This window comes from Pleurodeles waltl, chromosome 6 (assembly GCF_031143425.1).
Source record: "Pleurodeles waltl isolate 20211129_DDA chromosome 6, aPleWal1.hap1.20221129, whole genome shotgun sequence".
NCBI lineage: Eukaryota > Metazoa > Chordata > Amphibia > Caudata > Salamandridae > Pleurodeles > Pleurodeles waltl.
The window spans coordinates 1,250,277,798-1,250,421,976 of record NC_090445.1 but is presented as its reverse complement, the minus strand read 5'-3'; positions in this window follow the sequence as shown (position 1 = coordinate 1,250,421,976).

The window sequence follows — 144,179 nt, the reverse complement described above, 5'->3', positions numbered from 1 at the left end:
CCCTCCCCACCCCCACCCCCACCATCACATTACTGATTCACACCCGATATGCACGCAGGCACCTCCAACACACATAGCCGCACACACCAACAAACATGCCAACAGCCACACACACTATTATGACCGTGGTGCTATAGCCACGGCCTTACCGCCGGCCCCTCCACAGTACCGCCAGGCTTTTGGATTATGAGTCTCTGACCGCCAGCCTGGCAATGGAAAGGCTGGAGGTAAGGGGGACTTGGGGTGTATGGGCAGTGCAGGGGCCCCCAGGCATAGCCCCATCGCGCATTTCACTGCCCAAATTTGTATGCTTTATATGGGGTTTTTAGATGTGTAGTAATAGGTTAGTGTAGGGTAGGCATAGGTTAGGTTAACTATAGTACTATAGTGGAGGGTGGGTTTTTTTCTACTTTTTTTTATTGTTGGTGGTTGGGTGGAGGGTTATGTTGGGTATTTGTGTAAAAAAAAAAATAAAAAAATATATATATATATATATATATATATCTTCACACCAGTTTGATAATTGAGTCAAAATTGCAGCACTCACAGGATTACAGCAGGTTACTTTTATTTCATACCAGGACCCCGAACAAACACCAACGCGTTTCGACCCTCACGGTCGACCGTGATCAAGACCATGAGGGTCGAAACGCGTTGGTGTTTGTTTGGGGTCCTGTTCTGAAATAAAAGTAACCTGCTGTAATCCTGTGAGTGCCGCAATTTTGACTCAATTGTCAAACTGGTGTGAAGATTATTGATGCAAATAGGTCCTTCCTATATGCAGGCACCGACATGAGAAGAGAGCGCCTTTTTGGATCTGTTGGAGTTGTTATATATATATATATGTTTATGTTTAGGCCGCAAATTAGGTTAGTACATGTGTAGTCATAGTTTATGTTGTCCTACTTGTATCTCATCTCTTAAGGGGGGTAGGGTGCCAATGTTTACAGAGTGGTGTTGCATGTATAAGATAAGTTTAGAATATGTTAGATAGGTGTAGTTATAAGTTAAGGATAGTACGTAAAGGTTAGTTTGGCTTAGGGTATGTTTTAGGTTTTCATTTGCTTGATGGTTTTGATATTAAATACTGTTCATCTTACCCTAATTAGTTATGTATTTGATTGGTTCTGGTGCTTGTCACGAGTGCACTGTCCAAGTTGGGGGAATGGCCTAGGGTAAGCTTACTGTCTTGATTTCCCAGGTTTCCCATATGCATCCCAGTGACCAAAGAGCTGCCAGAATGGCAGCTACATACTGTCTACTAGTGCATGTATGTGTCATCCTGTGTCCCAGCCATTCACAAAGTGTATGAAATCTTTATCCTGGACAGGTAAACATGGTAAATCATCTGTAAATGGTGGGGTCCTGCTATTTCAATGTTGGTAAGTATGGTACATCTGACAACTCCCAATTTTGGAACTTCACTCTGTAAAACTGACAGGTGGCCATCACTGATTAAGTTAGCTTTTCTTGTTCTACACAAATCAGTTGTACTGGTACTCCCATCTGGGTTAATTATAAATGATTGCATAATGAGCCATACATGCTGTATGTCTACTTCAAATGATATGGGTTCCATAGCATTTAGTGAACACAGTTAGTTGGTTGTTGCCCACAACACCATCATTCAACTTCTTCTTCTTTGGATCCTAGTGTGTGGCTTAGTGTCTGACAGTCATGCACTCATGTACTGATATTCTGTACACATTGACATGGATTGACACAATGCAAAATTTTAGCTGAGTAGATGGATCACAGTAAACATAGAAATGCTACATGTGTACAAGGTGCTTTATTTAAGGATGCAGTAAATACAGTGATTTCTATACAATATCCATTTCATGGGTCCCCGTGAACGTTTGCCACATATAGCACAAACGGAGTCCAGGGATGAGGAACATGTCATGAGACATGGTTAGGAGTTGTGTGCGTTAGTGAGGAGTGCATAACTTTGCCATTTTCTATTGAAGAGACAATGACAGCACATAGCAGACATTTCTACAGTTGTTAGGTGAAGAGGGCACATTTCATATTGTCACAACACTAGCGTGATCTTAAGCCCAGAACTAAGAAGAAACTGTCCATGTGGCCAGACTGGTACTACCGGGTGCTTTTCCTTGTGAATGATATTCCTTCCACATCTTCATCCTCTGATGTGTGTGGTGCCTCCTTTGCCATGGTTGATGCTGTTGTAGAGGTAGAGGGGGGCCACACACACTTTAGGAGATAGAGATGTGGAGTCAAAGAACCCAGAAGCTACCATTTGTGGCAACACATAAGTCATCACTGCTGCAAGGAGGAACTGCTGATTCTTCAAGACCGCTATAACATCACGGTGGTAGACAGCCAAGTTCTCCCTGAGGGAGGCCACCCCCCACTGTACAGACTCCAGGATATTCTCCATGTTGCTGGTATTTTGGGAGGGTATTTGTCATTGCCTCTCCTTCATGACAGCAGCTATGTCCGCCAGAGACTGCTGGACTCCACATAGTGGGGAGTGGGTGCCTCTGATGGCAGCTGAGTTGTCTTTATTTGTACTTAGGCATGTCTGCACTCCCTCTAGGCTGCCTGCCATGGTCTCCATCCCCACCCAAACATGCTTTGCCAGCTCCCGCTTGACTCCTACCACTGTCCTCTAAAAGCTGATCTCTAGGTCCTCAGAGTCCAGAGCTGTGTGAGTACTGGGTGGTGGCATGTGTTGTTGGCTGGGTGGTTCTTGTGGAGACCCCGCAATGCTGTGTTTCCTCCCTGCAACTGGAGGTGGTGTATGAAGTGCTCCTAGGACATCCTGAAGGGTCTGTTCATTGAGGCTTGGCAGATGGTGTTCCATGTCATCAGGGAAATCCAGGACAGGCAGGTCGGCAGGAGGTAAGCTATCATCATCTGCAATTAGATATTGTAAAATCAATATTGTATTGCAAAGCTGTAGACATGGGACATGAGGTATTTGCCACTGGAGGCTCACTGACATGTCACTGACCCAAAGTTGTGGTTGTACTTATATGTAGCATTGTGCATCACACATGGGTCAAGCTCACTAGTAATGGACTATGACAGAGGGCAATGCTGCACTCAGAGTGGCAGTGTCCAGCTACGTCAATTGCACAATGCAGGGAAGCGCTGTATTCATTTGCATTCTGCGCATACCTGTGTTGTCCCCTGCGCTGGCATTACATGGAGCTGCCTAGCGCCAACACAGGCATCCTTGCACCATCATGCAAGGATGTCTGTGTTGAAAGATTTGATTGTTTATGTGTGGGAAGATGTCCGTTCCTGCACATACGCAATCACTCATGGCAATGTGGCTCCTCTGTGTGTGCTGCAAAAACATATAATCAAGGGAAAATATATGTATGCCTCCTCATTGGGTCTTGCTGGCTCCACCCCTCGGATGGCCTTAGATTTTTGTGCTGCCACATGTTCAATAATACTCGTAAATCTGAGGCAGTGTCTAAATGCAATGGGTGTTGAAGTAGGCGTACCACGGCAACACCCATTTCGTTTTGACACTGCCTCAGATTTTTTACTATTTGTATTCGGACGCTGTCCCAATATCTGACACCAGCCCGGGGGTGGGTTTCCATTGTCATGATCTAGGATTGATGCTTACATTTTTACTGCATTTCTTGCTTTTACTGTGTGTACTACGTTATGCAGCACACAGAGTAAGAGAAAATTACACTTTCAGATTGTTGTTGTGCAGGACGGAGTTTCTTTCAGCACAGACACATTCTCCCCCTCAATGCAGCCATCCTTACACTACGCACAACATCGGATTACCACTTACGCAGGGAGGTATACAGGAGAGCGGTGTATTGTAATGTACATGGTGCATTCATGCATTTTTTAATACAACAGTGTGTTGTGTCGTCTAATTTTGCACTGCAGCACACACCATCATTTTCGGTTTGATCTAGCCCTCTAACTTGTCAAATGGTGATATTGCAGCTACTTCCACAGCTTCACACATGATGTTATCATACATGCACAATGTGTTGTATACATTTATTCTGTGGACATTCCCATGTGACGCATATGGTTGTATGTGAGTTATGGTGGGTTCAGCCTGCATGCATTGTGTTCCACAGGTTGCAAGCTTTAGGGCAGATATTTGCTAATTTGGCATGGCTCAGGGCAGCTGCAAGTTGTGTTGCAGTACACTGCAGCAGTTTCGATATGCAGTGAATGCCATATTTTCCTGCATACAGTACAGCCCTGCAATTCCCCATGCTCCTCCACAGATTATTGCTACCTGCACCAATATTGACATTGTTGCAGCTTGATGATGGGGTGGCTACCTTGAAGTGATGATTTGTTCATGTGCAGGGAGGTGTCTCTTCTTGCACATCTACAAGCTATTTTGGGGGAGACGGCATTTCAATGTGTTCAGCAAGATGCTTCACACATGAGTATAGGCAATGCAACATTGCATTTTGGCCTGATACACCACCCTGACACCCCCTCTGGGGTGGTATTGACTTCCATCCTGGTCTCTAACGTCTACGTTGTGTTGGTACACAGGCTTAGACTCTACGCAATGGGTGTTGTGATGGCACAGCCACACTATTTGCACATACCTACCAGGCAATGTAGTGCATATTTACATGGTGCAGCATAGACACAGTGATTGGCCTATGTTGATGTTGTGTATATGTTGGCGTGCATGGCACAACAACAGCGTCAGTACATATGTGGCTTGGGTGAGGATGGTAAGTCTTTACTCAGAGCCTATGTGTCCAGATGAAATCCTTTAGCATACAATGAGTATGTCCTATGTGCCTTCCCTTTCTGATATTAGTGGAGTTTCACATATCCCCCTGCATCTTACCCTGCATTTGTGGTGGTTCCTGGAAGTCTGCGCTGTCCTGCGATTCCAGTGACCAGTTCCTGTGGGATGACCGCTGCAACCATCTCCTCCAGCTCATCTAGGTCCATTTGTGGTGCAGGACTTCCACCTCTAGTCTGCAGAGCTGCCTTACTGTTCCTGGCAAGTTTCTCCGTAGTTCTACACTTGCAATCATGCCAGCACTTCCTAGCCTCAGTGACAGTTCTCTTCACCTCTGCGACACTGTTTATTTTGTCCACTATTTGCTGCCATATTGCGTCTCTCCTCCCAGCTGGCAACTTGGAGGTGACAAATAGCTGATGTTGGTGCTCTGTCACCTCTCTGACCAGGATGTCGAGCTCCTCCTCACTAAAGCGACACCACACTTTCTCTTCTCCTTCTCCTGTGATTCTTCTGTACCCTCCTGGCTGGTAATTGGGTGTTGGGGGTCCCCCTAGGGTCTCTGATGGCCTGTTGATTCCATCTTCTGTTGCAATTGCACTCTTTCCTGCTTTTGCATTTTTTTATTACACTAATGCGGTGTTAAGATGGCACTAGTCCTTTTGCGACAAGTTTACGTACCGCAAAACAGTGTTGCACCATTTTTGCAGCATTAATGTCATTTTTACTTACAGCATTGCTCAGCAGTTACCGCCTTTTTTTGGGAGCTATCCATTCCTTAATGTAATCCTAAGTCATTTCATAGATATGGCGCTAGGATGGTGCTAAGAAATGACACTAGCCAGTGTTAAGAAAAACGATGCAAAACCGTGTTTTAAATAACGGCCTTAGTTCCCAGACAAAACGTGTTAATGTATGAATTGTTCAGCACAGTCTCTGCATTTACACCCTCACTTGAACATGCCCCTGGCCCTGTTGATATCCCTAGAGCACATATAATTTTTGTAAACAGTTTGCACTTCGTGCTACACCTACTATAACAAGAATTGGCAATGCTAATAGGTCTCTGCAATGGATGTCCTAATGCCTTTGGCAATGAGGAGGGTGTGGTGGATGGAAGGGCGGTGGAGGTAGTGAACTGGAGGGCAGGTCGGGGTGATGAATTGGAGGGCGGGCGGGGATGTGAGAAACCTGCAGCCCGTGTCCATCGCTTTTGTAGTGCTGAGGGCATAGCATGTAAGGGGTAGAGCAGCAACAAGACTGCATCTATATTTGGGCCCCAAAAATAGTGCTGTCTGTACCCAGCACTCTGCTGTCAGCTTCTGCACTTCCATGAAGGGATACCACAGAGAGAATACGACATTGACGGGCAGTTTGCGCATCCATTACAGCCAGTGGTCAGAACGGCCAGGACCAATCTATGAACAAAAGAAGCAGCAAGACATAACCAACACTTCAAGCCTGTGGCTGAACCGTCACCCATTTGCAAATTAAAAAAGTAGTCCCAAAACAATGGAAGAAATTACCAACTGGGTATGTTTAGCAGTAGTTGGGTGGAGCGCTCAGGGAGGGCTTAAATCCAGAAGAGGTATGACATACGCATGCTCTTGCCAAATTGGGAATCCGAGATCTATTGGCATTGTCAATGTTAATGTCTTTTGGCCATGTGCTATGGAGTGAAGTGGATGTATGTGGTGTGGAGTGGAATCTGTGGGTTGTATTTGAATTGTTTTTGTGGAATTCCTCAACGTGGAATTGTGTGGTGTCAAGGGAAGTTATGTGTAGCCGAATCATATAGCATGGTGTGCAGTGAAATTATGTAGATAGTAGTTATGTGGTATTGGAGTGGGACTGTGTGACATGGAATATAATTATGTGTAGTGGTATTGCGTGTTGTAAAGTGGCATGTAATGGAGTGGAATTAACTGGTGTGGTGTTGAATTTTGTGGCATGGTGTGGAATTCTGTGTCGTGGATTGGACATATGTAGTGTGGAGTGGAATTGTGTTGGGGAGTGGAATTATGTGGTTTTGTGTGGAAATATGTAAAATGGAATTGTGTGGAGTTGAATTGTGGTGTGTGGACCTGTGTAGCGTTCAGTGAAATTATGCTGAGGGAAATTATGAGGCATGGTGTGGGGTGTATTTATGTGGTATTGAGTAGAGTGTAATTAAGTGGAGTTGAATTATGTGGTGTTGAGTGGTGTTCTGTGGATTGGATTGAAATTGTTTGTTCTGGAACTGTGTAGTGAAACCGTGCAGTGTTGAGTGGAGTTATGTTTAGTGGAATTATGAGGCATTGTGTGTAGTGGAATTGTGTGGACATTAATTATGTGGTTTAGAGTGTACTGGAGTGGAATTGTGTGACATGGAGTGTAATTATGTTTAGTGGTGTTGTGTGTCGTGAAGTGGCATGTAATGGAATCGAAATATGTGGTGTGGTGTTGAAGATGTGGCATGATGTGGAATTCTGTTTTGTGGATTGGATATATGTGGTGTGGAGTGGAAGTATGTGGTTTAGTGTGAGAATATGTGGTGTGGAATGGAATTGTGTGGAGTTGAATTGTGGTGTGTGGAACTGTGTGGCGTTCAGTGAAATTATGCTGAGTGGAATTATGTGGCATGGTGTAGTTTGTGTTTATGTGGATTGTTGTTTTGTGGCATTGAGTGGATTTATGTGGGGTGTATTTATGTGGTGTTGAGTAGAGTGTAATCATGTGGAATTGAATTATAGGGTGTTAATTGGTATTATGTGAAGTGTAAAATGTTGTGTGGTATGGCATGTATGGTGTTGAGTTGGGTGGAATTGTGTGGTATTGTGTGGGATTATGTGGCATGGTGTGGAGTGGAATCATGCAGCATGTGTGAAGTGGAATTATGTTGAATTTAATTATGTGGCCTGGTGTGGAGTGGTATGGATTTATGTGGCATGTTCCAAAGTTGAATTTTGTGGAGTGGAACTATGACCCTCATTATGAAATTGGTTGTAAAAACTGCGTACCGCCGTGGCAATGGCCACCAAAAGACCATCGCCGTGGCTACCATCCGTCTGCCATATTATGACCACAGCCAGATTCCCGCCACAAGAAGGGTGGAAATCCAGCTGTGGCCATACTGACAGATGGAAGTAAGGTGGCGCTGCTACCACCAGCAGTGCCACACCAGTAGACCGCCGCCAGCTGTATTATGACAAATAATATGACCTGACAGTGGTCTGCTGGCAGGCGCTGCTGGCGGTAGCAGTGTCCCGTCCCGTCCCCTACCGGAAGAACCCCCGGGTCCAGGTTAGTCAGGTCTCTAATAGGTGAGGAGGATGTTGTGTGGGTGTGCATGTATGTGTGAGTGTGTGTGATTGTGGGTGTGTGTTTAGTGTTGACTGCGTGCATGAATGTATGGAAGTTTGAGTGTGTGTATGTATGGAAATCGGAATGCATGTCTGTGTGTATGTTGTGAAGTGTATGCGGATGTGTTTGTGATTGGATATATAAATGCATGTATGTATGTGTGAATGAGTGTGTGTCTGCGTGTATGTGGGTGTGCAAGGGGGGGCGTGGATGTAGGGGTGGGGGTGTTTGGGTATTTGGAGAGGTAGGGGTACCACGGCAACACCCATTGCGTTTTGACACTGCCTCAGATTTTTTACTATTTGTATTCCGGATGCCGTCCCAATATCTCACACCAGCCCAGGGGTGGGTTTCTATTGTCATGATCTAGGATTGATGCTTACATTTGTACTGCATTTCTTGCTTTTACTGTGTGTACTGCGTTATGCAGCACACAGAGTAAGAGCAAATTACACTTTCAGGTTGTTGTTGTGCAGGACGGAGTTTCTTTCAGCACAGACACACTCTGCCCTTCAACGCAGCCATCCTTACACTACGCACAACATCGGATTACCACTTATGCAGGGAGGTATACAGGGGAGCGGTGTGTTGTAATGTATATGGTGCATCCATGCATTTTTTAATACAACAGTGTGTGGTGCTGCCTAATTTTGCAGGGCAGCACACACCATCATTTTCTGTATGATCTAGCCCTCAAACTTTTCAAATGGTGAGATTGCAGCCACTTGTATAGCTTCACACATGATGTTTTCATACATGCACAATGTGTTGTATGCATTTATTCTATGGACATTCCCATGTGACGCATATGGTTGTATGTGAGTTACTGTGGGTTCAGCCTGCATGCATTGTGTTCCACAGCTTGCAAGCTTTAGGGCAGATATTTGCTCATTTGGCATGGCTCAGGGCAGCTGCAAGTTGTGTTGCAGTACACTGCAGTAGTTTCGATATGCAGTGAATTACATATTTCCCTGCATACAGTACAGCCCTGCAATTCCCCCTGCTCCTCCACAGATTATTGCTACCTGCACCAACATTGGCATTGTTGCAGCATGATGACGGTGTGGCTACCTTGAAGTGATGATTTGTTCATGTGCAGGGTGGTGTCTCTTCATGCACATGTACAAGCTATTTTGGGGGAGACGCCATTTCAATGTGCTCAGCAAGATGCTTCACACATGAGTATAGGCAATGCAACATTGCATTTTGGCCTGATACACCACCCTGACACCCCCTCTGGGGTGGTATTGACTTCCATCCTGGTCTCTAACGTCTACGTTGTGTTGGTACACAGGCTTAGACTCTACGCAATGGGTGTTGTGATGGCACAGCCACACTATTTGCACATACCTACCAGGCAATGTAGTGCATATTTACATGGTGCAGCATAGACACAGTGATTGGCCTATGTTGATGTTGTGTATATGTTGGCGTGCATGGCACAACAACAGCGTCAGTACATATGTGGCTTGGGTGAGGATGGTAAGTCTTTACTCAGAGCCTATGTGTCCAGATGAAATCCTTTAGCATACAATGAGTATGTCCTATGTGCCTTCCCTTTCTGATATTAGTGGAGTTTCACATATCCCCCTGCATCTTACCCTGCATTTGTGGTGGTTCCTGGAAGTCTGCGCTGTCCTGCGATTCCAGTGACCAGTTCCTGTGGGATGACCGCTGCAACCATCTCCTCCAGCTCATCTAGGTCCATTTGTGGTGCAGGACTTCCACCTCTAGTCTGCAGAGCTGCCTTACTGTTCCTGGCAAGTTTCTCCGTAGTTCTACACTTGCAATCATGCCAGCACTTCCTAGCCTCAGTGACAGTTCTCTTCACCTCTGCGACACTGTTTATTTTGTCCACTATTTGCTGCCATATTGCGTCTCTCCTCCCAGCTGGCAACTTGGAGGTGACAAATAGCTGATGTTGGTGCTCTGTCACCTCTCTGACCAGGATGTCGAGCTCCTCCTCACTAAAGCGACACCACACTTTCTCTTCTCCTTCTCCTGTGATTCTTCTGTACCCTCCTGGCTGGTAATTGGGTGTTGGGGGTCCCCCTAGGGTCTCTGATGGCCTGTTGATTCCATCTTCTGTTGCAATTGCACTCTTTCCTGCTTTTGCATTTTTTTATTACACTAATGCGGTGTTAAGATGGCACTAGTCCTTTTGCGACAAGTTTACGTACCGCAAAACAGTGTTGCACCATTTTTGCAGCATTAATGTCATTTTTACTTACAGCATTGCTCAGCAGTTACCGCCTTTTTTTGGGAGCTATCCATTCCTTAATGTAATCCTAAGTCATTTCATAGATATGGCGCTAGGATGGTGCTAAGAAATGACACTAGCCAGTGTTAAGAAAAACGATGCAAAACCGTGTTTTAAATAACGGCCTTAGTTCCCAGACAAAACGTGTTAATGTATGAATTGTTCAGCACAGTCTCTGCATTTACACCCTCACTTGAACATGCCCCTGGCCCTGTTGATATCCCTAGAGCACATATAATTTTTGTAAACAGTTTGCACTTCGTGCTACACCTACTATAACAAGAATTGGCAATGCTAATAGGTCTCTGCAATGGATGTCCTAATGCCTTTGGCAATGAGGAGGGTGTGGTGGATGGAAGGGCGGTGGAGGTAGTGAACTGGAGGGCAGGTCGGGGTGATGAATTGGAGGGCGGGCGGGGATGTGAGAAACCTGCAGCCCGTGTCCATCGCTTTTGTAGTGCTGAGGGCATAGCATGTAAGGGGTAGAGCAGCAACAAGACTGCATCTATATTTGGGCCCCAAAAATAGTGCTGTCTGTACCCAGCACTCTGCTGTCAGCTTCTGCACTTCCATGAAGGGATACCACAGAGAGAATACGACATTGACGGGCAGTTTGCGCATCCATTACAGCCAGTGGTCAGAACGGCCAGGACCAATCTATGAACAAAAGAAGCAGCAAGACATAACCAACACTTCAAGCCTGTGGCTGAACCGTCACCCATTTGCAAATTAAAAAAGTAGTCCCAAAACAATGGAAGAAATTACCAACTGGGTATGTTTAGCAGTAGTTGGGTGGAGCGCTCAGGGAGGGCTTAAATCCAGAAGAGGTATGACATACGCATGCTCTTGCCAAATTGGGAATCCGAGATCTATTGGCATTGTCAATGTTAATGTCTTTTGGCCATGTGCTATGGAGTGAAGTGGATGTATGTGGTGTGGAGTGGAATCTGTGGGTTGTATTTGAATTGTTTTTGTGGAATTCCTCAACGTGGAATTGTGTGGTGTCAAGGGAAGTTATGTGTAGCCGAATCATATAGCATGGTGTGCAGTGAAATTATGTAGATAGTAGTTATGTGGTATTGGAGTGGGACTGTGTGACATGGAATATAATTATGTGTAGTGGTATTGCGTGTTGTAAAGTGGCATGTAATGGAGTGGAATTAACTGGTGTGGTGTTGAATTTTGTGGCATGGTGTGGAATTCTGTGTCGTGGATTGGACATATGTAGTGTGGAGTGGAATTGTGTTGGGGAGTGGAATTATGTGGTTTTGTGTGGAAATATGTAAAATGGAATTGTGTGGAGTTGAATTGTGGTGTGTGGACCTGTGTAGCGTTCAGTGAAATTATGCTGAGGGAAATTATGAGGCATGGTGTGGGGTGTATTTATGTGGTATTGAGTAGAGTGTAATTAAGTGGAGTTGAATTATGTGGTGTTGAGTGGTGTTCTGTGGATTGGATTGAAATTGTTTGTTCTGGAACTGTGTAGTGAAACCGTGCAGTGTTGAGTGGAGTTATGTTTAGTGGAATTATGAGGCATTGTGTGTAGTGGAATTGTGTGGACATTAATTATGTGGTTTAGAGTGTACTGGAGTGGAATTGTGTGACATGGAGTGTAATTATGTTTAGTGGTGTTGTGTGTCGTGAAGTGGCATGTAATGGAATCGAAATATGTGGTGTGGTGTTGAAGATGTGGCATGATGTGGAATTCTGTTTTGTGGATTGGATATATGTGGTGTGGAGTGGAAGTATGTGGTTTAGTGTGAGAATATGTGGTGTGGAATGGAATTGTGTGGAGTTGAATTGTGGTGTGTGGAACTGTGTGGCGTTCAGTGAAATTATGCTGAGTGGAATTATGTGGCATGGTGTAGTTTGTGTTTATGTGGATTGTTGTTTTGTGGCATTGAGTGGATTTATGTGGGGTGTATTTATGTGGTGTTGAGTAGAGTGTAATCATGTGGAATTGAATTATAGGGTGTTAATTGGTATTATGTGAAGTGTAAAATGTTGTGTGGTATGGCATGTATGGTGTTGAGTTGGGTGGAATTGTGTGGTATTGTGTGGGATTATGTGGCATGGTGTGGAGTGGAATCATGCAGCATGTGTGAAGTGGAATTATGTTGAATTTAATTATGTGGCCTGGTGTGGAGTGGTATGGATTTATGTGGCATGTTCCAAAGTTGAATTTTGTGGAGTGGAACTATGACCCTCATTATGAAATTGGTTGTAAAAACTGCGTACCGCCGTGGCAATGGCCACCAAAAGACCATCGCCGTGGCTACCATCCGTCTGCCATATTATGACCACAGCCAGATTCCCGCCACAAGAAGGGTGGAAATCCAGCTGTGGCCATACTGACAGATGGAAGTAAGGTGGCGCTGCTACCACCAGCAGTGCCACACCAGTAGACCGCCGCCAGCTGTATTATGACAAATAATATGACCTGACAGTGGTCTGCTGGCAGGCGCTGCTGGCGGTAGCAGTGTCCCGTCCCGTCCCCTACCGGAAGAACCCCCGGGTCCAGGTTAGTCAGGTCTCTAATAGGTGAGGAGGATGTTGTGTGGGTGTGCATGTATGTGTGAGTGTGTGTGATTGTGGGTGTGTGTTTAGTGTTGACTGCGTGCATGAATGTATGGAAGTTTGAGTGTGTGTATGTATGGAAATCGGAATGCATGTCTGTGTGTATGTTGTGAAGTGTATGCGGATGTGTTTGTGATTGGATATATAAATGCATGTATGTATGTGTGAATGAGTGTGTGTCTGCGTGTATGTGGGTGTGCAAGGGGGGGCGTGGATGTAGGGGTGGGGGTGTTTGGGTATTTGGAGAGGTAGGGGTACCACGGCAACACCCATTGCGTTTTGACACTGCCTCAGATTTTTTACTATTTGTATTCCGGATGCCGTCCCAATATCTCACACCAGCCCAGGGGTGGGTTTCTATTGTCATGATCTAGGATTGATGCTTACATTTGTACTGCATTTCTTGCTTTTACTGTGTGTACTGCGTTATGCAGCACACAGAGTAAGAGCAAATTACACTTTCAGGTTGTTGTTGTGCAGGACGGAGTTTCTTTCAGCACAGACACACTCTGCCCTTCAACGCAGCCATCCTTACACTACGCACAACATCGGATTACCACTTATGCAGGGAGGTATACAGGGGAGCGGTGTGTTGTAATGTATATGGTGCATCCATGCATTTTTTAATACAACAGTGTGTGGTGCTGCCTAATTTTGCAGGGCAGCACACACCATCATTTTCTGTATGATCTAGCCCTCAAACTTTTCAAATGGTGAGATTGCAGCCACTTGTATAGCTTCACACATGATGTTTTCATACATGCACAATGTGTTGTATGCATTTATTCTATGGACATTCCCATGTGACGCATATGGTTGTATGTGAGTTACTGTGGGTTCAGCCTGCATGCATTGTGTTCCACAGCTTGCAAGCTTTAGGGCAGATATTTGCTCATTTGGCATGGCTCAGGGCAGCTGCAAGTTGTGTTGCAGTACACTGCAGTAGTTTCGATATGCAGTGAATTACATATTTCCCTGCATACAGTACAGCCCTGCAATTCCCCCTGCTCCTCCACAGATTATTGCTACCTGCACCAACATTGGCATTGTTGCAGCATGATGACGGTGTGGCTACCTTGAAGTGATGATTTGTTCATGTGCAGGGTGGTGTCTCTTCATGCACATGTACAAGCTATTTTGGGGGAGACGCCATTTCAATGTGCTCAGCAAGATGCTTCACACAGGAGCATTGGCAATGCAACATTGCGTTAGGGAAGCATTTTGGCCTGATACACCACACTGACACCCCCTCTGGAGTGGTATTGACTTCCATCCTGGTCTCTAATGTCAACGTTGTGTTGGTACACGGGCTTAGACTATACGCAATGGGTGTTGTGATGGCACAGCCACACTATTTGCACATACGTACCAGGCAATGTAGTGCATATTTACATGGTGCAGTATAGACATAGTGTTGTTGTGTATATGTTGGTGTGCATAGCACAACCACAGCGTCAGTACATATGTGGCGTGGGTGAGGATAGTAAGTCTTTACTCAGAGCCTATGTGTCCGGATGCAATCCTTTAGCATGCAATGAGTATGAGTAATTTTCGTAAACAGTTTGCACTTTGTGCTACACCTACTATAGCAAGAATTGGCAATGCTAATAGGTCTCTGCAATGTACAACCTCATTCCTTTGGCAATGAGGCGGGTGTGGTGGATGGAAGGGCGGTGAAGGTAGTGAACTGGAGGGCAGGTCGGGGTGATGAATTAGAGGGCGGGCGGGGATGTGAGAAACCTGCAGCCCGTGTCAATCGCTTCTGTAGTGCTGAGGGCAAAGCATGTAAGGGGAGGAGCAGCAACAAGACTGCATCTGTATTTGGGCCCCAAAAATAGTGCTGTCTGTACCCAGCACTCTGCCGTCAGCTTCTGCACTTCCATGAAGGGAGACCACAGAGAGAATGCAACATTGACGGGCAGTTTGCCCATCCATTACAGCCAGTGGTCAGAACGGCCAGGACCAATCTATGAACAAAAGAAGCAGCAACACTTCAATCCTGTGGCTGGCCCGTCACCCATTTGCAAATTAAAAAAGTCGTCCCAAAACAATGGAAGAAATTACCAACTGGGTATGTTTAGCAGTAGTTGGTTGGAGCACTCATGGAGGGCTTAACTCCAGAAGATGTATGACATATGCATACTCTTGCCAAATTGGGAATCCGAGATCTATTGGCATTGTCAATGTTAATGTCTTTTGGCCATGTGCTATGGAGTGAAGTGGATGTATGTGGTGTGGAGTGGAATTCTGTGGTTTGTATTTGAATTGTTTGTTGTGGAATTCCTCAACTTGGAATTGTGTGGTGTCAAGGGAAGTTATGTGTAGCGGAATCATATAGCATGGTGTGCAGTGAAATTATGCATATAGTAATTATGTGGTATTAAGTGTACTGGAATTATTTGAAGTGGGACTGTGTGACTTGGAATATAATTATGTGTAGTGGTATTGCGTGTTGTAAAGTGACATGTAATAGAGTGGAATTAAGTGGTGTGGTGTTGAATTTTGTGGCATGGTGTGGAATTCTGTGTTGTGGATTGGATATATGTGGTGTGGAGTGGAATTGTGTTGGGGAGTGGAATTATGTGGTTTGGTGTGGAAATATGTAAAATGGAATTGTGTGGAATTGAATTGTGGTGTGTGGACATGTGTAGCGTTCAGTGAAATTATGCTGAGGGAAATTATGAGGCATGGTGTAGGGTGTATTTATGCGGATTGTTGTTATGTGGTATTGGGTGGATTTATGTGGTGTGTATTTATGTGGTATTGAGTAGAGTGTAATTAAGTGGAGTTGAATTATGTGGTGTTGAGTGGTGTTCTGTGGATTGGATTGAAATTGTTTGCTTTGGAACTGTGTAGTGAAATCGTGCAGTGTTGAGTGGAGTTATGTTTAGTGGAATTATGTGGCATTGTGTGTAGTGGAACTGTGTGGACAGTAATTATGTGGTTTTGAGTGTACTGGAATTATGTGGAGTGGAGTTGTGTGACATGGAATGTAATTATGTTGCGTGGTGTTGTGTGTCGTGAAGTGGCATGCAGTGGAATCGAAATACGCGGTGTGGTGTTGAAGATGTGGCATGATGTGGAATTCTGTTTTGTGGATTGGATATATGTGGTGTGGTGTAGAAGTATGTGGTTTAGAATATAATTGTGTGGAGTTGAATTGTGGTGTGTGGAACTGTGTGGCATTCAGTGAAATTATGCTGAGTGGAATTATGTGGCATGGTGTAGTGTGTGTTTATGTGGATTATTGTTTTGTGGCATTGAGTGGATTTATGTGGGGTGTATTTATGTGGTGTTGAGTAGAGTGTAATCATGTGGAATTAAATTATTGGGTGTTGATTGTATTATGTGAAGTGTAACTATGTTGTGTGGTGTGGCATTGTATGGTGTTAAGTTGGGTGGAATTGTGTGGTATTGCGTGGGATTATGTGGCATGGTGCGGAGCGGAATCATGCAGCATGTGTGAAGTAGAAATTATGTTGAATTTAATCATGTGGCCTGGTGTGGAGTGGTATGGAATTAGGTGGCATGTTCCAAAGTTGAATTTTGTGGAGTGTAACTATGACCCTCATTATGACATTGGCGGTAAAAACCACCTACTGCCGTGGCGACGGCCACCAAAAGACCATCACCGCGCGTGTGTGTCTGTGTGTGTGCATGGTTGTCGTGGATGTAGCGGTGGGGGTGTTTGGGTGTTTGGGTGCTTGGAGACGTAGGGGAGTAGGAGGGTGTTTTTGGGAGGTGGAAGCCTCCTATCAGGGACAGGGAAGGAACTCCCTGTCACTGATAGGGCCTATCGCCATGGTTTTCATGGTGCTCGTACGCCACGAAAACCATGGAGGTAGGTGGAATCATAATCCCGCAGGCGGCACAATTGCAGCCGCCGGGCTGGAGATGGTTATCTCCAGCCCGGCGGCTGCTACCACCATGGCAGTCGGAGTGGTACATTGGCGGGTTGGCTTCAACCAACCTGCCAATGTCAGAAAGTGGTGGTAAGTACCGCCAGCCTGTTGGCGGTACTACCACCACATTTACACTGACTGCCGGGGTCATAATGACCCCTATGTGTTTTGGAGCTGAGTCGATTTATATAGATATGTGGCATGAAGTGTAAATATGTAGGTTGGAGTGGAAATATGTGTAGTGGAATTATATGGAGTAGAATTATGCTGTGTTTAGTGGTTTTCTGTGGCACAGAGCGTAGTGGAAATAGGTGGAGTTGAATTTATTTGATTGTAATTAGAATGTAAATATATGGCATGAAGTGGAATGATGTGTAGTGGAAGTATGTGTAGCTGAATTGTGTGGTGTTGAATTATGAGATGTTTAAATGAGTAGTGTCCAGTGGAATTATGATGCGTGGATTTGTGTGAGGACAGCATGAGGGAAGGTTTTACATCCAAGAAATGCACTATATCATCACACTGTTTTCGTATTAATTTATTTATCTTTTATAATCACGGTTCTCCTGGGGCCCACACGCCCCTTGAACTTTTGGGCAATGATTGAATGCACACCAGTAAACATTGCATGCATCTAGAAGCCTGTGTTTTGTAGGCACTTGGTATCTACATAGTCATTACAGGCATGAGTTCTTTGTGAAAAGCTAAAATGTGTAGTTGATAAATGGTGGATTTACTACGTCTTGGACTGTGTGCATCTAGGTTCACTGGAGACAAAAGATTCTGTCTGCAGTAGCACCCGTGGGGGCTGTGGGCACAGATCATACACCCTGAAAGGCAGCAAGATGACAAACTGCCAGAGACCTGAAGCAGTAGGGATCATGGAGGAGCAGGGGCACTATCAAAGGATGAAATAACAAGCTGCTGGGAGAGAAAAGGGAAGGGGGGGAGGACGTGCAGAGAGGGTGTAACAGGCAGACTGTCTGAAAGCTGTAGGGAGAGAGCACTACAACCAAATCAAGCTTGTGAAGGGGAATGTCAGTATGTATTTTTATTTTTTTTTATAATGAAATTCCTTAAGCAAGTTACAGAATGGAACAGAAAGGGCATGAGGAGGTGAATCATAAAGATGATCTTTAAAGGAAAAGAAGCAACACGGTTGGGGCTGGGGAGCGGTAGCTTGTAAAAACTGGAGCACTTGTGTTGAGTGCTCAAACACAAAAGAAAAAGTAGCTCCTAAGATGGGAAGGGTGGAAGGACACAAGTACATTGGTTGATTTCTGGGGGGCTAAACACAAGAAGAGGCATGGCCATGCATGCCTAGGACAAATGGGTATCATAGATACAAAAGCAACATCGTATCAAGCAAATGGTAAGTCTATGGGCAGGCTGAAGCCCACAGATTGAAAACTACATGTCTGTTCGAAACAGCATATGTGCTGTCTAGCCAAGACCAAAAATGAGGACTGTAAATCTGTTGAACATACATACCGTACTGACATACATCAGAAGGTTGGGTTTACGAGATTGATCTCCCACATGAATAGCCAACCGGCCCTTTAATATCTTTTTCAGGTCTGGCAGTCTTTGTTGCTAGTTTCCCCTTGCAGAGTTGTATGGCGCTTTGCGGCCGGTGGACATCTGCTGATTTACTTTTCACATCATTGCTGCCAGAAGTATTACATATAAGTTAAATAAGGTGACTTCTATGAATACGACTGTGGTGATTAAATAAGTGAAAATGAAAAAAGATCTAATACTACTTTAATACAAAGGCTCTTGCATAGATCTCCTTCAGAAGGCACACATTGAAAACAGAATACCCGAAGCTGAAGAAAAAATGAGTGGGCACATTGATCAGCAGTAGCCACAAAGAATACTCAAATGGTAGACCCACCACCACACTCCACTTTTATAAAAAATGAGGAATTGCTGCTCCTGTCAGAAAGGTATCTCATAAGTCAACAAGAAGAAGCTAATCCAAAGAGATGCTACATTTTTGGATAACTTTGTAGTCTAAATAAAACAGTGATTGAGGGTATTGTCATTGTTCATATGCCGTTTTTTCGCTCCAAATTGTCTAAGCTCTTCACAGAATCCAGCTGAACAAAAGTGGTAGTAGGCAAAGACTAGACATAAACCACCAGTCTTTTTCAGACATGCTTGCTCCACCCAACAGATACAAAGAAAAAGATAGACCCATATTCTAAGGACCTTCTCACTTGATGCAGAGAAGGCCTTTGACTGTGTATTGTGGGGTTACCTCTTTCGCACACTTGTGAGGTTCAGTTATGGGCAAGACTTCATTTTCAAATACCCATAGCCGTTTGATTCTCCAGCTGTGGTTGTCTACTGTGAAGGATTTCTCTTCTGCCCAATTAAGATCTACCACATCCTTTGTGTACATCGTCCCCCTTCATTTCTTTTTAGCCCAACTGCCTCTGTCTACTGTGATTTGGCAGGCTGAGACGATGCATGGGACATGACATCCCTGCAACAGCAATTCCTATTAAGGTGTTTTGATATGACAACAGCATTTTATTCATGCTCACTGCACCAAATATGTCTCTACCCACAATTGTTTGCGCTATACACTCAGTCTTACAGTTCTCTGGTTACAAAACCAATTGAGGGTTATGTAATGCCCTTCCCATATCCCACATCACCATCAAAGCTGGTCTCCATGTATATGATGTGACTTGGGACCGTAAAGGACTGAAATACCTTGGAATGTGGCCTAGAGAGAATGTGGATGATAATCTTAAACACCCAAATAAACCAGACCCCTTAACTGGTCAATGTGTGGTAGAAAACAAACAATCAAAACAGCAGTGGTGTGTAGATATAATTATGTGTTAGGAATACTATGATATTAGTGCCCACTGAAGCTCTATGACTTAGACATGGTAAGGCCTAGACTGAAACCTCATAAAGTTTGGGCACTTACCACATTTTGGGGCCTAAGACTTTCACACATGGAGTCACATTACCTTGCCCACTATATTTCACAATTGGGTTCCTTTATCCCACAACCAACCTATGCCCCTATATGTGTTGACATGTTGAATTGTCCAAACAAATTATTCTGGTTTATCTGGAAAAAGTCTCCAACTCTTTCTTTATGAAAACACATAATCTGATGCATGTTATCTGAGAGGACGATTGTGCACAGACTACTCTAAATACAACACCTCTTGCACTACTCTACCCCTTTATCATGAAATGTGGGCCTATTAATTGGTGGCTAACCTTGTTCAATGAGAGACAAGTCTGCTAAAAGATCTTTCTTTTAGACCAATTGTTTGTTGAAAGGACTCCACAATTTGAAACTTTCCTATGCCATGAATTTGAATTAGACCACACCCAACTCTGGCACTATAAATAATTTGTAAACTGCCTGAGACTTTAGCCCTTACTGACTGAGCTAACTGGATCCCTGTTTCACCATTATCTTAAAATATTGTGGCCACTGTTGAGGGGTGGTTTTCAGATTATAATAGGCCATCAACAACTAATTAATCCTTTCCCTAGTCTGTTGAAAACGTTATCAGATTATCGTGGCAGAACATATTGGACAAAAAATATTTAACTGACAAATTGTCATTTCTACTACTTTTGCCTAATATATTTGCAAGCAAGGCCAACATTTATATACTACAAGATGTTACATAGGTAGTACAGGCCGTCTTTGAGACTACACAAAGTGAGTCTCCATCATCATTTGAAATGCTGGTGATGTAATCAAAATGGCTCTGTCCTCTTACCTAGTCTATGGAACTGCATCAGTGGGCAATAATCAATCATACTTGTTAACTGTAAGGGCTGTGGTGTCTCATACTACTGGCTTTGGGATACCCCACTGGCTCATTTACCCAAGCTGAGCAATGTGGCTGACATTACTAACCTGTCCCTGTATATATAGGCAGATTTTGACAACCTTGGCAACGGCAACAATCTGTGCCCTTCATGAGCAGAAATCATTAGGTATTACCACTACAGATGAATGGTTGCAAGGTTAACGAATTAGCCCAATGTCACCACGTGCTCTACAAGATCAATGACAAATGGAAGTCTTTGATCAAGTATCATCCCCCTACCTGGAGAGGTCTGAACTTCCTTACAGCAAACAAGGCAATGAGTCACACTTATAGTATAGGTTAATTCCTACAATGTTTTCTTCCTAACATATGCCAATGTAGCCAGCCATATGCCAAGGTAGATAACCAGTCCTCAACAAATATGCTAGCTAATCGTGGTAAGCTTGTTATAGATACTGTTTTAGGGCTCCTACAGTCACTTATAGCCTTATGACATATGAATATATCTTGGTGTTTTCTTCATTCTCAATCGCAAGAGCGGATTTCATGTCAATGGCCATTGCCTAGATATTCGTCTACCTAACACAGTTTGTCACAATGATCACTCCATAAATACAATACAATGAATAAAGGGTGACTTCTCCAAAAGAGGTTGCAGCTCTGTTCTAGTATACCTTACACTGTCACATTTCACCATATCTGTAATTGCTTGAATACAGTTTGTGTCATCACATGCTCTGTTCACACTGTCCCCCACCCTTTCACCATCCAGGTATCATCTTTGTAGCACCTTTCTATCTTCTGTTGGTATGTATCTAAATGATGTTGTTACAATGTTGTCAGTAACTGATGAATGCTGTTGGGTGTCGTTGATTGATAATGTGATTCATGCTGTAAATTCACTGTATTGCAGTTTCCCCTCTAGAGGTATGCCTCTGTTTATATTATTCCTGGCCCCCAATATACCTCAGTAAAAAAGTGTTGTCCAGAGATTTTCATTTTTGATTTGTGTTTTTGGATCATTAGCAACGTAATTTAACTTGGGTAGACATTGCTGATCTGGGCCAATATTTTCTGGATAACATTTTTTAAAATGGTGGATGTGTGGCACTGATGATGTAATATTTCAGGAACCATGAGACCTATGTACTTCATTTTGGTGTCAAAATAAAGGTTGTGGGGATCAAGTAGTAGATATAAAATAACTACTCAGAGCAACCCTTCCACCATTTTCCAACATGGTGGCTATAATAGAGGAAGAACAGACATATATGAAAAAGAAACAAATAATAATGGTTTTTAATCCTTTCAGGTATACACCAAGGAAGATCATGTGACAGAATGTCCTTGATAAATTCACCCCTTTCTTTTTCTACATCCTTCTCTCTATGTGCCTGGGAATGTTGTCTTTTTGTAACTTGCTTTGTAGTGGCTGGTTGCACGAAACTCTTAGCATGGCATTTAAAGCATGGAAGTTTAGCTTTAGTGATTATATCAAACAGCTTTTTCTCTTTCAATACAAATCTCATCGGGTTCAGTTCTCCATATAGTTTCGATTCATGTTCCAGGACATCTAGTAGACGTGTCCTTCTATCATTATCCACATATTGTTTGTTCAAGAAGTTGTGTAGTCGCACAACCTCAGTCATTTCAAATGGGTTTCCTTGGTGCTGCATGAAATGAAGAAGCCTGACAACATATTTATTAAAACTTCCCCCTCTCCTTCCCACAAGTTTATGGTGAGGAAGAGTATCATGATGGTCCATTAATTTTGAATTTGTCATCTCTCTGAAAACCCTGCAAATAGAAAGGACTTTATGGTAAACTAGCAGCTATTGAGCAACATATTCATTTTTACATGTCTGACCAACAATTTCCTAGGAGCTTTTCTGTGATCTCTGGATTGTCTGTTCCAGTTTCATATCTGGAGCCACAGCATTGAAATGTCCCTTTCTGCCTTTCACCACAAAGGGGGTCATTCTAACTTCGGCGGGCGGCGGAGGCCGCCCGCCAAAGTTCCCCCACCAGAATACCGCACTGCGGTCAGATGACCGCCGCGGTCATTCTGACTTTCCCGCTGGGCGGGTGGGCGACCGCCAAAAGGCCGCCCGCCCGCCCAGCGGGAAAGACCCAGCAACAATGAAGCCGGCTCCGAATGGAGCCGGCGGAGTTGCTGGTGTGCGACGGGTGCAGTTGTACCCGTCGCGATTTTCGGTGTCTGCTTTGCAGACACTGAAAATCTTAATGGGGCCCTGTTAGGGGGCCCCTGCAGTGCCCATGCCAGTGGCATGGGCACTGCAGGGGCCCCCAGGGGCCCCACGACACCCGTTCCCGCCATCCTGTTTCTGGCGGTGAAAACCGCCAGAAACAGGATGGCGGGAAGGGGGTCGGAATCCCCATGGCGGCGCTGCTTGCAGCGCTGCCGTGGAGGATTCCCTGGGGCAGCGGGAAACCAGCGGGAAACCGCCGGTTTCCCTTTTCTGACCGCGGCTTTACCGCCGCGGTCAGAATGGCCCCTGAAGCACCGCCAGCCTGTTGGCGGTGCTTCCGCGGCACTCTGCCCTGGCGGTTTACAACCGCCAGGGTCAGAATGACCGCCAAAATGTCTTTGGATTAATTTTCAGTAGAGGTATGTTTTTTCTACTTCTAGCGTCTTTACTCTTGCCAAATTCCAGGACCCATATCTCAGGTAATTTATGCAATCAAATTCTGTAAACACAGTAATCTGTGGCTCCAGTCTTCATGTGCAGCTCCCAATTACCTTTCTGACCAGCATTTATCACATTTTCACTAGAGCTATCATGTGTAAAACATATCCCCAGTACTTGTTCTGATTTTTCTGAACATTCTTGACAAACTCTACGAACTTGGTTTTAGTGTTTTATGATTTTGAACTGAATGTATTGAACATTTCCTGGCTTTGCATCATGTTGTTTGATTGAAGTGAACCCTGTGCCTTGTTCATTTCTGAGAAAATGCTAAACCTAATTTGTCATTCTTGTTCCAGAAAGCATCCCAACACAATGTTTCTATAGCCTCAGATATAATGAGCATACCTTGCAACAAATGACCATAATGAGTTCCGCTCAATACTGACTAGACAGTGTTCCTTCCAAAGATTTTAGCTTCAATAAGTGCATTGTCTGTACCATATCCACTGAGATAACTTCCTGCACACCACAGCGCAACGTTTGTCATATGGAAAACGCCCATCATTTGATAAAGATCAGCAAATTCTACTGGATTGCTCATAAAAATGTCAGCTACAATTCGGAAAACAAGTTCATCCCAGAAGATTGGAAGGATAGGCTGGTCTTCAAGCTGAGCATGCACATTTTGGAATTTTTTTAGAGCTGTGTATACTGTTGTGGAGTTTGTAACTGGAGATGATATTACTGGTAAAAACCCAACCTTCTTCATTGGGACAGAATTCTGGGAGATCAGAGCATGAATTCCAGCTAACAGAGGAACTGGCGTTTCTTCATCCTTCCGTCTGCATTGCATTGAATATGCAATATGATAAATTCACTTCAATCAGCTTTGCAGACCGCAGCATCAGGTAGAAGACCCATGTCATCACTCACTTTGAAAAATTCTGGTAGACTGGGATGTGATGGCTTGTAGTGATTTTACACTCATTGGCAAGGCAGCTGGGTGTTAGGTTTGCAGCTTCGTTAGTTTATGCCTACTGCTGACACAGCTTGTTTTCCAGCAGCTACCTAATTGGTACAGTCTTGAAAAAGCACCATGGCAGTATCTTGTGTGCTGAATGTTCCAGATAAAAAAGAGCTGTCTTCAAAATCAAAATGATCAAGAGCAGCAGTTGTAAATGCTTTACTGTTAAAGGTACTTGGAGGTGGTGTGCTTTCAGATTCGAAATTTTATAGCATGAGCTGATAACAAGTTCCTGCTCCGTACTATGTCCTTATATCATGTTGATAAACCAATCCCATTCATTGAAGTGATTATCTTTCTACTTGTGCACTTCTCATAGACTGTGTGGGCAGTCATCATGTGTAGCTGAGTTTTCTTTTTGCCATGATATAATTCCTAAAACATGATTTGGGCCAGACAGCACATTTGCACAGCATAACATTGTTGGTTCATGGGATTGTCTTCCACTTCTTTGTTATATATTCCAAGCCATTACCAATGTTGTTAGCCTCTTCTCTGAACTGAAGAACTTTAGTTTATAACAGCTTTGCTGATATGAAACAATGATGCAGAAACATGTTAAGACGATATCAGACATTCTTGTTGACTCCCATGATTTGCGGAGCTCTGGGACATGACAAAATTTGTCATTGAGTCACAAAACTAGGGGCCAGATGTATAATGCATTTTCGTGAAAGCTAAAATGCATTTTGGTATGTATGAATCCCAATTTGCAATTCAGTAATTTGTTGCCGAATTGCAAATTGGAATTGCTACCACATACCGATTCGGTATTAGAAAGCGGCGAGTCAAGGGTGTCCCTTCCTAATACCGAATCGCAGAGGTATGTAGGAATGTTTTGTGACCGAAATGCAGCCGTAAAACATTTGCATTTTCAAATAGGTTGTAACCCATTTACACTTTGTGAATGTGTGCAAAAACATTTTTTAAGAGCAGGCAGTTGTCCCATGGACCAGAGCCCACTCTTAAAAAATTAAAAGAAAACTTTTCATTTTATTTTTTAAACGCTTTAAGGAAAACGGGCTGCAAAAAAGAATTTGCTTTATTTAAAAGCAATCACAGACATGGTGGTCTGCTGAGCCCAGCAGGCTACTATGCCTGTGATTGTAGCCATTCACAATGGGCCACAAATTGCGACCTACCTCATGAATATTAATGAGGCAGGTAATTTTGAGAGCTGTTGGAAATCGCTGAATGAAACTCCTGGAGTTTTTAATACATTTAAATAGTGATTACCTAATTGCTATTTGCAAAAAATCGCAATTAGGTAATCACTATCTGGAAAATTGATACATCCTGCCCCAAATCTTTCAGAGTGTTTCATGTAATGGTTCCTGCTGATTTTACTGCATCCTGTGATCTTATTTTGGCAGCAAGAACTTCAGGAGACAAATCAGCTGAGAACTCCATCAGTGGCTCATTTGTTTTGTTAGACTGACTAAAAAAAATAATTCTGTCACTGTACATTCTCACCAGAAAACTCGTAATTTCATTATTATGGAACAAAACAGTTTCATCAATGTTGAACATTATTTCTCTGATCTCAAAGTGTGAAGCCATAGCAAGCACTCTTGAGTGGCTTTAAAACTTAATTTGCTTTTTCAAGAAGTGCAAAGTTAAATGAAGGCTGGAGGCTACATTGCTGCTGGGATCTCATTGTACCTTTATATTTTTGAATGTATGCAAGCATGAAGTTTGGGTGTCCATACAAATCCACTGCAAATATTTTCACCACGCTGTTTAGATCAGCTACTTGGCTGAAAAATTCATCTTGGAAGAAACTAGCTGCAGATAAAAACATGACTGCCCTATGAGACTCACATACTCTATACTTTTGTCAAACCCATCTGCCAATTTTCTGGCTAAACCGCAGATAACACATTGAAGATGCTCTACTTTGTGATCAGTTGTTGGAGGTGGACAAGGGGTAGCCATCGATCTTCTAAGTGAATGGGCTTTGGGTTTGGTTATCATCGCTTTCGCAGAAGACTCTGATTCTTTTTTGTGATTCACTGGTTTCTGCTATTTTTTGACAATTGTTTCCAGGCTTTTTTCCACTGTATCTGACTTGTAGCACTTGTTGTTACAATGATAAAATATTTGATCCTCTTCACCCATCAGTTTCAATCTTTTGTGAACTTCGTATTGCCGTATTTCTGTAGCATCTCAAACTCTCATCTGTCTAGCCACAGTTGATGTTAGCTTTTCTTTTGGATTACTGTGGCATATGACACATTTTTTATTTGTTGAAGGAGTCCTCAGATTTTGTAGTTAGCAACATTCTGTCAGGATGTGAAGATCCACTGCTACCACCTGCTTCACTCATTTTTACAAATTTGAATCAACAGAAAACTGCAACAAAAACAATCTTAAAATAAACTACCAATATGATGACTGCAACACATCACTATAGAGAGGCCATTTTGAAAAATGGTGGAAGGGTTGCTCTGAGGAGGTATTTTCTGTCTCTATAAGACTACTTGACCTCCAAAACCTAAGTTTTGACACCAAAATGAAGTATATAGGTCTCATGGTTCCTGAAATATTACATCTTTACTGCAACAAACCAGACATTTTTTAAAATGTTGTATAGAAAAAAATCACCCTAGACTAGCAATGTCTACCCAAACTAAATTACTTCTCTTATGACACAAAAACACAAATCAAAAATGAAAATCTATGGACAACAATCTTTTTACGGAGCTATATTAAGGGGCCAGGACTATGGCCCTCATTCTGACCTTGGCGGGCGGCGGAGGCCGCCCGCCAAAGTCCCGCCGTCAGATTACCGTTCCGCGGTCGAAAGACCGCGGCGGTAATTCTGACTTTCCCGCTGGGCTGGCGGGCGGTCGCCTTCAGACCGCCCGCCAGCCCAGCGGGAAAGAGGCTTCCACGATGAAGCCGGCTCGGAATCGAGCCGGCGGAGTGGAAGCTGTGCGACGGGTGCAGTTGCACCCGTCGCGTATTTCACTGTCTGCGCAGCAGACAGTGAAATACTTGTAGGGGCCCTCTTACGGGGGCCCCTGCAATGCCCATGCCAGTGGCATGGGCACTGCAGGGGCCCCCAGGGGCCCCGCGACCCCCCCTACCGCCATCCGGATCCCGGCGGTCCGACCGCCGGGATCTGGATGGCGGTAGGGGGGGTCGGAATCCCCGCGGCGGTGCAGCAAGCTGCGCCGCCGCGGAGGATTCAATGGGGCGGCGGTACACTGGCGGGACCCCGCCAGTGGTGCCGGTCCCCCATTGGAGCACCGCCGGCCTGTCGGCGGTGCTCCCGCGGTCCTCCGCCCTGGCGGTCAAAGACCGCCAGGGTCAGAATGACCACCTATATTTACAATGTGCCCTTTATGCTTCTTTCTCATCTTAATAAGGAATTGTTGCAAGTAAACTAACTGTGATCTTCCTCCAATCTACAGTGATGAGAAAACCAAGAGGTGGCATGAGGAGGGAATTGAAACAATTGCCCAAGGGATCAACGGAATAGACTCAAAGTCCAAATCATGGACACCACCATCAATATTAAGCAATGCAGACCTCAATTGTGTAAACCTGCCAAAGTGACACCTAGCCTCTGCCTTCGATGCATGGCCTGGCATAATACGCAGAAGAAAGAGACTCAGTAGTCCACTATGCCATCATCACTTGATCAGTTGCCTGCTGCTGTCATTATATGATTATTCAACTTCTCGGAGCAGAGAGGAAGCTCCCGTCATGCTCCATGACTAACCGCTTCTGGGAGTAGCCACCGCGTTGTCAGGAATGGTGTTTGCTCATGCTGGTGGTGGAACCCCTGTCAACGTAAGGGAATTCAGGGGAGCGTCTTCAATGTTCAGCAACAATGAAGGTGTTAGAGGCAAGTGGTGGCACCATTTGGAGTTAAGGCGGTATGACGGTGAGAAGCCTGAGGCATGACTCAGGAGGAGAAAGTGACTGAAACCCAAAAGCTGAAGTCAGCGAGTGCAGGGGGCTTGCCACAAGGTTCAGTAAATCTGGAGTGCTTTATTAGGCTTTCCCCAGAGCGCAGCAAGAGTTGAGGCAACTGCAGAAGCTGCCTGCCTAGTTGCGGGTGCGGCTTGAAGCTGCCCAGCACTCCTGAGACTGCAAATCCACTTGAATAGTGGTAATAATAATTCACCCAAACCTACCATTAAATCTGCTACGAATGCTCAGAAAGTTGCTGACTTCTGTAAAGACTAGAATGCGAATGGGACTCTGGAGCCAAATGAAAAAGCGGTGGAAATCGGTGGAAAACGGTATGGATAAGGAGCGACTGGGGCTGATGTTATTCCACTCAGCTGGCAGATATATAAGAGCTCTCTAGAGACGGAGCAATCTGAATAAAAGTACCCCCTTGGGTGTATTTGGGATAATGAAGTGGCTTACACTGCAGGAGACAGGGGAGAGGATGTACCCCTGATAAAACGTAGTTTACAAAAATCCCTAGAGCTCACCAGAATTTACTAATGGGGGAAGCTCCAAAGCAATAGATTCAGAGAATTGTCAGAATGGGGCAAAGCAGCAACTTTGTGCAAACAAACTTGCAGCCCTAACAGGAGTGCTAGCAGATTGGTTTAGGAATCCTCCAATTCAACATGCCTTAAATAAACTAAAGAGGGGTCATTGCCACTCAACCAGCTAGGGGCCCTGAAACTCTGAATTCTCCGGAACAGCTTCTGCTGACCACCGATGAAGTGCCAGTGGGGAATGGATTAAGCCGGGCAATTTAGGACAATAAGCCCACTCATAGCTTCATTTCTGCCTGACAAATTAAGGCAAACGTGGTGAAACCCCCCCATACCCTTTATTTGGCCCCAGGGTACTGGGAGGAGGGAAAACTACTCCTGGGACAAAAGAACTGGAGGACAAAATTCAACAAGGGCTGCTCCCAGACTTAATGGGTGCACAACCCATGCCAGAGCTTCTTGGAAAGTCACACACTTAAACAACAACGGAGAGCAATGGGGAGCCAGGCAACATTTACAACTCAGCTTTCACTTATGCCGGTAAGCTCTGGGATTCCCAAAATAAATGAACTAGCAAGGGTATCAACAATACCAGCAATGGATATCCAGATGGGTGGTATGCTTCAGCAAATCCTAGACGAGCTGCGTGAAATAAGAATTGCACACAAAAAAGGACACTCTGAAGTTCAGGCTCAGCTAAGTAACATCAATGCCACTGCAGATTAATTCTAGGCTGAGAATTTCTGAACAATGTATCCCTGATCTGGAAGATTCCCAAAGAAGTTCTGGGCATTTTGTAGTAAAAGCCAAATGGGGAATTGTGGATATTTAGACAAAAATGGACTATATGGAAAATAGATCCCAATGGTCAAACATGTGCTTCATGGGGATCCCAGTAGGACAAGAAATGGGTCAGTACTCGATCACATTTTTTGCGGATTTGGTTCAGAGGTATGTCTTCCCAAGGCATCAAGCTAAGACCGAAGACTTCTCAATGACGCACACCCACTAAGTCCCCTTTTCCCAGGCATAACATTTCAGGTACCCTAATACATTTTTTATTATTTTTTGCAGTTTTCAGATAAAAGTAAAATTTTTCACTGAGGATAAAAAATCAAAAGGTTTCCAGATACGGGACAAGGACAATTTTGACATCTTCTCCGATATGTCAGCAGCAGCTCGGCGCAGACGTGAGTTCAAGTCTATGATCGATCTCTTCAGGAAAGCAAGGTATACAATTGGCTGTGGTCCAACAGTCCAGATTGAAAATACTGATTGAAGGTCAATGCCATGTAGTAGGCTCAGTGAAACAAGCTAACAAACTGTTACAGCATCTGTATTGAAAGGAGTGACTCAAATGAACAAGAGGAGCTTACAGTACCAAACATTTGCTTGTTAACAAACACTGCCTGCACAGAGGGAGAACTTGGTCCATCATCAAGCATGTGCTATTAAGTGGTGGCTAGCCCGGGAAGATGGGTTACTGAGTGCCATTCCAGGGCACTTGACAAAGTGGAGAAGGTTGGGGAGGGGAAGGGTATAGGCAACGCTTGCTGGAGAGCCTGAGGTGGGCAAGGCTTTCATGGGGAATGTGCCTTAGGGGAGGGGGAGAGAGGATGGGTGAGCAAGTGGGTGTTGAGGGAGAGGTTGGGTGGGATGGGACAGGGTGTGCACAAAAAAATACAAAAGGGATGGCAGCATGAACAATAGATTGAAGTGGAAAGTAAGAAGAGGGTGGAAAATTCAATGTAAAGTATGGCTTTTATGCAATTGAGAATAAATTCTCTGCAATGTGAATGGCTGTAATAATAGGATAAAGTCGAGGGCGATGCTTGTCTGGTTCAAATCTCTAGGGGCAAATATAATTCTACTTCAAGAGACGCACTTGAAGAATGACCCCCACCCACTGAAAGTTCCTGGTTTGTGCATCATGCTTTTTATGCTTCCTCTAACACAGCTATCAGCGGGGTGACTTTATTGGTGGGTAATGAAGTGTTGTGTGAGTTCCTCAAGACACATAGGGATCCAGGTGGCAGATGGATTTGGGTGAGAATGAGGATTTCAAGCCAGGTCTATAGTTTTACAAGCTTATATGGCCCCATTGAGGATTCGCCGCAGACCCTTGAATCCCTGTGCAACTTTGCAAAAGAATAGTCGGTCCTCTGGTAATAGGGGGAGATTTTAATATTCTTACAAATACAGTTTTCTTCTTGGTTCAATAACTCACAGAATAAGCCAAAATCAATCAAACTTTTGCACACTTCAGTGTGTGACTTTGCTTTGGTAGATCCTTAGCGGGATGATCGTCCCAAGGAGAGATCTTGTACCTGTCACTCAAAATGATTTAACTCATTCTCATGTATCAACTTTTTTCTAGCTTTTCACTTGGTTCAAAGCGTCCAGTCAGAGTTAATTTCTAAACCATTCTGCGATCACTCAGTAATTTCTTCAAATCTTTTTCTGACATGCCACCAACATGAGAGTCCAAGATGGGTATTTGACCAATCACCGCACTGCTAGCATATAATAAATGGGTTACCCAAATGCTCCAGGCTCTGGAGGCCTTCTTAGAACCCAAAATAGATACATCTTCTGAATTGGCAGTTTGGGGTGCCCTGAAGGCTTTTTTTAGGGGAGTGACGATAACATTCTAGGCAGAGTTTTTAAAAAGAGCGAGAAGTGCAAGGTCTAGTCTCTTCAATCAGCTTCGAATCATGCAATAACAACACATTTAGGCCCTCATTCTGACCTTGGCGGGCGGCGGAGGCGCCCGCCAAAGTCCCGCCGTCAGGTTACCGTTCCACGGTCGAAAGACCGCGGCGGTAATTCTGACTTTCCCGCTGGGCTGGCGGGCGGTCGCCTTCAGACCGCCAGCCAGCCCAGCGGGAAAGAGGCTTCCACGATGAAGCCGGCTCGAGTGGAAGCTGTGCGACGGGTGCAGTTGCACCCGTCGCGTATTTCACTGTCTGCGCAGCAGACAGTGAAATACATGTAGGGGCCCTCTTACGGGGGCCCCTGCAATGCCCATGCCAGTGGCATGGGCACTGCAGGGGCCCCCAGGGGCCCCGCGACCCCCCTTACCGCCATCCGGATCTCGGCGGTCCGACCGCCGGGATCTGGATGGCGGTAGGGGGGGTCGGAATCCCCGCGGCGGTGCAGCAAGCTGCGCCACCGCGGAGGATTCAATGGGGCCGCGGTACACTGGCGGGACCCCGCCAGTGGTGCCGGTCCGACCGCGGCTTTACCGCCGCGGTCGGAATCCCCATTGGAGCACCGCCGGCCTGTCGGCGGTGCTCCCGCGGTCCTCCGCCCTGGCGGTCAAAGACCGCCAGGGTCAGAATGACCACCTTAATGTCCCAATATGAGGGAATCTAAGTGTGCAGTGGCCCAAGCTATGCATAATCTTCAGGAGCATTTTGTCTCCAAAGAGATACTAAACCATAAGACAATAATGCAAAAGAGATATCAAGAAATGAACACATAGGTAGATCCCTGATGTTATCAACCACATGTATATCTGACTTAAACACTATTAAGCAAATTCAGGGTCCAGATTTAGATAGACTGGTAAACCAGCCATAATATAGACTCAATGCCTTTCTTAAACATTACAAAAAGCTTTATTCCGACCCTCAGAATGTGTCACTCGAGATGGTCGAAAGGTGGCTCGAAAGGCCTAGTGCATCTTCAATAACACTAGACTAGGGGGAAGATAGGACCAGCCCTTTCACTTTGACTGAGGTAGAACTGGTGATTAATTACTGCCCCACTGCCAAAGCTTGTGGAGCTGATAGGATTCCAGCAGACGTTTGCAAGCGAATTCTGTCACAGCTAAAAGGCTTCCTGGTCAGACTGTATGATACAAACTTGCAAGGGACTAAAGTCCCCGACTTCTTTACAGAGCTGGTGGTTGTTAGCTTTTTAAAGAAAGGCAAGTCAGAACTCCTATTGACGTATTAGTCTACTCAACTGCAACTACATGTTGTATATGAAAATTTGGGCAAATTGTCTAGCAGTCGTAGTCTCTTTAGTGATCCATAATGATCCCAATGGGTTCCTTGTGGGGAGAAATATGGCAACTAATACACACTATCTGACCAAGTAATTGGCATTTTTTTTAAACACAAGATTAAAGCAGCAATTACAATGCTAGATGCCAACAAGCCATTCAACCAGGTTCAACTGTGTGTTCTTTTTCCAGTTTTAACAAGGTTTGGCTTTTCTTGCAGATTCATGAGGGTTTTAAACAATCTATACTTTAATACAACAGTGGCTATAGTTATGAATGGGAAACTGGCAGGCAAGATCACTATAAGCCACAGGACACATCAAAGCCGTCCTCTTTCCCCCATTTTGTTAGCTCTATTTATTGAGCCATTAGATTGTGCCAAAGGCAGGACCAAACTTTTCAACCGCCCGTAGCAGAGACATCGAAGCTGAAATAATTTGCTGATGGTATGGCTCTATGTTTAGCAGCCGACAAGGCTATATAGCATGTGTTTTTTCTAAAATCTAGGAATATACGAAAATAAGGTCCTATAAGATAAATCACAGGAAGTCAGAGGCAATTCTATTTTACTACTCTGCTGAAGTATTACCGGCTGCAAAGCGAGGGCTTTGATAGTGTGCCCCCGAAGTACACCACTGATCCCAATGTTTCTTGATTTGGGGCTAAACCAAGTAGCTGATTTAATTTCCCTATGACCTCTATTATATTGGATAAGGATTTGGACCACCCTGAATTGGATTTATACAAAGCATCATTGCTTGACCTGCTAAAGAGACCAAATGCAGCTATTATTCCTTGGATTAAATATGTGTCCAATTGGTTTTGTATCTTGGGGTTTGGAGATTATTGGGAGAATCCCCAAAAATTAGTGAAATCCCATAAAACTGCTTTGAAATCAGCTTACTGGTCCAATGTATGGAACAATTATATTTGTTGTAAAACCCATGGTCGATTATCTAATCTTTTTATTGATTTTAAGTGGTTTCCGCAGTATGAATCCTATTAAGATATTATACTAGATCTACAGGGCAAAGGTTTATGTGCTAGATTCCGTTTTGGGTCCTTACCAATGTTGTCTTTAACTTGCAACTGGGGGCCAATCACTACTTCAGATATATGTCCGGCTTGTGGCGGTGCCCCGGAAACAGTTGAACATTTTACATTTTATGTTTTTTTGCCCAACATATTTTTTTCCACAGTCAATATGGATTCGAAAAACCTGTAGGGAAATGGGGCTGGAAAATTGCAGTATAGCAATAAGGGTTTTAAAAAAGCCATAGATCAAATTAATTAATTTTAGCAGTCAGCAAGTTTTTAGTGGCAGCATGGCATATACGTGATCACCATTTTAATCAAGGACCCACGAAGCGTGCCCAGGCAGGATTTTAGATGAATACTCTGATATCACATGTATGTATTTATTTATGTGTTTTTTTAATAAAATTATTTAATCATTGTACAGATTATAAAATGAGTTGAAATTTTTCTTTTAATGTATGTGATGCTTTCATGGTTAATTGACCGAATAAAGCTTGAATTGACTTGACAGTCTCAATACTCTGTGACCACACCTATAAGATATCTTTGGATCCACATAACTCTGAGGTGGATGATTTATTTGTGCTTAATTGTAGGGCAACATGAGATTTCTAATATGCTTATTTCATGGCAAAACCTCCCCATATCTATTATCGGACCCGTTGCCTGTGTTAAAATGAGCACTCACCTGCTATTACTTTATCTTTTCGTAAATATTATGATAATCCTTTTTTCTGAAGCAGTGAATTCAGAAATTAGGGAGTTTGTTTGGCAGAGTAAGTAATCTAGTTTGAAGATCCAGGTGCTACGGTTAGATTTGGAAGAGGGGGGTTTGGCACTCCCCAACATATCAGCCTGCACTCCTGGATTGGTTGAATAGGTCTTCTTCAGTTATCTCAAAGAAAGGGAATTTCTACCGAGTATTTATGTAAAAGACATCAGAAATAGGCATCTCCCCTTCTTTGAAAATTCCAAGGCTGTCAAAAAAATCCAGGTATAAGATCCTAAGAACAATAATGGAGTGCTTTAACAAGATTTGATAGGATATGAAAACCCTTGGCCCCACTACCAACTAAAACTAGTAGATTGTATTCCATTGGGAATGCACTAATCAATCTGTACATGTAATCATTGGTCGTGCCTGGGGCATAAGAGGGTGCAGGATTTTCATCATAATGAAGAATTTTCCCTATGGTGTAGGTCGGTTGATGAAAATCTTAGTGTGTCTCTTTTTTTAGCTTTGCTGAAACTCAACACTTTTGTTAGTGATACGCTAAAGGCAAAGAATTGTTCATAGATGATCTAGGGAAAGCTTACTTTGTCACCAAATTACAGGGCAAAGGGAACTGTTATAGGTGGCTCCACCCCAAACACAGTAAGGCATTGATTGTGGGTTGGTTACAATCTATAGAATCTTCAAAGGGATGTCGACTAGATAGCTCCCAATGGCAGTTCTATATTCGATTAAGTCATAAGGGAGTGCTTGCTGCTAATTTCAGGATGACTTTCTTCAGCAAATGGATGCTGTACTGTACCCCTGCAAAAAATCCCAAAATGTATTCTTTTCAGGAGCCGAATCTGTCTGCTTTAGGTTCAATAAGGCCAATGGGGATTGGCTAAATACTCTGTTTACTCTTGTAGGAGTTAGGTTCTAATTACTTTCATGAAAGGAATGTCTGATTGACTGCATTAATCTTTATTGTGGGTTGGACGGAAAGTGATGTGCTTTATTTAAGGAAAGAATAACAAGTGAACAAACCTTTTACATATTTCTGTTAAGATCGTCTCTTTTGTGATCTTCTTGTTAATGCATCCCGGAATAAAATTTAAAATAAATAAAAAGATTACTTAAATTCTCTATAAATCCTTTCCATAACCGGTGACATGTTGCAGGCTGCGACAAGGAAACTGTAGCCTACTAGGGCAACTTAAGAATGAAAACAAAAGAAAGCGTTGATGAATCTCGAATGCCTTATGACTGCTTTGGAAGCCATCGATGGACTCATTGAGATAAAAAATATTTTTAAAAGACACAAATATGAATCACACAGCAATGAATATGAAACGTCAAAGCTTAAATTCCTTATAAAACTGGAAGCGCGTGAAAGCAGTGACTACAATAAAAAAACATCATGTATTTACATTACTGTCAAACCTAAATTGGGGCCTCGGTCACTACGAAGACAGCTGGTTCATTAGATTGAGATTTTTCATTGCAGTTTTGGGAGGAATGAGGGTTTGCACAGGAGGGTGCTGGGCATGGCCTTTATCGGAGCAGGCACGGTGTTTCGAGGATATGCTCCTCCTAGAAACGTCATGCACTGGCCAAAAACTTTGACACCTAGCTCAATGTGCGTCCTGCAGTGACTTGTGAAGTTGGAGGAAGAACCAGACCCTGAAAGAAGCAGGTGAGAGAGCATAACGTGGCCCTGCCATTATGCATCCCAAAATGGGAAATGAAATGTACTCAATGACAGAAATAATGTGTGCTTAAATGTGTTCATGCAAACAAAGAGAGCTAAAAGTCCTGAGTTGGAGTATAACTATAAGTATGTGTGAAATGCAGGTACAGCCATGTATTTGAATGTTCATTGAGGTCATTGTTAAGTTGGCTGGAGTTAAGGCCTGAAATGTTTTTCTTGTTGAACTTTTACAGTGCGCGCCCACACTACCTCCCTGGTGCGGGTCACGACCAGTGGCCAACACCAGGGAGGGAGTTAAAAAATCCTCCGCTGCATCACATTGGAGGATTTTTTTTAATAAAAAACCCCCGGGAGACCCAGAAGATCTTCCATGTCTCCCCCTGCCCCCCCACCCAGCGCACTGGCATCACTGTTTGTTTTCTCCACCGGAGCAGGAAGCAGCCTTGTGGCCGCTTCCTACTGCGGTGGGGAAAACAGCCCCAAACGGCCATGCCGACTTTCAGGAAGGCCTTGTTTAAAAGGGAAGACTCTCCCCTTTCAAACAAGGCCTTCCTGAACCAGTTTCCTGGCCCTCGAACTCAGCGCAGCTGCGATCAATGGCCTGGAAACCCCACTAGATACCAGGGATTTCACTTGTTTCACTTTCACTTATTATGTGTTAATAGCTGAGTGGATTAGTAAAGCCAGCCATTACCTGCGCTATAATACAAATTAAATGTATATGCAAGGGGAGCTATGGAGAGATGAAATACACTTTTGCTGGGTGGTAGTGAGGGCATCGGAGGAGGAGGTAATTGAAGTGGGAGACCCAATAATGATTGTTGGGCTGGGCACTAGAGGCTCTAAAGACTGTGATGATTGGCATGTGACAAGGTGATGCAATAGTTTGTCTTTTTTGTTTTTTTGAGTGTCTTGAGAGAGCATGCTGATTAAGGGAAGAAGCAAAGGTAAGGTGACCTCTACTGTGGCAGGTATAACACACACCCACCAACAATTTTGTGACTGTCTACATAGGCTAGTGTTTTAGAGTAACAGTTTACCCAGTAGCAGAAATGGCATCTCGTTGGATGACTACTGCTCAAGCCCTAACCCGGGTTATAGACAACAGCTCTGACGTTGGATCAGAAATTGAGATAGCAGATACTGAGACAGCATCTGAGGAATAGGGCAATGGCGCAGACTCTGGGAGTGATTTTCCAGTTGGAGGAGTCCCATTCTATAACTCCTCTTCCAGTGATTATGAGGGAGGTGATGAGGACAGTATGCTGTCCCTTCGCAAGCACAGTCTGTGCAGTGGGACAATAGCGGGTTATCCCAACCCAGAGAGAAGGTGCATGTGGCAGCAAGCACAGAGAGAGTGCTCTCTTGGGAGGTCCCCAATTTAGTTCAGCCCCAAATTCCATCGCCCAAATCATATTGTGGAGACATCAAAATTATCTATCACAAAACAACCTAGTTTTGTGAGGCAGGCACCTGCATTTTTGGTCCTGGGCTCGCGGCCATATAGGAAAACCTAACAAGCCCAGACATTTATGGAAAATAGACATCCGGGGGAGTCCACAGAGATGTGACTTGTGTGGATTCCTCAAAGTTTTCTTACCCAGAATACCCTGCAAAGCTAAAATGTTGAATAAAAACTCTGCTTTTTCTTGCATTTCTGTCACACAAACTACAGGACTATGCTGGGAGCCACAAAATTCCTCCCACCCAGTGTTTCCCCACCTGTCTTGATAAAGACGCTACCCCACTTGAGTGCCTGTACCTACATCAGGAATGGATCACCCCAGTGTCAACAGTTGCCCTCATGTAAGGACCAACATTGACGGTTTTGTGTGATCTATTCCTGACAGGGGCACTAGGCCTAACCACAGAAGTGAGGTACCATTTTTATCGGGAGACTTGGGGGAATTCTGGGTGGAAAGAAATTTGTGCCTCCTCTCAGATTCCAGAACTTTCTATCACCGAAATGTGAGGAAAAAGGGGATTTTTGCCAAATATTGAGGTTTGCAAAGGATTTTGGGTAACCGAACCTGGCGAGTGCCCCACAAGTCACCCCATTCTGAATTCCCCTAGATGTCTAGCTTTAAAAAATGTATGGGTTTGCTAGGTTTCCCTAGGTGACGGCTGAGTTAGAGGCCAAAGATCACAGCTAGGCACTTTCCAAAAAACACATCAGTTTCCAATGTAAAAATGTGTCCATGTTGCGCTTCCTGGCCTACTCATGCAAGTGAGGTACCATTTGTATCGGGAGATTTTTGGGAACACAGAATAGCAGAACAAGTGTTATTGCCCCTTGTCTTTCTCTACATTTTTTCAGAAATGTGGACACAGTGCATAAAAAAGACATCTATTTGAGAAATGCCCTGTAATTCACATGCTAGCATGGGCACCCCAGAATTCAGAGATGTGCAAAATAACCACTGTTTTCAACACCTTATCTTGGGCCCATTTTGGAAATACAAAGGTTTTCTTGATACCTATTTTTCACTCTTTATATTTCAGCACATGAATTGCTGTATACCCGGTATAGAATGAAAACCCATTGCAAGGTGCAGCTCATTTATTGGCTCTGGGTACCTAGGGTTCTTGATGAACCTACAAGCCCTACATGTCCCATACCATCCTCTTGGAAGACAGTAATAAGCATAAAGTCCACAAATATAATATATCACCGGAATCGCAGGGTTCTGCCCATTCAACATAAATGTCCATTTACTCTGAAACAAAACACATGCCTGCATTAACTCGTACCCACAAATAAAGTGTCAGTGTGCGATTTTGGCCTACATATACAAAGCTCTCCTACGTGTGATGCATCTAAAGCTAATATCCTTTGTGTCTTAATTGCAGTATAAGCATAATCATTCTTGTAAGTCCTTTGCTCTAAGCCCTTTTCTAATTTCTCTTTTAGCGCCTTTCTCCTGTCATCAGTATGATCTAAGAAACTTTTCTCTAAAGGTGTAAGCAAGCATGTTAGATTATTCTTATGTGCATAAGCTGTGCCAAATGTTATATTAGGTTAAAAGAATCCTCTAACAAATACTATGTCATTATCCTTAGCTACTCTACTCAAATACCTAATGATAGGAACAAACAAAAACACAACATCATGATTAGAATAGAACTACTGAAGATACTCTTGGTTATGGAATCTTGTTAAACAGACTACAACTAATACCGTATGTTAATGCCAAACTATGATAGGTGACTCCTTCCTCGACTGATGAAGGAATCTGCGTACACAAAAGACAATCCTTCACGTCTATGGTCTTAACATACTCACTCAACAAGCGATAGAAGACATTAAAAGAAGGTTCTCCCGGTGCATTAGTATAATCATGCAAATACTTCTCATCTAGTTTAAACCTCTCTAAAACCGTTAGTGCAGTAGTCATCTCAAAAGCAGAAGTATGGTTGGCTCCTTTTGGGTCAAGAACAGACATACCCACAATCAATACTATAAATAATATCCCACACATAATTGCCAAACCAATGCTCATATATTTACAGCGCCTAGCATCTCTAACTTGCTTATCAAAGTCAGCCATGATCTGTAAAGCATCAGAAAGCAGAAGTAACTTATAAAACTTGCAGCAAAAATCAAAACTCAAAAATAAACAAGTCTTCTTTCAACAATTCAGTTTCGCTCCAGGAACCCTTCTTTCTTGTTAAAAATCAGTTAGTAGCTTGTCAAAATCAGGTTTCAAAAATCAAATCAGGTTATCAATGTCTTTTCCGGTTACTTTCAACAGGCTCTTTCTCCAAACATAATTTCAAATTGTTTCAACAGTTCAGTTCATCAATCTTCTTCACTTCACCTCCAAATAATGACTTGGAACCTCCCTATCAAAACAAAAAGACATAAACTCTTGTTCCCATTAGTTTGTAGTTGCATATGCCCATTCAGGACCTGCATATCTTCGACTTGCTATTCTCTTCCTCTTCAACTTTCGATCACCATTCAACTCTCCTTCACTTAATTCTTCTTTTCTCGTAGTATCTACCTCTACCTCTATGGTTGGTTCGACAACCACCTCTTTCCTTTTCTCCGCTTGCAATTTAGGCCACTTATCTCCTTTCAGTGGACCTTCTGTCAATATTCTCTTCAGGACTGAACTCGAACCCTTTTCTTTCTCTGTGGTGTTTTCTCTTGACGGACCTGCAACCGGTTCAGGAGGAATCAGATCACTGACTTTGATCCACCTCAACTCCTTCCCCTTCTGGGTCTGACAATTGCTCTGTTTGTCTCTCGGAATCATCTACTTCTGGGAGAGCCCCCTCTGGATTAGGCTCTCCTGCTGCTTCAGTTGAGACAGGTTCCCCAATACTTTCCTGGAGGTCTCCACTCTCCTCCCTCACAGGAGTAAATGAACCATCTTCAACGAGCACAGGTTAAGTCTCAGTTCCTCTTTGTTCTTTTTCTGATGCTGCGATTTGTCTCACTGTTGTTGGCACTCTCAACAACGCTTCTTCATGATCCAGTGGACATGCAACTTTCTTCGTGTGACTCGTGTGAATCCAGTTTGGAATCTCAGCACACTTCACAGCTGTGGTAGTCATTAGGAACGTCTGGTACAGTCCCTTTCAACGTGGCTCTAAACACAGCTTTCACACATGCTTCCAGACAACAACCCAGACTCCGGCTCTCAGGTTGTGCCCTGGGTCATGGATCGGTGGCAGTGTGGTGGCTTCCACCTGCTGAGAGAAAGAGCAGACTACATCAGCCAGACCCTTGCAGTAATTCAACACCATATCATCTGTAATGTTGAGAAGTGCATTGGCTGGAACTGCTGGCAACCTCATTGCTCTGCTCATGAGAATCTCATGGGGTGACAATCCTGACTTTCTGTCAGGTGTTTTTCTCATTGACATCAACACCAAAGGCAATGCATCAGGCCATTTCAAATTTGTAGCTGCATACATTTTGGCAATCCTTGACTTCAAAGTACCATTCATCTGCTCCACTAGTTCTGATGCTTCAGGGTGGTAACTACAATGCAACTTATGCTCAATATTCAATGCTACACACAGTAATTTAATCACTTCATTGGTGAAGTGACTTCCCCTATCTGATTCTAAAGAGATCAAAAATCGGAAACGCGGTATCAGTTCCCTAAGCAGCAGTTTCGCTACTGTGAGACTATAATTTTTTCGTGTAGGGTACGCTTCAATCCAGTGACTAAAAATGCAAATAATCGCCAACACATATCTCAAATCTCCACACACAGGCATCTCAAAAAAATCCAATTGCATTCTGCTGAATGAGCCTCCTGCTCTCCCAATGTGGCTCAAATTTACCACTGTCCCTTACACCATATTTAGTTGCTGACAAATGACGCAGCAATGGCAAAGTGCTTCAGCTGCTTGTCTAAACTTAGGGTTAAACCAATCAATTTCGAACAGATGAACCATGGCATCCCTTCCAATGTGTGCCTGACCATGATAGTACCTTGCCATCTGGGACAATAGGCTATTTGACAAAACCAATTGACCCTCCTCAGAAGCCCACAATTTATCCTGTCTTTGAACACATTTCAGTTTACTCCATGAACGTTTCTCCTCTTTGTCAACATTACTCTGCAAAGATTTTAGCTCTTTCAAAGTATCAATCACTTTTAATGTGTAACTCATACATGTGGTGTCTTCTTCAGGTAACAATTCCCACTTGTCCTTGAATGATATACAGTTCAATGAGCAAAACCTTGCGACCTGATCCACATATCCATTCCCCAGTGACACATAGTCCTGTGACTTTAGATGTACACTGCATTTCACCACAGCAATTTATTCAGGCAGTTTAATCGCATATAACAACTCCTTTATTATTTCACCATTTCTCACTGGTGTTTCAGATGAGGTCAGGAAACCTCTCTGCGACCACAATTGACCGAAATCATGAATTATTCTGATCCACATTGGCTATCTATGGAGATAGTGACTCCCAATTGAGCAGGAACATGGCACGTCCTAGTAAGAGCGACCAATTCCGCTACCTGGGCAGAATACACTCCTCGAAGCCAGGAAGCTTCCTGTAATTGTGCACACAGCATATCCCGCTCTCAATGTCCCCGTGTTGTCTCTCAAACAAGAGCCATCAACGAAACAATCATGTTCAACATCTTCCTCTTTTTCAATTTCAATAGTATCACTTGGAAGCAAAGTTGCCGGGTTCAGCATTGTACATCTTTTCAGTGTCACATTTGGTGCACCCAAAATACTCGTCTCATACCTAGTTAACATAGCACCAGTCAAGTATTGGGTTTTCGTTCTTGTCAGTAAAATCTCAATTGACTGAGGGACCATTACAGTCAGGAGATATCCCATCACCACTCCATCATACTGTGAAAAGCTCTGACCCACTGTGGCAACTGCATGCAAACAACCTGGTAAGGCTGCTGCAACTGGGTCCAAAGTAGCTGAAAAATATGCTACTGGGCGATGAGCACCTCCATGGACCTGAGTCAGGATAGACAATGAACATGTACCACGGTCATGACAAAACAATATGAAAGGCTTCTTGTAGTCAGGTATACCCAATCCTGGAGCTCTGCACAAACTCTCACTCAGCTCAGTGAACACTTTCATCTCATCCAGGTCTAGCACACACTATGGGATCTGTAACATCCTTATGGGTCAACTTCTACAGTGGTCTTGAAATTTCTGAAAAATTTGGGATCCATTGGTGACAATAGACCACCATTCCCAGGAACATCCTGACATCTCTTTGTGTAGTTGGGGGACTTCTCTGCAGTATCATGGTAATCCTCTCTCTGGATATTTCCTCGACCCTTTCTCAGTCTGGTGACCGAAATACTTAATTACCTTCTGACAGTACTGCAATTTCAGTAGAGAAATCTTATGACCATATTTTCCCAAATGATTCATCAGGGCAATCGAGTCCCTTGTCTTGGACGCAATCAACAAGTCATCAATGTACTGTACCAAAGTCGATTGAAAAGGCAAGTCTAATGACTCCAAATTCTTTTTTCAAGATCTGGTTGAACGAGGAAGGTGATTCTGCGTACTGTTGAGGAAGTCTACACCAGCAGTAGACTCGATCCAAAAATTTGAAACAAAAGAGAAATTGACCACCCTCATGAAGAGGCACAGAAAAGAACGCTTGTGACAAATCGATGACTCTAAACCACTTTGCATTACATGGAATCTGGAACATTATCACAGCTGGATTGGGCACTATGGGACAATACCTGACCACAATCTCATTTATTTGTCTCAAATCCTGAACAATTTAAACCTTCCCACATAGCTTCTCTAAACCCATTATTGGAGAATTACATGGACTGCTCAACACTTCTTTCTGAACTCCCTGCTTCACAAAATCTGCAATTATCTGAGCCACTTTCATCAGAACATCTTGTGTCATGTTGTACTCTGGAAGCTGCGGCAACACTGCATTCAGCTTCAAAGTAACCTTAATTGGTTCCACTCCCTTGATCAAACCCACTTCTTTCCCTGTCAAATCCCACACGTTCTCTTGTACTGTTCCCTGTAAATCTGAAAGAAGCTCTTTTACTGTGAACATGGGGAAAAAAGTAAATCAAAGGGTACTCCTCATTTGTAGTATCACACTCTGTTTCTGGGGGTGGGTCTTCTTCATCATCACTATTTGTTTGACTCTCAATTCCATCATTTGGGCAAGTAATCAAACACTTTGTCTTACACAACAAGTCCCTTCCCAGTAAGGACACCGGACTCGAATCGAAGACTACAAATTTATGCAATCCCTGGAAATTGCCAATCTCAACATGCACTGGATCTGTAATCGGGTTTGTTAGATACTGATTTGCTACCCCTACAACCTGAACTGTTCTTCCTGAAAGGGGCAAATTCGGAACCTCTGCAGTTCTCACTGTAGAACGCGTAGCTCCTGTGTCAACCAAGAATGACACTCTGTGACCCATAACCTTTCCCCTCACATAGGGTCCTCTCTGATCTACCTCTAAAGAAGCCGCAAGCACACATGGCTCCTCATCTTAACTGTCACTCATCCATTCACCATTTATTTCATTCTTGCTGTGTAATGGGAATTGGTGCACTGTGTTACTACTTCTGTCTTGTCTCTGACCTGTGACCTGCTGAGAAAGCATCATCTGTTGCTGCTCCATCAGGGATTGAGGTATCTGCATTTGATGTCTAGGTACCATGGGAGCCTGCTGCTGCATCAGCTGTAACTGTGACACTTGTGCACAAGGCATCTGCATCTGTTGCATGGGTTGAAAATTCTGCACATGATTCACATTATTCTGAAAATTTGCATTGGGACCCGTTAACCTTGGTCCTCTCACATTTTGTAATGTATTGATGTCATTACCTTGCTGAAAAACACCTTCCTGCACCATCATCGGACACTCCCACTTCCAATGTCCCACGGCTCTGCAAATGTGACACGGCAATAGCTTCCTCCTTCCCTGGACATCATTCTGAACCACTACAGTATTCAAGTCTGGACCAAATTGCCCCCATGACCTCTACCTCTCATCTGGGGCTGAAGCATGACATTTTCCTGCTGCTGTGACATCTGCTGAGCAAAACTTCCTTGCACTCCTCTTTGAGCTGCCTTAATCTGCATCACCATCGCCTTCTCGTTCAACTTTTTCTGCTTCATCTTAATCTCATCACTACAGTATGTTGCATATTGCAACACCTTATCAATCGGCTTTGCTTGCTAGCAGATCAAACAACTCTTAATCATCTGATCTATTTCAGGTCTCAGTCCTTCTACAGATCTGAACATGAGATGCAGCATGTCTTTCGGCTCAATTGCTTCTTTACCACTCTACTCCCTGAATGCCTTCAACAGTCTCTCATAGTACACATGTATCAATTCCTCTACTTCCTGCACTGTCCTATCAATTCTCTGCCAGTCAATATTTTTGGACGAAATCCTTGTTTTCTGAAATTCAATCACTTTATAGTAAATATTTCATTACCTCAGGAGACGGTGCACCTGTTCTAATCTCTCTCCGGTTCAATTGTTGGCCAATCTCCAGCTCTCTTACACTCAACCCACAAATCAGCTGGAACCACTATCTCCAGTAATGTATTCAAGTCCTCCCACAAATCCTTCGCAAGTTTCACAAACCTGCCTGTCTGCTGATACCACTCTACTGGTTTCTCCCTCAATTTTGGATAATCATTCGTAAATGATAGAATATCACTCCTACTCCAGGGAACGTGAACAAAATTTCCCCCTGGGATTTCCCTCATTGGTAAAATCTTCACCGGGTCCTTGCCTTGTTGTACATTTTCAGTCACTTCTAGAGAATCTCTTTTCCTCTTGTCTCTTTTCTTTACCTATCTGCCTTCCCACTTCTTTTATGCTCCCCAAACCTGTGCACTCTGCAGTAATTCTTTAAGGTGTGCCTTCATTCCAGCTGACCTCATGTGTTCGAAATCTCTTGCTTCAAAATCTAATCTGTAACTCCTCTTTAAATGCTTTGTTTTCTCAATTTCTATGCCATGTTTTACTGCCAAATCTGCCAATCTCTGATGTGCCTTGACCACCTCTCTTGTAATACTAGGGCATAAGTATCTCAATTCTGCTTCTATGTAGGACTCTAATCTATTCACCCCCATTGTCCCCTCAACAAGTTCACCTGCTTCCATGCTTAATCTGACACAATTTATTTGCTTTTCTCCCTTGGAAGCATTCTGTGGAGTATTCAGCTTGTCTAACCATTCAGTCAACTGCTGAGCTGTCAGTCCTTGTAACAAAATGTTACTCACTTGAACCGGTGGTACCTGATGTAGCACTGCATTCGGTGTCTGCGGTGTCAATAATTCCAGGCTCTGACCTGCACTTGGTCCATTCACTGCCTCTGGAAGTGCAACAAGTGGACTAAGATCCAACAATGATCTCGAGCAATCAAAATTCTGACCCACAGAAGAAACTAGCTGAACTTGTTCACCTGCCCCCCTCCTCATTAAACTCTGAGACATTGCTCCTTGTTCACTCATAATTTGTTTCTTTTGCGCAAATATTGGTCCGGCTGGACAAACAGTAATCCGTAGCGATATTGCATCTGTGGCTGCTCTGGCACCTGCACTCTGTGGGAGAGTAACTCCCATACTCTGAGTCATTACTGGAGACAAGTCCAACTGCGTCCCTGTCATTGGCGTAAATCTCGGCATCACCTGCGGCTGCACTTGGGGCAACAAAATTGGAGTCAGCTCAGTCTGGATCAGTATTGGCCTCAGAACCACTTGCTCCGTAGGCACCACTAAGTTCAAAGTCGTCTCTAAAATATACACATCAGGATAAATTCTCTGTATCAGTGGCGGCTGCATCTGTGCCTGAAATACAGGAGTAGTCAACACATTAGGACTACTTTGCACCACACTCTGTGTCAGGTTGGCATTAATCTGTACCGGGCTCCCTATCCCCACTGCCCGTGCAAGGGCTGTTGGAACAGCACTAGTACTCAGACCACTCTCATGCACTGTATACGGTGGTGGTCGGTATCTCAATATCTGCGTAACAAGATCCTCAGCCTCTGAGTCCTCCTCTACTATTGAAGACATTTTTGCTTCCTTGCTCTCAGATTTATTAGTTTTTCTAGTCGCTTTACATCCTTCCGTCTCATCCTCCTGCGTAATAGCTGAAAACAACTTAACTCCCTGTAGTTTCCGCTCTCCATTTCTTCTGTTCCCAATCCCATCTCGCTTTCACTAAAGTCCTTTTTATCCTTCTCATTCTTTTCTCAAATTTCAACTGCTGTTGCTGTCTATCTACCAGCTCCCAAACTACTAATGCCTCAAACTGTGCTGGTCTCGGAAGGGGCTTCGATTCATACAGCGCCATCGGTAAATGCTCCAAAATTCTCAAATTGAACGTCCCATTCTCGGGAAACGCCAAGCTCCCATTTTTTGCTGTCAACTTGCACCATTGCTTTAACGAAAGACACGGTGAGGCACCTCTCCCTTCTATTACAATGTAAGCTGGTGTACCCTCCGGCAGTGTAGGCTCTCCTACACTCACTCTAATGTACGTATCTCCCCTTTGGGCATTTTTCAACGCCTTGAAAAACGTAATCTTTTCTACTTTTGTTTATTTGAATCAAATTAGGAAATGACTTTTACTCCCAAGATTCCTTTCACCCACGTTTTCAACCAATTGCCTCTCACAGACGGCTGCCAAACCGTGCGCAACCCTTTACTCTAACCAGCCTATCCCAGTGCGGCTCTAGTGATGTCACACTCACACATACTGCGGCTGACGAAGTCTTGCGGCTTGTCCTCCTAAACTCCAATTCACACAAAACTAATTCAAAATATTGCGAGCACTAATCAAAAAACAAAAACTCAAAACAAATCTGATGGTTTACTACAGGAAAGGTAACAAAATTGCTTCAGAAACCTTACGGTTTGTCACTGATGGCCCTTTCGCTCATGCAGCTATTCCTCTTTCTCGGTCTCCCAGATTCTCAAGCAAAATTCGACCCATAAATTTTACTTTCAACTGATCCATGGGTCTGTCCTGGTGTTCATAGGACTCGACAAATCTCAGTCTAAATTTTCCTCTCGTCCACTTAATTCACACATTGTCTTGTTGACCACGCCCGATCAACCTACTAAACCAAGCAAATTACAACATATAGCAACACAAAAGGATGATGGACGGAGTGCTGAACAATGCAAACACTCACCCCCAGTCACAGATCTGGGTTTAATCCATCGTTCTTTTGCTCACAATGCCACCCCAGTTTGGACCTAGCCATATGCAAATCAGTCTTGAACTCATGGGAACAGTCCAGCCCGAACTGCCAAGCCAGGTCCTCACTGGACCGGAAATAAGCATCCTGGGACCGGTTTCAGGGTTTCACCCTTTATCAGCCAGGCTAGCTTGAATCCAGTGGCACAGTGAGCAAGGGACCCACGTCTGGGCATACTCTTCCCACTTGCAACATATAACCAAGTGTCTCACACACTTTTAAAAAAACTCCGGAGTCTTAGACCACGCAGGGTCCTTACATCAACAACCACGTGGACAATTTTTTAGCACAAAGCGCCACACACATGTGAAGTTCGACGACTTCCCTACTCTCACACTGCGTAGTACGCACACTCCTATTAAAACTTAATTTGGAGTACGCAAACTCCCTAATTTCTCACATACATAACAATTCACCTGCGAACTGCTTAAGCTGTGCAAGCGCCACCTATCTCTCTCACTCTATCACTAGAACACCAGGAACATACCCAACACCACTAGCAGGATTCCAGGATCTGGGAAAGTCATTTTTGGGCTTAAGGGAACATAATTTTCTCTACAAATGTCACCATTGAAAATCAAAAATCAAAAATCAAAATCTCAATAATACTGATTTCTCAATGACTGTCAACACCTATCACTCCATTCTGAACACCTATCGCAATATGTCTAAGAGACAAACCCATCGGTCTCTCTATCACAACTGTTAACACCTGTCACTCCATATCAGACATCTACGGCAAGCTCCCAAAGAGACTATCCATCAGTCTGCTACCACATCTGTTAGCGCGTCGGTCCTTAATAAGTAAACTTACAAGGGGACGCGTATAGGTCGATGAACCTTTTGACTTGCTTAAGATCTTTTTGCCATAACTCCAATACATGAATAATAATCAATAATCTATACACAATAATCATTAATCATTAGCCAAAATCAATAATCAATGGAGTCAGTCAATCACGCACCATGACTTTTCAGCCATGAATAACCACACCTTTAGTAAGGTTTAGTACTTTTATTTCCCTCATATTAGCAATGCTAAATTCATGTAGATTGATCTCAAAATCAAATGGAACACATATAAGGACAATACTGGTTGACCAAAGTGACGGAAGAAACGTAATCTAATCAAAGCTTAAATCACGACACCTTCTAAGGCAGATGGTGCAGATCAATAGTAGAGTCAGTTGCAATGAAGTAATCACATACATGATTAGCATCAGCATGTTGGGCTTCATGCAAACAATTTAGAACACAAATTTACAAAACATCGCAGTTGGTACCTAGAAAGAAAAGGCATAAAAATGCAATTCAGTCACAGTGTCATATCTGCCTATCCACGGTATAGGTCAGTAAGCAGAATCAGTCTTCGTCCTCAGGTCATCAATCAATCAGCAAAGAATCAGGATCTCAGTCAGAGAGCATGAGCCCAATGACAGAATCTTGAGTCTGTTCTTCTCTCAAGTCGCATCTCATAACGAAGTAAGATCTGAAGTCTTTTCCCTCTGTCACGCTGTTATATCAAAGTCACCTAAACTATCCCCTAATTCCCTATTGGTCAGTTAATAGTACATTTATACTCTACCCAATAATATTTCTATACCAAATCTATAAATTCTAATATTTCATTCTTCACACGAAGTTGATTGGTCCGCTTTACGATGTCCTCATCATCCGGCTCGTCGGGTAACAAATTTGTGGCATCTTCATCTCCAGTGTCTTCATTGTTCACATCCTGGGAAAGTACATCTCACACACATTACACACAGCTTGTTACAATTCTAGGGACATTGGCCCTCATTATGACCCTGGCGGTGTTGCACCGCCAGGGCCAACGGGGGCGGGAGCACCGCCGACAGGCCGGCGGTGCTCCCTTGGGCATTCTGACCGCGGCGCTTTGGCTGCGGTCAGAAATGGAAAACCGGCGGTCTCCCGCCGGTTTTCCGTTGCCCATTTGAATCCCCCATGGCGGCGCAGCTCGCTGCGCCGCCATGGGGGATTCTGACACCCCCTACCGCCATCCTGTTCCTGGCGGTTCGCCCGGATGGCGGTAGGGGGTGTCGCGGGGCCCCTGGGGCCCTGGGGGCCTCTGCAGTGCCCATGCCAATGGCATGGGCACTGCAGGGGCCCCCGTAAGAGGGCCCCGCTAGTATTTCACTGTCTGCATAGCAGACAGTGAAATACGCGACGGGTGCAACAGCACCCGTCGCACCTTCCCACTCCGCCGGCTCGATTACGAGCCGGCATCCTCGTGGGAAGGGAGTTTTTCCCTGGGCTGGCGGGCGGTCTTTTGGCGACCGCCCGCCAGCCCAGGGAAAAACCTAGAATACCCTCCGCGGTCTTTCGACCGCGGAGCGGTATTTCGGAGGGGGAAGTCTGGCGGGCGGCCTCCGCCGCCCGCCAGACTTAGAATGACCCCCATTGTCTCCTGTTAGTTGGTTCTCATGGAAAGCCTGCTAAGCACTTTTAACAAGACAATGAACATTTCACAGGTTAATTTTACTCTGTCAGCATTTTTTATTAACCGCTAAGAAATACAGCTTTTGCATGAGGCCTGGAAAAACTAGGCCAAGACATTCGCTAAGTTAAGACCTACAATTAATATGCTAAAACATACTTCATAACCCTAACTATGACATAGTACTACATCAATCAATTTCATTTTCAATATTTCTTAAGTATTAACCATTAATTAGTACATTTCGAGAACATTAGTGGCCATTCTACGAGGTCACATTTTCAAACATTTGCATTAATTTTCTCTACGTTATTCATTTTCTACAAAATTCATTATTCAAAATACATAAACATTCATTAGTAATTTCTAATTAAGACACCTGTTTCAGCACACTTTAACTCCTCACCTTTGGTAATTCTGTACTTATATAGTACGTTTTTGAGACTCATTTACATAAGTCTGCCTTTAAACTTGTAATACATCTTTGGACTTTAATTTTGCCTTCCAAATTCAGTTTAACCAAATGGGTTGCACTGTAAATTGATTAGAATAGTTTCATGTGTTTCTCCTCATCTCTCTGAACTTCCAAAAGATTAATCAGATCTAGGAAACTTGTAAGAGTGGCAGACGCCAGATCACAAGCAACACAGCAACTGTTCTAAAGAGGGCACTGCACCAATCATAGGCCCAAGGAACAGTGCCAGCCATATAGGACCTACATTGCAGCAGAGGAAGTCAACAAGTGGCCTCAATGGGAGGACATGTCTGAGCCATGGCACGGGGAGCTCGATAAATAACCACAGGTTTGATATGACAGCCTGAGGGGCACTGGGTCCTAAGCAGTGACTCCTGTCTCAATACCAATGTCATCCAAGTACAGACTGGTGTATGAGGTGGAGAGATCCATAAAAGAGGAAGAAAACACTGCACACATCTTATCAATAATGTAGAATGAGACTCCTGTAGAAATAAATGAGTGACATGTGACCTTGGCAATGTGAGAGTAAGTTGTTGAGTGGAAAGCCAAATAAGGAGCAATGGCCCAACAAGGCTGTAAGATGCACAAAGATTGGGAAGACTAAGCACATTTTTGGGGGGCTCTGGCTCCTGACAGGAAAATGTTAACTAGCTAATGCCATAAAAGTCCAAATAAAGTGACGAGAGTTAGGATTCATGACGAGGCATTGAACGGAAACAGGGCGGGAGAATTCTGTTACTTACTGGACGGTACCCTGATAAACAAGTGATCACTGAAAGTAAACATTTGGGTCCTGATTATTACTTTTTTGCGCTGCATTACCGTCATTTAATGATGCGAAAGCAGCACAAACTTACAAAATACAATTGTATTTTGTAAGTTTGTGCCACCTTTGCATCAATAAATGACATTAATGTTGCTCAAAAAAAGTATAAATCAGGGCCTTGGTACTCACACATGCTACCCAGCATGTCGGATCCTGACAGCAGTTCAGATGCTAGACCGGGATGGTCAAGTTAATTTCATATCTTGGGCAGAAAAAAGAAGTCACCTTTTTGCCTGCAAGGCCTACTTTCTCAGCCGTAAATGCTACGAACAATGAAGTAAATAGGGCGCTTCATATCGGGCTGGTTTTTGGGAGTGTTATAGAGAAATCAAGTGCTTCCAAGGAGTGAATACACACAAAGGGATAAGAACGTCTACATGAGAACACATGTACTTTTGAGCCCCAGGGAGATTTACAAACCTCCTTGAGTAATAGCTTTACAATCAACATGATAATGGCTATTTGAGACCTGGCAAAGAATATTCAGGCAATCAGCGACCAGGTGAATACAAATTAAGAAAATATGTCCTACTTAAATGTCCTTCTTGAAGAAAAAAAGGACCTCAATGTTGGAGATGATGGATGGATTGTGTGATGTGAGAGATAAATGTGATGACCTGGAGCACAGATCACGCCGGGACAACCTCAGATTAAGAAATATCAAGGAAATGATGGAAGGAGGGGACACTAAGGATTTTTCTGTATACAACAAGTTTCTGTAATGACATTATCAGGGCAAATAGAATAGGTGCACCAAGGGAATTTACAAAGCCGAAATGACATCCTTGCCAAATGGTCAGCCTTGTCATTGAAAGAGAGGATTTTGTGAGCAGCTGAAGACAATGTTCAGCATCATTTAGAGACAGTAAAATTCAGGTTTTCCAACATCACTCACCGAATACCCTCCACAAAAAAAGTGACTCATTATGATTGCAGCTGAACAGAGTTGGAAGGTGTGCAAATATTGGTGCACTGTTCAGTTTGTTTTATGGGGGATTAGTTGAGCTTGAAAACTTAGATCATTCAAAAACCAAAGGAAAGCAAAACAATTATTGAACTTCCTGAGAACGATTGTCCAGCAGCAAGCAGGGACCCAGAGTTTTTATAGGAAAAATTATTAGGGAAACTAGGAGCAAACAACTGCTACATAATCGATAGACACACAGAAATATACACAACTCCCTACAAGAATCTGCAAATCAGCTATTAGATTGTCACCACATATATAGCCACACTTTTGATAAAGAATATTGGAGACTCAACTGTCCTAAAAACCAACATTAGATTTCAGGACTCATATTATGAGAATGGCTTGATTTCACAGGCCTACAATATACCTTCCAAAGGACACAACCCTGATGTTCCAGAGGCACAAACCAACACATTTCCATGACATATCTAAGAAGAAAGCTAGTGTCATGACACTAGCAGTTTATGAAGATTTATCATAGGCACATGACCAAATCATTAAAGACAACAAAGAGAGGAGTCATGTAATAGTTATGGACATATTGTACAGGAAGGAAACTAACTGGTGACCTTCTATGTCCTGAACTTTCACCAAGAACCTCCCTTGTTTTCTTTGATAGATTTAACCAAACAAACAATGAAAGAGAAGCTAATCTGAAAAGACAATTCTTATGTCATACAAGACCCGCTGGTGGATAGACACCTGCAAAACATAGATGCCCAAGGTGCTATGTCAAGGTGGTTGTCGGGTGCTTTATCTGTATTGTATATCTCAGATTGTGAGAAATTACGTTGTTGGTGGACCGTGGTGTGAACCCTGGTCAAGCAGCAACCACAATCCTTGTCAGGGTGAGGCACAAGCCAATCCTAAATTAACCTGTACTCAGCCTTTAATAGCTTGGCGCTGAGCAGTCAGACTTAACTGAGAGGCAATGTGTAAAGTCTTTGTGCAGTATTACAGTGAAAACACCAGACAAAAATTATCCCACTCCAAGTTAGAAAAATAGAAAAAATAGAACTTTCTTTATTAAATAAAGCTGGACAAAACAACAAAAATCCAATCAGTAGAACCAGAGATATGCAGTTTTAAAGATATCCATGAAAATATTGCATAAAAGCAAAAAAGTGTCAACTGTGGTTATCTGGTCACACTGGACCACGTCAAAGTCACACATTTAGGGTGACAAGCAATGGAATGCAGGCTGACTACAGGGACCCACATAGATCCACTGAACACAGAGCCTTAAATCCTGGTGTGAGGTCTGCACCTCTTTGCTTTGCGAGGCGTTACATCATCTGACATCAGTTCTGAGGAAGCTGTGCGGTGAGGCTTTGCGGGGTTTGGCAATGCTTATTGTTGGTCCTAGCTGTGGAGCAAGGCTTTTCAGGGCTTGGTGTTGCTTTGCTTCAGTCCTGGGGAACTGTACAGGGAAGCTTGGTGAGGCCTGGTGCATCTTTGCGTTGCTCCCAATGAGCTGGCTGCTCACAGAACTCACAGATGGCCAGGTGTTGAGTTCAAGGTTTTTGCAATCCAGTTATGCCCCTTTGGCTTCTGATCAGGAGGCCAGACAACCAGCCCTTAGAGTCACTCTGGGTTCTGGGTCCAAGAGATGCAGGTTCAGTCCTTCTCAACCAGGCATGAGGGCGGCAAGCAGCAGATCAGCACAGCAAGGCAGCAGTCCTTCAGAGCAGTAATCCGGCAGACTGTCAGCCCTTTCAGAAGCACAGCAATCCTTCTTCCTGGCAGAGTATCCACAAGTCCAGAAGGGTACTGAAGAGCTGGTGTCTGTTGTTCAGTATTTATACACAGTTGTGCCTTTCAAGTGGGGAAAATCTTCTGCAGGTGTGCATCAGTGGTGTTCAGATGCACTGCCTTCCTGGTCCATGCTTCATAGTAGCTACAAAGGATATGCAGCCCTTCACGTGGGGACAGGACACAGCCTATTCAAGTGTAAGTAGGGCTGGGCCCAGCTCCTCCCACCCATTCTGCCAGTGATGGTCTATCCAGTCACACCTAAGCTCCCCATTGTGTGTGTCTGCCTAGGAGGAATACACAGAGCCCAACTTTCAGTTACACCCAGTCATATGACCCTAAAAAACAGCCTGCAGGCACCAAATAGCTAAGGTAAGCAAATGCCAATTTTCTATAAGTAATATTTTCAAAATTGTAATTTAAAATCTGACTTCACCACAAGTTATGTTTTTTAAATCCAATTCCAGAGACACCAAACATGAACCGAGTACCTGTTCCAATATGGAAATTACCCTTATAAAATGTAATAAGGTAATTCAGTTGTTATTTTATGGCAGAGGTAGGCCTTGGAGTAGTGAAAAGTCAATTTAAATATTTTCACAACGAGGCCATGTAAAACTTAAATGTATCTGTCCCACATTTAAAACACAGCCTTGGGGCTGTCCAGGGCCTAACTAAGGGGTGACTTACATGTATTAAAAAGGAAGGTTTGAGCCTGTCAAGAGGCAGGTAGAAATGGCAGTTTAAAACTGCACACACAGGCTGCAGTGGCGAGTCTGAGTGAGACATGCTTAAAAGCGCTCTTTGAGTGGCCGATTCTACCATGTTTAAGGAGAGAGCTCAAGCACTTTAGCACTGGTTAGCCGAGTGGTAAAGTGTGCAGAGTCCTTAAAGCCAACAAAAAACAAATTGAGCAAAAAGTGGAGGACGAAAGGCAAAAGGTCTACGGATAACCCTGCAGAAAAGGCCAAGTCCAACACAGATATATGGAGATCAATACATCCTGGCGACAAGGAATACACCTCTCACATAGTCATAGGATGTTATCGTGAATCAAAATCATTTGTGGTTTCAACTCTCTTTTGGTGGTAACTAAGATGATAGAAATAGTACTGACAGCAATCTCTAATCGCATCCTGCTCACCTGGGACCTTCATATTGGAGTCACAGAGGTTTGATTTTGGCTTAGTGAGGGATAGGATCTAGGGACAGGTCATACATAGTCATATTCTGGAATGCTTTGAACCTAGCAAGAATGCAAAGTTGTTCTCACACATTATCTGGGATGCCTTCAAGGTAATGTTAAGAGGCATATGCATTGCCATTAAGGTTGATCAGAGAAAGAATTGAGAGCCGGATTTAGAGTTTGAAGGATGGTTACTCCGTCACAAATGTGATGGATATCCCATTCACTGTATTGCCATCTGCAAAGGCTACTATGAAATCGTAATATGGCGGATGGGATATCCCTCATATTTGTGATGGATTAACACTTTCTGCCAAACTCTAAATCAGGTCCTGAGTCTTTGTGAGTGAGATGTTAGAAAAGAACATTTAGAAAAGGGGACAGCAAGATATGGAAAATGCCATATTGACTATACTTCAAGATAATCAAGTTACTGAGAGGACAACTAAACAATCTGCTTCTTACAGAGAAGTCTAAACGTCCCTGTTTCAGCTGATAAACTATAGGTACCCAGACTTCAAGGGGCTAAAGCAAAGTTTAGAACACAAACCATGTGGGATATTTAGGGCCAGTATTCAACCTACAAAATGAAAAAACAAAAAGCTTTCTCCTCCGGCTTTTGCATACTGCATGAAGGTGATACAATTCAGACCTGTAAGCTGGACTCTTCAAGAATATACATTTCTCTGCACTGAGACCATTTGTAAAGAGGTTCTGTAGAAGTGAATAACTGAGGCAAAGGCCCTGAAGAAGCTTAAAGAATCGTAAGCCATCACAGGCCCAAGACTGGATGGCCTCACAGGCACCTTTTATAAACATCTTAAGACACAACTTGTTCCATGTGTGACCAACTTAAATAACTTTTCCCTGAAATGAGGATGGTCTACCCATCTATAAGACAGGCACATATTGCCATGATACATAAACCATTCAAACTGGTAGAACTCTACTTCCCCAACAGACCAATTTCCCTACTTAATTTAAATGTCAAAATATTTATAAAAATCTTCTCAAACTGTATGGAACAATATATCGTCTTTGGATAGAGCCAGACTAGTCAGGGTTCATCCAAATAAAACGTAGATGTTTGATAACATTCATAGAATATTGCACATAGTAAAGAAATCAAATAAAAAGAAGGTCCCAGTCATCTTCCTGGCACTCAACACTAAAGAAATGCTTGTTCGAATAAATGGGTAATTTTTGCATTATATACTTATCGAAGCAAGTCTGGGACCACTAATGTGAAAATATATTTGAGTGCCCTACACGACTACAAAACCAAGATTTGTAGTGAATAGCTTAAATACGCCATCTTTCCCCTGTTAGAGGAACTAGATGAAGGGTGGCCCATACTCCTCTCTCTTCACTCTGACAGTAGCCTACTACCATTATCAGTAGAATGGACGGGGTAGTAGAGGAAATGCCCTTTGATTTTCTGATCATAAAGTACACCACTTTCCTGACATCTTACTGACTTTGACACAGGGGAAACAGTCTCTCAAGAGAGTAGTGGAGAATATACAATGATACATGGCAAGCTCAGGATTCAAAGTCAATCCAACAAAGTCAGAACTGATGGGTACAGGGCTTGACCAGGAAAATAGAGAAACATTTGGGGTCATCTTTGTTTTGGTGGGTGAGAATCAAAATAAAATATTTGAGAATCAACAATACACCAATGATGCACATGTTGTACAAGGTGAATCACACTCTTATTAATGAGATCAAAAAGGAACTACACAAATGGCATCCTTCTGTTTATATCGTGGCTATGGATTGTCACAAAATTGAAGCTGAACATTGTTCCTCAAATATTTTATTTATTCCAGGCTTGCCCCGTGGGACTGCTCAAGCAATTTATAGTTAAAGGAATTGCAGTAGGCATGTGTTGGACTTGGACCTCTCTGCAGAGTTATCTCCAAGCTTTTTGCATTCACACTTCAGTTATCTGAAACTGTTTGTGTTGGCTTTTAGGGCTCTGCATACTTTACCACTAATAACCAATGCTAAAGTGCTTGCACTCGCTACTTTAACCCCTTCCCCGCAATGGACGTAATGGTTACGTCCATGGCAGCGCCCGTGTGGTGCCATGGACGTAACCATTACGTCCTGCATGCTGCCCTCGGGAGAAGCGCTAGCGCTCCCCCGAGGGCAGCCGCCCCCCCCAGGTCAGGGCTGAAAGGGGAATCCCTTCCCATTCAACCCCCGACCCCCCACCCCCCCTGTGACGTCAGCACGCGAGTGCGCGCTGACAATCACAGAGCCTCCCCCATCGCATCGAAAGAGAAATGCTCAGCATTTCTCTTTCGATCACGTGGGGGAGGCAAGGAGAGGCTTCAAAGGGAAGGAAATGTATTTCCTTCCCTTTGAAGTCTCTCCCAGGGTTTCAAAAGCCAGATTGCTTGCAATCCGGCTTTTGAAACCCCACTTGACACCAGGGATGTGTTTTTTTTTTGGAAAGTGACATAAAGAGAGCGACCCCTTGGGCAAGGGTCGCTCCCAGGGGGGCATTTTTTTTAAGGCCTTTTCTGCCCCCCCTGGGGGCAGAAACCTCTAGACACCAGGGATACTTTTGTTTTTTTGTTTTCTTTTGTGTTTTAGGTGTGGGGAGTGACACCTTAGGCAAGGGTCGCTCCCATAGGGGGCAAATTATATTTAGGCCATTTCTGCCCCCCTTAGGGGCAGATTGGCCTATTTTTATGAGGCCAATCTGCCCCCAAGGGGGGGTAGAAACCACTAGACACCAGGGAGTTTTTTTGGTTTTTTTTTTCACATAAGGGGAGCGACCCCTTAGGCAAGGGTCGTTCCCCTGGGGGGCAAATTTATTTTAGGCCATTTCTGCCCCCCATGGGGGCAGATCAGCCTATTGTAATTAGGCCGATCTGCCCCCAAGGGGGGCAGAAACCACTAGGCACCGGGGATTTTTGTTGTTGTTGTTGTTTTACAGATGGGGAGCGTACCCTTAGGCAAGGGTCGCTCCCCTGGAGGGGCAAATTGTATTTAGGCCATTTCTGCCCGCTTTGGGGGCAGATCGGCTGATTATAGGTCAATCTGCCCCCAATGGGGGCAGAAACCACTAGGCACCAGGGATCTTGTTTTTGCGATGTCAAGCAAGGGGAGTGACCTTGTAGGCAAGGGTCGCTCCCCAGGGGGTGGGGGCGCAAATTAATTTTAGGCCATTTCTGCCCCCCCTGGGGGCAGATCGGCCTATTGTTATTAGGCCGATCTGTCCCCAGGGGGGGCAGAAACCTCTATGCGCTAGGGCAATTTTTTTTAATTTTTTTATTTTGTTTGTTTGTTTTTTTAGAGATGGAGAGCGACCCATTAGGCAAGGGTCGCTGCCCTGGGGGGCAAATTGTATTTAGACCATTTCTGCCCCCCTTGGGGGCAGATTGGCCGATTTTAGGTCAATCTGCCCCCAAGGGGGCAGAAACCACTAGGCACCAATGATTTTTTTTTTTTGGTGCCGATGTCACGCAGGGGGCAGAAACCTCTAGGGGGGGCAGAAACCTCTAGGTGCCAGGGCAATTTTTTTTTGAGTTTTTTTTTGTTCGTTTGTGTTTTTAGAGATGGGGAGCGACCCATTAGGCAAGGGTCGCTCCCCTGGGGGGCAAATTGTATTTAGACCATTTCTGCCCCACTTGGGGGCAGATTGGCCGATTTTAGGTCAATCTGCCCCCAAGGGGGCAGAAACTCTAGGCAACGGGGATTTTTTTTTTGCCGCCAATGTCACGTAGGGGGAGTGACCCCGTAGGCAAGGGTCGCTCCCGGGGGGAGGTTGGGGGGGTTGGGGGGCAAATTTATTTTAGCCCATTTCTGCCCCCCCTGGGGACAGATCGGCCTATTGTTATTAGGCCGATCTGCCCCCGGGGGGGCAGAAACCTCTAGGCGCCAGGGCAAATTTGTTTTGTTTTTTTAGAGATGGGGAGCGTCCCCTTAGGCAAGGGTCGCTACCCTGGGGGGCAAATTGTATATAGGCCATTTCTGCCCGCTTTGGGGGCAGATCGGCCGATTATAGGTCAATCTGCCCCCAAGAGGGGCAGAAACCACTAGGCACCAGGGATCTTTTTTTTGCGCTGTCACGCAAGGGGAGCGACCTTGTAGGCAAGGGTCGCTCCCCGGGGTGGGTGGGGGGGCAAATTTATTTTAGGCCATTTCTGCCTTTGTTATTAGGCCGATCTGCCCCCAGGGGGGGCAGAAACCTCTAGGCACCAGGGCAAAAAAAAATTGTGTGTTTTTTTGTTTGTTTGTTTGTTTTTTTAGAGATGGGGAGCGACCCATTAGGCAAGGGTCGCTCCCCTGGGGGGCAAATTGTATTTAGACCATTTCTGCCCCCCTTGGGGCCAGATTGGCCGATTTTAGGTCAATCTGCCCCCAAGGGGGCAGAAACCACTAGGCACTGGGGATTTTTTTTTTTGGCGCCAATGTCACGCAGGGGGAGCGACCCCGTAGGCAAGGGTCGCTCCCAGGGGGGGTTGGGGGGGTGGGGGAGGCAAATTTATTTTAGACCATTTCTGGCCCCCTGGGGCCGGCTGAGCTAGAGGCCAAAATCCACAGGTAGGCACTGTTTTCTATGAAAAAATTTGATGTGTCCATGTTGTGTTTTGGGCCATGTCCTGTCGCGGGCGCTAAACCTACCCACTCAAGTGGGGTATCATTTTTATCGGGAGACTTGGGGTAGCGCTGGTTGGAAGGAAGTTTGTGGCTCCTCTCAGATTCCAGAGCTTTCTGTCACCGAAATGTGAGGAAAACTTGTTTTTTTAGCCAAATTTTGAGGTTTGCAAAGGATTCTGGGTAACAGAACCTGGTCAGAGCCCCACAAATCACCCCATCTTGGATTCCCCTGGGTTTCTACTTTTAAAAAATGCGCTGGTTTGCTAGGTTTCCCCAGGTGCCGGCTGAGCTAGAGACCAAAATCCACAGGTAGGCACTGTTTTCTATGAAAAAATGTGATCTGTCCACCTTGTGTTTTGGGCCATTTCCTGTCACGGGCGCTAGGCCTACCCACACAAGTGAGGTATTATTTGTATCGGGAGACTTGGGGGAACGCTGGGTGGAAGGAAATTTGTGGCTCCTCTCAGATTCTAGAACTTTCTGTCACCGAAATTTGAGGAAAACGTTTTTTTTAGCCACATTTTGAGGTTTGCAAAGGATTCTGGGTAACAGAACCTGGTCAGAGCCCCACAAGTCACCCCATCTTGGATTCCCCTAGGTCTCTAGTTTTAAAAAATGCACAGGTTTGGTAGGTTTCCCTAGGTGCCGACTGAGCTAGAGGCCAAAATCTACAGGTAGACACTTTGCAAAAAACACCTCTGTTTTCTTTAAAAAAATGTGATGTGTCCACGTTGTGTTTTGGGGCATTTCCTGTCACGGGCGCTATGCCTACCCACACAAGTAAGGTATCATTTTTATCGGGAGACTTGGGGGAACGCTGGGTGGAAGGAAATTTGTGGCTCCACTCAGATTCAAAAACTTTCTGTCACCGAAATGTGAGGAAAACATGTTTTTTTAGCCAAATTTTGAGGTTTGCAAAGGATTCTGGGTAACAGAACCTGGTCAGAGCCCCACAAGTCACCCCATCTTGGATTCCCCTAGGTCTCTAGTTTTCAAAAATGCACAGGTTTGGTAGGTTTCCCTAGGTGCCAGCTCAGCTAGAGGCCAAAATCTACAGGTAGGCACTTTGCAAAAAACACCTCTGTTTTCTTTAAAAAAATGTGATGTGTCCACGTTGCGTTTTGGGTCATTTCCTGTCGCGGGCGCTAGGCCTACCCACACAAGTGAGGTATCATTTTTATCGGGAGGCTTGGGGGAATGCTGGGTGGAAGGAAATTTGTGGCTCCTCTGTGATTCCAGAACTTTCTGTCACCAAAATGTGAGGAAAATGTGTTTTTTTAGCCAAATTTTGAGGTTTGCAAAGGATTCTGGGTAACAGAACCTGGTCAGAGCCCCACTAGTCACCCCATCTTGGATTCCCCTAGGTCTCTAGTTTTCCAAAATGCACAGGTTTGGTAGGTTTCCCTAGGTGCCGACTGAGCTAGAGGACAAAATCTACAGGTAGAAACTTTGCAAAAAACACCTCTGTTTTCTTTTAAAAATGTGATGTGTCCACGTAGTGTTTTGGGGCATTTCCTGTCACGGGCGCTATGCCTACCCACACAAGTAAGGTATCATTTTTATCGGGAGACTTGGGGGAACGCTGGGTGGAAGGAAATTTGTGGCTCCTCTCAGATTCCAGAACTTTCTGTCACCGAAATGTGAGGAAAACATGTTTTTTTAGCCAAATTCTGAGGTTTGCAAAGGATTCTGGGTAACAGAACCTGGTCAGAGCCGCACAAGTCACCCCATCTTGGATTCCCCAGGTCTCTAGTTTTCAAAAATGCACAGGTTTGGTAGGTTTCCCTAGGTGCCAGCTGAGCTAGAGGCCAAAATCTACAGGTAGGCACTTTGCAAAAAACACCTCTGTTTTCTTTAAAAAAATGTGATGTGTCCACGTTGCGTTTTGGGGCATTTCCTGTCGTGGGCGCTAGGCCTACCCACACAAGTGAGGTATCATTTTTATCAGGAGACTTGGGGGAACGCTAGGTGAAAGGAAATTTGTGGCTCCTCTCTGATGCCAGAACTTTCTGTCACCAAAATGTGAGGAAAACGTGTTTTTTTAGCCAAATTTTGAGGTTTGCAAAGGAGTCTGGGTAACAGAACCTGGTCAGAGCCCCACAAGTCACCCCATCTTGGATTCCCCTAGGTCTCTAGTTTAAAAAAATGCACAGGTTTGGTAGGTTTCCCTAGTTGCCGGCTGAGCTAGAGGCCAAAATCTACAGGTAGGCTCTTTGCAAAAAACACCTCTGTTTTCTTTAAAAAAATGTGATGGGTCCACGTTGGGTTTTGGGGCATTTCCAGTCATGGGCGCTAGGCCTACCCACACAAGTGAGGTATCATTTTTATCGGGAGACTTGGGGGAACATAGATTAGCAAAACAAGTGTTATTGCCCCTTGTCTTTCTCTACATTTTTTCCTTCAAAATGTAAGACAGTGTGTAAAAAAGACGTCTATTTGAGAAATGCCCTGTAATTCACATGCTAGTATGGTCACCCCGGAATTCAGAGATGTGCAAATAACCACTGCTCCTCAACACCTTTTCTTGTGCCCTTTTTGGAAATACAAAGGTTTTCTTGATAGCTATTTTTCACTCTTTATATTTCAGCAAATGAATGGCTGCATACCCAGTATAGACTGAAAACGCACTGCAGGGTGCAGCTCATTTATTGGCTCTGGGTACCTAGGCTTCTTGATGAACCTACAAGCTCTATATATCCCCGCAACCAGAAGAGTCCAGCAGACGTAACGGTATATTGCTTTAATAAATCTGACATTGCAGGAAAAAGTTACAGAGTAAAACGTAGAGAAAAATTGCAGATTTTTTCACCTCAATTTCAATATTTTGTTTTTTCAGTTGTTATTTTCTGTAGGAAACCCTTGTAGGATCTACACAAATTATCCCTTACTGAATTCAGAATTTTGTCTACTTTTCAGAAATGTTGTGGTTTCTGTGATCCAGCATTGGTTTCATGCCCATTTCAGTCACTGACATGAAGGAGCCTGAAAGCACAAAAAATCGTAAAAATGGGGTATGTCCCAGTAAAATGCCAAAATTGTGTTGAAAAATGGGCTTTTCTGATTCAAGTCTGCCTGTTCCTGAAAGCTAGGAAGCTGGTGATTTTAGCACAGCAAATCCTTTGTTGATGCCATTTTCAGGGAAAAAACCACAAGCCTTCTTCTGCAGCCCCCTTTTCCAATTTTTTTGAAAAAACCGAAATCTTCACTGTATTTTGGCTAATTTCTTGGCCCCCTTCTGGGGAACCCACAAAGTCTGGGTACCTCTAGAATCCCTAGGATGTTGGAAAAAAAGGACACAAATTTGGCGTGGGTAGCTTATGTGAACAACAAGTTATGAGGGCCTAAGCGTGAACTGCCCCAAATAGCCAAAAAAAGGCTTGGCACCTGAGGGGGAAAAGGCCTGGCAGCGAAGGGTTGAACATGGTTAAATTGGCTTACACCCAAATGGCATATTTAATTTACTTCTAAGTTCCTAGAGAAGTGGTACTACATGTACCCAGGGCTTGTTAATTATAAGATCAAAGTGGGACTGGGGCTCTTGTGTCACCTGCTTAAGTAGATTGCCAATACAGCCTGTGTGTACAGTTTTAAAGTACCATTTTAATCCAGAAAAATAAACATTTTGCCAGGACTAAACCTTCCTTTTTAATACATATACATCATCCCTAAGGTAGGCCCAAAGGGCAGGGTGTACTGTATTTAAAGGTCCTGGTAGTGAAAAACTCTGCAATTTGTTTTTTACTACTGCAAGGCATGCCTCTCGCATAGGATAACTTTTGATTACCTTATTACATTTAATAAGTGCAAACTTGCAATGCTGAAAATGCCACACTTTAGAAAGTTGGCATTTTCTTGTCCCAGCTATTTGGTGCCTACAGCCTATATCCTGGGTCACATGACTAGGAGTAGCTGGTATTTGTGTATTGCTCCCAGACAGTGAGGTAAAGGGGGAATTGTTCCGACAGGATGGACCATCTCTGAGTTGAAGAGGGGGGGAGCTGTCACTTACGATACTTTCAAATCACAAAGGCCCTGCCTGAACATACTCACAAAGGGTTTGACACTAGTCTTTATCGCCTCAGACAAGCAGGGGCAAGGTAGGAAGCAGCAAATTCCAGACTCCTCTGAGGGAGAAACCTTCTAGGAACTTACTTCAAATCTGGCACTAACGATACATAGTGGACCCTTCAATCTAGCTGTCCAGCTCTTCAGTGCACTTCTGGACCTGTGGAAAACTCAGAAGGACTGTTGTGCTGCTATGCTGCAAGAATGGCAGCTACCCTGGTGCCCTGATACTCTGCTGACCTGCTGCCCTCCTATCCTACTGTCTGAGTGAGAAGGACTGCACCTGCACTCTGAATCCAAGAACAGCGGAGTGACTCAAATGGCTAGTTGGCTGGCCTCCTTATCAGAGTATCAGCATCAGTAAAGGATCCCAAAACCTTGAATCCTGCAAGTGGACACTGCCTGCTGTGAGCCCTGCCCCTCAAGAGGTGCCACCCTAGGCCTAGACTCTTGGAAGTGGGCATAAAGATGTTCTGCCAGCCTAGCTGTAGGTCCCATCGGAACTGACACAAAGCCCAGCAAAGCCATACTGCACTGCAACCATCTTCATGGGAACCGCTGCAAAGTGACGCAAAGACCCACCAAGCTATACCACACAGCTCAATTGAACTGGCATAAAGTCCAGCAAAGCCTCACCTCACAACTTCATCGAAACTGACCCAGATGACGCAAAGTCTTGCAAAGCAACGCCATGCAGACCGGTCATCAGGATATAAGGTACCTTGTTCAGCATAGCTAACTTGATTCTGATGGAGGAGAACATGGTAGTGGGCTGAGCTTCTGTTTTGGATGTCCTCAAACCGCTCTCCTTTAAAAATGTTAAGGGTTCTACACATATGTTAGTTAGTCCCTGTTAGACCTGGCATCCTTGGCGTGGTCTCCCCTAACCTTTTGCCTCTGCTTTCCAGGTTGTTGCTGTGTGCTGGACTACGTTTTTGCTGTTTTTGTTACTCTGGGCACTTTACCATTGCTGACCAGTGCTAAAGTGCAAGTGCTCCCTATGTGAAATTTTATATGTAATTGGCTTTTCCATGATTGGCATATTTAATTTACTAGTAAGTCACTGTTGCAAGACCTATCTCTCTCATAGGTTAACATGGGGGCTCCCTTTAAATATTCTTTAAGTGCAGTTTGCCTTTGGGAGCAGACATCGCCTCGGTTCCAGCGGCGCCGCGATCCCCGACTTCATCCACAGGCTTGTTTCCTCATTTTCACAAGGTACTGTACCTGGGGGTCCATGTGACTCCGTGACCTGCGCCATTGGCATCGGATTGTTGGGAACGACTCTGTCTGAATGCCGTGATATCACCAAATTGAAGTATTTGTGTTTCTAAGCACTATTTTGGTGTTCAATCTTTGAAAATTCACAACTTTGCTTGTGTATGTTGGATTTTTGAGGTTTTGGTCTTGTTTTGTTTAGATAAATATTAGCTATTGTTCTAAATCTGTGTAGTATCCATTTTGTAGCATCTCACTTCATTGCTGTGTGTGTTGGTACAAATACTTTGCACATTGTCTATGGTTAAAGCCTTTCTGCTCGTGCCAAGCTGCCAGGGGGGTGAGTGGGGGTTAACTCGGTGGGTCTGCCCTTACTAGAGTGAGGGCCCTTGCTTGGACAGGGGGTAACCTGACTGCCAACCAAAGATCCCATTTCTAACACTGATGATCAGGGGTGAGGACTTGTATTTGTACTTGACATGCAGTGATTAAGTGTACACTACCATTTTCAGTGCAGACCATTACGTGACCACATACCACTTGTTTTTGTGTTAAATTGTTTATCTCTTTTTGGACTTTGTCTGCTTCCATTTTTTGACTTTTGAACTTCTTATTGGGAACTCTTTGTTCTGCCTTGAAACTTTGCACTTTTGACTTGCTATGATGTCTCAATCTGGAGATGCACGAGCTGGAGCTATTTTTGAGTTGGAGAAGCTAGAGAGTTATACAGTTACTCAACTTAAACAGTTCAGTAAGGCTCTCGCCTGTTCCATTAGGAGCTCCGCCAGGAAGGACGAGCTACAAAAGGCACCAAAGGCCTGGGTGACAGCCAAGGAGGTTGGGGGGCACACAGAGGAGGAGATTGAAGGTGAGGAGGTGCAAGACAGTCATGAGGGCATAGTAGAGGTACCTGTTCTGCCTGTGGGGAGGGTCTCCAGGGTAGGTAGCAGTGTGTCTTCTAAGGATCTGACTCCTGAAGAGTTGCAGGACAGAAAGGCAGAGAGGGTGCACCTGTTTGAATTAAAAAAGCTTAAAATGGAGAGGGAGATGGTAGAGAGGATGGTTGCCATTGAGGAGAAAAAGACGCTCTTGGCTCATGAGCTTAGTTTGAGGAAACTAGATCAGAGGAGCCAGTGTAGTAAAGATGTTGGCAGCAGTACCACAGTGCAGCCTGAGAGGAGGGTGCACACTCCCAAAGTCGTAGCTAAGGACTACAAGAAGGAGGATGACATATACTTGTGGTTTCAGGGGAATGAGTCTGTTCTCCACATGAACATGGACCCTGAAACACATTGGGGGGGCGGGTCTGTGGAAACACTTCAAGGTAGAAGGGAGGGATACCTTGACATCTTTAGGGGATTTTCAGGGATTCACCTACACCATAATGAAGGACACCACACAGAGGAGGTGGATGAGGATCGGGAGGTGCAGAGTGTTCACAATGGTGTAGCGGATGTACCTGTTATGCCTGGGGGAGGGTCTCCGGGGCAGGTAGCAGTGTGTCATCCAAGGGTCTGACTCCTGAAGAGTTGCAGGGCAGACAGGCAGAGAGGGTTCACCAGTTGGAGTTAGAGAAGCTTAGGATGAGAATGGAGATGGAAATGGAGAGGAGGATAGCCATAGAGGAGAAGAAGATGCTCCTGGCTCATTAGCTTAGTTTGAGGGAACTAGATCAGGGGAGCCCGTCAAGTAGAGATGGCAGAAGCAATACCACAGTGCAGACTGAGAGGAGGGTACACATTCCAAAGGACTTAGTGAAGGGTTACAAGAGGGAGGATGACATATATCTGTGGTTTAAGGGGTATGTATCTGCTCTCCACATAATCTGGCCCCAGAAGCACATTGTGGGGTGGGTCTGTGGAAGCACTTTGAGGTATAGGGTAGGGATACTCGGACATCTTTAGGGAATCCTCAGGGGTTCACTTACTCTATCATGAAGGACACCCTACTCGCAACGTATGGTCACACCCCTGAGCAGTATAAGGACTAGTCTAGGTCCTACAAGAAGAAGGAATCCCAAACATGGTTAGAATGGGCTGACTCTTTCTGAAGGTCACTGGATGGTTGGGTGAAGGGCAGTAAGGTAACAACTTATGAGAGGCTTTACAACTTAATTGCTTGGGAGCACTTGTACAGTCTTTTTTTTCCAGAGCTGCACCAGCACCTGATTGACAGCAAGCTGACTGGCCCTAGAAAGCTTGCGCAGGAAGCAGACTGTTGGGAGGCCACTAGGGTCCAAAAGAGGTATGGGTAAACCACGCCAAGGTTGGACAGGGTCCCTCTTAGAAGAAGTGGGGCGGTAAGGGTAAACAGGGGGAGTTCTCTAAAGGACCTTAAACTAGTTCCCAGGTTAAGGATTCCCAACCCCCAGTTGAAAAGAAGCCATGGTTTCTTAAAGGGAAACCCACAGAGGGAGGTCCCTGTAAGTGTTATGCATGTGACCAGGTAGGTCATGTGAGGGGGATCCCAAATATCCCAAGTGGACATCTGCACCCACTGGTGCTCAGTCACAGGGTTTGGCCAGTGTAGCGCTTGGGGAAGAGTTGGTTCCAGGTGGGTGGGAGCCAGCTGAGATGACCCTTGTCTCACTAGGGGACAGTGAGATGGTCCAGAGAACTCTCATGCCTGAAAACACTAAAAAGTACAGGCAGTGGGTGATCTTCAATAGAGAGAGTGGAGGCTTTGAGAGACACAGGAGCCAGTGTGATTACTGTGAGAAGTCACCTGGTGTGTGAAGAGAAGGTAGATCCCCATGTACTTCACCAAGTAATTGTAGTAGACAACTCGGAGCACCTTTGCAGAGTCGCGCAGGTTCCCTTTGAATGGGGGGGTCTCAGGTGCCTTGAGAGTAACTGTGAGACCAACCATGTCTGTAGATTGTCTGCTTGGCAATGACCTGGAGGATTCCCCTTAGAAGGAGGGGGAACACAGGTCTCACTTGGAGATGTTGGGTCTGCCTGGGTGTGTGTGTATGTCCACCCGGTCAATAACAACCTGTCAGGGTGATCAGGAGACCCTGGAGCCTGAAAGAATGTCCAGGTGTCTGCCAGAAGGAGGAAGGGAAAGGGGCGCGGGAAACCCACTCCTGAAGTTCCCACAGTCCGGGAGGAGGCTGAACCTGAGGGGGATGCCCTAGAGCCTACAGGGGAACAGGTGGCTGAACTGGGGGAGTTTCTTGAGCTGACTCAGTGGCAGCAGGAAGGGGGACGCACCAGGAAAGCATTCTGAGAGGCACAGAAAGTATGCCATACTCTGGAGGGTTTGTGGCAACAGGCTGCAGACCAGGCGTCTGGCAAGGAGTCTGGTTCACATCTGATCTACTGGGAGGACAGCCTCCTATAGAGTGAGCCTAAGGTTGCTGTGCCTGGGTCAGCCTGTGTGCTGGTGCTACCCCAATGCTTCAGAGCCTTCCTACTCGGTTTGGCTCATGATATGCCTTTAACTGAACATTTGGGGAAGGACAAGACCTTTGAACAGCTTGTCATCTACTTTTACTGGCCCGAAATGTGCAGGCGCTCTCATGCGCACTGTAGGTCTTGCCAAACTTGCCAGGCAAGTGGCAAGAGTGGGGGGAAATGTAAGGCTCCCATCCAACCTTTTCCTGTGGTCAGCACCCTCTTAGAAAGGTTTGTATTTACATTGTGGGGCCTTTGGATCCCAAGACAGCCAGGGGCAACAGGTTTATCCTGCCTTGGTGGACCATGCCTCCCAGTACCCAGAAGCCATTCCCTTGAGATCAATCACCTCCCATGTGGTGGGACATGGACTAATGGGGTTTTTTGCCCGGATAGTGTTCCTCAAGGAAGTGGTCTCCGATAGGAGTTCCAACTTCATATCTACATATATGAAGTCTCTATAGAAAGAGTGTGGGGTAACCTGCAAGTTTAACACTCTTACCTCCCCAAGGAAACGGTCTGGTTGAGAGATTGACCTGCACCTTGAAAGGCATGATCATGGGCCTGTCAGATCCCTTGAGGCATACGTGGGACGTCATCTTGCCATGCCTTCTATTCGCCTACAGGGAGGTGCCACAAAAGGGTCTTGGATTTAGCCCTTTTGAGTTCCTATATGGCCACCCTGTCAGGAGACCTTTGACTCTGGTTAGGGAAGGCTTGGAAAACGCCACCAGTAAGTCCCACAGGATGTATTCAGTTAAATGTTGGCTTTTAGAAACCAGACAGCCCGCTTCAGGAAGCTCGCCCAAGAGAATGTGGAAGCAAGCCAGGAAGATTTAAAGCGCTGGTATGACCAGAGTTTCAGCCTGGCCAGAAAGTGTGGGTGACTGCCCCAGTGGAGCCTAGGACTCTCCAGGATACGTGGACTGGGCCTTTTGAGGTGGTGAAACACAAAAGTGATGTCACCTATCTGGTGAACTTGCAGACTCCTAGGAACCCTTTGAGGGTCCTGCATGTGAACAACCTCAAACCTCACTTTGAGAGGACAAAGGTGACAATGCTCCTAGCAACAGATGATGTGGTGGAGGAAGAGAGTGAGCCTCTTTCTGACCTCCAGTCTGCTAAGGAGAAGGATGGGTCTGTGGAGGGTGTGAACCTCTCCCCCTCACTGACCCCGGAGCAACTGAGGGACTGTCAACAGGTATTGAGAGAGTTTGTCTCATTATTTTCCTTGATCCCAGGCATCACTCATTTGTGTACACATGATGTGGACACTGGGGACAGTCCTCCTGTGAAACATAAAGTTTAGAGAGTGACTGACAAGGTTAGGGCCAACATAAAGGATGAGGTATCCAAAATGTTAGCTGTTGGGGTTATTGAGTTTTTCAGTAGCCCTTGGGCCAGTCCTGTGGTCTTGGTCCCAAAAGTTGCTGCTCCTGGTGCCACTCCATAACTCAGGTTCTGTGTGGATTACCGGGTACTGCGGTCACTATGACTGGCGCGCACCCCATCCTCTGAGCTGATGAGCTCATTGATCGGTTAGGGGCTGCCAAATATCTTAGTACGTTTGACTTAACAGATTTCCAGATTGCTCTGACTGAGAGGGCCAAGGAGAGGTCTGCATTTTCCACCCCAGATAGGCACTATCAGTCAGGGTGAAGCCCCTGCCTCCTTTCAGAGGCTTGTTAACCAGGTGTTGGCTGGATTGGATGATTTCAGTGCAGCCTACCTGGATAACATTTCTGTGTTCAACCTCACTTGGGAGGGACATTTGCAGCACATCTGCAAAGTGTTAGAGGCCCTGCAGAAGGCAGGCCTCACTATTAAGGGCTCTTTAGTGTACTTGGGGCACCAGGTGGAGAGTGGCCAGGTGGCTCCCCTGCAACCCAAGATTGACACTATTCTGGCTTGGGAGCCTCCCAAGATACAGACTAAGATGAGAGCCTTTTTAGGTCTCACAGGTTACTAAAGGACATTTGATAAGGAGTATGGCACCATTGTGGCTCCGTTAGCGAAGTTAACTTCCAAAAAGCAACCAAAGAAAGTGATCTGGATTGAATCTCGCCAGACAGCTTTTGATGCCTCGAAGGCAGCCATGGGTTGGGAACCCATACTGAAGGCACCTGACTTCTCTCAAGAATTTGTCGTGCAGACTGATGCTTCAAAACATGGTGTAGGAGCAGTGCTTCACAGCTAAACGAAGAGGGCCTAGATCATCATGTAGCCTTCATCAGTAGGAGGTTGATTCCTAGGGAATGTAGGTGAAGTGCAATTGAGCGTGAAGCTTTTGCTGTGGTGAGGGCGCTGAAGAAGCCAAGACCCTACTTGTTTGGGTCCTGGTTCAGACCAACCACAGGCCCATCAGATGGTTAATGCAGATGAGGGGTGATAATCCAAAACTGTTGAGGTGGTCCATTTCCCTACAGGGGATGGACTTCACAGTGGAGCAACTCCCTGGTACCTGCTTTCCAGGTTGTTGCTGTGTGCTGGACTCCGTTTTTGATGTTTTTGTTACTCTGGGCACTTTACCACTGCTGACCAGTCCTAAAGTGCAAGTGCTCCACATGTGAAATTGAAGGTGTAATTGGATTTTCCATGATTGGCATATTTGATTTACTAGTAAGTCCCTCATAGAGTGTACTACAGATGCCTATGGCCTGTAAATCAAATGCTACTAGTGGGCCTGCAGCACTGATTGTGCCACTCATCGGAGTAGTTCCGTAAACATGGCTCAGACCTGACACTGCAGTGTCTGTGTGTGCAGTTTTAAACTGTCAATTCGACTTGGCAAGTGTACCCACTTGTCAAGATCAAACCTTCCCTTTTTATACATGTAAGGTACCCTTAAGGTAAGCCCTAGGTAGACCCATGGGCAGGGTGCAGTGTATGTTAAAGGTGGGACGTGTACAGATGTGTTTTATATGTCCTTACAGTGGAATACTGCTAAGTTAATTTTTCACTGTATCAAGGCCTATTTCTCATAAGTTTACATGGGGGCTTCTCTTAAATTTTCTTAAAGTGCAGTTTCCCTTTGGGAGCATATTGAAATTTGGCGTTTGGGGTCTCTGAACTCACAATTGAAAACTACATCTGTTAGTGAAGCTGGTTTTTAGATTGTTAGTTTGAAAATGCCACTTTTAAAAAGTGGGCATTTACTTGCTTAAACCACTCTGTGACTGCCTGTTTGTGGATTCCCTGTCTGGGTCAGACTGACAGTTGGGCTGTTTGTGAATCTCAATAGACAGTGAAACAAAGGGAGCTGAGGTGCAGCCTGCATATCCTGATGTGCCATCTGGGCTAGAGTGGAGGAAGGAGTGGTCACTTATACCTGAATGGGCTGTGCCTCCCTCACACAATACATTCTCCAACCCCCTGTGTGTGTCTGAGTCAGGCCTGAGCAAGGCAGGATCCTGTAAACAATAGAGACTCTTCTTTGAAGTTGAGCAACTTCAAAGACAGAAAGGGGTATACATAGTGGATCCAACACCACAGACTTTAGATTTCTTCGAGATTTGCTTCTGGAACCAAGAGGAACCTCTTCCAAGGAGAAGAGCTGAAGAGCTGAAGAGAAGTGCTGCATGTGACTGTGCTTTGTTGGGCTATCCTGCAGTTGCTGCTTCTGCCTGTGAAAGGGGACAAAGACTGGACTTTGGGGCATATTCCTGCTTGAGACTAATCTCCAAGGGCTTCGACCAAGCTTTACCCCTGTTCTGAAGTCTCAGGGCCATCAAAGACTTCCCATGCCAGCACCCGAACTCTCTGCTGAGACTCCTACTCTGCCAATTGGTGCCTAATCCAATCCCTGGACCCTTGAAAGAAGAAGCTGGTGGAAAAAACAAGAAAAAACAGGTAAACTGACTTCAGGCGACTCCGGTCTGACGCTGTTGCCGAATCCCGTGATGCCGCCTGCAACCGAAGCCAGGGTCCTCACTGGAGTGTGATGACCCCACAGGCCCAATGCCGCTGAAGTACCCATCTCCGTGGAAGTCAACGTGCCACGTTGTGACCTTTTGGATAGCGAATCGACCGGAAGTTCGCATATCTAATGCCTCGCACTGACACCGCCTCACCTAAACTACTTCGCAACAAGGACCCAATGCCTCTTTGTGATGCTTCTGCCCCTTTACTCCACAATATCCGACTCTGTGCACTGGCTTGTTTCCTTATTTTCACAAGGAACTGTACCTGGGGGTCCGTGCAACTCCTTGACTGACGCCATTGAGGTCGGACTGTTAGGAATGACTCCGTAATGACACCGTGATCTCACAAAATTGAAGCATTTGTGTTTCTAAGTGCTATTTTGGTGTTTAATCTTTGAAAATCCATAACTTTGCTTGTCTATGTTTGATTTTTGTCGCTTTGTTCTTGTTTTGTTTAGATAAATATTGCCTATTTTTCTAAACCTGTGTGGTGTCTATAATGTAGCGTTTCACTGCATTACTGTGTGTGTTGTTACAAATACTTTACACATTTTTTCTGGGTTAAGCCTTTCTGTTTGTGGCAGGATACCAAGGGAGTGAGCAGGGGTTAATGGGGTGTGTTTCTCATTTGCCCTGACTAGAGTGAGGGTCCTTGCATGGATAGGGGGTAACCTGACTACCAACCAAAGACCCCATTTCTAACAGTCCTCCCAGATGCTTACCTGATCTACACCACTCAGACCGGTCACCAGAATTTAAGGTACCTTGTTCAATGTACCTAACTTGGTCCCGAGGGGAACATGGCAGTGGGCTGATCCTCTGTTTCAGCTGTACTTAAACCGCTCACCTCTAAAAATGTTAAGGGTTCTACAAATATGGTAGTTAGTTCCCTCTCCCAGATTCTTAGTTGATCTAGAACTTGTTTAGGAAAATACTTTCCCCTAGTTTTGTAGCAGCTCAACAGCGGTGAAGCAGCGGTAATCGATAAATGCATAACTCTGCATGAGGCTATATAGTCATGCTGCTATGGCAGAGGACAGTGACCACCTTGCTGCTTAGAGGATCTGCTGCTGGACTTTGGAGGATGCACGGCACTGGTAGGGCAGCAATCATACCGTTAACTGCGATAACAAGGAGCAAGGCTGGGGGAGACATCCTTGATGCAATATATACGGGAGGCCATAAACTGACAAATCATCAGTGGTTCAAGGATTAACAGGTAACTTGTGGGGTTACCAAGATACTGATTGCGAAGGAGTCGGAGATGGCATCAATTGGCACACATGAATAACACCAGAGCTAACAAGGTGGAGGGTCGGTAAGGGCAAGGAGAGCCTAACAAATATCAGCTAAGATCACGGACCCCAGCCCATGTTCATACAGCAACACTCAAATGAGGACAAGTGAATTGTATTCAGGATTAGAAGGAGACTATAGCTGGTAAAATAAGAAGGAGGGTGGATGCAAGAACATTAAGTAAAAGCCTGAAATGTAAATTTGTAAGATCTCCTAAACTTACTAAGATAGCAAAACCTACACCCTCCTTGAGGTATTATTTTTGAAGATCTCATAAGGGCAACAGTATGGCTGCCATAGCTCATGGGCAATGTTTCAAACACAGCTGTTCCCAGTAAGGCCCTAGTTACTTTGGAGTCTTGTGGGATACAGGGTGAAAATACAAATGTTATCACCAGTGTCAAGGAGGTTTGTCTTCTGTATGAACTGGAAGAATCAGACAACAGTAAAAGTTAGCATATGAGCCTCAGGAGTATGTTGTCCTAGATAGGTGCTCTTCTCAAAAGTCAAATTTAGTCCAACTGGATAAGAACTGCTATAGTAATCTGAATCCTAATCTGAATACACTTTCTCTTCATTGAATTGCTAGAAGATGCAAGCTACTGAAAATAGAAATGAGACTCAAGGATTATTACTAGACATTCCAAAAGAAATAAAACGTAGATTTGACATATCAGAGAGCAATCAGGGGGCAATTCAAGATACCTGTTAAAAAGGTGCCAACAAAATTGATGACTTGACTGCAAGGACAACAACACAATGTCTAAGATAATAGCAGATGTAGGGTGGAACACCCAAGAGCTGGTGGAGTTTATGACCCAGAAGAGGGCAACTCAGGCCATCCTGGTAAAAAAATAGAACAATTACTAAAGTTCCAGAAGGAGCAGAAGAATTTGATATTAAGAAATTTGTCATTCAACAGACTAAGGATGGATGAAGGGTACTTATCAGAAGGACTTGGACATGGACATGGAAATCCATAGAGTTTAAAGAGACCCTTTTTGGCTGAGATCAAATAGAGTGAAACTTATTATAGTTCTAGTTATATTCTGCACTTTTCTAGTCAAAGAGGTGATTCTACCAAGGGCACTGAAATCCAAGTTTGTAACCTTTCAGGGGTTTCCTGCTCTGTAAGATCAGACCTATGTCGAGGTACAAAGGAAAAGAAGTGGGGCATGGGGAATAGAATAGTTAAGTTAAGGAGATCAGGGTAACAGCACAGATGAAATTCCCTTCAAGGCTGGAATTTATGTGAAATAACAAAATGCATTTTTAAATAGTGGGGATTAGACAGATGCACGGATACAGCAAATACAGCATAAGAGTTAACTGAGCATCTTAGACCAGCAGGATGCCGACTGTTGTACATAACACTCTGAAAGGGAGGCCCGGAAGGGGTGCAGTAGAGGTTTCTGGATGAAGAAAGACAATGGGGGGAAGATAGTATGTATACTTATTAGATCGCAACCTAAAGACTGTTGGAAGCCGAGGGAGTTTTGGAGGGTTACCCAGGGTTCAGGTTGGGTTTAGGGTTAGAGCGTACCCAGTGGGTAGCATATGGGAATAAATCAAATAAAAACAATCTCTCCACCTTAACAATAAGAAAATACTGAGATTCTACATGGGAGTGCTGTGCAGGAGAGTGTATGTAGTTGGGCAGGCATTAAGCAATGAGTACCAATAAAAAATCATTAAGTTTATGTCATGGAACTTAAAGGCTTTGAGAATAAGGATGAGGATTATAATACAGCAGTTAAAGGACTCTAGGGTGGATGTCGTGGTCATGCAGGAGACATACTTAATGTGCAAGGAGCTGAGGTATCTATGAAAGGCTTGCAGTGCCATTTTTCACTTTTAGTGATGCAACAGTGGCACAAACCTTTCAACCATATCTACTTTGCATTACTTTGTATGGCCTCATAGATATGGAGTAGGGCAAGGTAGTGCAAATCACTGCATTGCCATACTCTTCATTAGGGAGGAGTTCCATGCGCATTGCGGTGGATGTTTCCATGCAATACCCATGAATTTTGACGCATCCCCAGAGTTACAAGGCTATGTAAACCAGGGGATGCCTCAAAATCTTAGACCTCCCAAGGGTAGGTGTAACGAGGAGAAATATCTTTGTTTCTCCTTGTACTTTCCTCTTTCTATGTTTGGTGCCCTCTGAAGCACACATAGAAAGAGGAAATAGCCTCCCAGGATTGTTTTTGTGCAGGAAGGTGTTCCTTCCTGCACAAAAACAATCCTGCGTGCAACGCAGACACTCTTGCACCATGGTACAAGGTTGCCTGCATTGGTGCTATGCAGCCAGAACAGCACCACTGCAGTGGGAAAGATCAGGAATGTGCCGTATTGCATAGATACAGCACTTTCCTGCTCTTTCCCTTTGATGTAGGGCAGTGCAGCAAGGTGACTTGTTACACTGCATTCTGTCAAAAGCCTATAAATCTGGGCCTAAGTCCCTGAACAGAGGTGGTGTTCATGATGCCATTTTTATGACTGAATCATGTGTGATGAAGAGCTTATCTATCTTAACGGTTGGTAACCAATGGTTGAAGGTAATGGATGAGAGGTGGATGATAAAGGCAGATGGGTAATTGTAGAAGCATGTTTTGGACATGTAAGCATATCTATGTGGGATATTATGGTTCTAATGTGAATGACCCAGAAGCATTGAGAGACCTATTTAGCAAACTGGTGGGACATAATGCTCCCATTATATGGGGGGGGAGCGATTTTAACATACTGATGAATAAAATGCTGGATTGGTCTATCCCCTGCACAAGGGAAAGTTCCCCAAGGCAAAAAGCAGTGTGAAGATTATGTTGAAAAATTAAGGGTTTAGAGATATTTGGAGGGAAAAGATGTGAGATCAAATAATTTACTCCTTTTATAGCATGAAATATAGTCATGGTGCCAGGTTGGACTATTGGGTATTTGATCATATGTGTATAAAGAAAGTGAGGCAGGTCTAATACATACCCATAGTGATCTTGGATCATATGTTAGTCTCATTGGAAGTGGAAGATGGAGGTGTAATGAGAGTGGAGCCAGGAAGGTGGACAATGAAGTGAAGGTCTTTAGCACACATGTGCATACACATTCCTTGGAGAATCAAACAAAAAAGTTTATAGGATTACATACTGAGAGCTGTGAGGCAAAGGTAGTGTGGTACACCTATAAAGCCTATATAAGGAGAGTAATAACTAAATGGATAAGAGATCATAAAAGGGAAGAAAAAAGAATGGCGGACGAATTGCAGAAACAGATTAAGTGATTGGAAAAAAGTTTGTGTAACCCTGTTAGAGGTAGTGAACATGAGCAGGCTAATAAATAAATAATGGGCCGTAAACAGGAGGATAGCATTATACTCGAAGGCAAACAGCAAGAGAAATGGGAAGGTAGATAGTTGGAGCAGTTTGAGTATGTGGAAAAGGCTGCTAATCTACTTGCATGAAGTGGGAGAACTGAATACACTCCTAACTTTGTCAAATGTATACTATTAGAATCAACAGAGAAGGAGTTAGTACAACTGGAGAAAATGTGGGCTGCCTTTCAAAAATATCATCCAGAGCCATACGAGGACATTATGGCCCTCATTACAACCCTGGCGGTCAAAGACCGCCAAGGCTGTTCTGGAGTTTGTACTGCCAACAGGCTGGCGGTACAAACTCAGGCATTACGACCGCGGCGGAAGCACTGCGGTCGCACTGCCGGGACCAGCGTTTTCCCGCCACTTTTGTCCCGGCGGTTGTAATCCCCCAGCAGCGCTGCCCAGGGGATTACGAGTCCCCCTCACGCCAGCCTTTTCATGGTGGTATGAACCGCCATGAAAAGGCTGGTGGAAAGGGGAGTCGCGGGGCCCCCTGTCACGGCTCCATGGAGCTTTTCACTGTCTGCATAGCAGACAGTGAAAAGCATCGCACCGCTGCAACACCGCTGGCTCCATTTGGAGCCAGCTCCCGTGTTGCGGCCGACATCCCCACTGGGCCGGCGGGCGGAAACAAGGTTTCTGCCTGCCGGCCCAGCGGGGATCTCCAAATGGCCTCCGCGGGAGTGCGGCTGCATTGGCGGCCACCCGGCGGATACAACTTAGCGGGTGGCGGTTGCCGCCCGCCACTGTTGTAATGAGGGCCTATATCCACTGATGTACAAAGTTTAAGTAGTTGGATAGATTCCGTACAGCTACTGTTTCTTTGCCAGGAGAGCAGATCGAAGTTAGTTCACAAGATATTATAGATCAGCGAAGACATTAAAAAAAATGAAGATGGGTAAAGTGGCTGGGCCCCATAGGATACCAAGGGAACTTTATAAGATGTTAGATAAAGAGATTTGCCCTCTACTAAAAATATTGCTTAATGGTATAGTGTTTTTGGGACAAGAACCCCCACAATTGTGTGGTAATGCAACTATTGCAGTAATTTTGAAACCTAAAAAAAACCCAAAAGGTGTGACTCTTATTGCCCAATCTTGTGGTTAAACACAGACTACAAGATCTTGGCAGGCATTATGACCAAGAGGTTGGAGGAGGAATTAGGAAAGGTTATTAATCAAGACTAACAAGGCTATTTTTTTGGGAGGACGGCAAATGCAGGACTTAGTCCAGCTACTATTAGGATCTATTCACCTGGCAAATACTTACAAAGTTGTCTTGGTAATACTACTTTCGATGTGGCCAAAGGTTTTGACTGGGTACATTGAGTTTACTTATGGTCCAGTTTGGAAATATTTGGAATTCCAAGTCCATATTTAGATGTGTTAAAAGCATTTTATTTGAATACTTCAGCTAATATGTTTGTTAATGCAGGTTTAACAGAGAGAGTTTTTCCGTCAGTAGAAGCACTCTTCAGGGATGCCTCTTATCTCCTCTATTATTTATTTATATATTGAACTGCTATCTGAAAGGTTAGGGGAGGAACCAGAGGAACCAGAAATTAGCCTTTTTGTGGTACAGGGATATTAAAAACAATAGGGCTATATACAGATGACTTAATAATATACACCACTGATGCCAGAACATCTCTTCCACGTTTTGAGTGTCTGGCCAGTGACTTTGGGTCAATACTGGGTTATGCAATTAGTAAGTATAAGACAGAGATCATGGTTTGGAATTTAGAGTGGTAGAATGGTTTAGTGCAGAATGAACTAAGGTATGAGGGAATCCTGATAAATCACAAACTTGATTTAATAACAGATTAATTTGAAAAAAGTCTCAAATTAGGTAAATAAAACGCTTAAAAGATGGTAGAACCTGCCTTTGACGATTCATGACAGAGTCAACCTGATTAAAATGAATATACTCCCCTACATTTATTTTATTGTTTAACTGTTTTCGCCTAACATTTCGGAAAAGGCAAATTCAAAAGATACAGAGGACTATTGATAGTTTTGTACGTGTTTCCGAGTGTGAGGGAATATCATGGAAGAAACCTCGAGAAAAAAACAGGAAGGGCGATTTACAACTGCCGGATGTTCAATTATATTGCATAGCATTCCAATTTAAGTCAGGTTCCTTTTTAACACACTCGAAGAAGTGGACAGTAGAGATATAGTTCATTCGTTTACAGTTATGACAGGAACCCCATGTATTGAGATCAGTTATCTTTATTAGTCTGGGGACCATAAACAGTTCTAAAAGGTATGGTTGAAAGTTTTAAAGTCAGTTGCAATCCTTTGCCTTACCCTTCGGAAAAATGTCTAATTCTATATTATTCTTTATATGCTGCGGTATTCCAATATATGTTTCTCCTGGTACACCAGAGTGTTTGCAGGATGGTGTATATGCTCCTCTTCAGACGTTTGGTAGTGCATTACAATCATGGCCTGATTTAAGTCAGGAATGGGGCAAGCTGGCTAAATGTAAGTTCTTCCAACTACTATCTTTGGCATTGGTGAATAATCATAAATTGCAACAACCCCGGTACATTGAGTCTAGCTTTCAACTTAAAAGATCACTAAAGAGATTTCAAAGTGGTACGAATAGCTATGTCAAGCCCAGGACTCAACATCTCTGCCACCCCACTGAATTTGTGAAGGATGCTTGCCAAGTGACCAACTGGAGCAGTTACGCCAAATATGTTTATGCATTTTATACCACATGGTGAGTCCTGCTGCCTTTAACAGAAATAATTTGTTTAGTCAGAGATGTTGATCTCCATATGTTTGTAGAATGTCAAGCTTTAAAGGTTTTTTGGGATAAAGTAAGTTCAGTGATATCGGAAAGAGTGATCCAAGTTACCAAGGTAAGCCCCTTACTTATATTCGGAGTGCAACAAAGAAAGAGGAAGAGGAACAGGCAGAATCTTATATTTAACCTGACACTGATGTCAACACTTATAATTTGTAGAAAATGGATTGCCATCTCTCAGCAAGAATAAACATAAGAGGTCGCTCGTGTAAAGTCATTATGTATGGTAGACTGAAGATGCTTTGGTAGCAAAATAAAGCCATCAAATGCGGTCTTCTATGATTGAGGTGTTCTGCGTTAGACATGAATAGGTCCAACGATTATAATACCTTCTGGGCTCTGCAGGTAATGGAAAGAAAAGCAGATTAATTGTCCCCACTTGAAAAAAGCAACCACCGGCTAGGAGATGCAGATGGTTAACTGGTGGTTAACAGGCAACTGAATTTAAGATAATGAGCACCAGTTATGGCTCAAGACGGCCAGAAGGGGCGGGGCGGCGCACGGAGGGGGGAATAAATAACAATTACTTTTTTAAAAAATAGTTAAACACTTACCTCCTCTGCCTTGCTGCCAATCCTGACGCTGTTCTAGGTGCACCGCCACTTTCATAAATGTGGACGTACTACGCCATGTATGGGAGGTTAGGATAAAGTATCCCAGAACGTAGTGGTTATGACTTTTCTCTCCCAATATCCTTTTATACACTTCAATCCAGACTTCACACCTTCCATGGATGTGGATAATTTCTGTAAATGAGGAAAAGGGGATTACCAAATATTGAGAAGGATGCTTTGCATTGGAGAAATTAAAACCTTTGTCACTTGTAAATGAGATTTCCGTATTGACGAGAGAGAAAGATTACGCTGTCTTTAGATCATCACTGGACACTATCCTAAATTAATAAAAAAGAGGCTACACAGCAGTTGACACCATTTGAATAATGTTTCTCAACATATGACAGTATGAAAGGGCTGGTATCAAACTTGAAACTAACTGCTCATAGATGACTTGGTGGGTATGTGGGAGAACATGCTGAGGGGACAGTCAGAAGCACAATAACAATAGCAATTGTAATGGAAAGACATTCAGGGCATTACATTTGAATGTACAAAATAGAGACACCTTGCACAAACTGATGTTTAATTGGTATAGAATGCCATACTGTAGGTACTCAAATGAATGTATTCTACCCTTGATGGTGATAGCTCGTCCAGTCTTTATAAATTACTTGTACTTGGACACGCCGGAGGTCGGTGAACCTTTTGACCGAGTTGAGTTCTCCTCATCCAAGAATAGTCGGATCACTCAAATCAATCAACGATTACCATTTTAATCAATAACCAATAATCAATTAACAATCAATCAACAAGTTAGTTAAACAGAAAATCAGTAATTAGACACACCATGACCTTTCAGTCATGAATAACCACACCAGTTTATTAAAAGTTAATGAGTTTATTTCCCTATATTAACAAAGCTAGCACAATATAAGTAAGTCTCAAAATCAAATGATATACGTATACAAACATTACTAGCTGTCCATAGCGACGGAAGAAATGCAATTTACGCTATATCTGGATTATAATTCACTCGGTTATAGCAATGCAAATTACCAATATAAGTAACTGAATTTGACTAATTGCATACATCAGTCAGCATAACAAGATTTCAATTTAGCATGGTGCATCAGATGAATACCTCGACTAGCCTCTAATTAGAATTGGCATGTGGGGCTTCATGCAAAACGATTTCAGTCAATACAAATTTAGAAAACTTCTAGCTTGGGTTCTATCAAAATAAGCAGTTGGTACCTAAAGAGGAAAACACAATGCATAATACAATTATCCTCTCATATTTACCAAATACAATCAGCATTCAAGGAAAAGTCTTCGTCCTTCAGGTACCGGTTCGATCAGCATGGGGCAGATTTCAAAGGGGCAAAGTTAAAGCAAGTTTCCTTGCGGAAGCAAGGAGAATGGGGAAAAATGTCACTGGATGGACAAGACGGGGCAAAATTAAAGTTAAAGTCTCTAGGGTGAGAATTTCTTAAAGTCTCTTTCTCTGCGACAGAGAAAAGGCATTAAAGTGTCATTTAAATTGGCGTCTTGAATCTGGCTTCAAAATGGCATCAAAGAAAATGGCTGACTTCTCTTTGTCCGGTGGGTTTAAGTAAGAAACGTTCCAAATTCTCCAGGGTCTTCCATTGGAGGGTTCATAGGGTGGCTTCCTTTTGACCAATGAATAGTGTCTTTCTCCTAGTACTCAATTATGCATAAGGTGTCTTTGGAGCCTTGGAACACAAGTAGCAACAAAGTTTGCCAATTAATTCTATATCAGTGTCTTTATTGTCTGCAGGAACTGACTTTGCTTCAAAGGGGATGAAAATAGCCTAGCACGAAACCTTGAGATAAGTGTATTAGTCATTTCTACTGGAAAAATACAACCTTAAAGTTAAAAGTACGTTTTTGTTAATACAAGTGAAAACCACGCAGTTAGGTTTGAGACCAGGCAACTAGGCCAAAGCCTCTGCTAAATTTAAGCTAAGCATATAACTGTTACAACAAGAAAATCATAGAATACATTTGCAATTATGACGGATTACTACATTTGTCGATTCTTCATGATTAATTAAGCTCGTTTATAATAATGGCGAACTACCTCGTGGGCACATTTACCCACATACATTATTTTTCTTTGCTAAAATGACACTACCTTATACGATTTTGATACATGATATATGAATATTTGTTAGTCTTTCTTTTTCTGCTTCATCAATCCCTCCTCTGATGACTAATTATGTCATCACATTAAATCTTCCATCACAAATGTTATTTAATTAAAATTCTGTTTTAGTAATTTGGCACTTCAGTGAATTCCCTCTTCCTTTTTGTTCCCTTTGATTTTTCCCTGTATGTTTCTACAATTTTATTTTGTTCTTTCTCTTCTCTTTTCCTTTTGCTTCTTGATTTCAATATTTTGATAGCTTTCCATATTCCCCAAATACCTAGCAAGCAAATTAATATTATTAATAATCCTTTTACCATTTTCAGTAATAGTCCGTTCCAAATGTTGCTGAGCCAATTTCCCACGGAAGCAAATCCTTTTCCAACCTTTTCCCATACTCCTGGTTCCTTCAATTCTTTCAAATCTGCACTCTCGTTAGTTAAATTTGTAAGCATTTTCCTAATTTGCCCATTGTTGTCCGGAATATAAGAACAACAGTGACGTGCACTAAGCTTTTTGCAAACGCCGCCATTCTTTGCTAAAAGAGTGTCTAAAGCAAGCCGGTTTTGAAGAGTCGTAGCTCTTTCTGCAGCAAGTTCAGCATCAATCAGAATCATGGCTCCTGAGAATTTTGCCAACATGTTATCCACAATAGTAGACAACTTTCGTATTTTGATTGAATTCAATATGACTCCTACTGAAGGAATCATTGCTCCAAATATATCTCCTACCACACCAGAAGCTGACTCCCTTTTCTGAATGCGATGTGATTCAGACAGATTTGGAAACTTCTTTAAGTCATCCAGTTGATAAATCTTTGGAATTACTATTCCCAAATAACACATCCCATAACATCCTTTAGGAAGACGATAATAGGCGTTAAGTCCACAAATATAATATACCCCTGGAATAACTGGGTCTTGTCCATTCAGCATGAATGTCCACTTAGCCTGAAACGAAAACGTATGTTTACATTCACTCGTTCCCACAAAAATTGTGTCATAATATGATTTAGGTCTATATATGCAAAGTTTCCCTGTATGTGATGCATCTAAAGCTAATTTCCCTTGTGTCTTTATTGCGGCAAACGCATAGTTATCTACAGAAGTCCTTTTGTGTAATTCCCTTTCTAATTTCTCCTTTACCATTTTCCTTCTATCTTCAGTGTGATCTAAAAAACTCTTTTCTACAGGTGAAAGTAAGCATGTAAGGTTGTCTCTATGAGCGTGGACTACAGGAAAAGGCAATAGTGGTTCAAAGAAACCCCTAACTATTTTTATATAATAATCCCTTGCTACTTTACTCAAGTACTCTATTATAGGGACATATGGAAATACGACGTCATTATTGGAATAGAAGTATTGAATAGACTCCTGGCCATAAAATCTGGTCAGTAACAAGCTACATGAAATTCCGTATGTAAGCAACATGCTATGATATGTCACTCCTTCTATTACTGAGGTAGGTATTTGTGTGCACACATAACAATCTTTCGCATCCATTGTCTCGACATACTCATTCAGAAAGCGATAGAAGACGTTGGATGATAGTTCTTTCTTGTTGTGTAAATATTTCTCGTCTTGTTCGAGTTTCTGCAAAGGAGTTAATTCAGTAGTAGTTTTAGAAGTAGAAGCATCATTCGCGTCTCTTTCATTCTTTCCATGCATTCCAAGAACTATTGCTATAATTATTAGTACACATTCAGTTATTTACAACATTTCATTTTATGTCCCTTTGTAGTGCTGCCTGGCATGATCTATATAGAATCAGAAAGTTGAAGACACTTTATCAAATTGGATTTTGCAGATATATATATAAAGCTGAACGAGTTCAATGTTCACACGGTTTTCTTTAGCAGCTTAGGGCCAGATGTAGGTAGCAAAAAAATTGCGAGTTGGAAATTGCGAGTCTTTGCGACTCACAATTTCCGACTCGCAAACAGGTTTCCAACAAGAAGAAGCGACTTCATTTTGTGACTCACAAATGTAGTCGCACCGCAGATTGCGAGTCAGCTGTTTGCCAGGTCGCTTTTTGAGACCTCGCTAAAAAAAGAACACGCAAATTGCGAGTGGGTGTCGCAAATTGCGACTGTGCCGCAAATTGCATGCAGGTGCAGCAGAACACTCTGGAAAACACTTCCTGGCTCTTGATGATGACATCACAGCCAGGAAGTTTACAAATACACCTGGGAGGAGTGAGGACCACACCCATTTCCAGCTGCTGAACAACCACCAGGAGGAACAGCAGCAACAATGGAGGAATCAGGCAGGAAGAGGAAAATCACATTTTCTGAAAAGGAACTGGTGGTGCTGACAGATGAATGCTGCCAGCACCATGATCAACTTTTTGGAAGAGCAGCCCTCAGTGTGCCTGAGTCGGACAAAAGGAGGATTTGGACGGACATCCAGGAGAAGGTGAATGCAATTGGGGTGAGCCACAGGAGCATAGACAAACTGAAAAAAAGATGGTACGACCTGCGCTCCAGGACCAAGGAGAGGGTGGCAGAGCGCCTCCGGGAGATGAGGGGCACAGGAGGAGGCCCATCTACCGTCCCACCACTTCACCAATGGAGGAACGAGTGCAAGAGACCCTGGAGCCAGAGGCAGTGGCTGGAATAGGAGAGCTGGACACGTCAGCGCCAGGACCATCAACCAGTGAGTACCATGAAACATGCATGTACACCCATATCTGCCATACCCCCACCCACCCAGTACACAGCAGCACGCACAACCAAATTAGCTCCATTTCAGAGCAGCAACCACCAGAATGGTGCATTATGGGCAATGTAGTCCAGTAGGCAGCTGATAGGCAACAGTTTATTAGGAAGCATACAACAGATGGTAGATACTGACAGTGTGTTCCCTATGTCCCACAGGTCTCCCACAAGACACCACCACCAGCCACACCATCCAGGGTGCAGAGGTCAGCCAACAGGCAGCATAGGACCCAGGAGCAGTCACCACAGGGCCCCGCACCACCCGACCACACCCCCCTCCAGGGGCCATGCGGCGAATGGAGAGGAATCACACAACAGGGCTGGCACAGGTCCACACAGACCTTCAAAACCTGAACAGTCATGTAGGTGACCTTGCACTCTCCATCAGGCAACTAGTGACTGAATTTGTTACAGAGAGAGAGAGTGCAAGGTGCCGTGAACACCAACTAATCCACCATTTAGGCCGCATGGCTGCCTCCATCGTCCGCCTGGCTGTGAATACTACAGGGCTGTCACGCCGCACAGTCAGTTTACAAGTCGACATGGGCCACTTTGCCAGTGATGAGGCTTGCAGCCTGGGACGGATAAGCCACGCTGTGAACATGATGGAGGCAAGACAGGTGGCTAGGGGCGTGGCAGACATGCCGCAAGATAGTGAGGAGGGCTCTACTATCAGTAGTGCATCTGCCACAGACACCAGGGTCTTGCGAAGTGGCAGTGCACGGCAGGGATCTGCAGACGCTCCAGGCACTAGCCATGCTGGGCGTCCCAGGCGTAGGATTTGAGCTACGCACTTACGAACAATTGAGGCACATGAGGTTAATGTGTCCTCATAGCAGGTGGACATTTACAGCCGCTGACCAATAGTTCAGTTCTATAGTTTTTTGGTTCACTTCATTAAAGTTCTTGTTTGTTCCACTTCACACCTGGGCTCTTTGTGTGTGACATTCGTGTGTGTGGTGACAGGCAGCACATACCTTCCAAAGTATTAGTTTGCAATGTGGTCCGTCTCTGTCTGCCTTGATTTGCAATGCTTCTATCCCCATGATGGTGATGTGGTAGCTCTTGCTCGTCATCCTCCGAATCTGGGTCTTCAGGGGTGAGATGTAGCCCACGTCTGGTGGCAATGTTGTGCAGTATAGCGCATGCGCCAACGATCTTGAAGGCTGTTATTGGGGCATACTGGAGGGCACCTCCACTTCTGTGGAGGCATCTGAATCTTGCCTTCAACAGTCCAAAGGACCTCTCTATAACATTTCGGGTCCTCCTATGTGCACTGTTGTATCGCCTCTCTGTCTCATTGCTGGGTGTTAAGTACAGGGTAAGTATCCATGGTCGTAGTGCATATGCACTGTCACCTGTTTGGCAAAAATGAACAATGTTAGCAGGGCATGGATGGGTTCCACATTGACCTGTGTGTATGTCTGCAAGGTGTATTCAGCTATACCTAGGAGATATCCGTCTCCAAACTCCCCACGTTCTAGGCGTTGGTATATCCCACGGTGGCTGAAAATGTAAGAGTCATGTGTACTCCCTGGAAATTTGGCTACCATGTCAGGGATAACATAATGGGCATCACATACCACCTGGATGTTCAGTGAGTGGGTACACTTCCGGTTGCGAAACAGATATTCCAGATTTGCAAGAGGGCATATTTGTATATGTGTCCCGTCTACACACCCTATTACATGCGGGAAGTTGGCAATCCTGTAGAATTCCAACTTGGTGCTGTTGATTTCTGCCTCATTCCTGGGTAGGTATATGTATCTGGACATGTGTGTGAGTATGGCATCTAGGAATGATCTGATGAACCGTGAGAATGCACTTTGAGATACCCCACCTGCCACAGCAATGACCCCCTGATAGCTACCCGAGGCCAAGAGGTGCAGTGAGCATATCACTTGCATATGTGTGGGTATGGCGCTGCCGTGCACAGTCTGGCGTTGAAGCTGCGGATTGAGTAGATCTATTAATTCTAATATTGCTGCACTGCTGAGTCTGTATTTCTCATATATCTCCTCCTCAGTTTGTTGGAAAAGTGTCTGTTTGGTTCTGTATATCTTCTCCTGTCTCTGGCTCCTCCTCCTCATCTGCTGTGTGGCGTGGGCTCTCCTCCTCCTTGCTATCACATATATCTCTGCCATCTTGAGTAACCCAGGTGCCTTCGGGGTCTCCTTTCATACTTTGGTTCTGGTTACCACCTGCTCTGAGTTAGTGGTAAATTGGGTGTGCAAAATGGGCTTTTAGCAACTAGTCGCAATTTGCGAGTGGCTTTTTCATATGGTTTGCGACTCGCAAATTGCAACTTCCTATTTGCGGATCGCACAATGGGGTCGCAATTTTTGCGAGTCGTGGTGCAATTTGCGATTCGGAAATGGGGTTTTTGCATCCCATTTCCGATTTTGGGGGTCACAAATTGCGATTCGGGCCATTTGCGACTCGCAAAATGTTGCTACATCTGGCCCTAGGGGCCAGATGTAGTAAAGTAAAATTTTGCGACTTGCAAATTGAGATTCTGACCGACTCGCAAATTGCAACTCACAAAATGTGATGCAGAAAGGTGTCTCAGACACCTTCTCCGACTCGCTATGGGGTCGCAAAGACCCACCTCATTAATATTCATGAGGTGGGTCACAGTTTGCGACCCCATAGCGAGTCCCTGCACTCACAGGGATGGTGGCCTGCTGTAGTCAGCAGACCTCCATGTCTGTGACTGGTTTTTCAATAAAGCAGTTTTTTTTTTCTTTTTGCAGCCCGTTTTCCTTGAAGGAAAACGAGTTGCAAAAAGAAAAAGCTTCCGAAACCATTTGGTTTCATTTTTTTCAGAGCAGGCAGTGGTCCATAGGACCACTGCCTGCTCTGAAAAAATATTCATGTCGACATTCACAAAGGGGAAGGGGTCCCATGGGGACCCCTTCCCTTTTGCGAATGAGTTACCACCAGTGTGACACTGGTGGTAACTGCGAGTTGGTTTGCGACCGCATTCGCGGTCACAAAGCAACTCAGCATGGCGATGCGGTCGCAAATAGGAAAGGAACACCCCTTCCTATTTGCGAGTTGCATCCTCAAATTGCGAGTCGGTACCGACTCGCAATTTGAGGACGTGCATCGCGTTCGGCCTTTTGCATGCCGCAAACTGCATTTTTCGCAGTTTGCGACATGCAAAAGGCTTCCTACATCTGGCCCCTAGTCTTTTATCGAATTAGCAGCTTTATCTCAAAGTCGGTTTCAAAGTCAATCAAGTTAGCAATGTCTTATCCAGTTCAAAATTCAATCAGGTTGTCAATGTCTTATTCGGTAATGTTCATGAAATTTCACTTTTCAAGTACCAAAGTGTCGTTCTGCTTCTTCGTTTTCAAGACTGAGAGATAGAAATTCGTCTGACCAATCGTTAGTGGCTGTGTATGCCCATTCTGGACCAGAATATCTTCTGGTCGGTATTCTTTTCCTTTTCAATTTTGCATCTCCCTTTGATTCTCTCTTGCTTATGTCTTGTTCTTTGGCTGTGTCTTTTTCTTCACTCGTTGTTGTTATTACGATAGACACTTCTTTTCTCCTTCAATTTTGGCCCTTCATTTTCTCTTAATACTTCTTTAGTCTTTTATTTCACTGGCGATATGCTTTGTCTCCGTTTCACGCCGCTTTCACCTGATATCCTCCAACCGGTTCTGGAAGAATTTGAACGATTTCACTCTGTTTTGTCTTGTCTCCTTCCCCTAGGAGGTCAATCAGGTTTTTTCTTTCTTTTCCTGTATCGTCTGCTTCTGGGAAAGCCCTCTTCTTATTAGACTCTCCTGCTTCTTCACCTGTGACAGGATCTTTGTCACCTTCAGGATCTTTGTCACTTCCTGAGGCTTCTTCTCTGTTGTCCTCAAGAGGATCGACTGCGTCTTCCTCAGAAAATATTTCTTCTGTCTCGATTTCTTCTTGTTCACTTTCAGCCTCTCTTTGTTCTGTCTCAGTGCCTGGTACTTTCCTGTCAGTTGCTGGTAATGTCAGCGCTTCAATTTCCTCTTCTGTGGGACACGTCACCCTTTTCGTCTGACTGGCGTGAATCCAGTTAAGAACTCCTGCACACTTCACAGCGGTGGTAGTTGGCAGAATCACTTGGAAAGGTCCTTTCCAACGGGGTTCCAGACACGACTTCCTCATGTGTTTCTTTATCACGACCCAGTCACCTGCTTTCAGGGCGTGTCCTAGACCTTGGATCGGTAGCAAGGTGGTTGCCTCCACCTGGTGAGAAAAAGAGCAGACCACATCAGCCAGACCTTTGCAGTAGTCTAACACCATATCATCTGTAATATTTACAAGAGCATTTGCAGGAACTGCTGGAAGTCTCATGGCTCTGCCCATGAGGATTTCATGCAGTGATAGTCCAGTTTTTCTATCAGGTGTGTTTCTCATTGACATTAACACCAAAGGCAACGCATCAGGCCATTTCAGGTTTGTGGATGCGCATGTTTTCGCCATCCTCGATTTCAATGTGCCATTAATTTGCTCCACTAGTCCTGATGCTTCAGGGCGGTAGCTACAATGCAATTTTTGTTCAATGTTCAGTGCTGCACACAATAATTTGATTACTTCATTATTGAAGTGACTTCCCCTGTCGGATTCTAAAGAGATCGGGAATCCGAAACGTAGTATTAGTTCTCTCAAGAGTAGGTTTGCAACTGTAAGGCTGTCATTTCTACGTGTAGGGTATGCTTCAATCCAGTGACTAAAAATGCACACAATCACCAACACATATTTCAAGCCTCCATGCATAGGCATCTCAATAAAATCCATTTGCATCCTGCTGAATGGCCCACCTGCTCTTCCAATGTGGCTCAAATTTACTACTGTTCCCTTCCCTGCATTCATGTGTTGGCAAATGACGCAACGATGGAAAACTGCTTTAGCAACTTGACGGAATTTGGGATTAAACCAATCAATTTTGAATAGTCTAATCATGGCATCCCTCCCAAGGTGGGCTTGTCCATGATACAACCTGGCTAATTACGTCACAAGACTGTCTGGCAGAACCAATCTCCCTTCACTTGACACCCACAAATCATCTGGTTTCTTTACGCATTGTAATTTGCTCCATGAGAGTTTCTCATCCTTAATAACATTATTTAGTAGGAATTTCAATTCTTCGATTGTATCTACAATGTTTAGAGCAAAGGCTTCATTTGGTTCACGTTCTGGCTCATTTATTAAGTTCCATTCGTCCCTGAGCAATGTACAGTTCAATGCGCAAAACCTTGCGACTTGATCTGCATATCCATTTCATAAAGAAACAAAGTCTTGTGATTTTGAGTGTGCACTGCATTTGACCACTGCTACTTCTCCTGGTAACTGGATGGCATGTATCAATTCTCTTATTCTTTCACCATTTTTCACTGGTGATCCTGAAGAGGTCATAAAACCTCTTTGTGACCACAGTTGTCCAAAATCATGCACTATTCCAAGTCCATACTGACTGTCAGTGTAAATGGTGACTTTCATTAATGCAGAAAGTTGGCAGGCTCTAATAAGGGCTACTAGTTCCGCCACCTGTGCAGAGTAAAGCCAAGATGCTTCCAGAACACCGGTTATTGTACATACAGCATATCCTGCTTTCAATATTCCTAGTGCATCTCTCAAACATGAACCATCAACAAAAATAATGTAATCATTTTCTTCTAATCGGGTGTCTTTGATATCAGGTCTTGGCTTAGTACAAAATTCAGTCACCTGAAGACAGTCGTGCTCGATGTCTTCGGCGTTCTCAATTTCGACATTTTCACTGGGAAACAAAGTTGCTGGATTCAACGTAGTGCACCTTTTCAACTGCACATTGGGTGATCCCAAAGTTATTGTCTCGTACCTTGTAAGCCTAGCACCGGTCATGTGCTGAGTTCGGGAACGTGTCAAAAGTATTTCGACTGAGTGAGGGACCATGACTGTTAAAGGATGTCCCATCACTACTCCTTCACTCTGATTTAGGCTTATACCAACTGCTGCTACAGCACGCAAGCATCCCGGTAAGGCTGCTGCGACTGGATCCAAAGTAGCTGAAAAATATGCTACTGGTCTGTTTACGCCACCATGGGCTTGAGTCAAGACAGACAAGGAACATGCATCATGTTCATGACAAAACAATGTGAAAGGCTTTGTGTAATCAGGCATACCTAAAGCTGGAGCTCTGCACATGCATTCCTTTAATTCAATAAAAGCATCCATTTCGTCTCTTTTCAACACTATTTAATCCAGCGCATCTTTCTGGGTCAGTTTCAGTAAAGGTTTGGCTAGAGTTGAGAAATTGGGAATCCATTGGCGACAGTAGCTCACCATTCCCAAAAACTTTCTCACCTCTTTTCTCGTCTTGGCTGGAGTCATTTGAAGTACACTTGTTATTCTTTCTTTCATGATTCTTCTTGACCCTTTCTCTATTTGGTGACCCAAGTATTTCACTTTCTTCTGGCAGAATTGTAATTTTGAAGGAGACACTTTGGGGGTCATTTTGACCCTGACGGCATCCAATCCGTGCACGACCCTTCTCACCAATCAACCTATCCCAGCGCGGCTCCTACTGACGTCACACCCACACACTGCGGCTGACAAAGTCCTGCGGCTTGTCCTCTTTCATTCAACTTCACTCAAAACTAATTTCCGCAATATATCGCGAGCACTAACCAAAAGAAGAAAACAAATCTGTCGGTTTACTACAGGAAGGGTAATACAATCGCTTCAGAAACCTTAGGGATTTTTCACTAGCCTCAGCAGTTATTCCATCTTTCTCGGTTTCCCACTTTCGCAAGCAAAATTTGACTGGCAAACTTTACTCTCAACTGATCAATGAACTATTCTAGTGCGCCTTATAATTCGTCAAATCTCAAAGTCAAAAATTGTCTTTTATTCCTCAACATTCGTACTGACTTGTTGACCACGCCCGATCAACCTACTAAACCGAACAAATTACAACATCAATCAAGTGTCTCATACATTTTTCAACATACTGCGGAGTCTCGCAGGGCCCGTCTCAACATCAACAACCACGTGGACAATTTTTCTGCACAAAGCGCTACACACATATGAAGTTCGACGACTTCCCTACTCTCACACTTTGGAGTATCACTCCTCTAAAAAAATGTATTGGAGTTCGTAACCCCCTAGTGTCCTCACAAACTTTCACAATTCATCTGCAGCATAACTGTGCAAGCGCGAAACCCTAACATCTCTCATACTGTCACTAGAAACGCCAAAAACATTCTCACACCTGCATTTCCTCCATTCGCAAGCTCCGAGATTCCGGGAAAGTCATTGGGATTTAGGGCATCATCATCTCTCCAACTTGTTTTATCAAAGAAAATTCTAACTTGAATCCGTCCATTGTTCGGATGGGGTCCCAAAGGGAGAAACCATCAATCTCTGCTACCATCTACTGATAGCGCGTCCAGTCTGTATAAATTACTTGTACTTGGACACGCCGGAGGTCGGTGAACCTTTTGACCGAGAATAGTCGGATCACTCAAATCAATCATCAATTGCCATTTTAATCAATAACCAATAATCAATTAACAATCAATCAACAAATTAGTTAAACAGAAAATCAGTAATTTGTCACACCATGACCTATCAGTCATGAATAACCACACCAGTTTATTAAAAGTTAATGAGTTTATTTCCCTATATTAACAAAGCTAGCACAATATAAGTAAGTCTCAAAATCAAATGATATACGTATACGAACGGTACTAGCTGTCCATAGCGATGGAAGAAACACAATCTACCCAATATCTGGATTATAATGCACTCGGTTATAGCAATGCAAATTACTAATATAAGTAACTGAATTTGACTAATTGCATACATCGGTCAGCATAACAAGATTTCAATTTAGCCTGGTGCATCAGATGAATACCTCGACTAGCCTCTAATTAGCATTGGCATAGTCAACACAAATTTAGAAAACTTCAAGCTTGGGTTCTATCAAAATAAGCAGATGGTACCTAAAAAGGAAAACACAATGCATAATACAATTATCCTCTCATATTTACAAAATACAATCAGCATTCAAGGAAAAGTCTTCATCCTTCAGGTACCGGTTCGATCAGCATGGGGCAGATTTCAAAGGGGCAAAGTTAAAGCAAGTTTCCTTGCGGCAGCAAGGAGAATGGGGCAAAAGTTACTGCATGGACAAGACGGGGCAAAATTTAAGTTAAAGTCTCTAGGGTGAGAATTTCTTAAAGTCTCTTTCTCTGCGACAGAGAAAAGGCATCAAAGTGTCATTTAAAATAGCGCCTTGAATCTGGGTTCAAAATGGCATCAAAGAAAATGGCTGACTTCTCTTTGTCCGGTGGATTTAAGTAAGAAACGTTCCAAATTCTTCAGGGTCTTCCATTGGAGGGTTCATAGGGTGGCTTCCTTTTGACAAATGAATAGTGTCTTTCTCCTAGTAATCATTTATGCATAAGGTGTCCTTGGAGCATTGGAACACAAGTAGCAACAAAGTTTGCCAATTAATTCTATATCAGTGTCTTTATTGTCTGCACCTGCAGGAACTGACCTTGCTTCAAAGGGGATGAAAGTAGCCTAGCACGAAACCTTTAGATAAGTGTATTAGTCATTTCTACTGGAAAAATACAACCTTAAAGTTAAAAGTACGTTTTTGTTAATACAAGTGAAAACCACGCAGTTAGATTTGAGACCAGGCAACTAGTCCAAAGCCTCTGCTAAATTTAAGCTAAGCATATTACTGTTTCAACAAGAAACTCATAGCATACATTTGCAATTATGATGGATTACTACATTCGACGATTCTTCATGATTAATTAAGCTCGTTTATAATAATGACGAACTACCTCGTGGGCACATTTTCCCACATACATTATTTTTCTTTGCTAAAATCACACTACCTTATACGATTTTGATACATGATATATGAATATTTGTTAGTCTTTCTTTTTCTGCTTCATCAATGGTGAATGTTGGCCATTATGCAGCTTGGGAGGAAATGGACTTCATATTTGGTGGGAGTTCCCTAAACCCTTTCTAGGTCACACTGGGCTATATGTCACAGGCTGGCCCAGTGGTTATTATCCTAGTTCTAGGATCGTCAGGTATGAAGGGTATTGTGAACATCGAAAGAGTCAATATAAAAATGCTACTTGGTAGCAAGCAAGTGATCACTGCCCACTGAAATAGGGTGGACCCTCTACATTGACTAACTGGGAAACATGTCTATGAATACTGACAGCTACAGAGATGCTCTCCTATGATCTACTAGACTAGAGGAGTAAATAGGAAACCACTTAGAGGCTGCTGATAGTTCACCTCCAGAGGAGAGTGCCCTCTTTGTCTTGTTCAAGAACTTTGTAATCTCTAAGGTTGGTATAGGACTCCTGAACTGCATACCAAAGTGATATTTTACCGCAGTTTGGGAATTAATTTAGATTAATAATGTGTAGTAATGTTCATGAAAACTAATAACTGCCATCTGCTACTATGGGGAATGAAGGTGGTGAGGGAAGTAGATACTTTGAATTCGATATTGGACTATTAATAATTTTAATGTGTTAGATGCTGTTAAGTGTCTCTATCAGTGGATTGCTGTTGGATAAAACAATAATATATCACAGTAAATACACAGAGGCATGGTAGGTGACCTTATAAGTGACTCAAGAGTTCTTTCCTTCGTGGTTCTGAAGGTAATGTGTGGTGATTACGAGAGGGTGTCCTCATCTCTACCTGGACTATCCCATAAATCTGAGCCCCCTGCAGAATGCTTTGATCCTCAGAATATATTGGACCAGGACAGATATCTGGGGCCAGATGTAACAAAGGTTTTTCACGTAGCAAACAGTGAATTTCGCTGTTTGAGATGTGCAAAACCCACATCGCAATGCCCAATTCCCGTTTTGCGAGTCGGTAACATGGTTACCGACTCGCAAAATGGGACTGCAAGTCACAAATAGGAAGGGGTGTCTCCCTTCCTATTTGTGAGTCGCAGCGCGATGCTGCATTGCTTTGTGACCGCGAACGCAGTTACCACCAGTGTCACACTGGTAGTAACCCATTCGCAAAAGGGAAGGGGTCCCCATGGGACCCCTTCCCCTTTGTGAATGGCCAGGAAAACATTTTTTTCAGAGCAGGCAGTGGTCCTATGGACCACTGCCTTCTCTGAAAAAATTATACTGAAACGTTTCATTTTTTCATTTTGTAATGCATCTCGTTTTCCTTTAAGGAAAATGGGCTGCATTACAAAAGAAAAACTGCTTTATTTAAAAGCAGTCACAGACATGGTGGTCTGCTGTCTCCAGCAGGCCACCATCCCTGTGAGTGCTGCGAGTCGCTAGGGGGTCGCAAATTGCGAACCACCTCATTAATATTAATGAGGAGGGCCTTTGCGATCCCCTTGCGAGTCGCAGATTGCGTCAGGGACACCATCCTGCATCCTGAATTGCGACTCGCAAATTGCGAGTCACTCTGACTCGCAATTTGCGAGTCGCAATTCAGGACATATGTACATCTGGCCCCTGGTAACAATGTGTTCCACTTTGGCCCATGACAAGGTTTACCCTGGAGATTTCATGAGACAGGGCCTGGAAGACTGTATGATAAGTGTCCCAAAGGTTGCCATATTGTATCAAGACTCTGTCTCCCACAAGAATCAGATGTTTTGGATCTACACTTTGGTTCACACATTCATTGACATGTAATCTTTTTGCTTCAATGTTTTCAGGATCAAAGGTTCCCACTTTTCCAGAAATGGATCACCAGTATAGGCCCCTGAAGGATACAGACTGTCACAACTGCAGATTGTGCCACCTTTATAGTGTTGGGGGTTTTCCAGTATTGATGGCGAAATCGATAAACTGCTATGTTTTTGGGTGCTGCTCAACTGCTATTCTTAGCACCTTCTTCATGGCAGAAATGATGTACACAGCACTGCCTTCTGATGTTTGGGTTCAGGCACCAGTCTGGGGAGGATTCCTCTAAGTTCGCCATGGGCCCTAGTGCAAAGCAAAGGAAATGGGTCCCAGGTATGCCCACATAGGCAGTTTAAAAAGGCTACAAGAGGTTGCTATGCATGTGCATTATATGTGAAGTTGTTGTGGCAGCCATTGTTTGATTTCATTTACAGTTCCAATATGGAAGACAACCATCGTTGAGCAGGAAATTTAAAATTAAAAAAGGTGCATGCAAGAGCATTTCCGAGGAAGAGGCAGCCTGGTAGCAGATTGTAGCTACCCAAATCGTCGAAAAAGAAAAAACTGAAAAAGAGCGCAACACAGAGAAGAGTGGTGGGGAGAACCAATAGAGGAACGAGGTGGGGAATTCCAAAGTTAACATTGCTGAGCGGCAGGTGCAAGGGAAATTGCAGGGGACATCAAAAGAGCAAGCTGCGGTCTAGGGAGTTAAAGCCTACAAAAAAGTTGAGCAGAGTGGGAAAGAATAGAGAAAGAGCCAGACAAGCTGGGGAGTAACAGCAACAGGGAGTCTGTCAAAATTTGAAGGAAAGAGCAGCACATGGAGGAGAGGGCCAGAAATGTCATGCACTCTTGTGAAGTGCTTAAAGGAAAAGAGAAAAAATCATCCATTTAAAAAGACGGTAAAAATGATACTCCGGGGAACGGACAAACAGAAGCAGAGGAAGGAACATCATTGAATAAGAAGAACGCAACTGATTGACAATGGAGCCATCTAATAATGACCGATAGGTATTGTGCCTATTAGGTATTTGACAATAGACAGCTAAAAAATGCCTCTTTACACCATGGGAAGGCAGACGTGGATAGAGCTCCCGTTCTAGGTTCCGGTTGTCAGGAGGTTATTTTACAGTGGTGGGGTGTCACTGAAAGCTGCCTTTAGGCTAAATCTAATGAGAGAGCGTAGTTTAAATACTACATATTAAAATGAAATGCTCACATCAATGCTTAACGATGTTGCATAGAAATCGACAATAATAGTGATTTTGCTTAAACGTGCACTTGAATTATGACTATAATGTGTGTGGCCACCAATGTATAGGCAAACTAATAGATAGAATTATTAATGATATGGTTAATCAAGTTATATTAACAATTACAATATTGCATTTATATTGAAAATCTTATAGGCCTTAAGTTAGCATGAGCTGTCAGTTTTAGCTGCCTGGCTCTCATATTAAAAGCATTTTTCTGTTTTTCAGTGTACTGATTCGCAGAGGGCCATGACCCTGCAAATGTTATTTTTCTTCAACTTGGAAGATGATTGTAACAATACAATTCTGTTCTCATCCGCATGCTTGCTGCTTTAGTATAAGGACACATCACATTTTTTTAAAGAAAACAGAGGTGTTTTTTCCAAAGTGCCTACCTCTAGATTTTGGCCTCTAGCTCAGCCGGCACCTAGGGAAACCTACCAAACCTGTGCATTTTTGAAAACTAAAGACCTAGGGAAATCCAAGATGGGGTGACTTGTGGGGCTCTGACCAGGTTCTGTTACCCAGAATCCTTTGCAAACCTCAAAATGTGGCTAAAAAAACTAATTTTCCTCACATTTTGGTGACAGAAAGTTCTGGAATCAGAGAGGAGCCACAAATTTCCTTCCACCCAGCGTTCCCCCAAGTCTCCCGATAAAAATGACACCTCACTTGTGTGGGTAGGCCTAGCGCCCGCGACAGGAAATGCCCCAAAACGCAACATGGACACATCAAATTTTTTGAAAGAAAACAGAGGTGTTTTTTGCAAAGTGCCTACCTGTAGATTTTGGCCTCTAGCTCAGCCAGCACGTAGGGAAACCTACCAAACCTGTGCATTTTTTTAAACTAGAGACCTAGGGGAATCCAAGATGTGGTGACTTGTGGGGCTCTGACCAGGTTCAGTTACCCAGAATCCTTTGCAAACCTCAAAATTTGGCTAAAAAAACACGTTTTCCTCACATTTCGGTGACAGAAAGTTATGGAATCAGAGAGGAGCCACAAATTTCCTTCCACCCAGCGTTCCCCCAAGTCTCCTGATAAAAATGATACCTCACTTGTGTGGGTAGGCCTAGCGCCCATGACAGGAATTGCCCCAAAACACAACGTGGACACATCACATTTTTTTAAAGAAAACAGAGGTGTTTTTTGCAAAGTGCCTACCTGTAGATTTTGGCCTCTAGCTCAGCCGGCACCTAGGGAAACCTATCAAACCTGTGCATTTTTGAAAACTAGAGACCTAGGGGAATCCAAGATGGGGTGACTTCTGGGGCTCTGACCAGGTTCTGTTACCCAGAATCCTTTGCAAACCTCAACATTTGGCTAAAAAAACAAGTTTTCCTCATATTTCGGTGACAGAAAGTTCTGGAATCTAAGAGGATCCACAAATTTCCTTCCACCCAGCGTTCCCCCAAGTCTCCCGATAAAAATGATACCTCACTTGTGTGGGTAGGCCTAGCGCCCGTGACAGGAAATGCCCCAAAACACAACGTGGACACATCACATTTTTTGAAAGAAAACAGAGGTGTTTTTGGCAAAGTGCCTACCTGTAGATTTTGGCCTCTAGCTCAGCCGGCACCTAGGGAAACCTACCAAACCTGTGCATTTTTTAAAACTAAAGACCTAGGGGAATCCAAGATGGGGTGACTTGTGGGGCTCTGTCCAGGTTCTGTTACCCAGAATCCTTTGCAAACCTCAAAATGTGGCTAATAAAACACATTTTCCTCACATTTCGGTGACAGAAAGTTCTGGAATCTGAGAGGAGCCACAAATTTCCTTCCACCCAGCGTTCCCCCAAGTCTCCCGATAAAAATTATACCTCACTTGTGTGGGTAGGCCTAGCGCCCGCGACAGGAAATGGCCCAAAACACAACGTGGACACATCACATTTTTTCATAGAAAACAGTGCCTACCTGTGGATTTTGGCCTCTAGCTCAGCCGGCACCTAGGGAAAACTAGCAAACCAGCACATTTTTGAAAACTAGAAACCCAGAGGAATCCAAGATGGGGTGACTTGTGGGGCTCTGAGCAGGTTCTGTTACCCAGAATCCTTTGCAAACATCAAAATGTGGCCAAAAAAACACTTTTTCCTCTCATTTCGGTGACAGAAAGTTCTGGAATCTGAGAGGAGCCACAAATTTCCTTCCACCCAGCGTTCCCCCAAGTCTCTCGATAAAAATGGTATCTCACTTGTGTGGGTAGGCCTAGCACCCACGAAAGGAAATGGCCCAAAACACAATGTGGACACATCACATTTTTTCACAGAAAACAGAGGTGGTTTTTGCAAAGTGCCTACCTGTGGATTTTGGCCTCCAGCTCAGCCGGCCCCAGGGGGGGCAGAAATGGCCTAAAATAAATTTGTCACCCAACCCTCCCCCCCGGGAGCGACCCTTGCCTACGGGGTCGCTCCCCCTGCATGACATTGGAGCCAAAAAAAAAAATCCCCGGTGCCTAGTGGTTTCTGCCCCCTTGGGGGCAGATTGACCTAAAATCGGCCAATCTGCCCCCAAGGGGGGCAGAAATGGTCTAAATACAATTTGCCCCCCAGGGGAGCGACCCTTGCCTAATGGGTCGCTCCCCATCTCTAAAAAAACAAACAAACAAACAAAAAAACACAACAAAAAAAAATTGCCATGGCGCCTAGAGGTTTCAGCCCACCCTGTGGGCAGAAATGACCCAAAATAAATTTGCCCCCCAACCTCCCCCCGGGAGCGACCCTTGCCTACGCGGTCGCTCCCCCTACCTGACATTGGCGCCAAAAAAAAATCCCTGGTGCCTAATGGTGTGTGCCCCCCTTGGGGGCAGATTGACCTAAAATCGGCCAATCTGCCCCCAGGGGGGGCAGAAAAGGCCTTCCAAAAAAATGCCCTTGCCCAAGGGGTCGCTCCCTTATGACAATTTCAAAAAAAAAAAAAATCCCTGGTGTCTCGTGGGCGTTTCAAAAGCCGGATTGCAAGCAATCCGGCTTTTGAAACGCTTGGAGAGACTTCAAAGGGAAGGAAATACATTTCCTTCCCTTTGAAGACTCTCCAGGCCTCCCCCACGTGATCGAAAGAGAAATGCAAGGCATTTCTCTTTCGATCGCGCTGGAAGCTGAGCTTCCAGCGCAGTGGGGAGGCTCTGTGATTGTGTGCGCTGATGTCACATGGGGGGTGGGGGGGTCGGGGGTTGAACGGCTTCCCCTTCCATCCCTAACTTGGGGGAGTGGGAACCCCACAGAGGGAGCGCTAGCGCTCCCTCTGGGCTCTGTGACCAGGGCGTAATGGTTACGTCCTGGGCACAGCAGCACTGTGCCTCAGGACGTAACCATTACGTCCTGGGCACAGAACCAGTTAATCACTTTCTAAGTTATTGTTTTTAAGATAAAGCCATAATAAAACACATAGTAGAAGCATACAATAGCATTCATGAATCATATCATGGCGAGGAGAAAATAGAGGTAGAAACAAAGAGCCTCTAAGTTAGAAAGGGAAAGAGTTAGAGAAGAAGAGAAAGCTACTATAGGAAGCCGACAGGACCACCATCAACTATAGCCAGTATTAACAGTAACAGCAGTGGATGTCTTCAGTTACCAATTGCACTATGCACATTAGAACCCCTTTTGCTCAGAAGAGCACTTAAGGTGGTTTGCTTTTCTGCAAATATATATTAAAGGAATCCCAAAGGCATCTAAGTTTAGAAGCATTGTGTAATTTTGCATACAATGGGGGTCATTCCAACCCTGGCGGTCGGTGTTAAAGCGGCGGCCAACCCGCCAACAGGCAGGCAGTAAAAAAAATGGAATTCTGACCCTGGCGGAAACCGCCAACAGAGACCGCCACTTTAACACTCCGACAGCCACGGCGGGACAAACAAACAGCGCAGCGGTCACCGCCAACAGACAGGCGGGAGACAATGTACCGCCCACCCTATCACAACCCACCAATCCGCCACCTTTTCCGGGGCGGTAGCCCCGCTGATAAAAACACGGCGGAAACAGCCATTATGAACGGAAAACGCTCACCTCTACACACTCCACGAGGAATCTGGACAGCATGGAACCCGAACTACACATCCTACCAGCTATTGTCTTCCTGCTCCTCTACCAGGAGCACGAACGCCGGCGCAGAAGACAACGGTGAGTACTGCACCTACGACACAGGGGAGGGGGGAGGCAAAAAATTACGGGGACACACATACGCGACACACCCACCCTCACCCTCACCCACAACTACATACACATCAATGCAGAGCAACAACTCAGAGTGACACCCCCAAACCCCCCGGAAGAATGCAAAGACAAAATAAAATGATCATGAAATTTAAAGTATATTGTACGGCTAAGTAAAAAAATATATCAAACATCTATAACTATATATACAAATGTAAATTGTCTTGTCCAAATTGGGTATCAGCCATTGTTCGTGGGCCAATGGGCCTAAACACATGGGCAAAGCCCACACAGGATACCCGACTCCAATGGAGAGAACACTGCAGGGGCATCAGATAGCAAAACTACAGGCACCTCAGGGGGAAGGGACGGGGGGCACCTCAGCCAGATGAGTCCACGATGCCAGATCCACGAGGGGCCTCCATGGCCACTGTTCAATCCTGGGGAGTGCAAAGCCACAGTCTCACAAGTCTCTACAGTGGGTGGATTGCCCACTGTGCCATCCTGGGGAGTGCAAAGTCACAGTCTCACAAGTCTCTACAGTGGGTGGATTGCCCACTGTGCCATCCTGGGGAGTGCAAAGCCACAATCTCACAAGTCTCTACAGTGGGTGGATTTCCCACTGTGCCATCCTGGGGAGTGCAAAGCCACAGTCTCACAAGTCCCTACAGTGGGTGGATTGCCCACTGTGCCATCCTGGGGAGTGCAAAGCCACAGTCTCACAAGTCTCTACAGTGGGTGGATTGCCCACTGTGCCATCCTGGGGAGTGCAAAGCCACAGTCTCACAAGTGGATTACAGACTCCACTGGTTCTGGAGGAGGCATGGTGCCCAGAGTGCTTCGTGCAGCCCTGCCGGACACAGATGCGGGCCTGCCCCTTCTGCCAATGGGCCAGCGGTGCTTGAGACGGCGGTGCCCAGCGGAGCGGTGCAGAGACGATGGTGCCCAGCGGAGTGGTGCTTTAGTTGAAGGGACCAGCGGAGCGGTGCAGAGACGGCAGTGCCCAGCGGAGCGGTGCTTGAGTTGAAGGGCCCAGCGGAGTGGTGCTTGAGATGAAGGGCCCAGCGGAGCGGTGCTTGAGATGAAGGGCCCAGTGGAGCGGTGCAGAGACGGCGGAGCCCAGCGGAGCCCAGCGGAGCCCAGCGGAGCGGTGCTTGAGTTGAAGGGCCCAGCGGAGCAGTGCAGAGACGGCGGTGCCCAGTGGAGCAGTGCTTGAGTTGAAGGGCCCAGCGGAGCGGTGCTTGAGATGAAGGGCCCAGCGGAGTGGTGCTTGAGATGAAGGGCCCAGCGGAGCGGTGGTTGAGATGAAGGGCCCAGCGGAGCGGTGCAGAGACGGCGGTGCCCAGCGGAGCGGTGCTTGAGTTGAAGGGCCCAGCGGAGCGGTGCAGAGACGGCGGTGCCCAGCGGAGCGGTGCTTGAGTTGAAGGGCCCAGCGGAGCTGTGCAGAGACGGCGGTGCCCAGCGGAGCGGTGCTTGAGTTGAAGGGCCCAGCGGAGCGGTGCAGAGACGGCGGTGCCCAGCGGAGCGGTGCTTGAGTTGAAGGGCCCAGCGGAGCGGTGCTTGAGATGAAGGGCCCAGCGGAGCGGTGCTTGAGATGAAGGGCCCAGCGGAGCAGTGCAGAGACGGCGGAGCCCAGCGGAGCGGTGCTTGAGATGAAGGGCCCAGCGGAGTGGTGCTTGAGATGAAGGGCCCAGCGGAGCGGTGGTTGAGATGAAGGGCCCAGCGGAGCGGTGCAGAGACGGCGGTGCCCAGCGGAGCGGTGCTTGAGTTGAAGGGCCCAGCGGAGCGGTGCAGAGACGGCGGTGCCCAGCGGAGTGGTGCTTGAGATGAGGGGCCCAGCGGAGCGGTGCAGAGACGGCGGTGCCCAGCGGAGCGGTGCTTGAGATGAAGGACCCAGCGGAGCGGTGCTTGAGATGAAGGTCCCAGCGGAGCGGTGCTTGAGATGAAGGGCCCAGCGGAGCGGTGCAGAGACGGCGGAGCCCAGCGGAGCGGTGCTTGAGTTGAAGGGCCCAGCGGAGCTGTGCAGAGACGGCGGTGCCCAGCAGAGCGGTGCTTGAGTTGAAGGGCCCAGCGGAGCGGTGCAGAGACGGCGGTGCCCAGCGGAGCGGTGCTTGAGTTGAAGGGCCCAGCGGAGCGGTGCTTGAGATGAAGGGCCCAGCGGAGCGGTGCTTGAGATGAAGGGCCCAGCGGAGCGGTGCAGAGACGGCGGAGCCCAGCGGAGTGGTGCTTGAGTTGAAGGGCCCAGCGGAGCGGTGCAGAGACGGCGGTGCCCAGCGGAGCGGTGCTTGAGTTGAAGGGCCCAGCGGAGCGGTGCTTGAGATGAAGGGCCCAGCGGAGCGGTGCTTGAGATGAAGGGCCCAGCGGAGCGGTGCAGAGACGGCAGAGCCCAGCGGAGCGGTGCTTGAGTTGAAGGGCCCAGCGGAGCGGTGCAGAGATGGCGGTGCCCAGTGGAGCAGTGCTTGAGTTGAAGAGCCCAGCGGAGCGGTGCTTGAGATGAAGGGCCCAGCGGAGTGGTGCTTGAGATGAAGGGCCCAGCGGAGCGGTGGTTGAGATGAAGGGCCCAGCGGAGCGGTGCAGAGACGGCGGTGCCCAGCGGAGCGGTGCTTGAGTTGAAGGGCCCAGCGGAGCGGTGCAGAGACGGCGGTGCCCAGCGGAGCGGTGCTTGAGATGAGGGGCCCAGCGGAGCGGTGCAGAGACGGCGGTGCCCAGCGGAGCGGTGCTTGAGATGAAGGACCCAGCGGAGCGGTGCTTGAGATGAAGGTCCCAGCGGAGCGGTGCTTGAGATGAAGGGCCCAGCGGAGCGGTGCAGAGACGGCGGTGCCCAGCGGAGCGGTGCTTGAGATGAAGGGCTCAGCGGAGCGGTGCTTGAGATGAAGGGCCCTGTTCAGCGGTTCTTGAGACGGCGGTGCCCTGTTCAGCGGTTCTTGACTTGAAGGGCCCTGTTCAGCGGTGCTTGACTTGAAGGGCCCTGTTCAGCGGTGCTTGACTTGAAGGGCCCTGTTCAGCGGTTCTTGAGACGGCGGTGCACTGTTCAGCGGTTCTTGACTTGAAGGGCCCTGTTCAGCGGTGCTTGACTTGAAGGGCCCTGTTTAGCGGTTCTTGAGACGGCGGTGCCCTGTTCAGCGGTTCTTGAGACGGCGGTGCCTTGTTCAGCGGTTCTTGACTTGAAGGGCCCTGTTCAGCGGTGCTTGACTTGAAGGGCCCTGTTCAGCGGCTCTTGAGACGGCGGTGCCCTGTTCAGCGGTTCTTGACTTGAAGGGCCCTGTTCAGCGGTGCTTGACTTGAAGGGCTCTGTTCAGCGGTTCTTGACTTGAAGGGCCCTGTTCAGCGGTTCTTGAGACGGCGTGCCCTGTTCAGCGGTTCTTGACTTGAAGGGCCCTGTTCAGCAGTGCTTGACTCGAAGGGCCCTGTTCAGCGGTTCTTGAGACGGCGGTGCCCTGTTCAGCGGTGCTTGGCTTGAAGGGCCCTGTTCAGCGGTGCTTGACTTGAAGGGCCCTGTTCAGCGGTGCTTGGCTTGAAGGGCCCTGTTCAGCGGTGCTTGACTTGAAGGGCCCTGTTCAGCGGTGCTTGAGACGGCTGTGCCCTGTTCAGCGGTTCTTGACTTGAAGGGCCCTGTTCAGCGGTGCTTGACTTGAAGGGCCCTGTTCAGCGGTGCTTGACATGTGTGTCCAGGTCACCAGATCCGGCCATGACATGGATTTCACTCGCCACCTGACATGTGGCTGCCGGGCCCTTCGTGAACATCTGTCTTCTCGCTTGCGCGGCCCTCCTGTGCTGCCGTCCCGGGCCCGTGTGTGTCCTCCTGCACACCTGGAATGGGGCTGGTGGGGCCCTCCTGGGCAGCTCGCCTGCTGCCGGACTTGTCGGGCTTGCTGCCCTTGCCACCCTTCCCTGCTCATCTGTGGCCCTTTCCTCCCTTTGGCGGTGTGCCAGGTGGCAACCCACTCCCTGATGGTGCCAGGGTAGTGCTTTTGGAGCCTGCTGTCTTTGGCCTCTCGTGCCGGGCACTGGCTTTCTTGGCTTTTTTTTCAGGGGGTGGGCTGGCCGTCTCTTTACTCCTAGCCGAAGTACCTGGCCTTGAAGGTGGTGGACTCCAAAATCCTAGGACTATTGTCTTTGTAGGTCCAGGTTTTGTGGTGGCTGAGGTGCTAATTGAAGTCTTATGAGATGGATGGGGTGGGTCAGTTGTTGGAAAGAGGTCTAGGTTGGAAAGGAAAATCAATTTAGAAAGACAGGGACGGGTAGTTGTAGTGGGTATGGGAGTGGAGGAAGAGGATGTGGTTGTAGGAGAGTGAAGTCTGGTGTCTTTGGGTGCAGGTGCTTGTGCTGGAGGCTGTCGTCAGGTGGATGGCTGTTGGGTGGGTGGCTGCCTGCGTTTGTGTGGTTTGGAAGAGGGGGTGACAGACACACTGGGAGAGGACACAGGGGACGTGTAAATGGTAGTGGGGGTGGTGACTGCACGTTTGCGGAGTGTTCTGGTGGGTGTGCTGGTGATGGACGTAGTGGCTGAAGATGTTGTGCATGCAAGTGTGAGTGGAGACGTCACAGGGAGGGAGGAGGGAGACGAGGAGGAGGGGGACACAGAGGAGGCAGTGGCTGTTGGCATGTCTGCATGTGGATGTTGCTTGGGTGAATGCTTGTGTGATGTGTGGTGCTTATGTCTGGATGAGCTTCCCTTGGGTGTTGAGGTGTGAGCAGGCTGGTCTGTAGGTGTGTCTGGGATAGGCAGAGGTAAAGGGGAGTGGGACTGGGTTGAGGAAGTTGGAGGAGGGGGGCAGGAGACAGGGACAATGGCTGCCGTCAGTGCTGAGGCCAGAGCGTTGAACGATCGCTGATGGGCAGCCTGACCCGAATGAATGCCCTCCAGGTATGCATTACTCCGGTGCACCTCCCTTTCCACCCTGGATGGCATTCAAAAGGGTAGACTGCCCAACAATGAGCGTCCTCAGGAGGTCAATGACCTCCTCACTGAGGGCAGCAGGGGTAACTGGGGCAGGGCCTGAGGTGCCTGGGGCGAAGGAGATGCCCACCTTCCTGGGTGAGCGGGCACAGGGCGAACGCTGAGGGGCTGCTGGGAGGGCAGAGCTGGTGCGCTGGGTGGCGGCTGTGCCTGTTGTTACCGCCACCACAAGGGAGCTCCCTTCCGAGGACGTGTCTGTGTAGTTGGTGTCACCACGTGTCCCCGCTGTGGAGCTCCCCGCGCCCTCCGTCTCACTGGTGAAATCCGAGTCAGTTGCATGGCCCTCCATGGCCATGTGAAATGCAGCTCCCTCGTGCTCCGATGCCACTTCTCCTCCGCCTGATGATGCTAATGCACACATGAACAGGAAGACCACCAAAAAAGGGGGGGGGTGGAGAAACAAAGACATGTTGAGTGCATGCATTGGTGACACCGTTGGCGGAGAGGACAGACACAGAAGCCCCCTGCACTAAGCCGCGCACTTGGGGTACACTACTCAATCCGTGGGACATGGCCTACAAGCCTATGGATGACAACTCCACACATAGGTGACACAGGACCATGAATAGCTGTACTAGGCAACCTACAGAGGTGGGGGGCGGGGGCACAGGGCCATGCCTAACGGAGGGGCCTAGCCTACAGAAATTGCCCTGGCCTAGGGATACCCACAGCCCTCCTCCCCCACCCAGACACCTCCAATGTGCGCAAAATCAGCAGAATGTGCTTGTACTCACCCCCTTGTGTCTGCTGTGATGTCCTCACGCGCCCATCCAAATCGGGGTAGGCCACCGCCAGGATCCGGGACATCAGGGGGGTCAAAGTACGACTGGCACCCCTCCTACGTTGGGAGGCCATCCTCAGCAGAGCCTCCACGGTCTTCCTGCTCCCGCGGCGGATGTCCTCCCACCTCTTCCGGCAGTGGGTGCCCCGTTTGTTGTGGACCCCCAGGGTCCGGACGTCCTTGGCGATGGCACGACAAATGTCGATTTTCTGATGGGCGCTGACCTATGTGACATGTACAGGGGGAGAAAATAAAAAATCATCACCTTCTGCATGCTCGATGTGAGTGGCCCCCCATCCCCACCCTTGCCATGTGGCACATGCTCTCATCTGTCGTTTGATGCATGCCTCATTCGCTCCCCTCCCCACCATCTTTCATTCACCCCACTCAACCCAGGCATTGGCCACAAAGCATGGTCCCAGTGTACTTACCTGTTGGTCTGGAGGACCGTAGAGTAGCGCATACTGGGGGAGGACCCCATCCACGAGTTTCTCCAATTCTTCAGAAGTGAAGGCAGGGGCCCTTTCCCCAGTCGCAGCAGCCATTGTCTCTTCCAGACCGAGGTCACAGCAGCACTTGCAGTATAGGTGGATATCCTGTGGATGATCAGGTATCGAGTGATTAAGCAGATAGAAAATGGCGGTCACGCACATCGTCATTGGCTCCTGAAACCCATAGGGTTCAATGTTAACCAATGCGGCTTTGCGCCGCGGTCTTCGACCGCCTACTGCCACGGTGTGCCACGCCAGCGCATTGACCTCACATCCCACTGTCGCACTTCACAGGTCAGGCAGCCGCCATTTCAAGGGCCCCCATATCTTAATTTCTACTGCGTCACACATACCTAGGCCTTGCATCAACACTCATACAAGCCATTCAATGCATTGAGAATCGTGTACTGTGCAAGCTGTGGGAACGTACCTGTGGATTGATTGACTCTGTGCTCCATGTTGTCCTTCCTAGGCATCGTCCGCTGGGACTTGCGAGGAGATGGAGGAATCTTCCCGTGTACAGACCGCTGGTGGACCTGTCGACAATGGAAGAAAGACATGTCATACTGACATACAGGCTTGACAGAGCCACTATACAGGAACTGTGTGCCCAGCTGGAGCCAGACCTGATGTCACCCATCCGCCAACCCACAGGGATCCCCCCTCTAGTGCAGGTTCTGTCAGTACTCCATTTTTTGGCAAGTGGGTCATTTCAAACAACAGTGGCCATTTCATCAGGGATGTCTCAGCCTATGTTTTCCAAGGTGTTGTCCAGAGTATTGTCTGCCCTGCTGAAATACATGCGGAGGTACATTGTTTTACCTGAGGTGGGCGATTTGGCTACAGTGAAGGGTGATTTCTATGCGCTTGGACATATTCCCAACATCATTGGTGCAATTGATGGGACACATGTTGCTTTGGTCCCCCCCCAGCACGAGTGAACAGGTGTACAGGAACAGAAAAAGTTATCATTCCATGAATGTCCAGGTGGTCTGTTTGGCTGACCAGTACATCTCCCATGTAAATGCCAAGTTCCCTGGGTCAGTGCATGACGCGTACATCATGCGAAATAGCAGCATCCCTTACGTGATGGAACTACTTCAGAGACACCGTGTGTGGCTAATTGGTGACTCTGGTTACCCCAACCTGTCATGGCTACTGACCCCAGTGAGGAATCCCAGGACAAGGGCAGAGGAACGGTACAATGAGGCCCATGGGCGTACTAGGAGGGTGATCGAGCGGACCTTCGGCCTCCTGAAGGCCAGGTTTAGGTGCCTCCATATTGTACTCACCAAAGAAGGTGTGCCATATCATCGTGGCCTGCTGTATGCTTCACAACCTGGCTTTGCGATGCCAGGTGCCTTTCCTTCAGGAGGATGGTCCAGATGGTGGTGTTGTGGCAGATGTGGAGCCTGTGGAGAGTGAAGAGGAGGAAGATGAAGAGGACGACACAGACAACAGGGACACAGTAATACAGCAGTATTTTCAATGACATACAGGTAAGAATCAACACCGGCATTTTACATTTACTTAAAGTCTCCTGCCTCTCTACTGTCTGAGTTTTCCCCCAGTGTATGTTAACTGAGTTGTGACTTTCCCTTCTAATTTCAGAGATGTGGGCCCCACTCCGTGACCTCTGCTTTGTTTCCCCATGGACTACAGCTGTGTGACAGTGGTATGTTGTCATCACAATGTAACTGGACATTTTGGCACGGTTCTGTGTAATACATTTGTTCAAAAATACAGGCAGACTCCAGATTATTTTTGTGCAATAAGTGTGTTTATTGAAGTGCTCAATTTTGGGTAATGGTTGCAATTCGGTGATGGGTGATGGTGGAGGAATGTCCATGGCAGAGTCCAGATTTTCAGTCTCACAGGTGCATTGTCCATATGCCTGTGGAAGGTGGAGCAGGGGCAGTTTAAGGTTGGACAGGGTGACAATGTGGGACAGTGGGCTGACAATCAGGGGGTATCCTTTCCTGGCGGGGGTCTTGGCATCTTACTCTGTCTTCTTCCTAGATCTCAGGCCCTGCTTGCGGGGTGGTTCTCCTTCTGCAGGGGGTGGGGTTCTGGTGGCCTGTTGTGCTTGTGTTGGGGCCTCCTGTCCACTAGCGCCGGCGGAGGTGGTAGCCTGTTCTTGGTCCATGCTAGTGACAGGGGCCCTTTGTGGTGCCACATGGTCCTGCAATGTGCTGACAATCTGATTGAGAGCCACAACGATGGTGCCCATTGCGGAACTGATGTTTCTGAGTTCTTCCCTGAACCCCATGACCTGTTCCTCCTGCAGTACCTGGCTCTCCTGGAACCTGGCCAGGACCGTCGCCATCATCTCCTGGGAGTGGTGGTATGCTCCCATGATGGAGGATAGGGTCTCATGGAGAGTGGGTTCCCTGGGCCTGTCCCCCCCCGTCGCACAGTAGCCCTCCCAGTTCCCCTGTTTCCCTGGGCCTCTGTCCCCTGGACCGTGTGCCCACTACCACTGCCCCCAGGTCCCTGTTGTTGTTGGGGTGGTGGGTTAACCTGGGTGCCCTGTAATGGTGGACACACCGCTGCTTGACGTGTCCTGGAGACAGAGGCATGGGCCCGCTGGGTGGCTGCTGTGCTGGTGTTCCCAGAGGGGGGTAGGTCTGCTGTGGCCTGTGGCTGTCTGAGGGGAACCGACTGTCCCGAGGTCCCCGATGGGCCGGGCTGGTCATCTGGGTCCAGGGAGACAGAGCTGCTGTCATCACTGTGGGCCTCTTCTGGGGGTGGAATGGACATTTCTGGACCCTCCTGGGCGGTGTTGTGGCGTTCGGGTCCTGCAGGGGTATAAGAGTATGGTTATTGCTTCTGTGTGTGCCATAGAGGCAATGGGTGGGTGCCCGTGTACCCCAGTGCTGGCATTCCCTTGTGGGGGCTGTTGTGACGGTGGTTTGGGGGGGGATGGGTATGTGCAGTGGGCATGCTTAGGTGATGGGTGTCCATGGTTTGTGGTCGCATGCAGGGCTTGGTGTTGGGATGGGTGGGTTGTGATGGTGAGACATTAGCAAGGAGGATGTGTGATGGGGGTGGGGGGAGGGTGGGGGTATGATTTGGCATGCCGGTGGGTGAGGGGGATGAAGTAGTTGAGATTAGACTTACCAGAGTCCATTCCTCCGGCTACTCCTGCGAGGCCCTCAGGATGCAGGATCGCCAAGACCTGTTCCTCCCATGTTGTAAATTCTGGGGGTTGAGGTGGGGGTCCGCCGCCAGTCTTCTGCACCGCGATGTTGTGTCTGGATACCATGGAACGCACCTTCCCCCGTAGGTCGTTCCACCGCTTCCTGATGTCGTCCCGATTTCGTGGATGCTGACCCATAGCGTTGACCCTGTCCACTATTCTTTGCCATAGCTCCATCTTCCTGGCAATGGTGGTGTTCTGCACCTGTGTCCCGAAGAGCTGGGGCTCTACCCGAACTATTTCCTCCACCATGACCCTGAGTTCAGCGTCTGAAAACCTGGGGTGTCTTTGGGGTGCCATGGGGTTGTGTGGATGAGGTGTGGGGTGGTGTTTGTGGTGATGAGTGTGGTGAGTGTGGTGGTGTGTGGTGTTTTGTGTGTGGATGTTGTGTGAGTGATGGTGTTATGTGCCTGTGAATGCTCTGTACTAGCTGGTGGTGTCTCTCTCTGGCCTTAGTCAATAAATGGTGGTCGTAGGGGTTTGTGGGTGATGTGGGTGTGTGTTTTATATATTGTTGGGTGTGTGGGAGTGGTGTTTGTATGTGTATCAGGTGTGTGTATTTCAAAATGTCCAAGTGGCAGTGTTTTGGAGCTGTGTGTGTATTTTGACCGCGGCGGTGTGTACCGCCAATGGAATACCGCGGTTGAAAGACCGCCGTGTGGATTCGTGGGTCGGAATGGAATGGGCGTATTTCTGTTGGCGTGACGGTGGAGGTTTGGTCATCGCCAGTTTTTCGCTATGCCGTTGGTGTGGCGGACTTTTGTGGATGTCGGGTTTTTGGCAGTTTGCCTGTTGCGGGTCAGAATGACCGTGGCGGTTTCCCGCGACCGCGGCGGTGTTATGGCGGTCTTCTGACCGGCGGTAAGTGCCTTTTACCGCCAAGGTCAGAATGACCCCCAATATGTTAACCACATCTCTGGTGGAGCCCAGCATATTCCACCATGTTTTAAAGGAGCTCACTGAAGATAACTTCCAGTCAATTAGTATCACTTCAGCACCCAGCAACAATAATAGGAAACTGTAAGAACCCAGAGAATCTGACGCCCTTCCAACTTTCACCTCGGAACCCAAGAACATAATCTGCAGCAGCCCTCTAAACTCGTCCCTCAGCCCTACACTGTTCAACAACTACAAGACTCCCTTGGCCAACTTTGTCAGAACCCACAGAATGAACATCTTATGATAAGCAGATGACACCAAGCTCATCCTCTCAGTATCAGAAGACCCCTCTACTACTAGGGCCAACTTCCCCAGGTGCCTGACAGGCAGCACAGACTGGATGAAAAACAACTGCCTAAAACTCAACACAGACAAAACGAAAATGGTGATCTTCAGAAACAACACCTGTTGGCCTTCCAAACTAGAACCATCACCCACTCTGACAGACCACGCTTGCAAACTTTGCATAATCCTGGACAGGAAGCTCACCATGAAGAACCATGTCAATGCAGTCATCTCTGCCTGGTCCGTCACACTTCACATTTTCCATAAGATCTTCAAATGGCTCCCTGTCAACACCAGATGAACTGTTACTCAAACCATAGTTACCAGCCGGCTGGACAGCAGCAGCACACTCTACCTAGGATTCACCCCGCACCTCTTGAAGAGACTACAGACAATACAGACTTCAATGGCCAGATTCATCCTGGACCTCCTGTTTTGCTTCACTGTGGACAGAGATGAAACACACACACACACACACTGAAAAGAATTCCTGGAATTCAACTCTTAAACCACTCTGCAAGGCTCGTGGAGAAAATTGCATCACCATGGAGCACAGTTGAATTTGCTTAATCTCTTCTCCAGTAACAGGCCATCAAACCCCGGTTCAACCGTGAAGAGAGACCATCTACCCTCATGGAAAAGATGATAGGCATCAGCGTCCCGAGCCTGCCAGAGGTCTGAATCACTCCATGGTCAATTTGGTTTCGGTCTCTTTTATACCTTTAAAAAGCAAAAGAGGAGAATTCAAGAAAACTCCTCCCACAAGTTGTTGTTAAAAAATGCTGGCTACTTCAGGTCAGTTTTGAAAGGAACACGTTGGAATTGGCCAAGATCCCAAGGTGCTTCTCCAAAACCAAACCGTTCCCTGCTGCACCATAAACATCATCCTAGTACATCCTTTTTTCTCTCACTTCCCCATGTTATGCCTTAGCCCTTGATGAGAAAGAACACGCAGACATGTAGAGTAAAAACATGAGCGAAAGACACATTGCATGAGCACGGAAAAATACTTGCAGCTTCTGCACTTCTACCATGGCAGTGGCTAACGCTAAGTTAAGCGTAAAGTAAATTCAAAAAGCAAAATGAAGCTGACAGTCACCAATGTGACGGTGTGCTGCCGGGCTAAGTGCAACGTAGAGTCAGTGGTCAAAACACAAATATCATTACACTCCACCCTTTGACCAATGACTTGCATACCCTATAAGCCTAAAATTTACTTTTTGGAGTTTAAACATTGCAAGCAAATTGGGTATGCATTGGACACAGCAACATATTGAAATGACAAGAGCAATCACCACTAAAATTCCACCCAAGACTTTGCGCAGTTGCCCAAAATGAGGCAACCACTGAAATACCCAGTCCCACCACCCTTGATCCACATCCTATTTTATACCTTTCACTAGTTCATGTAGTGTGTCAATGTGGGCCTGGATAGATTTAGAGTGGTCTGAAAGGTTAAAACAACACATACCTTTAAATTCTGCACACCAGTGATCATGTTTTAATAACAAATAATCTATTGCTGCCCAGTTTTGTAATGCAGCTCTCCTAGTACCACGTACATCCAGTAAAAATTCAAATAAAGCAATAGCGGTGTGATCAATATTTTTAACCATTAGACTAGCTAACTTATTAATCATTCTGGCAATATATACAGCTAAACCAGGCACGCCTACACTAGAAAGACTTAAGCTTTTATTTGCTGATTGGGATCATAATTGGATTTCTGAATCAGTTTTCACTTAATTGAATAGTGTCTCTAGTGTAACAAGTATGTATAGAGTTAGATGGAACCATCATGAGTCCTAATCGTGTAAAGGTACACGGTCCGCCTGTTATTTTAGCTGGAATACAAGTAAAAGTGAGGTTCCCACACGAGAATAACCAGCCAAATGGCAACTTAACATGCTTAATGTGACTGGCAGCAGTACCCAAATGATGACAAGCCATGTGGTTGGTCACATTATTGCAATGTTGATCAGTTCGGTGATAGCACAAAAGTTTGTGTTTATACGGCATGTCTTGAGAAGACAATGTTTTTCTTTCTAAGCACAATTGAATTAATTTCTCAACATCACAAGGATTGCAGGACATGTGGTAGCACATGTCACCGGTTGTTATGTTGTATGTAATTATCTGAGTTACATTGTCCCACTTCTCATCGGTTGCTACTTGACAGTCCCTACAGTATTTACAGACACTAAAATGAGTTTCTACATCATGTTCTTGTACATCTCCGTCTTTCTTAGTGGTATTAAAAAGTTGTAACAAGACACTTGTAGGCGTTGGTATTGTAATTAAACAGGCCATTAAGACATCCACTGTGCTATTTATGGTGCCCATACAGAAGTCAGGTCTGTTGAGCACAACTTGCACAAAATGGATCCATTTGTTGTCCTTCAAATGCAGCAGCGGTGTTGGGTGACATGATCGATCAATCAGGTTGAAGTTGGGGCCGTTGGGTCCCTCCCGACCCTAAATACACATGCCCGAAAGGAGACCACACAGCACACCGATGGCAGAGGCAAGCTGTAGCATGATCGGTAACAGAAACAAGTATGATAATTCTCGCAAATAACATTTATCAGCTGGGATATGTTCCCTTCGTTCCTTTTTTGGTTTCATGATCAGCAGGACATTATTGGTGCTCTTGGCTATAATTTCTGCAGGTTGTGGAGGGTCATTAGGGGATTCCATCTACACTTTAGCACCAGGGTTTTTGTCAGTGGAACCAAAACCTCCCTTCCCAAATACAGTAAGAAGGGCTGGTGCAGTCCCCTTCCTCACCAATCCTCCACACAATGGAATTATGACAAGTTGGGCAACTCTGTCTCCTATCTGTATAAATAAGTCAGTTTCTCTCCGATTCAAGAGAATAGTTTTGATTTCTCCTAGGGAATCTGCATCAATCACTCCCCCTAAAACCTGAATACCTTTGAAGGCCAACCCATATCTGGGAGAAACCAATCCAAAATGCTCCGGGGGAATCTGTATTCCAACACCTGTCTCATACACCTGTCTCATACAATGCCATGTCTCTTTGTTTCAGTTTGTAAGCTTTTAAAGCATGTAAGTCAAGACCTGCAGATTCAGGTGTGGCTCTGTAAGGAGTCAAATCTCCTGGTTTTATCTCCCAGTATATGATGGCATTGGTGGCCACATGTTGTATCTGCAAAGCTGGGGTTAGCATTCACATCAGGGGGGTTTTAGCATTTGTTAATGGTCTGTTATTCAGAATCTGCAGGCCTTAATTTAAATGTTCCTTCCAGTTTTTCAGAGTTCCATCAGATAATTTTAGCAACTGAGCTTTCAACAAGCCATTCATTCTCTCAATCAGTCCTGAGGCTTGTGGATAGTAAGAGATATGATATTGTCGCATTGGCTTTCATTATTCTAAGGAGACTACTGGATTTGAGAGGTAGAATTGCCTGTGGTGTGGGGGGCTGAGTCTAACCCACTACAGGGGACACTGCATCTTAGACAATAAAGCATGTACTGCAATAACCAGGATGATAAAGCATGACAGAATTAAAATGGTGACAAGGAGAGTAAAGCATAGAAATAACACTGCCATATTGTCACTAGAGTCAATAGACTAATTCCTACCTAGGCTATATTAGAGCACAGCATGTTAAGCTCTAGTTCTGCCCTTCAGGTTCCCCTGGGAAGACATCATCCCTCATACCTGAGCAAAGGCCGGAAGTCTGCATAAGCAGCTGTGGCGAAGCGTTCAGCAATCAGCATACAGTCGTGGTCATCTGGCTGGAATCTCCCTCCAACGTGTATGGGACAGGGAAGTGTTTTTATAATAAAACAGCTGATGTTCTAGGAAAATGTCCCTACGTAAGGATGTGAATATTTCCATGAATACCAGAGACCAAGCATTACCACGTTTACTGGCAACCTATCTTACTGCAGCCTTGAGAGAAGCACAGATTGAATGAAATGTCTTGTTTAAGAACGCAGTGCTGGCCTAGGCAAAAGGACAGCTAGATAGAGAGAAATAAAACAAGACCGCAAATGTGGCTATTGTTAAAATAATAAACAAAGCTGAATAAAATAAATCTATGGTAAAGTACATAGCTGCAAGCCTGGTCTTGCTAAAATAACGTGCATGGAGCTATAACTAAAGTTTCTACATAACACCCTCTCCTTATCGGTTCAAAGGTGGTTCAAAGCTTGATTATATATAAAAGCTACTAAAATTCAACCTAAGATATACATAAGAATGTCAATAATGAAAGTTTAAAACGCACTTGAGCATATTTAAAAGGTCAATTTACATATTTAACTTGTGGTGTAAAAAGGGCCGAATTTCAAGAATCAGAGTCCTTTTGGAAGTTGCCAATAGAATCTGGGATAATTGAAGATAGGAAATCTTCCACTTAGGCAGCTGGTAAAGTAGGAAACTCATCTCCAAGAAGAACCAAAGAGCATTCGTGTTTCAAAGCCTGAGCGTCTGAGTTTTGAGCTGCATCCTCCATGAAGGGCAACTCATGAGTAGCTTCCTGTAGCAAACGCACCCTCAACGCGCATGTCCAGTAATAAACCCTCAGCGAGAACATCAACAGATCAGCGTCCAATAAAAGCAAGTGCTGCATAGAAAGACAAACTTTCAGTGCATGTTCGAACAAGCACCAGAGGCACCAAAACACAGGCTGCACACAATGCAAAACCGGTTTGAATGACAGAGACCAGTCACACTCCAATTGCTCCAGGAATGTTGCTCCAAAGTACTGCATCATACATTCATGACACAGCTGTGCTGGTGGGAGCGCTTTCATACCTTGTTGTTGCGGCAGGACAGCCATTGTGCAGAAAAAGAAGCAATAGCAAAATGCCACCTATTATAGCCAAAGTTATTGGAAATCCCCCGAAAATACTGGAGAATATTGAGTGGATGGCTGATGGTATTAAACCGAATATAAAGGAAAAGGTGTGAATGAAACCAGAACAGCCTTAAGGAAAATTTTGATTCCAGCAGTACTGGACGCATTAAATATTCATCCCACGAGCTCACCAAAGTGTCTTGGAAACTTGGTAGTAAAAAGGGACTGTATCTCTGCTGATGACCTTGCCACCTGAAGTGCATAGGTCTCGCGTGCATATGTGAGCACCACATGTTTTTGGAACAATGAAGCCTTGAGTCTGCCCAACTTGTCAAAATTCACATTTGAAGTAGAAATGTGAGGCCAAATCTCACCTACTTCTCTTTGTCTTGTGGGAGGAAAAAGTACGTTCCCGCAGCATGTAACAATCTTGGAGACCAAAACAACATAAACGATTCTGGCTCGCATACCAGTTTTCACTATTGAGGGGAACATAGCTGCTATTTGAAAGCACCTGGAACGCAGGTCTAATTAAGGGGACTGTAACTCCCTACAGATAACAAGCCAAGGTAGCTGCCGAAGCGTTACATGCCCCATGCAAGGACAGCTGTTTACAAACAATCGAATGGCTGACAGACATCTTGCATTCACTACAGCTAAGAAAGACCTTTCATGCCACTGAGACATTTGTACAAGAAGGGCAGCTTCTGCATCTCATGGATGTAACTATCTCCCAGCCTTTCATAACTGCCTACTGGAATGTGTTTTAAACAGGACGAGAATTAGAGTGTTGAAATAGGTAGATTAATTACCCCGTGTATTAACCACTGAGCAAATGTCATTTCAGCCACAGTAAAAAGGCAACTTTTCTAACTTTTCAATATTTAACATGACACAAGTTGCTTCTTTCTTAGCCATTAGTAGTTGTTGTCGAGTTAAATTAAATGTGGAAAATATGTCCCTTACGCTAACGTGTTGCCAGGGGACGCTACCTGCTTTCGATGTTTGAAGTGTCCAACTGAACTGCATAATTGAAGTTAGTTGACTTTGTCCGTGGTATAACAAGGACATTTCACATTGTATTATGTCTATTGCAGAAGAGACAATGTTATTTAAGGTGTTTATCTGGTTGGACAGGGTATTAATCCCATTATCTACAACAGCTAATGCCTTTTGTAACTTTTCCTGGTCTATTTGCCTTAACCGGGCAGCAGCTTCTTGTTGGGAAAGCTTCCAAATTTCATTATATACTGCGTATTAGAAGCGTTTTTCTGGGCCCTAACAGGAAGTCCTGTAAATCAGTGTTATTAGACAGGAGAATGAGGTGTTCTCTAACAGCATCTAGTGAGGAACTCTTCAACCATTGCTGTCATAGTTTTCCTACAGTGTATGTTGTTACTATACCCGCATGTTCAGATGATACATAGCGAGGGTCCAGCTTACTAGTTCTAAAACCACCGAGGAGTTTATAAAACCTTTATGACACCCATTGCTATCTGTTGGCCACAATAACCACCCCCCAGGACGTGACAGTGAATCTTTAAATGTGCCATTCTGGACCCATTCATCGAGCTGATCTTCTGTTACATTAACATATTTTTGCCATTTGTGAAATTTTGATTGTGCCCAGAATATGCAAACTTTTCAGAATATGTTTTAGAACTCCCCTGTGGTGGAGTTGGATAATGTTCCCATTGTGTATAATTAAAGATAGTCCTTGGGGTACTTGCTCTGTGAATGAAATGGTGCCCATAATTATTATAGCAAACCATATCACCATAATTCTCTTTAGATTGATAAACATCTTCCTTTTCAAATACAGTATAATACTGCAATTCAGTCATCATAGAATCAACTGTTTTCACATCCCAGTCATCAGGAACAACTTTGGGTATTATTACATTGTTCATTGAAAGTTTAAACACTTATGGTATTTGTATGACCTCTGTGGGGCCATATACATCAAATGCTACTTTATCCCAAACAATCCCATCAGGAATTGGTATAGCAGAAATGTTCACAAATGACAAGTCTCTGTGGACCTTGTGAGAAGAGAAATTGGGTTTTAGGACCTCATCCACCAGTTCAACTGTTGATCTTTCAGGAACAAAATGATAATGTATTAATAAAAAGAATGTTATGACAAAACCAATCCAAAGGCAGAAAGCTAGAACAGTCAAGGAAACCCATACATTGTTCCGTGGGAAAATGAGTAATTTGTTTTAAGCCAGTTTATCAGCTTATGTGTTTTTGACAGTTTAGATGTAGAAGAGGCAAATGAGTTTGAGAAGGTGTTGTTGACGTTGGTGAAATATCCAGAATCAGTTTGTGCAAAAGCTGGAGAAGTATTTGTAGGAGGAGAACCAGTAGGGGTCTCCTGCGATGGTTCAGAATAAATGACGCCACACGTCTGTATTGAAGATGTATCAAATCGATCAATTATTTCTGTATTGTTTGTTGAAACAGATGTTAGTGGAACTAATGCAAGATCATTTTCCACCCTCCCTAAGCTCGGAGAGGTGTCAGCGTTGCGGCTCACAACTTGTAGAGGGACTTCTTGACCAGTAGTGAGAGGGATTCGGGAACTACTGGCTGCTCCCCTTGGTCTGCTGTGCAAGATCGGCCACATGGTGTAACTTGACATTGTCGATAGATACAAAGCGGCTTTCTTTAGCATCAGCCAACGGTGGTAGAATGGTAGTTCTGGTACAGTGTATTCCCAAGACTGGGACCGGTGAAGGATAAGAAGGACCAAACTCCTTTTTCACAGAAACCTTTTCACGTACTAGATCCCCAACTTTAGGAATCTAGCCGGTAGGTGTTACTAGTACATCCTTAATTCCTGTGGAGGCAGCATTGGCAGAATCGTTGTCTTCACGGAACTATTGGAATTCCTGCAAGACAGCGGCACGTTCATTTATGTCAATGGGTGTTTCTGCCGCCTCCATACTAGGACAGTCAATATCTGAAACATACATTCGAGTTCCGAACAGGCACTCATATGAAGTACGGCCCCTCAGGGACCTTCTAGGCATATTGTTAAGTGCTCTCTGGACTCCATACAGGTGATTAAGCTAACTACGACCCATACCTAAGACTCTGGCTGTTAAGGACTGCTTTAAATCAAGGCTTCTTTGCTCCACAACACTATTTCCCTCGGAATGAAATGGAGATGAGTAATGGAGTTGGACCCCTAACGAAGACATGGCGTCCCTGAATGCCCTTGAGGCAAAGGCAGGGCCCTGGTCAGAGTGGAAAGCCGCAACTGCATATATACCGATAAAGACTCGCAAATCCTTAATAACTGTCCGAGCATCAGCCGAGCGTTGTGGCCACACCTATAGAAATCTGAAGCAGGAGTTGACAGCAACTAAAATGTATTTGTATGCTCTATCCTGTGTTAGGGGACCACAACGGTCCAAGTACACACATTGCAATGGTTTGTTGGAAATTAGGAGGGGTTTCTGCGGTGGGCGTTTGACGGTGGAACCCTTAATTTCTTGGCAGATGTCACAACAAAGGACATACTGCTTGGCCTGTTTGTATAGACCTAGCCACCAGTAATGTGCTTGCAACAATGATATTGTATCCGCCACTCCAGCATGGGCAGAGGCAACCCCCTCATGCACTGCTTTAATTAACTCTGATCGTATGTCTTTTTTGGGAATCTAACCCCCACGCCTGGTATTTTTACTTCGCCGTCTAGGAAGCCTCCCATTCAGTAAGAATATTTAGCAGGAAATGCTTTTGGATAGGGCTTGCCTTCATCCGTGGCTTTCATGGCAGCCCATCTGTCACCGTTCGGTTTCGTTCCAGAACGGGTTGATGCAGCAACAGTAGCAGTTGCTACTGCTGATTTCGCTGCTTCATCAGCAAGTGTATTTCCAGCAACGTGTATTCCAAAGTGCTGGTGTCCAAGTGTATGTACAACATGGACGTTTGGTAGTGTTTCCTTCAGATCCGCTACTTTCCCCCACAAGAGTCTGTGTTTAATGGTGTTGCCTTTAGAATCTCTGAACCCATTCTAGCGCCAGTAATGCAGGTATTAATTGAAGGACTGGACACAGTAATACGAATCAGAAACAATCAGTAATAACTGTGCAAGATCCGTATGTTCCAGTGCCATCACCAGAGCCTTTAGCTCTGCTAATTGTACTGTGGCATTCCCTATGGTTTACGTGAACGTATGTTGGGGACAAAATGTATTATCCTCCTTATAGCCGTTTACGACCTCGCAAGCAGTGGAGTATTGATGTTTTTTGCCAATTGCAGGTTGCCCTGAGCCATCGGTGTACATGACTCTGAAATTGATCAATAGGCAGTGTATTTGCTGGAAATGGGTATTCTAGTTCATATTGCAAAAATTCTTGAGTTTGTAATTTTGGGTCAAAAATGCAGTCTACATTGGTGGCTGTCAAAGACTTTGCCCATTGAATCCAACGTGGATGTAATGCTTTAGCATTTGGAACGCTGGGTTTGATAACAGCCTCAAAGGCTGGTATTGGAGAGATGACAATAATGCATTTTTTAATGACGGCCATCTGAACAGCATTGAGAATTTTCTCAGTGGGAGCAAAGCATTGTTCTGCTGCTGAGTACAAATGTGATTTGTATGCAATCGGGAATGCCTCACCCTCGTTGAAAGTTACATAGGTTAAACCAATGGCACCAGCAAGTACTCTGATGACCAAACGTGTTTTGTTGTCCCTTGTGTGTAGGTGTTGTGGCTGCAAACATTTCTGTTTGCAAAGCTCTGAGAATGTGCATGTGTTGAACTGTCCAAAATTTACTTGAAAAGTCAGGACGCATTAATTTGTATAAAGGTTTTATGCGCAATGCATAATCAGGAATATAGGTTCTGCCAAAATTTAGGAAACCCAATAGGGATTGCAGTTTTTTAATTGCATTTGGAGGTTGTAACTGTGCACATTTTTCCAAGAATTGTGGCGCTAGGCTCTTTACTTCACTTGATAGCTCATATCCCGGAAACAGGATGCTAAGGAAGGCTATTTTTTTTTTTTCTTTAATTTAATTTGTAGCCAAACTCGGAAAATCCCACAACAATGTGGGCTACCAGTCTTAAATGTTGCAGCAATGCATCATCCGTGAGCTAGATATATTCTACATAAGACAATGCTTTAGGGTCTATGTCGTGCAATATTGAAGTCACACGAGCCGTGAACAGTCCCGGACTGTTCTTGTACCCCTAGGGTAAATGACAGAATTTTTTCTGGGAGCCTAGTGCGCTGAAACTTGTTAAGTCTCTACTCTCAGACGCTATATTTTGGCAGAAGAAACCATTGGAAATGTCCACTGTTGTTTTGTATTTTTTGCGCATTATGATGTTCATGAGTGCTGTGCTATGTGAGTTTTGTATAGTGTATGTGCATGTATGATTGTTTAAATGTTTGTAGTCCAAGACTATTCTGTACGAATGGTCCGGTTTAGCTACTGGGAATAATGGATTATTCATGGGTGAGACACAGGGTTCAATTACACCCTGGTACTCCAGTTGTGTGAGGATTTCCCTCACGGGTGCTTTTGCATCAAGCTTTATTGGATATTGGGGTTGTGGTTGATTTTTAATAGAGATTACATGATAGGGGGAGTCTTTATCCTACCCTACGAGGTTGCAATATAACGCGGGTGCCTGTGCCAATGCCCAATCGATGGCATAGGATTCTTCGAGCTCCTCAGGAACAAGGGGAGAGAAAGAAGGTTTAATAACATCTTCCACATATGGGCAGGTACGGACAATTTTCAGGAGGCCAATCCCTTTCGGCCAATAGAATATCATATATATTTACAACGCAGTCCCAACAGATTGCATCTGTTGTGCACTCAATATCTCCTTCTAACTGTAGCATTACTTTGTACACCCTATCAGGCATGGAGACACGCATGTCCGCAGTTTCTACTTGTAGGAAGTCATCAGTTGCTTTCACCTCCAGATGCTCTAGAAGATTCCGGCGAACTATTGTGACCTCTGCCGCGCTGTCTAATAACACTAGTGCCCACTTCTTGGGCCATATTTATACTTTTTGACGCAAAATTGCGCTGGCGCAGTTTTGCGTCAAAAATATTACCGCTGGCTAACGCCATTTTGGTGCGCTGTGCGGGCGTCAAATTTATACTTTGATGCACGGCGGCGCAAACCACAAGGTGGGAGTCATTATTTTTGACCGCAGCGTCAAGTCGTAAAGCAAAACGACGTTAACGCCGCGGAAATGACTGTGGGTCGATTTACGACCCCGCTAACCGGTTATGCGCTGTTTTTTGACGCAATAGCGTAAAAAAAAAAAAAAAAAACACTGCCATTTCACCAGAGGAGAGCCAACATGGATCCCAGATGCCACTACAGACCCCAGGAAGATGACAACAGACCAGGAACCAGCCAGGAGGACCCACACAAGAACCAGGACACTTTTAAGAAGAAAAGAAAGTGTCGCTTCAGTGCAGAGGAGCAGGAAATTCTGCTTAAAGAGGTGTCAGAACACCAGCACCAACTGTTTGTCACCTCAAAGTTGCCAATCAGTAGGAGAGAGGCTATATGGCAACACATTGTTGACAAGATTAACAGTGTGGCTGAAGTACGCAGAACAGTCATTGAGTGCAAGAAACGCTGGCATTACTGCAAGCGCAGGGCCAAGGAAAAGATGGGCAGGAACAGGAAGGCAGCACTGCAGACTGGAGGGGGGAGTCCAGCACACCAGGAGGCCCTGGACCACATGGAGGAGATGGTCGCAGCCGTCATCCCTGAGGAGATCGTCACAGGGATTTAAGGACAGGACACCGCAGACTACCAGGACACAACACACATGCAGGGTAAGTCACATGGGGAATCAAAATGCACTAATGTTAACCGTAAGCAGGGGGGATACCGACCACAAAATTAATGGAAGTCATCATATACATGGAGTGGCATGGGTAAAGGGGCACGGCATGGGGGCATGGCCTGCACAAACAGAAGCTGGAGCACACCATTACACTACACCAGCAACAGTCCCATGGGGGCATGCTGTCATGCCAACGATGGAGCAAAGTCCACAACGTCAAACTGACATCCCGGCACACGTCAGCCACCATACCCCATGCATTAACTAGGGCCCTCTTAACAACCTCTAGCCATACTGACAACTGGAATGTAACTGCGACAACAGTTGCCACTACCACCTCCGCTCTGTGTGCAGCTCAAGTAGCCAATGGCAGTAACCTCCCCATGGATCATAAACACCTAAATTAGGGGGTTGAGGATGACAACTTCAACAATCCCCTGAAAAAAGACAAAGGCCCCAGAACTGTCAGGTGTCGATGCCCATAGTTGTTGCAAACATCGGCCAATGTAAACAATAATAGGAGCTACACAGCACTAAGGACATACCCATGCTGCATATGTCAGGGTCCATCCTGTGCCTGGGTCACAATATAACATCCCAAATGTCATATTGCTCAGACAACAGCACTGAGGGGGGGACACATGTAACTGGTCACTGAAATACACCTGCACAGTCAGAGGAGGAAATAGGACACTGATACGATTATCAGGGCAATCCAATGTACCACGCATTCCCCAACATCAGCAGTACACATTACCAATGCCAACATTCATATTGTGTCATAACATTGCTATGCATAGGATATGCCACATGTCAAATACATTTAAGTGGATGTGAAAGATCAGAGATTGGGGCAGGTCCATATTGTTAAGTGTTCTGCCAGGGCCATCAGAACACCCACAGCTAGTGAAAGGTCTCACCATGAGAATGGATGTAGACGGAGGGTTGAGTAGGACAAGAAGGTGGCAATTCTCTATTTGGCCAAAACCAACACCTAGAAGAGATGATGCCGATAAGTCTAATAACTCAATAACATACATGTGACATGCAGGTGGGCCATAGGCCTGGGAGAATGCCCATCTGAAGGACTGGAGCAATGAACACGAAACAAGATCACAATGTGAATTCATCACAAGGCAGGCATGTCACATCACTCATGCCACAACACAGACACACTAATTGTACCCTGTTTCATTGCAGAGGAAGATGGATCTCCTGCGGATATGCCTGTCCTAGATTACCCTGATGACATGGATCACGAGCCGATAAACATTCCCCAAGAGACTATCCAAAAGGTCCTTGAAACCCTCCAGACCCCACCTTCAGTCACAAGGAGGAGCACAGAACAAGAAGCCATCGCAGAGGATCCACCCACCACCCCAATTTTAAGACCTGCCAGATCCAATACAGCTGAGGACTCAAACGACACTGGCACCAGCTTTGAGAGAACTGTAGTTGGAGTACAGTGGGAGGTGGCCAAGGAGGTGCGGGTGGGGATGCAAACTATGGCAGCCAGCCTTGAGGGGGTGCGTTCGTGCATGATGTCATCTGCAGATCAGGCAGCAGCTATGCAAGCCCTAACATCTATCTTGCAGGAAAAGCAAAAAAAACAAGAAGGAAATCAGCACAGCTGTAATACAGTTGACCCAACACCTACAACAGCAATCCTGTCAACGCATGCACGAATGCAACATTGAACCCCTCAGGGCCGACCTGGCTGCCTACCATCGTGATGTGGCTGCTATTCTCAAGAACCAGCAGATCCTCCTTGCTGCTGTACTGCCCTTAAGACCTTCACAGGTAGCAGCGACCGGGATGTCTTACTCCACGTCTTCTAACACTGAGGTGTGTGTTGCCCCTTCACAACCACCAACAACAAGGGCAGAGGAGGCAACACACATCAGAAGAAGAAGACATGGAACAGATCACATTCACAAGGAAAAGTACCCGGAAGCACTAGTCCCTGTCACATGGCCAACTATTACCAAGGTCCTGCACTTTGTAACCTGCCAGTCTTGCAACAACTCTACTTAATGACTATTCTGCTTACCACTGTATATCTTGTCAGCCTGCCCACTGATTGTCTCTCTCCTCCTCATTGGCAAATCCTGTCCCTCTGCACTGTCTGAAACATCAACCCCAGCATGTCAAAAGCATTTCCGTAACCCCTTGTGTAGGATCACAATGTAAGATGTCACTAGAATGGACTCACAACAATGGACAATGTACAGATAGCACTACAGCACTTTTCAATAAATAGCATTTACACAACAAATCTGTCTCTGGGTAATGTGACATATCAACTGTGCAGGAGATAACTGAAATGCGCCTACTGTCAAATTACGTAGCTTGTCAATACAACTCTCCTGATATTATGTAGTCAGATAAATCTGCACAGTGCCCATGATTGCATCATACTCTTCCCATCCTGAGGGACATATCTGATGAAGTGAGAAACCATACACCATCATGCTGTGTTGGACAGAATAATGCTTCCTCAAGGGATATCTAAGTCATCAAATAGTGGACGCAAAATGTTGTCACTATTCAATACTAACACATATAACAGTGCACACTAATCTAAGCAAACACTACAAAAACTGCATAAATGAAGGTGTCTGAGTTTAGATACAAATAGGTAATCATGCTGAACTGGGTCACAAATGACGGATGAGAGTCATGAAGACAAGAATACAAGAGTGCCTATGAGAACTCATCTTATAAGGGTGTCCTTGATCATCACACTGCAGTCAGACCTAAAACTGTTCCCCTAATACCAAGTCTGGAAGCACTGTTTGTGACGTAGAAAACACACTTATCAACAGAAACACATTGTCATCCATATTAACTGTGATTGGTGGTTGCAACGAAGGGTGGAAATTTTACAAGGTAGCTCTGGTAAATATAATAGTACAAAATTCATGTACACTGATTCCAAACCCAGGATCAAGTACCATTTAACACATACTGTTAAGGGTTAACCCAATATTTATTAAATGCTAATCGCAGAAGAGAAAACTGGGGAAAAAATCTTACCTACCCTAATCTACCCTGACTACTCATTACCCACAACTGTCCCTAACTAACCTAAGCTACACTTACTTATCACATGTAACAAAACGTTCTAAACATCCACCCCCCACCCCCCCTTATGAGATGGGACACATGGAGGACAACACATACTAACCTAAACACATACTATACTATCCTAAACAAATATATATTTATTTGCATTTAAAAATAAAATAAAAATTTAAACACACAAGAACCCCAACATAGCCCCCCACCCACCCACCCACACACACACTTAATAAGTAAAAATAGAAAGAATCAGGACCCCCCACCCACAAACACTAACTAAAGTAACAGCCTATACTAACCTAAAACTAAGCCCCCTAAGCCCACTAACTATAAGAACAAGGAAAGAGGAGGGAGGGGAGGGAATCATGTCCATTTCAAAAACAGTCTAGAGGTTGGCCCTGCGGAGGGTCCTCTTGATTGACTTCACACGCCGGTTAATGTGGCGCACATCCCGGCTCAGGTGGCTTAACATGCGCAGCACACGGTCCATATTCCGTTCCATGTTGTGGAAGGCTGCAGGGTCAACAGATGGAGCTGGGGCAGTCTGGGTACCGATGGAGGAGGTCTGTGTGTGTGTGGAGCCAAGGCCAGTGGGCTGTCCTGCACCTGTAGCAATGCTGGGGCCTGGAAGTCCAGCAGATGTGGGCACAACAGTCCCAGCTGTGGGTGGGGCCACCTGGCTTGAAGTGGTGGTTGTGCTGGTGGTGGCTGTGGTGGGCAAAGTAGGCACACCCTGTGGAAAGGCTCTTCATGCCCCGGAGGCCCGTTCATGGCGATATCGACGGGCCATCCTCCTGAACCCCGACTCCACCAGCAGGATGTGCTGGTATCTCATGGCCCGGCGCTGGAATTCACTGACCTGGTCTGGAGTCATATTTGCAGCTGTGAAGACAAAAGCAAATATTCTACATTAGTAACTGCATTGTGTGAAATGGCACAAGAAGGTAATCAGACAATACATCTACTGTACTTGTATCAGCTCATATCACGATACAGATCATTGAATGTCCCTGAGGAAGTACATGGCAGGCCAGCCTACAAAGGTCACATCACACATAGCACATCCATAACCTACACGATGGGTAACAACTGGCTTTGACTTGCCATCTGAGTTCTGCCAGTTATCAGCTAACCATCATGCTGCATATCCTCCACCAAGACCTGGGCTACAAATGTCAGTGTATGGAATGCAAAACTAAAGCCACATGGTCTGCAAGTTGTAACAGGACTTGCCAGTATAGAACCAAGTGCCATACCTGAGTGTGTATACTAGGTTCCAACCAAACAGTCACTTATTCACATGTATGTGTAACATACTGGTAGCATCAGTACTAGGTACCCCATTCACAAACCCATGCCCGTGTTTGAGGGTGGGGGGGTGGATAAACAACTATCAATTTCCAACAACATGTACACCGAGGAGTGTATAGAAAACTCCACACGTGTTTGGCTCTACACATACACCACAGGTAAGGTCTATCAACAATTAGGAGTCAGCAAACCCTAGACCAATCATAGGGCCACACATGTCAGGAAATGCAGTACTTGGTACACAACATATACTTCCAGTAAGGCCTGACTTACATCAGACACAGAGTTTCAAGAACACCCATGATCATGATTAGCATGCACACCTAGGGCATTGCACTCATGTCCCACTACATGTGGAAGTACATGCTGTTAGGAGGTTCTACCTACAGTTTAATAAGTACCTTGGTAAATAGGGAAGCAGAAGTCTATTGGAAAGCAATTTGCTGTACCAATCTTGGAGGATGTGGGTCTGACAGGCTGACTAAATCTGAGCTGACTTCCAGTGCGACTCTTGTTGATACAAGTGTCATACACATGACTCACCCCAGTACTCACTGTGGCGCCTACAGGAATGGCCTACAATCCCTAGATAATACCATAGGATACGCATTGGCCAACTCTAAACATTTGAGAAACTGAAATCCCACTCATGGAACAAGAGAAATGATTGCCCAACGCATCACACCTTACTATGCGTTCAACACACACGAGTCCATAACCAGCAAACACAACACATAACAGACATATCAACAATTACTGGAGTGGTCGGGTCCTCAAATGTCGCCACCTCTCCCACAGTGTAGGGTGCCGGTCCACCTGTAAGGCATGGAAGGAAACGTGCCCAAAATCTGTGCACAGAGCAACAATTTCATTAACTTATACAATGTGTAGGCTAAATAAGGAAATGGCAGCCATTCAGACATGATGATACTGCATCTGATATATGACGGCCAACTTGTACTTAGGATGGGTCTCCTGTGACAATTATACACATATCTGCACACATGCATAGGCCCTAACTGTCATGTGGTGGCAAACATGCCCCGTCATTGGTAACCTGAAAAAAATATGCAGTGTAATCGTCTCATCATCTGCATCCAAGAGAGACATCCAAAGCCTGGTTACTTGAGGACTGCATTACCAGTCAAACATGCTATGTGGCCATGGCACATTAATGACACATAGGTACAATGTACAGAGGGAGGGGCAGTTTACCGGCAAACTATCTTACTGCAGCCTTGAGAGAAGCACAGAGTGAACTAAGGCCCTCATTATATCAATGGTGGTAATGACTGCCTACCGCTGCAGGAATGGCTGCCAAAACACTGTCGCCGCGGCTCCCTACCTTCCGCCATATTATGACCATAGCGGAATTCCGCCTACGGTCATGGCATCGGACGGCTGTAAGGTGGCCAACATGATAAGGCCTGGCGGTGTTCTGCTGGCGGACGCTTCCTGCTGGCAGCAGCGCCACGTCCTGTCTCCTGCTGGAGGACCCCCTGCAAGCAGGTAAGTTGGGTGCTCCAACAGTGGAGGGGGTTGGGGAGTGTTGTGTGTGTGTGTGGGTGTGGGTGTATGTGTCTGTGTGCATGCATGAGGGTGTGTGGCATCTGGAATGCATGTCCTCATGAATGGGTTTGAGTGTGCGTGTATGTTGTATTGTGTGAATGCGTGTGTGCTTGTACGTATGTCAGTGTGTGTGGATGTATGTGTGTGAATGGATGTATGTATGTGTAGGTCAATGTGGGAATGAGTGTGTGTATGCGTGTGAATGTTGATGCGTGAATGTGCGTGTATGTCGTGCGGGGATCGGGAGGTGGAAGGTGGGGGGGGTTTTGGGGAGGTGTGTGTGGGTGAGACCCCTATCAGTGTCAGGAAAGGAATTCCCTGGCACTGATAGTGCCTACCACCATGGTTTTCGTGGTGGTAAGGAAGCCCTGAAAACCATGGCGGTAGGTGGGGTAAAAATCCCGTTGGTGGGACAGTGACGGCCGCCTGGCTGGAGACTGAAGTATCCAGCCCGGCGGCTGTTACCGCCCTGGCGGACGGAGTGGTACATTGGCGGTTTGGGTACCGCCAGCCTTTTGGCAGTACCTTTCTCTAAAATAACACCGTCCACCAGTGTTGTAAAGAGGGCCTAAGGCGGTCATTACAACATTGGCGGTAAAAGCCACTTACCCCCGTGCAGAAGACCACCAACACACCGCCGCAGCCGCAGAATTCCGCCACAGCTATTATGAACCACATCTCGGATTCCGACAAAACTCAGACACCCACACAAGTCCGCCACACCAAAGGTCAGTGATAAACTGGCGAAAACAAAACCTCCACCGTCACGCCAACAGAAATATGCCCACACTATCACGACACATGAATCCACTTTGCGGTCTTTCAACCGCGGTATTCCATTGGTGGTACACACCGCCGCGCTCAAAATACACACACACAAACAAAACACCACCACATTGGACAATTCAAAATACACACAACTGATACACATACACACAACACCCCCACACACCCAATGCAATATAAAACACACACCCACAAACCCCTATGACCAAAATCCCGAAAGAAGACCAGAAAGAGACACTACAAACTACTACCAAGCATCCACAGGCACACAACACCATCACCCACACAACTTCCACGCACAAAACACCACACACCACTACATATCACCACACTTATCACCACACACACCACCCCACACATCACCTACACCACCCCATGGCACAGCAAAGACACCCCAGGTTTTCGGAGGAGGAGCTCAGGGTCATGGTGGAGGAAATCGTCCGGGTTGAGCCACAGCTATTTGCAGCACAGGTGCAGCACACCTCAATTGCAAGGAAGATGGAGCTATGGTGAAGAATAGTCGACAGGGTCAACGCAATGGGACAATACCCCAGAAATCGGGAGGACATCAGGAAGAGGTGGAACGACCTACGGGGAAGGTGCGTTCCGTGGTCTCAAGACACCACCAGGCGGTTCAGCGGACTGGCGGCGGACCCCCACCTCCTCTCCCACAACTAACAACATGGGAGGAGCAGGTCTTGGCGATTCTGCATCCTGAGGGCCTCGCTAGAGTCGGTGGAGGAATGGACTTTGGTAAGTCAAACCTTTAACTACCATATCTCCCACCCTACCTGCATGCTATCACATACCCCACCCTTGCCCCCACCCCTATCACTCCAACTCCTCACAAATGTACCAATATCACAAACCACCCATCCCAACACCAAGCCCTGCATGCAACACCAACGCATGGACACCCATCACTAAAGCATGCCCACTGCACATACCCATACACCCCCCTAAACCATCATCACACAAGCCCCCACACAGGAATGCCAACACTGGGGTACACGCTCACCCACCCATTGCACACCATGACACACACGGATGCAATAATCATGCCTTTACACCCCTGCAGGACCACTACCCAACGTCACCAGACAGGAGGGTCCCGACATCTCCACTCCACCCACAGAAGAGGCCCACAGTGATGACAGCACTACTGTCCACCTGGATCTAGATGACCAGCCCGGACCATCGTGGGCCTCGGGACAGTCGGTTCCCCTCACACAAGCACAGGCCACCACAATCCTTCCCCCCCTTAGGAAACACCAGCACAGCACCCACACAGCGGGCCCATCCCTCCGTCCCCAGGACACGTCAATCAGCTGTGTGTCCACCACTACAGGGAACCCATGATAACCCAACACCCCAACAAAAACAGGGACCTGGGGGCAGTGGCTGTGGGCACACGGTCCAGGGGACGGAGGCACAGGAACACAGGGGAACTGGGAGGGCTGCTGTGCGACAGGGGGCTGACAGGCCAAGGGAATCCACTCTCCACGAGGCCCTCTCCTCCATCATGGGAGCCTACCACCATTCCCAGGAGACGATGGCAATGGTACTGGCTAAGTTTCAGGAGACCCAGCGCATGCAGGAGGAACAGTATTTGGGATTCAGGGAGGAACTCAGAACCATCAGCTCCGCCCTGAGCACCATCATAGGGGTGCTGAAGGAAGTACTCAACACCAGGAGGGACACTGTGGCACTACAAGGGGCCCCTGACACTAGCATGGATGATGAAATGTCCACCACCTCCGCCAGCGCTAGTGGACAGGATGACCCGCCACAGGACCACCACACCAGCAGAGGGAGAACCACCCCGCAAACGGTCCCTGAGGTCCAGGAACAAGACAGAGAATGATGACCCCAACAAGAAATGAGACCACCCTGATTGTCATCCCACTGTCCCACTTTGTCACCCTGTCCATATGGAAACAGCCCCAGCTCCACTTCCTATGCCCATATGGGCAATGCACCTGTGAAACTAATAGACTGGACTCTGCCATGGACATTCCTCCGCCATCACCCCTCACCATTTAACTTCCCCCTCCAATATTTTATATTTAAATAAACACACCTAAAGCACCACAAGATCAGGAGTCTGTCTGTGATTTCGAAATAGTGTATTTGCAATTACAGTGACAAAATGTTCTGGAAATTGTAATGTTAACATACCTATGTCACACAGCTCTAGTCCCTGAGGAATCTAAGCAGATGACACACGTTGGGACCCACACCTGTGAAACTGTAAGGGAAAGTGACAACTCAGTGACCATACACTGGGTGAAATCGACAGACAGGATAGAGGTAGCAGTGTAAAAGTACATGTAGTAGGCAGGAATGTATTTTCACCTGTGTTTCACTGGAAATATTGCTGGATGACTGAGTCCCTGTTCTGCATGTCTTCTTCCTCTGCTTCATCCTCATCACTTTCCACAGGCTCCACAGCTGCAACAACACCGCCATCTGGACCATCCTCCTGTAGAAAAGTCACTTGTCGTCGCAAAGCCAAGTTATGAAGCATACAGCAGGCCACGATGATCTGGCACACCTTCTTTGGTGAGTAGAATAGGGATCCACCTGTCATATGGAGGCACCTGAACCTGGCCTTCAGGAGGCCGAAGGTCCTCTCGATCACCCTCCTAGTTCGCCCATTGGCATCATTGTAGCGTTCCTCTGCCCTTCTCGTGGGATTCCTCACCGGGGTCAGTAGCCATGACAGGTTGGGGTAACCAGAGTCACCTAATGACTATTCCGCATGATGTAGGCGTCATGCACTGAGCCAGGGAACATGGCATTCACATGGGAGATGTACTGGTCTGCTAAACATACCATCTGTACATTCATGGAATGATAACTCTTCCGGTTCCTGTACACCTGTTCACTCCTGTGGGGGGGGGGTGACTAAAGCCACATGGGTCCCATCAATGGCACCTATGATGTTGGGGATATGTCCAAGGGCATAGAAGTCACCTTTCACAGTAGGCAAATCCTCCACCTGAGGGAAAACGATGTAGCTCCGCATGTGTTTCAGCAGGGCAGACAACACTCTGGACAATACGTTGGAAAACATAGGCTGGGACATCCCTGATGCCAAGGCCACAGTTGTTTGAAAAGACCCACTAGCAAGGAAATGGAGCACTGATAGCACCTGCACTTGAGGGGGGATTCCTGTGGGATGGCGGATTGCTGACATCAGGTCAGGCTCCAACTGGGTACACAGTTCCTGGATTGTGGCACGGTCAAACCTGTAGGTGATGATCAAATTTCTTTCCTCCATTGTCGACACGTCCACCAGCGGTTGGTACACCGGAGGATTCCGCCATCTCCTCACATGTCCCAGCGGATGCTGCCTATGAAGGACAACAGCGAGCACAGAGTCAAACAACTCAGAGGTAAGTACCCACAGTTTACCCAGAACACCAATCATACACAAAATGTGGCCTGTATGTGTGTTGAGAGTAGGCCTAGGTATGTGTGACACAGTTGGTAATTAGGCCATGTGGGCCCGTGAAATGGCGGCTGCCTGACCTCTAAAGTGGGACAATGGGATGTGATGTAACTGCGCTGGCGTTGTACACCTTTGCAGTAGGCGGTCGAAGACCGCAGCGCAATGCTGCATTGGTTAACATTGGACCCTATGGGTCCCAGGAGCCAATGACGATGTACGCCGGCGGTGATGGTACGCACCGCCGCGGACGTGACCGCCGCAGACGTGACCGCCATTTTCTATCTGTTTAATCACTCGATACCTGATCTTCAACAGGAGAGGACCTATACTGCAAGTGCTGCTGTGACCTCGGTCTGGAAGAGACAATGGCTCGTGCGTCTGGGGAAAGGGCCCCTGCCTTCACTGTGGAGGAGTTGGAGAAGCTCATCGATGGGGTCCTTCCCCAGTACACACTACTCTACGGTCCTCCAGACCAACAGGTAAGTACACAGGGAGCATGTTGTATGGGCTATGCCTGTGTGGAGAGGGCTGGTTGTAAGAAGGAAGGGGGCAGAGTTCTGAGAGAATGAATGACGGTGGGTGCATGTGCCACAATGCAAGGGTAGGGATGGGGGCCACTCATTTTGACAGTGCAGTTGGTAATGACTTCTCTTCTTCTCCTGTACATTTCATGTATATATTTGGCGTGCCATCGCCAAGGACATCCGGACCCTGGGGGTCCACCACAGAAGGAGCACCCACTGCCGTAAAAGATGGTAGGACATTCACCGCTGGAGCAAGAAGACGGCGGAGGCTCAGCTGGGGATGGCCTCCCAATGTGGGAGAGGTGCCCATCAAACCAAGACCCCCCTGATGTTCCGGATCCTGGCGGTGGCCTACCCGGATTTGGATGGGCGCTTGAGGGCATCACAGCAGACACAAGGGGGTGAGTACACTCTCATTCTGCTGACTTTGCGTGCAGTGGAGTTGTCTGGGTGGGGAAGGAGGGCTGTGGGTTTCCCTAGGCCTTGGCGAGTTCCGTAGGCTAGGCCCCTTCGTAAGGCATGGCCCTGTGGCCCCCAACCCCACCTCTGCAGAGTGCCAACTACAGCTATTCATGCACCTGTGTCATCTATGTGTGCATATGTCGTCCATAGCCTTGTAGGCCATTCCCCAGGAATTGCACTTTAAAGCCCAACAGCGCGATGTAGTGCAGGGGGCTTCTGTGTCTGTCTTGTCCGCCAACAGTAGCGGTAAGCCATGCACTCAACATGTCTTTCTTCTCTTATCCCCCCCCCTTTTTGTGGTCTCCCTGCTCTTGTGTGTATTAGCATCATCCGGCAGAGGAGCAGTGGCACCGGAGCACGAGGGAGCTGCTTCCTACATGGCCATGGGGGCCACACTACGGACACTGAGTACACCAGTGGGACGGAGGGCGAGGGGAGCTCCACGGCGGTGACAGGAGCTGAAAACAGCAACACGGACTCGTCCTCCGATGGGAGCTCCCTTGTGGTGGCGGCAACATCTGTGCCCCCCACTTCTACAGGTACAGCCACCGCCCCCCCTACCAGCGCCGCTCTCCCAGCAGCCCCTCAGCATTCGCCCCGTTCCCGCTCACCCAGGAGGGTGGGCATCACCTTCGCCCCAGGCACCTCAGCCCCTGCCCCCGTCACCTCTGCTGCCCTCAGTGAGGAGGCCATTGACTTCCTCAGGACCCTCACTGTTGGGCAGTGTACCATTTTGAATGCCATCCAGGGTGTAGAAAGGGAGTTGCAACAAACCAATGCATTCCTGGAGGGCATTCATTCTGGTCAGGCGGCCCTTCACCAAACCTTTAAAACGCTGGCCTCAGCACTGATGGCAGCCATTGTCCCTGTGTCTAGCCTCCCCCCTCCAACTTCCTCCACCCAGACCCAATCCCCTGTACCTCTCCCTATCCCAAGCACACCATCAGACCAGCCTGCACAGACCTCAACACACAAGGGAAGCTCAGGCAAGCATAAGCATCACACATCCCACAGGCACTCACGCAAGCATCACACACATATAGACACACCAACATCCACTGCCTCCACTGTGTCCCCCTCCTCGTTGTCTCCCTCCTCCCTCCCAGTCTCGTCTACACTCACACCTGCATGCACTACCTCTACAGCCACTACGTCCCGTACCAGCACACCCACCAGCACACCCCGCTCACGTGCAGTCACCACCCCCACTACCATTCACACGTCCCCTGTGCCCTCTCCCCGTGTGTCTGTGACGCCCCCTCAGAAGATACACAAACGCAGGCACACACCCACCCAACATACATCTACCTCACAACAGCCTCCAGCGCATGCACCTGCACCCAAAACCACAAAACTTACACCTCCTACAACCACCACCTCTTCCTCCACTCCCAAACCCCCTCCAGCTACCCGTCCCAGTGTCTCCAAACGACATTTCCTGTCTACCCTTAACCTGTTTCCCACCACCTCCGTCCAACTCATAGGTCCCGAACTAGCACCTCAGCCACAAAATCTACGGGACTTGTGATGCCTGTAGTCACAGGTATGTGGAGTGCACTGCCCACCAGGACAGCCAGTGTGGCACAGAGCCACAGCACAGCCAGTCCCCCCCGTGAAGCACCAGAAGCTGGCCAGTGCCCGGCGGGAGCGGGGGAAGACTCCAGCCACCCTAGCCGCACCCAGGGGTCCCGGGGGAGTGTGGACTCAGCTGTGACTCCTCCCAAGGTGGGGAAGGGCCAGAAGAAAGCCGGCAAGTCTGGGAGGAGCAGCACGGTGGAGAAGACCGCCATCATCCCCGCTGCCCAGGAGGGCCCCGCCAGCCCCATCCCAGCTGCCCAGGAGGGCCCCACCAGCCCCATTCCAGTTGCCCAGGGGGGCCCCGCCAGCCCCATCGTTGCTGCCCAGGAGGGCCCCGCCAGCCCCATCCCAGTTGCCCAGGAGGGCCCCGCCAGCCACAGCCCAGCTGGCCAGGAGGGCCCCGCCAGCCACAGCCCAGCTGCCCAGGAGGACCCTGTCAGCCACAGCCCAGCTGCCCAATGAGGGACCGCCAGCCCCAGCCCAACTGCCCAATGAAGGACCCCCAGCCCAACAACTGCCCAATGAAGGACTGCCAAGTCAAGCACCGCTGAACAGAGCAAGGACTGCCAAGTCAAGCACTGCTGAACAGGGCAAGCACCGCTGAACAGGGCAAAGACCGCCAAGTCAAGCACCGCTGAACAGGGCAAGCACTGATGAACAGGGCAAAGACCGCCAACTCAAGAACCGCTGAACAGGGCAAAGACCGCCAAGTCAAGCAACGCTGAACAGGGCAAAGACCGCCAAGTCAAGCACCGCTGAACTATGCAAGCACAGCTGAACAGGGCAAAGACCGCCAAGTCAAGCACCCCTGAACAGGGCAAGGACCGCCAAGTCAAGCACCGGTAACCCATGAGCGGCAGGGGCACTGACACAACAGGGACCGTCATGGGGTGAGTGATGCACTCTGGGCACAAAGCCCCCTCCAGAACCAGTGGAGTATCCCATCCAGTACCTCAATCCTTGGCAGGATGAAGCACTCTGGGCACAAAGCTCCCTCCAGAACCAGTGGAGACATGCATCCACTATCTCAGTCCTTGGCAGGATGAAGCACTCTGGGCACAAAGCCCCCTCCGGAACCAGTGGAGTATCCCATCCAGTACCTCAGTCCTTGGCAGGATGAAGCACTCTGGGCACAAAGCCCCCTCCAGAACCAGTGGAGACATGCATCCACTATCTCAGTCCTTGGCAGGATGAAGCACTCTGGGCACAAAGCCCCCTCCAGAACCAGTGGAGTATCCCATCCACTACCTCAGTCCTTGGCAGGATGAAGCACTCTGGGCACAAAGCCCCCTCCAGAACCATTGGAGACATGCATCCACTACCTCAGTCCTTGGCAGGATGAAGCACTCTGGGCACAAAGCCCCCTCCAGAACCAGTGGAGACATGCATCCACTACCTCAGTCCTTGGCAGGATGAAGCACTCTGGGCACAAAGCCCCCTCCAGAACCAGTGGAGACATGCATCCACTTGAGAGACTGTGGCTTGGCACTCCCCAGGATAATGCAGTGGGCAAACCACCCACTGTAGAGACTTGAGAGACTGTGGCTTTGCACTCCCCAGGATGATGCAGTGGGCAAACAACCCACTGTAGAGATTTGAGAGACTGTGGCTTTGCACTCCCCAGGATAATGCAGTGGGCAAACCACCCACTGTAGAGACTTGAGAGACTGTGGCTTTGCACTCCCCAGGTTGATGCAGTGGGCAAACCACCCACTGTAGAGACTTGAGAGACTGTGGCTTTGCACTCCGCAGGATAATGCAGTGGGCAAACCACCCACTGTAGAGACTTGAGAGACTGCGGCTTTGCACTCCCCAGGATAATGCAGTGGGCAACCCACCCACTGTAGAGACTTGAGAGACTGTGGCTTTGCACTCCCCAGGATACATCAATGGGCAAACCACCCACTGTATAGACTTGAGAGACTGTGGCTTTGCACTCCCCAGGATACATCAATGGGCATTGAGCCCCCTCGTGGATCTGGAGTTGTGCACTCATCCGGCTGAGGTGCCCCCCCTTCCCTTCCCCCTAAGGTGCCTGTTGTTTTTCTAACTGATGTCCCTGCAGTGTTATCTCTGTTTTGATCTGGTGTCATGTGTGGGCCTGGCCATTGCATTTTGGACCCAGTGGTCCACGGAATATGAATGGTGCAATACCTGGACTACTGATCTTGGTTTATAGTTTGAAAATTGTGTATATATGTATATTTTTGCTTACTGAATTTTGATATATTACAATGGTTACACTCATTTCCTTTTGTCTTTGCCTTCTTCCGGGGGGGTTGAGGGGTGTAACTGTAATGTTTAGATATGCATTGGTGTGTGTGTTGTAGTGGGTGAGGGTGTTGCGTGTGTGTGTCCCTGTTTTTTCCCTCCCCCTCCCCTGTGTCCTAGGTGCAGTACTCACTGTGGTCTTCGCCGCCGGCTTTGGTGCTCCTGGTAGAGGAGCAGGAAGACTATCGCAGGAAGAATATGGAGTTCCGGCTCCATGGTGTCCTGGTTCCTCGTGGAGTGTGTAGAGGTGAGCGTTTTCCCTTTGAAATTCCTGTTTCCGCCGTGTTTTTATCCACGGTGAATCCGCCCCGGAAAAGGTGGCGGATTGGCCTGTCATAATAGTGTGGGCGGTACATTGTCCTCTGCCTGTCTGTTGGCGGTGACCGCCGCGCTGTTTGTTTGTACCGCCGTGGCGGTCGGAGTGTTAAAGTGGCTGTCTTTGTTGGCAGTTTCCGCCACGGTCGTAATTCCAAAATCTTTACTGCCGGCCTGTTGGCGGTCTTACCGCCGCTTTAAAACTGTCCGCCAGGGTTGTAATGACCCCCTAAATGTCTTGTTTATGAAAGCAGTGCTGGCCTAGGCAAAACAACAGCTAGATAGAGAGAAACAAAACAAGACCGCAAATGTGGCTATTGTTAAACTAATAAACAAAACTGTATAAAATATATCTAGGGCAAAGTGCACAGCTGCAAGCCTGATCTTGCTAAAATAACGTGCATGGAGCTATAACTAAAATGGCTGCACAACAATATACCCACTTGATATTGTGCTGTGAACAGTAGTCTTGCACCAGTTTCCCTTTAAGGTGTGACCCATTGTCACTCTGGATCTGGAGTGGTACTCCATAGTATAACAGTAACAAGTCCAGCGTTCTGAGGGTGTTGGGTTGAGTGGCACGTTTACAAGGGACAGCAATCAGGTATCCAGAGTAAGTGTCCACTATGGTGCAGGCGTATTGACACCCGTGACTAATTGGTAGTGGCCAAATATAATCAATTTGCCATATCTGTCCTGGGAACTTTCCTCTCCCCAACTGAACTTTGACAGATAGCAGGACAGATCTCTGTTGTGTGTGTTGACAAATAGGACATTGCAAAATCACAGGTTTTTTTATCAAATCAAAGGGAATTCCCATTCCTCTAATCTCTGCCCACCTGTAAGTGGCTTTGTCACCCAGGTGTCCACATTTTTGGTGCGCCCATTTAGCCATCCCACCAAGTCAGAATCCTATATTGCCACTTCTGCCGCTGAGATTTTGGCTTTGTTGTCTGCAAGGGAATTGAACACACATTCTAGTAGGTCAATGGGACAGTGAGCATCTACATGATACACAGTAACTCTACTTTGCTCTAGCATTTCCCAAAGTTATTGCCACAACTCTTTGCCCCACACCTCCTCTGAGTGGATGAACCAGTTATGAGAGATGCCATGTGGGAAGCCATGTGGCTAACCCATTGGCAGTGGACGAAGAATCAGTGTAACTATGACAAGTTCCAGGCAGCTCTTGCTTTAGAGCCTAATACACAGTGCACAATTCTGCATATTGCCCACTTTTCCCTTCTCCTGTAGTGGTCAGCAGTTTGTTGGTGACTGGATTATATGACACCATTTTCCAATGTCTTTTGGTGCCCACGTATTTGGATGAACCATCGGTAAACCATCCTATCCTCAGGGGACAATGATTCAAATGGCTTACCCCATCTCACTAGTGACTCTTTTACCGTGGTACCTCCTGCACCCTCACCTCTTCCTGTACAGGGGCTTGTGACACCTGTTCATGTAGGGCTGCAGTACCTGCTGGTCCTACTCAAACCTTATCTTGTATGTACCATTTCCAGCGTATGATACTAGCTTTTTGTTCATGTCCTATACTGTGAGATTTAGGTGAACTCATCACCTACTGCATTATTGGAATCTTAGGTCTCAGAATTACATTCGGACCCAATGTTATTTGCTCAGTATCCACTAGAGCCCATAAACCGTCCAAAAGCTGTTTTTCAAAGGGAGTATAGCACTCCCTGGAGTCAGGTAGTTTCCTAGTCCAGAACCCCAGGGGCACCCTTGTCCTTCCTTGCTTTTGCCACATACTCCAATTTGCATATTGTCCCTGAACAGTTACATGCAACTCAATGTCTCCCTTCTGCACTGGCCATAAGTCTAAAGCCTGTTGAATTGCTTCTTTTGCCAAATCAAAAGCACTCTGCTGCTCTTCACCCCATTTAAACTCATGTTTTTTTTCTTGTCACTTTGTACAGAGGGGCCAAGATCTGGCTCAAACGAGGGATGTGCTGTCTCCATAAACCAAACAACCCAATGAATCTCTGTGTCTCTTGCTTAGTGCGTGGAGTGGCAAACTTGAGAATCTTTTGTTTTGCTTGTGGCAACACCTTTGCATGTCCCTGATTCCACTGAATCCCTAGAAACTTCACATTTTGCGATGGTCCTTGTGTCTTGTCTGTATAAATTATCCACCCTTTACCCTGCAAGAGTTCCACAACCCACTCCAACTGAGTCTACACCTGTTCTTCTGTCTCTCCCTAAATCATCAAATCATCAATGTAATCAGTCAATTGCACACCCGGGATGATAGATACTTAATCCAGTTGTTCTGCCACCCGCTGGTGACAGATGATAGGACTATGCATGTACCCCATTGGCAAAGATGGCATCTGTAGGAAAGTACCATCTTGCCTGGCATGTTACCCCCATACTTCACTGTCTATATGTTGCTTTAGTCTATGTGTCACTGGGACCCTGCCAGGCAGGGCCCCAGTGCTCATAAGTATGTGCCCTGTATGTGTTCCCTGTGTGATGCCTAACTGTCTCACTGAGGCTCTGCTAACCAGAACCTCAATGGTTATGCTCTCTCTGCTTTCCAAATAAATTTGTCAATAACAGGCTAGTGACTAAATTTAGGGTGAGAGGTTAATAGAAGGTTTCCATTTTGACTCAGGGGATCTCCTTGAGGGAGGTGGGGAGGGTTCTGAACCAGATCTGCCCCCTAGCAGGACACCCAGTAATGTTGGTAGTAATGGGGGTTCCCATCATAGTAGAGGAGTCTTTATTCCTTGAGGCCAAGTTGCTAGGGTTCAGTCAGTTAGGGACAGATCCCCCTCTGTTGTTTCCAATTACTCTTCTGTGTCCAAGCATTCCCAACCCACCCACCCTGAGGATAACTTGTTAGAAAGGGAACTCAAAATGTTGAGGGTTGAAGAGACCAGACTGAAGCTTAAACAGCAACAGCTGGCCTTACATAGGGAATCCCTAGACCTGGAGAAGGAGAGACAGAGATTGGGGTTTGGACCTCATGGTGGCAGCAGCAGTATTCCGGATAGTAATCCTGTTAGAGAGCATGATTCCAGGAATCTGCACAAGATAGCCCCCCCTTACAAGGAGGGGGATGACATCAACAAGTGGTTTGCTGCACTTGAGAGGGCCTGTATTGTACAGGGGGTCCCTCAAAGGCAGTGGGCTGCTATATTGTGGCTATCGTTCACTGGAAAGGGTAGGGATAGGATCCTTACTGTTAGAGAAAGTGATGCTAACAATTTTGCAGTTTTGAAGGATGCACTCTTGGATGGATTTGGCTTAACCACTGAACAATACAGGATTAAGTTCAGAGACACAAGACTGGATAGACTTTGTTGACTGCTCAGTGAAGGCCTTGGAGGGGTGGTTACATGGCAGTAAAGTTTTTGACTATGAAAGCCTGTATAATCCTATTCTGAGAGAGCATATTCTGAATAACTGTGTGTCTGACTTGTTACACCAATATCTAGTGGACTCAGATCTGACCTCTCCCCAAGAATTGGGAAAGAAGGCAGACAAATGGGTCAGAACAAGAGTGAACAGAAAAGTTCATACAGGGGGTGACAAGGATGGCAAGAAGAAGGATGGTAAGTCTTCTGACAAGGGTGGGGACAAAAATTAAAAATGAGTCTTCATCAGGCCCACATAAATCCTCTGGTGGGGGTGGTGGGTCCAAATCCTCTTCAAATCAAGTTAAAAAGCCTTGGTGTTATTTGTGTAAAGTCAAAGGCCATTGGACAACTGATGCCAGTTGTCCAAAGAAAAACACCAAACCTCCCACTACCACAACCCCTACTGCAAATTCAAGTGCACCTAGTAATAGCAGTGGGGGTGGGAGCAAACCTACTAATAGCCAGTGTTACAGGTGTCCCTGTGTCTTCACTGGGGGTGAGATGATAGTGCCATACACGGGTTAAAATTGACAGTGTTGTTAACACGTTCACATCAATGTACCCTGGACATCCCATACCTTTAAGACTTATGCAATGGATTAATGTAAACGTCACTGGGACGCTTACAATTTGCAAGTTGACATTTAGGCAACCCACTCCACACGTTGTGATCATTGACGTCTTAACATTAGACTGTACACTAATTTCAGATGTGTGACAGGTTCACTGCAGACCTATGAAACATGGCTAACGATGTCACGACCGCAGTGTGTTCCTGTCGACATGTTGCTGTTGTGGTGTATGTGTTGTGTGTCCTAGAGGATTGCTGTGCAGTGAAGATATAAGTAGGTTTTTGTACTTACCAACAAGTAGTCCATTGCCATACCGTCCATCCTGGAAGTGTTCATTGATGGTGCAGTGACGGAAGATGAATGAGTGATGGACACTCCCAGGATATTTAGCCACAATGTTGGTGATCAATCCCTGGTGATCGACAATGGCCTGCACATTGATGGAATGTGTGTGCTTCCTGTTGCGGTAGAGGTGTTCAGTTGCAGCAAGTGGCACAAGGTGTACATGTGTGCAGTCGATTGCACCAAGGACGTGTGGGAAGCCACTAATGAGGTAGAACCCCTGTTTTGTTTCCTGCTGCTTCTGCAGTGCATTAGGGAAGCAGATGTGGCGGGGTGTAAGTCCAATGATGGCATCCAGTACTTTGAGCAAAAAGGCAGAGAATGATGGTTGTGATATTCCGGCAACCAGGCCACCAGTT